The sequence below is a fragment of the Eupeodes corollae genome, chromosome 2 (genome assembly GCF_945859685.1).
Source record: "Eupeodes corollae chromosome 2, idEupCoro1.1, whole genome shotgun sequence".
Lineage (NCBI taxonomy): Eukaryota > Metazoa > Arthropoda > Insecta > Diptera > Syrphidae > Eupeodes > Eupeodes corollae.
The window spans coordinates 81,531,382-81,665,638 of record NC_079148.1 but is presented as its reverse complement, the minus strand read 5'-3'; the positions used below and the strand labels follow the sequence as shown (position 1 = coordinate 81,665,638).

Below are 134,257 nucleotides of genomic sequence, written 5' to 3'. Positions count from 1 at the left end.
AACCAAAATAAAACAACAATCACATATGTAGGTATATACGAAATTTCTAATGCAAACAGTAAGATGCCTAAGGGGGGGCATACTGCCCCCCTGCAAGCCCCCTACTTGGGCTCACTATAGGATTTGGGGTGAGTGCGAGTTAGGGTGGGTGCAAGGTGGAGAGGGTGAAAGGTTCGGTGAGTGCATGCAAAATTTCATATGCATCTAAATAAACTGGATATAAAAAAAGTAATTTAATTGAAATATTTTGTTTTGGTAATTTTCAATTTTCTCAAAAACTAGAAGACATAGAAACATCTAGTTTTCAGTTTTCGTTAAAAAATAAATAAGGTCAATGTATTCTAAAAAAAAATTGTAGATAATCTAAAAGTTTCGAAATATTACACTCTAAACCATATTTTTAACTTTTTTTTTGACCAAATTTTGAGTTTAAAACAGTGTTTTTCGCAAACTATGCATAGTTTTGACTTGATTTAAAAACAAGCTACTAGACACAAGTGTTGGCTTTAAAAAAAGGTATAATACTTAATTGTAAGTATTACCGTTATTTTTTAATTATTTTTTTTCCATTTAAAGTACATGTTTTTTTAAATTGCCCCTACCGCCTAAACGGGGGGAGATAGACCCCCCCCCTCCCATAGTAAAAAATGCTTGTATTAAGCCCCTCTACCAAAAACCGTTATTATATCTCGGCGCCAAAGTTATCGTACTCTCCCCCGGGTGATCTATAGCATCATTAAATGTTTGCATTTTTCATAAATTTCTCTTGGAGTTTAATTTTATTATTAGTACCTATATTTTAAAACAGTAGTTAAACTTTATGTTTATTCCAAGTGTATAGACAAATTACCCTAAATTTAAAAAACTTTGCTCTGACAGAAAAAAATTGCATTTGCTAAAAATTAGATATGTTACGAAAGTCATCAAATTTATGTAGGTATGCACAATTACAAAGTCTAATATTTCTCTAAATGTAAAGATCTAAACAAAGTTTATGTAAGTTTAAAAATGGGCCAGGGTAGGTTTACTAAAATAAAAGAAAGCATTTCCTTACATCCTTGATAGCTTACTATTGTAAATAGTTTATAATAAATACCTACATATAGCATACTATCGTAAGAACTTAAGTAAAACTGTCTCCAAATTTGACCTTGAAACACTTTTTTAACTACCTAGGAACTTTATAAACTCAATTATTTGTATTAATTTTTAAAACAAAAGATTTTAAAAGTTCCTCATCCCATTTAAAAAATTCACAACCATTAAAAAACGTCCAAGCTAAAATTTCCTTAAATTATGTGATAATGGTAGGTATGTTTACTATCTTTTTAAATGTGTACAAAATTTAACATGCATCAAAATATTTCATTTCACTATAAGTTGTCAATAATTGTGTAACCAGCTTTTGAATTGCGTTTAGTTTCAATCAACAAAATTATTTATTAAAAAAAACATCGTTCTAAGACTTTGAAGATTTAAACTTCTTTATGCTCGAATTGAAAACAAACTATAAAAAAAGTTTAGGCGATCAAATTAAAAAAAAATATTTATTATTGTTATTTCATAACAATACAATACCTACATATTTACTTGCCTATAATAGTTCAAATTATAATTCCCTAATACAATCCTCAAATCATCACAAATATAAAATCTCAACCAAGAATATAAAATTTCTACACAAAATCGCAATTCACCTGCTTTTGTCTTATCATCTTTGTATAGAAAGTCTACCGTTTTGCGTATGTAAAAATACAACCAAACCAAAATACAAACACAAAGAAACAAATGCGTATTTCCCTCGCACTCAGAATTTCGTTAATTCACTATAGTCTTTCTCTATTGCAAATTATAACATTTATAAGTCTCCCGACTGCAATCGATTTCTCCATTAATGTCTACGCTAGACGTTCCACAAAAAATACGTAGATGCCACCCTATTCGACTTCCACCATGAGAGTACTATGGTTTTCATATACAAAGATAGTACTATACTTTGTATATTAATATTAAGGGTATGTCTCCCGCAGAAGCGAACTCAGAACTCATGTAAATGTATTTGAATGTATTAGTGAAAGATCGTTACTCTCTTCATTATCAAATTCAAAATTTGAATTTCCAATTACTCTATATTTGCCTCTTGATCTTTTTTGTCTCTCAGAGCGAGGGATATATTTCCGCACAAGCAACCAATCAAAGAAATAAGAAATAGAACAACGTTGCATGATAAACCGGTTTTTTTTTTGTATGGCTAGTTAGGTAGATTTGTTGTTGTCTTTTGCATATGGTTCGAATTTTATAAAGCAAGTGGGTATTTTGCTATCGAAGGAGATGTTTTTTCTTGAATTTCTTTTTTTGGTCGACATTTTCTAATTATTGAAAATACCTATTTTATTTTAATATTTTTTAACTTCCCATTGGAAGTTATTGTAATGGGTCCGATATGTCAAATTGAAAATTTTGACATTTCTCGCGATTTCAAGGTCCCTAGAGTCGAAATAAAAGGTTTTTAGAAACATGTCTGTGCGTGCGTGTGTACGTACGTTCGTACGTCCGTACTTTCGCGACGTTTTTTTCGTCGTCCATAGCTCAAGAACCAGAAAAGATATCGACTTCAAATAAATTTTGTTATACAGATAATAAGGCAGAAAGATGCAGAAAGCGCTCTCAAGAAAATTGCGTGGGTGGTTTTTTTACCATAGTAGTTGAAAAAAAAGATGAAGATTTTGGTTAACCCTAAATATCTTACGAACCAAAAACGCTAGAGACTTGAATTAAATTTTATATAATATATTGTAACGTGATATCAACTAAGTATATTTTTTGAAAAAAATCCATTTAACGGTTTTTTTTTATAAATCAAAAAAACTGAAAACAAATGTGTCACCTACCAAATTTTACGACTAAAATATGATTTTATCTCCAAAACAATTTTGCGCAACGAATAATAATGTTTTTGACATCTGATAAAATGTTGAGAAAAATCGAATTGACAGTTTTTTTTATAAAAAATAAAAATCTAAAAAAACTTTACTCAAAGTTGGTAAAAATTGAATATCGATTCATATATCTATTCAAAAAGTTGAAATTTAGGCTTCAAACTTATTTTATCTTATAAGAAATATTGTTTTCAACATTTGATAGAAATTTGAAGAAAATCTCATTGACAGTTTTTTTACAAAAAATAAAACTCTAAAAAAAACAATACTAAAACTTGGTAAACATTTACTTTCGACTCAAATAGCTTTTCAAAAACTAAAAATATTGGCTTCAAACTTATTTTATTTTACAGAAAATAATGTTTTCGATATTCAGTAATTTTTATATAAAAATCCAACAGTCCGTTTTTACATACAAAATAAAGTCTACAAAAAATAGTACACAAATTTGGTAAAAATTGATACGAGTACATATAGACAAACTTTTAAGCAAGACATATGTATCGACAGACGGGTTGGGACGTTATCAGTGTGGTTCGCATTCCAGCATCGTTTTTAAGAATTTTTTCCGTGGCAAGTGGTTATTTTAACGTACACAATATTCAATCAAATAACGATCAAACCATGCAAAGTGACAGCGAAATTCCATCAAGTAGGTAGGTGTATTACATAAGCGTTGAAAAAAAAGAACATACACACCTACATAGCTATCTTCCTTATTTTATTTAACTTCTGCCTTTTCTTTTATCTAAGGAAAGCAGCTGACCATAAACAAAATCAAAAAAAGAGGCTGGGATGCGACCCACACTGATAACTTCCCATCCCGTCTGTCGATTTGTCTTGCTTAAAAGTTTGTCTATCAATTTTTAGCAAATTTGCGTTTTATTTTTTGTAGATTTTATTTTTTATGAAAAAACGGACTGTTGGATTTTTATATAAAAATCACTAAATATCGAAAACAATATTTTCTGTGAAAAAGAAAAAAGGTTTGAAGCCAATATTTTTAGTTTTTGAAAAGCTATTTGAGTCGAAAGTAAATGTTTACCAAGTTTTAGTATTGTTTTTTTTAGAGTTTTATTTTTTGTAAAAAAACTGTCAATGAGATTTTCTTCAAATTTCTATCAAATGTTGAAAACAATATTTCTTATAAGATAAAGTAAGTTTGAAGCCTAAATTTCAACTTTTTGAATAGATATATGAATCGATATTCAATTTTTACCAACTTTGAGTAAAGTTTTTTTAGATTTTTATTTTTTATAAAAAAAACTGTCAATTCGATTTTTCTCAACATTTTATCAGATGTCAAAAACATTATTATTCGTTGCGCAAAATTGTTTTGGAGATAAAATCATATTTTAGTCGTAAAATTTGGTAGGTGACACATTTGTTTTCAGTTTTTTTGATTTATAAAAAAAACCGTAAAATGGATTTTTTTCAAAAAATATACTTAGTTGATATCACGTTACAATATATTATATAAAATTTAATTCAAGTCTCTAGCGTTTTTGGTTCGTAAAATATTTAGGGTTAACCAAAATTTTCACCTTTTTTTCAAACTGCTATGGGAAAAAAACCACCTACGCAATTTTCTTGAGAGCGCTTTCTGCATCTTTCTGCCTTATTATCTGTATAAAATTTATTTGAAGTCGATATCTCCTCTGGTTCTTGAGCTATGGACGACGAAAAAAACGTCGCGAAAGTACGGACGTACACACGCACGCACAGACTTCTTTCTAAAAATCTTTTATTTCGACTCAAGGCACCTTGAAACGTCGAGAAATGTCAAAATTTTCAATTTGACAAATCGGACCCATTATAATAACTTCTTATTAGAAGTTAAAAAAATGCAATACCCGGGAGTGATAGTACGCAAAAAAAATCAAGAAAACAAAATATATGACAGCGAATTCACGATACCTACAATACCTCTTTACCCTTTTTTATACCTACACTACAATGTGCAACCACAAAATTTGCCGAAAGTTGAATCAAAAATCAAATTCTGCTTATACGAATGACTACGTAACACCAAAATCACGAGTCCATGACCTTACATCATACCACATACTAGAAATAAAAAAATATTTCTAAGAAAAGTCTTTTTTTTTTGTTGTATTTTTTGTTATTGTATACCGCAAGCAAAACAAAGAATACAAAAACTAAATGAGCCATGAGACCAACAACAAAAAAAAAATCTGAGAGAGGATGGGCGGGCGAAATTCTTTTGGAAAGAATTCTCTTCTTGAGCGCTGAGATGCAGTGGCATTCTTGGGAACTGGAAACTTCATTGTGTGCGTTGACAAGGAAATTTGTTGTTAAAAAATGCAAAATAGACCTCTTTTATAAAAATTAAATTAAATAAACAGTAGACGGAAGAACTTTTTACTTTTTTAAATAGAATAAACAAAATGCCAAAAAAAAATTAAAAAAATATTTTGGAATTATATAAGCTCCCAATCCCTCACAATTGCACCACAAATGTTGTTATATTGAAATGCATTTTTAATTATGTGGCGACAAATATTTTTTTTTTTCAAAATCGATAGTAAGAGTAATATATATGGACCTTTTTTTTTTAAAAAAAATTAAAACTAAAAAAAAAAAAATCAGCTCGCCCCATGAATTCGCAAAAAATATTGGAAAAAAAAGAATGCATTTTGGATTTTTTGTCTAAAAAAGTTACTATAACTATTTAAAAAAAAAAAAATTTAAAAGCAAATATCTGAACATATATTTAGAATTTGAAAAAAAGTTAAATTGACTTAGCTAGCTTTTATACTTTGGAAGTTTTATCAAATATTGCACCTATGCCACAATGCAAATTTGCCCTATTTTTCATAGTTTTCTACAATTTTTCTTGGAATAAATAAATAAATTAAAAAAAAAAGAAAATCGATACTATTTATAAAAATTTATTGTTTTTTGGAAAAAAATATAAAAAAAATAAAAAATTATATTTTACACACTGCCCCATTGATTTTCGCAAGTAACTACCTGAATTTAATGATTTTTTAGTGATTCTAGTGCTGTTAAGGAACAAACAATTTTTTTAAATTTTTTATTCCTTTATACATATTTAGCCCAATATATTTTTAATCAAAACCCGTTTATTTCATTTAAATATTTAAAAAAATGTGAACGCTTCAAAGCTAAGCGCAAAGCACCAATCAATTTTTTTGCATGCGACATGCCCTTAATACTATCATGGAACACAAAATTATGGTTCGAAAGGTGCTACCTGTACGAAAATACAGTGTGAAATCTAAGGGCGACTTGAAGTATAAAAATATTGAAATAAATAAATAAAATAAATTACTCAAATGTTAACAAAAATCAGTCGTTGCCAACGTTACCTGAGATTTGTTTTATTCATATCTATCAATGTATAGAAGATATGCATACACAATACATTTAGTTGTATGTGTTTTAGATTTGTTAGCAGAAAACTGTATTCATTTGATTTTAGATTTTCTATTTTTGTGAAATCTGAAAATTTAAAAGCAACGTTTTCAAATTTAAGTTTTGATACAATGCTACGTTGCCATATTTTCAATTTTTCCATAGCAAATACATTTGATGTAAGTTTTTTTTAAATTTTTTTTAACTTCCCATAGGAAGTTATTGTAATGGGTCCGATTTGTCAAATTGAAAATTTTGACATTTCTCGACGTTTCAAGGCCAATAGAGTCGAAAAAAAGATTTTTAGAAAGATGTCTGTGCGTTCGTGTGTACGTACGTTCGTACGTCCGTACGTTCGTACGTTCGCGACGTTTTTTCGCTGTCCATAGCTAGAGAACCAGAAGAGATATCGACTCCAAATAAATTTTGTTATACAGATAATAAGGCAGAAAGATGCAGAAAGAGCTCTCAAGAAAATTGCGTGGGTGGTTTTTTTACCATAGCAGTTTAAAAAAAAGGTGCAAATTTTGGTTAACCCTAAATATCTTACGAACCAAAAACGCTAGAGACTTGAATTAAATTTTATATAATAAATTGTAACGTGATCTCAAAGAAGTATATTTTTTGAAAAAAATCTATCTAACGGTTTTTTTTATAAATCAAAAAAACTGAAAAAAAAATTTGTCACCTCCAAAATTTAACGACTAAAATATAATTTCATCTCCAAAACAATTTTAAGCAACGGAGAACAATGTTTTTGAAATATGATTAAATTTTGAGAAAAATCGAATTGACAGTTTTTTTCATAAAAATAAAAATCTAAAAAAAACATTACTCAAAGTTGGTAAAAATTGAATATCGATTCAAATATCTTTTCAAAAACTTGAAATTTAGGCTTAAAACTTATTTTATCTTATAAGAAATATTGTTTTCAATATTCTGTAATATTTTGAAAAAAAAAAAACGAATTGACAGTTTTTTTACAAAAAATAAAAACCTAAAAAAATAATAAAAGTTGGTAAAAATTAATTTTCGACTTAAATATCTTTTCAAAACTTTGAGATATTGGCTTAAATTCACTTTTATCTTTCAAAAACTATTGTTTTCAACGTAAAGTAAGATTTTGAAAAAAATCGAATTGATAGTTTTTTTACAAAAAATAAAAACCGAAAAAAAAATAACAAAAGTTGGTAAAAATTGAATATCGACTCAAATATCTTTTCAAAACTTTGAGATATTGGCTTTAATTTACTTTTATCTTTCAAAAAATATTGTTGTCAACATTCAGTAAAATTTTGAATAAAATCGAATTGACAGTTTTTTTACAAAAAATTAAAAACCGAAAAAAAATTAATAAAAGTTGGTAAAAATTGATTTTCGACTCAAATATCTTTTCAAAACTTTAAAATATTGGCTTCGAACTAATTTTATCTTATAAGAAATATTGTTTTCAACATTCGGTAAAATTTTGAGAAAAATCGAATTGACAGTTTTTTTTACAAAAAATAAAAACCTAAAAAAATTGATTTTCGACTCAAATATCTTTTCAAAAATTTTAGATATTTGCTTCAAACTTATTTATTTTACAGAAAATATTGTTTTCAATATTCAATGATTTTTATATAAAAATCCAACAGTCCCTTTTTTTAATAAAAAATAAAATCTACAAAAAATAGTACGCATATTTGGTAAAATTGATACTAGCACATATAGACAAACTTTTAAGCAAGACAAATCGACAGACGGGATGGGAAGTTATCAGTGTGGGTCCCATCCCAGCCTTTTTTTTATTGTAATGTGGGTAGTGGGTGGTTTATGTAGGTATGTAAAAAAGTAAATACTAAGGAGGTTGGTGTGAATTAAGCTGAATTTTAAGGACATAAATCTTTTCGTGATTACAGTTAAGTCATGACTCAAGCTAGAATTAAACACTTGCTCGTGAAGCTGAGTGGAGAACAAAGTGGAGAGTTTTCGTTCACTAGCAATTCACGTGCAAAATGTACGGGAACTGTTGGTGAAGCTTTGACATTGTTCACAACGTGTACTCACAAGTGTGTACCAGTGAGCAATGTCAAAAGTTCACTTTCTCTAGTACTAGGCGTCAATGCTTAAGATGTTGACTATAACACGATTAGACAAAATAATAATTATTTAAGCCAACGTTATTTTTACTGTCTTTTCATATTAGGGTGTGAAAGAATGTTAAAATTGGTACAGTATAAGCATATAACATAATTATTGTGTGGTTTATTTTACGTCAAAGAGTCAACGCGTTGCTTCAGACTTTTTTCTTTAATATTTTGCAGTGCGAAACAACTGTGTTAAAATAGGAAAAAAATGAAAATGTATGCATATTTATCTATTTTAAAACGTATTTTTCTATATTTATCCTTTTGGAGTTAAAAAAGGTACATGAATAAGTACAATAGTATGTGTTTAGGTTGGCAGGTTTTAGATAAAAATGTAAGGAAGTTTCTAGGGAATAATTTTGTTAAATTAATGTATTAAACCAAAAAGGTAACAAAATTAGTTTAAGAACCTACTAATCTCCTCACCCTCATTTTTGTTGTTTCAAAAAACGGACGAATGGCTGAACATTACTGCACTATCTTCTTCTTGCTTCTTGCGTTCTTAGGAAAAAGGGAAAATGGTTTTGGTTTGTCAGGTGTAATTAATTATTTAAGTAATCACGTTACAAACATAACGTTCTAATTTTAAGGAGTTTAATTAAGGAATAAAGATCAAAAAACCTTAACATTGAAGAAATACACATCAAATTTCAAATCAAAATTAAATTTATTTTTATTTCGAACTAAATCTGTCAATTTTAATTTTCACCTCAATTACTATTGATTTATTTGTATGGTGCTAACACCAAATCATCTAAAAAGAGCTTTTAAATAAGTGACCATTAAAGCTGTTATTTGAACATGAATATATTTTCAACTAGCGACTCGGTACGTGTTTTGCTACGTATAAGGCATAGTAATAAAAAAAAAATAATTAAGTTCATTTAGTCAAACAAAAAAATATTATACATTGCTAGCTATTTAAAAGTCCAAATAACCCAACTGATATATTGTTTATATTATATTTATCAGCAAAGAGTAAAAACTAAAAAATAAAAAAAGAATTCTGTACTCTTACTATGGTGGGTCTATATGGGTTAGTCTAAAACAGTTGGATAAACAATAGTTTTAGTTTTTCCATTTCAGTCGGAATCATAGGGATACTCGGTATCAAACACACTTCTCCTTTTGATTTACCAGTTTAGATTGTAGCTTCAATCAAATTTGGCACTAACTTATTCACTGCCAATCTGGTGCCATTACACAGTTTTGGTGGATTAATGTTTCGCAATAATATAATCAAAGAACCAATTTTCATATTCAAGCAATGCGGTGGTATACCAGCCGGGTCCAATGAATTTAAAAATTCAATTGGAAAATTCATTGCCTCATGTTGATTCATAACACTGTCAATTTATTTATGTATATGTCGTGACTACACCTGGCAGTTTCGCTTGAATTTGAAAATGAATGGCATTGATATAAATGTTTTTCGGTGCTAAAATGGTGCGTTCTCTCAACTAATCATAATTTATGTAATTCTGAAGAATATTCGGAAAAACACATTCAATCAACTCATCTATAGATTGCGCAATTGATCAAATTTTTTTCGAAAAAGTGATCAGTCCATTGGTTTCTAACAGTTGTTTTGATTCATGGGCAGTTGCATCATTATGCAGGTGAATACGCATATTAATGTTCAGTATCAATTTTCGTACATATCTCCAACGAACTGATGACTTCAAACAGGCGTTTATTTCATCAGTAGGAGTTGATCGAGGAATGACAGGCAACGTTCGTCGAAAGTCTTTTGACAGCAATATCAGAGCAGCACCAAAACAGCTGTTGATTACCGCGTAAATCTTGAATTGTTCGATTAAATGCTTCATTTGTTTTCTTATTCGCTCTTGTGCACTCATCCCGTAAAATAATTGACGTTAATCGCAGAACTTTTGCCATAGCAAAATTTTTCGAAATATTGCAAGTTGGAGTTTTAATCACCCGTACATTCAATGGCAATTTTAATGCAGATTGTGCGGTCCGACAACCTTCTAATAATGTAGCAGCAATTCCCGAAGATGCAAGTGCCAATACAATTTTCTGTTCCGATCGAATAGTCGCTAAAATCAATGATAAAACGAAAGTTTTGCCTGTACCACCAGGTGCATCCAAGAAATATAATCAACCTGTGTTATTGGAAACGGTAGTCAAGATTGTGTCATACACATGATTTTGGTGAATATTCAATTTGGTTATATTTAATTGTACAAATAAACGTAAATCATTAGAATTGAACTCCTTCTCACGTTGCAATTCACGATCAAAAAAATCATGTATCTCACGATTTGGTGCGGTCATACCCAATTGTGCTAATGCCTTATTTACAATCGTTAGACACATATGTTGAATTATTATTACAGCTCAGTTGTACCAATCAACAAATCGGGTTAGTGCGTTGGTTAGTGCGTTGGTCTGTAAGATGCGGTGGCCTCGTTTCACCAATGCCCTAGCGAGAGAACTTCGTTCGAGTGACATAGCCCCACCAAACAACAGAAACCTGACAAATACAGAAATTGACCAACACTTACAACAGATGGACGAAACAATAAAACGAACGATGGAACGGACAATCCCAAAGTACAAAGAACGGGACCAAATGGACGCTTACAGAAACGCGACAATTGACGCACTACGTAGGCACAAGAGTGGTTTACTGACAAGACTCAAAAACTTGCACAGACGACTTACAGACCCATGCGACTTGGAGGTTAGGACACTGAAATCGTCAATAAAAAATGTCAATCTGTTGATTAAGGAGAACTACAGGCTATCAATTAACAAGTACTGGGACCGCAAGATCCAGTCAGTTAATTCGAGTGACCCTAGTATGTTCCCTAAAATCAACAAGATATTCAGGGAAAAAAACGATAATGACCTTCCGTGTCTTAAACTCCAAAGAACTGAAGAGAACAGAGACGTACTCAGGACAGCGCAAATAGATCCAGAGGAAGCCATCTTTGACGATGACTTTTACATAATTGAAGATCCGAAGGAAAAAGTGGAGGCGGTGGGAGCTGCTTTCCAGCAAGTGTACAAGGTGAATGTTAGCATTCGCCCCAACCACGACCTGGAAAACAGAGCCCTACTTAATCACTTTTACCTCCGTAATGATATCACATCAGCAGGTGTCGATGGTATATCCAACGTTGTACTAAGACATTTACCGATGGAACCAACTGACATTTACACCACGCTCTTCAATAATGCATATTATCCAGTGCATTGGAAGACCGCTGTGGTTCATCCTCTCCCGAAAAAGGGAAAGGACAACTCCAACCCCTCCAATCTTCGGTCGATAAGTCTTCTTCCGAGCATCAGCAAAGTTTTCGAAAAAATCATTAATAGGGCTCTGACTAAGTGGGCTGCGGACAACAAAATAATTCCGGATTAACAGTTCGGGTTCAAGGCGGGTCATGACACAATTCATGCTGCGTCTAAAATCGTTTCTGATATCCAATGGAATAAATCAAAACAACAATGCACAGGTGCTGTCCTGGTTGATTTGGAAAAGGCCTTTGACACCGTTTGGTTAGAGGGTCTTTACCTAAAACTGAGCAGGCTTGGCATTAGCAAGCCATTGTTGTATATACTTTATGATATGCTTAACGGTAGAAAGTTTGTTGTCAAAAGTGGCAATGTAACTTCTACCACAACATTCTCAATTAAAAATGGTCTTCAACAGGGAGCGGTGAATTCGCCGATTCTTTTCAGCATTTACACCAGCGATCTGATAGGTAGTCTTACAAAGGCAATTGCGTACGCCGACGATCTAATTGCGTACAGAACTGCCCGAAAGGTTGAGGTTATTAGAATTCTCTTGCAGCGTGATTTCGACAAGATTCAGCGATATTGCGACGACTGGAAACTGAAAATAAATGTCCAGAAGTCGGAGACAATTCTGTTCCGGACTCCGTTGGCTAGGGCCACGAGGGATACGTGTAAGAATTGGCGCAAGATGGTCATCGTTGATCTTCACGGGCAGCCATTAGAGAGAAAAAGTGTAGTGAAGTACCTCGGTATCTGGTAAGATCAGTATTTATATTTCGACAGACATATAAATGCTGCTCTGATCAAGGCCAGAGGAGCCTTCGCCCTGACGAAACGGCTGTTTTTTAGCAGTCGGCTTGACCCCAGAGTGAAGGTAATTTGCTACATGGCCCTCATACGGCAAATGATCGTGTATGGTTGTCCTGTGTGGTTCAACGTTGCCCCTTCCCAGATGGAGAAGTTTCGGGTGTTCGAGCGGCAGTGTTTACGACGCTGTACCGGCTTATATCGAACAGCCGAATCTTCTTATGTGCATTACTATTCCAACGAGGTCCTATACAACGGTGCTCGAATCAACAGAATTGACAATTTCGTGATAAAACTCGTTCGAGGTCACATTGCAAGAGCTATGTCTTCGACCAACAATTTAATTTTCGGGGCGTTCTATCCGAACGACGGGTATTTTGAAAGTGCACGCTTGAGCGGGTTCATTACACCAGAGGCATTCCTCTTTTTAGACAAATGCGGTCTGATACAGGATAGATTGGCAGTTCCGTTAATCTACCACGTCAGACGAAGAACCGTGGATAGGCGACTCCTGTACAATCGGGAGGTCATGGCACAAGGCGGAGCAGAGCTCCTTCGGTTCAGTAGGGCTGTGTGCAAACGGGACCGAACTGATAGGGTGAAGCAGGAGAACCAGTTTTGGTGGCTTCAATCGGCACTTGATATTGGGTAGTCGGGATGGGATTTTAAGCCTTGGCCGACTTACATACTTGTTTAATAGTATTAGGGTTTAGTTTTAAGTAGAATAGGCATGGTGACACGAAAAAAAAAACAAAAACAAATCAAATACAAAAAAAAACATTAAAAAAAAATAAATAAAAAAAAGACAACAAAATATGAAAAACAAAAATGTTAGATAGTTAGATTTGCTGCTGTGGTTGTTCTAGTTTTAAGTAGTTTATAGGTAGAATAGGTAGTTTAGGTTAGTTTTAAGTTTTATATTAGGGACCTTATTTTAAGTAGTTTTTAAGTAAAAAAAAATGATCTTGATATTAGTTTTTTTTTTTTCAAAATTTTCTAATAAATACAGAAATAAATAAAATATAAATTGACGTAAAATAGATCTTAGGGCCGAAGGCATTAGTAGTTAGTGTTATAGTTTAACTTAGAGAGTCCGTATGGGACCATTAAGTTAGTTGTAAGTTATGAATAATTAGGCTAGTTTTATGAATTTTTGTCTAGCTTTAAGATAGGTTTAAGATTGAATAAATAAAAATGAGTTTGGTTGGTCTGTCATGCAAGGGGTCTTGGGTTCAATCCCTGCCTGTGCCACCTTAATTTAAAAAAAAAAATTCGCGGGTACTGCCCCTTGCGAGGAATTGACAAATCCTTCAAGAGTAATTCTCGTCATGAAAAAGTGCTTTCTCAAACTAGCCGTTCGGATTCGGCCTAAGATTCTAGGTCCCTCCCATTCCTGACAACAGTACTCGCACACAGGAATGGTTGAGAGTTGTAAGTCACTAGGCCCTGGTTCACAACGGACTGTTGCGCCACCCCATTTGATTTATTTGATTTTTTGTTGGATTTAAAGTAGGTAAATGATATTTTCTGTGAGATAAAATTAGTTTGAAGCCAATGTTTTTAATTTTTGAAAAGGTATTTGAGTTAAAAGTACATTTTTACCAAGTTTTAGTATTGTTTTTTTTTTGTATATTTTGTACAAAAACTGTCAATTCAATTTTCTCATAATTTTACCAGATATGAAAAACGTTATTTTTCGTTACAAAAAATTATTTTAAAGATAAAATCATTTTTTGTTCGTAAAATTTTCGAGGTGACAAATATTTTGTTTTTCGGGTTTTTCGATTCATAAATAAACGTTGTTAATTATAATGTTTCCAAAAAATATATTTGTTTGGTACAGTTCGTGAGATATTTAGGGTTTATCAAAATATTTACTTTTTGTTAAATTGCTAGAGCCCTTTCTGCTTCTTTCTGGATTATTATCTGTATAAGAAAATTTATTTCAAGTCCATATCTCTATGGACGACGAAAAAACGTTGCGAATGTACACAGCACAGACAACTCTCTAAAAATCTTTTATTTCGACTCTAGGGACACTCATTTGAAAATGATTCGAAAAAAATAGGAAAAACCTTAATTTTTCTAATTGGCAACCACAAAAGGTTTATATTCTAATTTTTATATTTTTAATACCTATTTTCAAAACAAAAAGACAGGAGGTACAATGTTTTTGTTTTTCCTAGGTATATATGTATACATCTACATACTCGTATGTATATTGGATCAAATGAAAGTAGGAATTATTATTATTGAGTTCAAAGCTTATAGTCTTATCTGGGAGAAAAACCAAATATGCAAGTTTTTAAGAAGAAACCTTGAATAAGAGATGGCCAATTGCCTTTAAATTTCTGAAACTAAAAGATGAACGAAATCTACTTTTTGAAGTTAATTTGCTTTGAACTAAGGTTTAAACACAAATTTCAAGAATATAAATGTCCAAAAAACATCAAAAGTGACACTTTCGTTACACTAATGGCAAATTGAAAATAATAATAATTGTTTTGGTAAAAATTGATTTTAGGTGCAAATATCTTTTTAAGAATTTAAGATATTGGCTTCAAACTAATTTTCTCTTATAGAAAATATTGTTTTTGACATTCAGTAACATTTTTATAAAAAAAAAAACAAATTCAATTTTGTTTGCAAAAATTAAAATCTGCAAAAATTAAAACCCAAATTGGTACAATTTGGCTTTCGACTAAAATCTCGTTAACCAAAAAAAGATTTTGAAATCAAACTATTTCATCATATACAAAATATTGTTGGTAATTTTTGGTCAATCTTTTAGAAAAAAATAACTTTTTAAAAAAACACAAAAACCTATTGAAAAAACAACAAATGAATTATAAATGGTTTTTGACTAAGTATTGAAGAACAAAGAAAAATATTGATTTCAAATTATTTATCTTACACAAAATATTGTTATGAATGTTTTGTAAAAGGTTTTAGAAAAACAAATCGACAGACGAGATTTAAAGTTATCATTTTGGGTCGCATTATTATTTTAGTAATAATTATTAACTTTCAATAAAAAGTTATTGCTATCAGTCCATAATGTCTTAATGCAAATAAGAAAACAGTTTTCGAAACAGGTATTAATTTTTGGAAAAATTAAATTGACTATGACTCGAATATCTTGGCCAAAATGAAGACACTGGGTTTAAACTAATTGTTTCTTACATTAGGTAAAATTTAAAAAAGATTTTTATAAAAAGTCAACCTACAGTTTTTTTTATATACCTATGTTCCTATTGTAAGAAGCTAAATATTAATTATGTATAAACCTTAATATTCTCATTATGTTTCCACCTTGGATAATGAACTTTAGCATGAAAACAAACAACTCTTTTTCTGGAATAAGTATTTTGAACCGCATCTAACTTAACTGATACCGCCTTTACAAGGAGAATTGAATCCGAATTGAATCAGGATTTAGCGCCGTATAGACCTGGATCGGATCGAAATAGGATTACTCGATCCGATCCCCCTGAAAGACATAGAGGAAATATATTATCTAGAGTCCCGACTTAATGGGTTTGCTCTCTTTCGGCCTACAAACTAAATTGAATGATTTTTGCCCGTTAGCATAAGCATGTGTTAGTTCTCCCGTGCATTTCTTATGGGAAAATCCAGATTCTATGTAGTTGTTATGGGCTTTTGGTGAAGTTTGCACAATTAGGGGGAAAACAATATGAGGTGAACTCAGACGTTCAAAAAAGAAATCCGTTGAATTCAAAAATTGAAAAATGAATGCAATATTTTTAGAAAAATGAATTTTACAACTTCTTTTTAGTGAAAACTGTGCTAAAAATAATATTTGAATGCTTTTGGCACACAAATTCTATGGTTTTTATGAAAAATTTCGCTAAAAACAGAAAAAATCGTGCTGAAAGTATAAGCGCGCCCTAGAACTGTAATGCTAACGTGGCCCAATTTGAGTTATGTCAAGTTTTGACAGACTAACAGGGAGGTGAGTATTTTGACAATTCTACGAAAATGTAAACAAAACAAAATTCAGTATCAATAATGCAAATGAAGGTAAAACAAAAATATTAATTTATTGAAATAAAAATATATAATGAATTTAATTTAATCCTCAGATAAAGAAGAAACCAAGGATAACGTTGCAACAAGAAAAGTGGAAGCCCCGAGTAGGAAGCCAGCAACGTCGACATATTTATTCTGGAGTGAATAGGTACAAATTGAAGGTAAATGTGTTCATATTAATATTAGACTCAAATTATATGAATATTTTTTTGTTTTGTTTTTTAGTTAAAATTACACTTCTCTACAAGACTTTGTTCCTGGCAATCAAATCGCTCTATTCTGATGGCTTACATCCTCATTTGTAACCCTGTAGGAATGAGAAAGGCCGATTACAGCGAAGGGATTAATGTCGCAGAAGACTGAAAGCTTCGCTTAGCTATACAAGTCGAGAACTCGAGAGTTGCTATAAAGTTGAGGATTCTCTTTACTTGGTGGGCATTCATAGCCAAGCCAAATACAAGTTGAATCAATTGCAGCGTGTGTAGCACATTCACGTAATGTTACAATGCAAAGCACTTCTTTCAGCCAGCTACGGATAGGCGAAAGATCGCAGTGTATGCAAGTCCTTCCTCATCATGTGAACAATAGTTAGTTTAATCTACAGTCAGTTTTTCAAAACAGTACCTACCACCGAGTATTCGCCAATTGATCTGTTTCTATGTTATTTTAGCATTTTTTTGCAACTCTGTGATGTATTTGGTAAGGATGTGTTTATAAATAATAAAATAAGAACTATCTTAATCTTCTCTTTTTCTTATTTAAATCCAATCTATCAATTTAGGCTTTTGAGATATTATTCTGTTTGTTTCGAAAGCTATAATATACATACATAAAAGGCTTTTCGAAGCTATCAATTTTATAAAATAGTTTTTTTTTTCAAAAAAATGTTTTATGATTATCAAAATCTATAATATCTGCCTTCAATATTTTCTTCCTTTACAATATTTTACTATTTCCTATAACAAATTTGTAGTCTTAAGATTATTACATCAAATTCATGTAATATATTGGTAGTGTTGTTGCTGATGGTTTTGTTGCATTGAATGCGTTTGACTATTGGTAGAGATGGTGACACCTCCACCGTCAACGCCTGCGGTAGCTATGACCCTTGAGAAGTATTTTGCTAAGAGAAATATAATATACAAAAAAACTTCCGGCAAATCAGCCCTTTGTGTGCTTAGACTTCCAGATTTCTTAGGGAAATTGTTTCCTGTATGAGAGTATGTTATTCGCACTATCTAAAATGAAAAGATAGACTATAAAAAATTGATTATTGTTGCACCTCCTTCACTGCAATTTGACTTACTTTTTATTCAATGAAGTAAACTTGTATATACCCTCTTCATTATAAAAAATTTTGGTCTGAAAAATATCAAATAATATTAAAAATCAAAACAATTAACAAAAACTTACTCTTAAAATCCGAAACCTATTGTTTTGTTTTGCAAAATTGTCATTTTTGACAGGTCACAAAAATTCCATAAGTTTCTTTTAAGCCCAATCCCCCATTTTGCTTTTTTTTTCTCCACTCACATGTATTCACCGAAAGCGAATTTGAGAGAGTTTACCTCGAATTTGAGAGAGTTCACCTCGAATAAAATTTGAGGGTGTTTCAGGTAGGACGGGTACCGGTCGGGACTCTAGATAATATATTTCCTCTATGCTGAAAGAGGTGAATCGAATCGAAAATTTGTTTGTAAACCTGAATCGGGGAATCCAATTATTGGTGTGTAAGGTCTTGCTAGTGTGCGTGCGATAAGTTTTTTCTATCTTGTTTGTTCTAAGCAAAAATACTCCATTTAAATGGAGTATTTTTGGTTATAAGCTGAATTTTATTTAGCGCTCGTCTTTGTGTTGAGAGCATTGTTTTAAAATTTGAAAATTATTCATGTAGCAGTACGCACACAAATACAACCCAAATGTCATTTCGATTCCATTTGAATTCGATTCCTCGATTCAGTGCCACCATATACCTGGATCGAAATCTCAATTCGATTCGATTCCTCGATCTCCTCTTGTAACCAGGGTATGAGCAGATATAGATAGGACATTGTTTTTAGGAATCGAAAAGAAGAACACGTTTTAGTAAAACACTTTGAGTAAATTTGTATAATAATAAAAGATATACTTTTCTAAAATAAAATTTGTTTTATTTTACTATAATACTTTATAACTATGCTTACAATAAAATACCAAATACGAATAACCTATGATAAAAATGTAGCTAAACCTACATATACCTATGTACATGTTCATAGGTACAAATTTGTAAACACTATCTAATTAGTGTTTTCAAATTTGTGTCTGCATACATATCCTTATTTACTAGTAACAACAATTGTACCTACCACTCTACATAATGTACATTACTGATTCAAAATTAAATTTCTCTACCTAACGTATTGTTTCTTTCCAAAAAAATGAAAAAAAAAAACAAAATTCCATTGCCAATTTTTAAATATGCACATCCACACAACTACATACATATGTACAATATTCAAAATATGACAAGAATGTATTTATTGTGAAAACAAATTTGAATTATTTTAGATTTCACAAATCTGAAAATTTGAAATCGAATCCAACAAAAACAAAACGTACATAGTTATATACATATGAATACCTCCATGGCAATACACACGAGAGTGAAAATAATACAACCAACTCTTTTACTCAACTTTGTTTTCGCTTTAACTTCTGTAATCCCCACAACAATTTTCAGTACCCCCAGCGCCACATGTCAACCATCAATGAACTAAAAATTCATGTTCCATAGTCTGCTATTACACGATGAATCTAGATGCATGCGACATCTTCGAATTCTTCTTTGTGATCCTATCCTGTTTCTCAAGTGCTATACACGTTGAAACTAGATTCATGAATCTATTTTGACAGTTCTCTTTCATTTTTATTTCGTCATCGACTTATTTGTTTGTCTGTTGACTTTTATTAATCGAGAAAATTTTGTTATTCTTTAAAATCAATAAAAAACATTTTGTTTTGTAAAATGTATGAGTTTTATTATATATATGTAGAAAGGATTTATATTGACAACAATTGTGCGTAGTAAATAAAATTCCTACAAAATGAACTGTCCGTCGAAGTTTGCTTCTCGAACAACGAAACCATATGAAAGAGAATAGCAAAAATACGAATAAAGTAATATTCACATGAGCACGACCAACGAACGACTAACAAATGAACGAATATTCGTCGATTTTGACGTTTCTTTCACATGAGAGTTTTTAATTCGTTGCAAATAAAGCCACAGCCGAACATCATTCACCACCAAAACCAAAACAAGAATGATTTTTTAGGTTAAGTACGAGCGATTATTTTATTCGTTGCGAGTGTGGATAATGTGGAACGCGAATAAAGTTTGACAGTTCGTATCAACTATAATTTTTTTCGCGACGAATAAATTTGTTTTCTTAAATTTATTAATATATTATAATGAAAAGTAAATGTATGTATGTATCATAAATCAAATGAAAACTATATTGCTATCGTTTTGTTAAGAATTTGTGTAGAAATATGTCTTCAAACGTATATAAACTCACATTTTGTAATTCATTCGTCGTTCGTTGGTCGCGCTCATGTGATTACTACTTAAGAGAACAGAGAAACGTCAAATTGTCGCAAGGAAAATTTTACCCGTGCGACATAGGTCGATTTTCTTGCGTCTCATGTTTTCGAATTTTTTTTCTCCTTTGCACTTATGTTGTTCGAAGTGTCGCATGCATCTAGATTCATCGTGTAATAGCAGACATAAGAGTAGTATAGTTTTACATACAAAGGTGAAAATTAGCTACTTTTGTAGAAAGATTGCCTGGAACAGAATCACACATTGGCAAAGTTGTTTTGGCTGAGAATCATCTAAAATACAAATACGTAAATATGTGCCTCACTAAATTAAATTACCCAGTACAATAAAAAATTGTAGTTGAATTGTTAGAACAGCCAAAGCGATATCGGTCGTTTTAAATCTCTGAAAATTATTCAACTGAATTGAATTGAGGTTAGCCTTACACAGGCTCGGACAAATCTGCATCAGCAATTACATCTGCACTTACTTCCAGATTTCTAAACCTTCCATACCAGATCTTTCTGGGACGACAGGGCATTCCTATAAGACAAGTCAATTCATTTTTATACAGATGGTTCAAAAACAAAAGAAGGGGTTGGTGGAGGTTTGTACTCTGAACGACTGAAATTAAGCCTCTCATTCCGCCTTCCGAATCATTGTAGCGTGTTCCAGGCGGAACTTTTGGCGATAAAAGAAACCTTGTCCTTACTGAAAGAAAACGTGATATCAACTCTGATATCCGTATCTTATCAGATAGTCATGCCCCTATCAAATCTCTTGACTCTCTCTCTACAAACTTTATAACAGTCAATAACTGTCGATCATCTCTAATGTAGATGGCACAACGGTTTATTATTCACCTTTTTTTTAATGCGGGCATACCAATCGCTACTTGTAAACTATTGCTAATGCAGGACGCTATCAAGAAGGCAAGCACCAGGTGGAACAACATCACCAAGTGTCAGGTCACAAAAAAATATCTGGACAACACTAGATTTAAAGCGATCAAGGTGCTTGCTATCTCTAAGCAGATCTCATATAAGCTAAGTGTGCCCTAGTCCATAATGGACAGCCACTTTAACCTAACCTAACCCTACACAGGCGAAGAGCTTGGTGGTTATCAAATTTGACTATCAAAAATAATATAAAGATGAATCAAATTTAAACAAAAATAGAGAATGGGATTTACAAAATATCTTTTCAAAAATTGGAGATACTAAATATTGTAAACACTTATATTTGAATAAAACTCTCCGGAACTAGCACATATATTGAAATCAAAATTATTTTATCATATTTAAAGTATTGTTCCTACGTTTTTTTTAATTTAATTTAAAACTTAAAAAAACGAAAAGCTGCACCAAACTGGTTAGAGAAAAATTAAATGAAAAATGGAAAAATTCAAAACAAAAATTTGACAATCGACTATATTTGGACAAAATGTCTCTTTTCTTACATTATCAGATCTTTGCCTAAGAAAGCTTGCCAGAAGCTATGTATATCTTAAGACAAAACATAATTATCTAATTACTTAGTTAAGCGTTAGTTACTAGTTAGTAAGAAAGAACGAACTACAGAAACACAACTTTTTGTAGCTATACCTACATAGTTTAAATTTCATAAAACATTTCATTTTTGTATAGTATATTGCTCATGTGTGGTTTTTGTTTGTTTAATAAACACTGAACACGTGATTTTAAGACTCCAAAGTTCCTTTTGAGTTTAACTTAATAAGCGATATTTAGTTGATATTTTGGTATAGTACTAAGATTGTTTAGTTAGTTCACTTAATATCTATTAAATTCAATATTTGTACTAATGTTTAGGTAAATAAATAAATTAGGTGGCGCAATAGTCCATTAAGAACTCAACCATTTCTGTGTGCGAGTACTGTTGCCAGTTTTTAAGCCTATTCTTGACAAGAATTACTCTTGGAGGATTTGTCAATTCCAAGCAAGAGGCAGTACACGCAGAAAAAAACCTTAGATGGGCAGGCAGGGACTGAACTCAAGTAAGTACTAGTTTTTGTTCCACCGACTACACTGGAATATGAATCACAATTTCTTTTTAAGAGAACATTGCCCACACTGGCTAAATTGTAGACTTCTCTTATATCATTTTTTCTTTACTCATTTCAGTTAGTCAATTTGTCATCGTCAGTTGGTGACTTGGTCAGTTTAATTTAGATTTTGTTTGTGTGAGCATCGATTTGTAATTGCCGCTGGCGAAAGTTTTGTTCTCGATAAAATTCAATTGTCTATGGAAACCATTACAAAATATGTTTTAAGTTGGTAAAATAAAACTTGTGAATCAAGTTATTTTAAAACCATTCAAAGCTAAGGTCCTAATATTTTCGCAAGAAAAAAATACAAAAAAGCACACCCCTAACTTGGCTGTAGTATGTGTGTGTGTGTTGTGTCTCTGTGTTAGGGAGTAAATAGAATATCGTACAAGGGTTGAATAAAAAAGCAAATTTATCTTAATTATTCATAAAAAAAGAAAAAAGTCCATACGCAGTTGCCGTGTTTTTATTGTACGAATAAATTTTATTTCTTAACTCATTTTAAGTGGTGTGGTTACTTCCATCCAAGATAATAATAATTTATATAAAAAAGTGACCTAATTTTTCTTCATCGCATCAGAAATTAAACGACGAGGAAAATAAATCCAGTAAATAAAACGGTCCATCGTTATCGCTGAACCTTGCTTGCCCTTTGTTTTTCATTTGCAATGCGTGATCTCGGTACGAAAATGGCCGAGCTAAAATTTGAGGCTCCTTTAGCTAAGTTCGAAGAGTCCGACGAGTGGGGTGGCTGCGATTTCATCACCCAAAATGCCATTAACGATACACTTAATCTCAATCTGAAGGAAGCCGATGCAAAGATTCTTCTTTTCGAAGAGGCTGTTCGGGATGTTAATAACAGCAAGAATGGAACAACGAATTGCAATGAAAACATCAATATGGCAATGGATAATGCCACCAATTGTGGAGGCGGTGGAATATTCAACAACAACGATAATGTAGATAATTTTACAGAAACATTTAGTGGCAGTCTAGAGGATTTGGTCAATACTTTCGATGAGAAAATAACTAAATGCTTTGGAAACTACGAGCAAAGTGTCGAGGAGCTGGCACCAGTTCAAGTGCGTTCCCAGGAAGAAATAATGAATGAATGCCAGTAAGTTTCTTAGTTTTTGTTAATTTTTTGGAAGAAAGTGTTATCTAATTTTCTGCATAGTACCTACTTACATTTTTTTAATAAAAAACTTTAATAGTTGTTTGTGGAATTAGGTGGATGCAAAGCGCATGGCAGGATTTTTTCAATTGCAGTTCACAGGATCGATAATAAACATCTACGTCTAAGTGCAACTAGAGCTGTCAAAAAGTTGGTTCCTTTATCTCATTGTTCTTTTTCTGCACTGTTTAGGGATATATATGTATATACATTTTTATTTTGTGCAGTGAAGTTGAATGGATAATGAAATGGTGACCAGCGCTGCAATGCGCTGGTTAGTGGTTAGGTTATGTGATTTAGATTTTATTATAGTAAAGGGACATTTTAGGGAAATTTGCAGTTTCTCTTTTCATTTGGAACGTTTAAAAGAGAAAACTATACTCAATGGCCAGGGCCCAGGCCAGGACTGAGAAAAAGAAGGTTTAGATAATTTACTTCAATATTTTTCATGTAATAATAAATAGTAACATTAATATTATTGAATAGTTTTTCTGATTTTTTTTTACTAAGAATTATATAAAACTAGCGACTCGGTACGTGCTTCGCTACGTATAAGGCATAGTAATAAAAAAAATAATTAAGTTCATTTAGTCAAACAAAAAAATATTTTACATTGCTAGCTATTTAAAAGTCCAAATAACCCAACTGATATATTGTTTATATTATATTTATCAGCAAAGAGTAAAAACTAAAAAATAAAAAAAGATTTCTGTACTCTTACTATGGTGGGTCTATATGGGTTAGTCTAAAACAGTTAGATAAACAATAGTTTTATTTTTTCCATTTTGAGCATGAATAAATAAACAGTTGGGTGTACGGACTTTGGAACAGGCAACATAAAGTTGGCCATATGAAAAACATGATTCCTCCAAATTGACACCACAAACGTGAAGTGTTTGCCCTTGGGCCTTACTTATGAACATCGCAAATGATAAACGCATAGGATATTGTAATCTTTTGAATTCAAATGGAATATCAGTTGGAATCATAGGGATACTCGGTATCAAACACACTTCTCCTTTTGATTTACCAGTTTAGATTGTAGCTTCAATCAAATTTGGCACTAACTTATTCACTGCCAATCTGGTGCCATTACACAGTTTTGGTGGATTAATGTTTCGCAATAATATAATCAAAGAACCAATTTTCATATTCAAGCAATGCGGTGGTATACCAGCCGGGTCCAATGAATTTAAAAATTCAATTGGAAAATTCATTGCCTCATGTTGATTCATAACACTGTCAATTTATTTATGTATATGTCGTGACTACACCTGGCAGTTTCGCTTGAATTTGAAAATGAATGGCATTGATATAAATGTTTTTCGGTGCTAAAATGGTGCGTTCTCTCAACTAATCATAATTTATGTAATTCTGAAGAATATTCGGAAAAACACATTCAATCAACTCATCTATAGATTGCGCAATTGATCAAATTTTTTTCGAAAAAGTGATCAGTCCATTGGTTTCTAACAGTTGTTTTGATTCATGGGCAGTTGCATCATTATGCAGGTGAATACGCATATTAATGTTCAGTATCAATTTTCGTACATATCTCCAACGAACTGATGACTTCAAACAGGCGTTTATTTCATCAGTAGGAGTTGATCGAGGAATGACAGGCAACGTTCGTCGAAAGTCTTTTGACAGCAATATCAGAGCAGCACCAAAACAGCTGTTGATTACCGCGTAAATCTTGAATTGTTCGATTAAATGCTTCATTTGTTTTCTTATTCGCTCTTGTGCACTCATCCCGTAAAATAATTGACGTTAATCGCAGAACTTTTGCCATAGCAAAATTTCTCGAAATATTGCAAGTTGGAGTTTTAATCACCCGTACATTCAATGGCAATTTTAATGCAGAGTGTGCGGTCCGACCACCTTCTAATAATGTAGCAGCAATTCCCGAAGATGCAAGTGCCAATACAATTTTCTGTTCCGATCGAATAGTCGCTAAAATCAATGATACAACGAAAATTTTTGCCTGTACCACCAGGTCAAGATTGTGTCATACACATGATTTTGTTGAATATTCAATTTGGTTATATTTAATTGTACAAATAAACGTAAATCATTAGAATTGAACTCCTTCTCACGTTGCAATTCACGATCAAAAAAATTATGTATCTCACGATTTGGTGCCTATTAGTAAAAATTATTTGTATATGGGAGTATAGAAAGATGTTGATTTTACATTTTTTTTTAATTTTCTCTACGTACAAACCTTCTCTGGACTTCCACAAATAATTCAGGACCAAAATTAGCCAAATCGGTAAAGGTATTGTTGAGTTATAACATTACAACGAAAAGTGGCATTGATTTTTATATATATAGATAAATTTAGCAAATGTCATTTTGGGAGCCCATGGATAATTTTCAGTTTATAGCTAGGTATCCAAATCATTGTTTGGCTAATATAAACTACGCGTTGCAGATTGTTATTTGTCACTTTTTAGAAATAAAATAGTGTAGTAAATTAATACAAATATCCTTTGAAAACTTTATTTAACAATAACTTTGAACCTCAAAATATATGTCTGCTTTTGTTAACAGCTGAAAGTAGTTTTTATTTAGGCATTCAACTAGTTCAATAAAGTATCTAAAAATTCACCTACCCAGGATACCCTATCCAATACGAGATTGAACGCAGCCAAAGTAGGTAGGAATTTCATTGGGGTTTAATGATCAATGTTCTTGATGCAATTAATAAAAAACTAATTCATCTTCTGTTAGCCGACGTTTCGCTGGGTATTTTCCAGCTTCTACAAGGGATTTTATCAAATTTATTAGTTTTGTTACATTTTTTGTTGTTATAAAAAGTTGAATAAATAAATAAATAACACAAATGAAAAGATAAATAAACGAACAATTTAAAATAATGGAACAAAAAACACAACAAAGTTGAAACTAATATCACAATTTATCACTTCTTATGGCAACACTATACAGCGAGCATAATATGTTGTCGATGTCTTGAAAAATAGCCAGCGAAACGTCGGGTAACAGAAGATGAATTAGTTTTTTATTAATTGCATCAAGAACATTGATCATTAAAGCCCAATGAAACAAACAATTTTAATTTGCATATAAAATTATTGCACACAAACTTACTTTTGTAAGTCATTCTATTTGTTCAATAAATCTGTGTTTTAAACTTTAAAGTGAAATTTATAACTATCCTCAAAAGCTTATTATTTGAAATCTGCGTACATCTGAATTCATAAGCTTATAACATATAAAATTAATATTATGTATGTAGATTATTTAAATAAACGTAGTTTTCAACTGTATAGTTGAAACAAAAAAATAAACGTTTTCTAAATTGTATGAAGCCGTGCAATTTATTTTGATTTGTAGTTTAATTATTGCAATAAATTCATAGATTAAACAGCAATGCACGTTTGATTTGTCATTAACGTAAAACCATTATTATAGATAATTTGGCGAAAACGGATGGATAAATGTGGTGGACTTATATCCACTTTTTGTATCAGACTACATATCAATTTAAAAAAAATATGTAATGTTTTCAACGATCTTCTGAGATAAACAGAAACGGCAACAGTTTTCATTTTTTGATTTATTTCTGTTTTCTATTCAGGTCCAAAGATGTTACCCTCCCCTCATCCAGATTGGCATTCAACAAGAAGTCTTTTGTTCATTCAATTTCACACATTAAATACCTACGTGCTGTTTTTATCAATACGCTAAAATTGAGATTATAAGCAATAATACAATACCATACATAAGAACAATAAACTAATAATGCATGTACTTATAATGTACAGTATGCAAAGAAAACTTAATTGTTCGAAAACAAATAAGATATTTACATTTAACATGTAAGTTGTCGTTAACAAAATTATTTTTCACTGATAAAAATGATGTCCTTTTCCTTAACACACATGTAGAAAAAAGAAATAATGAAAAATGTTATCTATTTCACTATTAAAGATAATCATTTTAAAATTTAATCAGTTCTATTAGTTGAAATATTTGATTGCTACCTATTAAAAATGTTTAATATTAAGCAACATTAAAAACAAAGCTTACAACTAAAATTTTGTAACCACTGACTCATTAATCATTAAAAAAAAGTTTAAAATAGCCTTGTTTTATTAATCATGTAATGTAGATCAGATGATACATATATTTGCGTTACAACAAACAAGAAATCGAAATCCTGATTTATGCTTAGATATATTTTTGTGATTCAAAATTTTACCTGAAGAAAATCAAATAGCTTTTGATTTATGAAATACATTTTCACACATGTGTACATGTAAATGACATTTTCCAAACTTTAATTTATAGCTTTTTGTATAGTGCAAGACGCAAACGTTTTCTTTCAGTGAAATTGGGGTTTTAAACCGCTTAGCATCCAGCGTATATTAAATACAATCCCTCACTGTCATACTCATAAACTTCTATAGCCACAAATGAACAAATTTACCTAAATATTTAAATAAAATATAAATGCTTCCATTTGAAAGCAACTGTAATGTGGCCTAGTAAGAACTTGGCATGACGTGAATTCATTTAGGTTATTCGCTGTTTTCAAAGTGTTCTTTGCAATAAATAGATATATTGAATTAGTCAGCTATCACATGTTCATGGAACATGCATACCTACATACTCAGCAAGCACTTTTATGTCCCACAAGACTTGACTGGCTGAGTGAATCAAACGATAATCTCAATTTCCGTCTGTTGTCCATGTTTCCCTTGTTTCAACTTATATGGTATCTCGCTAAATTAATAAAAAGTGGACAATTTCCTTTCTTTTTTTTGCATTTAAATTTATTCGCCGATGTTATGTGTTATGTATTTGGGAGAGAAAACCCTGCAAATTTCAAAAAACATGCATGTTGTTGTCATTTATAAATACAAATGTGTACCTATAATAGATAGATAGACATTTATTTTTGCTATATAAAATTACATTTTACCTAAGTTCCGATTGCACAGTGTACAGAAATATGAAAAGTTGATTTTATCTTCCTACTGAAACATACAATTTTGAATTTAATTAATAATGTTCGTTACTTACAAACAATTTTGCATTGATTTTATTTTGTTTTAAGTCAGTGTTCTTTCAGTTTTAAAAAATGTACGTATATTTGATTTGAATTGTTCTTTATTGACTTTTATCACCTTTAAATTGAGTTGGAACCCGAAAGAAGAGACACTGCAAATGAATAGAAGCCAAACTACGATCGCATATTCTTGCAATTTTCAGGGTAGAAACACAACACTTGCTTTTTAAATTCAAGACGTAAAAGAACATATTTAAATCTGACAACATAGGTAATTCTATTTTCTCACAGTTTTTGAAATGGTAAAGAAAGAAAAATCCATATTTAAATGGTAGTAAAAACGAACCTGTTTCTACGGATATAACAACTATTATTATGCACTTCGCAACTGTTATAAACGAAACAAATAAATACACTCAATAAAGCTTATATTTTTGGTAAATTTTATGATTTTTTAAGTACTATTTAAATGCTGTTCAAACAAAATGTCAGAGTGCTCAGTAGTCCATATACAAAAAAAGAATTGGCCGAAATTTCTTATTTGTTAATTAAAGACAATAATAATGTGTAAAACTTTACGCCTATGGATGCGTTAGTTGGCTTTGTGCCATTTCATTTTGAATTTCCCTTCACATTAAACAAGTATAGGCAAGAAACGACACGGCATATCCTTATAAAGTTTCGTTTCTACTTTCTAAAACTGGATTAATCTCCATTTGAAGATTATATTAAAGAAAAAGAGCGTCTGCAACATAAGCGAAAAACTAATTGAATTTTTGCTATTTGTTTGTATCGTTTGACATCGCACTAAAGTACCGGTCGTTCTTAAAGAGCAAAATAAACAATAGAATTTCTTTACATTCATTACATTTAAATGCACCTCCAGGAAAGTAAATTAATCAGTAGATGGTGATGAATCTTGTCCTTCTGTACAATCCAGTTTTTAGGTTCCTACACCTATAAACAAACACCCATCCATCCATCTTAACTTTAATATTTCCTTTATGAAGGGATCTTTAAATGCAGTAAGAACAAGTACAGCAAACACATCTTAAAAATAAAAGACAAACTTAACTCGGGTTGTATTTATACGGGTATCTTCTATCCTACCTATATTTGTTCTTAGAATCAAGAATGCAGTTTGATATAACGAGCGTTGCTGCTTATGGAAGTTCAAGTAACATACTCATACTCTTATATGCTACTGGTTCTTGTTTCTGTTATTATTTTTATGTTGTAGGTTGAATCGTAAATTGTAATCTATAAATACTGTCACTGTCATGATTTTAGGTCGAATAGAATATAAAATATTTAAATATTTGTATTTTTATCGCAAATGTCACACAGAAGAATGTTTTTTTCGAGGGGCAATATAAATCAATATAAATTAAAATACAGATTTTTTGTCACAATGACGAAGTTTTATAAATCACTACCTTTTGAAGTTTTCCACAACATTTTTGTAAGAGTTTTTTTGTGAGTTATTTTTCAAAATATTTGCCTAGACAATCATTATATTTTCTCATTTATCAAAACCTGTTGTGGGAACACTTTTTCAACTCAGGGAGTATTTGCTATTTTGATTTATAGCTGGATGGCGTAACGATTTCGTATCCTCTATTCTTTGCCAATTGTATTTCAATCTGAACCTAGCAATCTTAAGAAGAAATTTACCCCTTAGAACTAATTTTAGCAGATCGAACTACGAACTACGCTTAAAATTCTGTTAATGTATTTATCAGTAAATTCAAAAAATTGCCTTATCTCCTCGATTTTAAAAATGACAATCTTAAATCTGAAAGCTTTTGATTTAATTTTTGAGCTATAATTAGGTACAATTATTTTAATTTTAAGACTCTAAAATATAATTTTTGAGACACCTACGTCTTCGTTGTTGTCAATATGAAATATATACAAAACACGAAAACAGCACAACGAATTCCGAAAAGTTAAGAACCCCAAGGCTAACGCTTTACTTGTCAATTAATGGAATCATCTAATCACACATATTTTGTTTGAAATATGACATCTGCTTATGATAAATGTGCGTTTTATCATTTTTAAGAAGAGTTTGAAATTTAAATTTTGTTCAACTACTTTCCGTCATATTAAATTAAAATCTCATTATGCATACATACCTGCTTTCAAAAGAAACAAAAAGAAATCAGTGAACTTTAAATCTCAATTGTGTGTTTTTTTGCTTTTACATACATACATACATACATATATCATACTTTGTGTATCGCTAGAATTTTATGAATGTAAAAGTCTTCTTCAATTTTATACTCACATACCTATAACACTTTTTTGCATTTAAATTTATTTTTATTTCAATGTTTTGAAGAATTAATTGCAATTATTACAATATTATAACATTTTTTTTAAACAAAGATGTACATTATAATAAGTATTAACTATCTATTCTAAGTCAAGACTATTTTTTTAAAGCAATACTTTCTGTTTTTTACACTTTCTTAAAGGTCTGTGGCAACACTGCTTTTATACTTATCAAAAATCCGTCCCTCTGATTTCGATTTCTTCTCGTGTTCATTTTCGTACTCCGTGATGATGCTACTTGGTGTGTGGGATGCTATGTGTTTTTTTTTTGTTTATTTATTTATTTATTATTCTTCAGCATAACGATGATCTACAATTCTTATTCATTTCAAGAGATTTAAAAAAATAAAAACTGGGGATATTTTGGCCATTATCCAAGAAGTTAGTCAGTTTCAGAATCATCAGAGAAAAATTGTGTCAGAGCAATCAGGTTGATGTTAGTTCGAAGACGAAAAGATTATCCTTTTGTGAAGACCATTAAAATGTGTTTCTTTATTATTGTTATACCTACCTAAAAACACACATACATTTAAGGTTTTGTACGACAATGAATATAAAATATATACAAATATTTTAAGGAATAAAAGTACCGAATTTATACTAGACTTTAAAGAAAAGTTTTCTCAACTGTTATGAATACATGTTTTATTATAGCACTCTCTAGATCAACCTAAAAGATCTGTACACTCATAGATACATGTGTAACATTATTTAGTGATGTACCAACTTGGTTTCAACTTGAGTTAGATTTTACTCAAACTAAAAGATGTTTGTTAGTTAGATTTGATCAAAAGAGAAAGACAACTCGGTTTGAATTTTAAAACAACCTTATTAGTTATTACTAATAGAATTCGGGTAAATTTATGATTTTTGTTCGGACAGAATCGACTCAGGATGAATATTCTTGTGTGACTTTATTAAAGTATTACTAAGACATGACATGCATGTTCAATTCTATTTTTCATATATGTATGTATGTACGAACATACATATGTAGTTTTAGCTGTATTATACTTCGAAAGTAGAAAGAAAAAATCAAAAAACACTTTATGAAGATATAAACCCCTCGTACGTATCAGCATTATTTCACTTTGTTATAATGAAATTAGACCAACTTCAAACAATTGGCCTTATTGCACTCCTTAAATGTAGGGGTATATTTAATATTTAATTTGGAAAGTTATTTCATCATGATTTAATTACCCAAATTAAAAAATGAAATTAGCCCCCCAAAAAGCATGACTCTGTGGGAGCTTATTTACGGAGCTTTAATTAATACTTTATTAAATAAATCGGTGCCCTAACTATACACTTTCGAAGACTTTCCGGGCCGATGCATTGGTTTCCATGCGCTCTACGTAAGCCAGCCATCTTAGTCGTTAGACTTTTACCCTTCTGGCTAAGTCTACGTCGCTGTACAACCCGTACAGTTTGTAGTTCCATCTTCTCCTCCACTTCCCTTCGATGCATACGGGACCGTATAGATCACACGAAGAACTTTTCTCGCGAAACGACCCAAGGTGCTTTCATCCGCTTTTTTGATAGTCCATGCTTCTGCACCGTATAGCAGGACGGGGATGATAAGGGTCTTATATAGCGACACTTTGGTCTTTCGAGAGAGGACTTTTCCACTCAATTGCTTTCTTATCCCAAAGAAACAGCGGTTAGCAAGAGTTATTCTTCGTTTGATCTCAGCGCTGGTGTTGTTTTCTGCGTTTACAGCAGAGCCTAGGTAGACGAAGCCCTTGACTACCTCAAAGTTACGTCTGTCGATGGTGACGTTTTGACCAAGACGTCGGTGTTGTAGGTACTTTCTTGACCACAGCATGTACTTTGTTTTGCCTTCATGAACCGTTAAACCCATTTTTGCAGCCTCTGCCTCTATACTCACAAAACCTCCATTGACATCACGCTGAGTTCTTCCGATTATGTCAATGTCATCAGCATATGCTAGTAATTGGACAGAATTTTGAAAGATAGTGCCTCTAGTGTTGACATGTGAGCTCTAAACTATTTTTTCAAGTACGATGTTAAAAAAATCGAATGACAGCGCATCACCTTGTCCAAAAACTTTTTTTGACATCGAAGGTTCTGTTAAGTTGTTTCCAACCTTTATGGAGCAGCGTGAATTCTCCATGGTCATCCTGCAAAAACGGACGTGTTTGGCAGGGATGCCAGAACTAGACATGGCTCTGTACAGCTCGTACCTGAAAAGATGGTGGTTGTCGATTTGGTGTTCTTGGGTTTTTCCAGGGGAGTCATTCAGTAATTTCAGAAACGATAATCGTCAAAACGATTATCATTAACTATATCGTTAATAATTAGCTTCACGTAACTTTATCACTATCGTCTAATTCAATCGTTTTCAATATAAGTTCGTTGAGTATATTATACTATGACTGAAATGTCAAAATGAACTCAACGAAAGATAGTGCTTGTTCAATAGCTTGAAAATGATATTAAACTTGGTTTTTCTCTATGAGAAATTTTGAAAATTAGCAAAAAATGTATTGTTAATAAACATGCCACCTATTTTGTGATATTTATTGTTATTTTCACTTTTTGTGTTTTCATTTGTTGCCGCCGAAGATAAAACTATAATATCAAAATGTTTGTCCAATGTCTGAAATTTTTGTAAATCAGCTGCAGTAATAAACCCAATTTTTTCCAAGGGAAGGAAGTGAAGGCTTCATTTTATCCACAGGGAATATAACATGGCTTCAAAAATATGTTTTGTTTCCAAAACTAATTTGGATTAGTGCTTTGTGCAAGAGCGATACTAAAATCGTTGCCTGTTGAATATAGCACCCAATGTTCCTCCGCTCCAGAGTTTCAATAGTTACAACAAATTTTAATATTGAATGTATATACATTATGTATTTAGAAAGACAACCGTCTGGCTAATTTATTATTTATAATATCATTATAAAGTCCTCTGTTGCAATTCCAAAAACTACAATGGTTTTATTTATTTAACAACAATTAAGAGAGATTACTAATGTTTTGTATATACAAAAATGCTTACATATGGGTTTGAAAAGATAGAAGGTCCCATTCATTTCTTTATTTTCTTCGTAATCGAATTCATTGTATTTTTTTGAGTTTTTATTTTCATTTTGTAACAAAACTAAACTACACCGAAACTTTTTTACTTCAATTTGCTTAGTTGTCAACGGAAATTAATAGCAGACGATACCTACTTAGCTATCGTGCAAACGCTATCGTTTTGACGATGTCACTTTAACCTACCATGTTGTTGACTGCGGGCTTTAGATGTTCAAATATTACGGCAGAGAAGATTTTGTAGGCGATTTTAAGATATGGCAATCTTTACTTCGTCTAAAGTCGGGGGGACGGGATTGTTGGTTTCGTGGTCTATGTCGAATGAATCAACCTGCCTGACAGCGAAATTGGGTTTGTTGTCGCCGTTATACAGTCTGCAGAAGTGGTCCTTCCATATCCTCAGCATTGGCTGTGGTTCCACTATGATGTTAGTGGATAATAACTTTCCGATATTAGCTCCTCGGAAAGTTAGAACATCCATGATGCTGGAAACGCGTCTGGCGTCGATCGCAGTATGGTCAATCTGGTCAAAGGTACATAGATTGAATCCGTTGTCGTGCAGGCTGTTTTTCCCGATTACTCGACCAAAGATGTCTTCACTTCCTAGCTTGGCATTAAAATCGCCCAGGACAGTTTTAATATCGTAGCTAGTAATCCTTAGTATAACTCCAAAGACGGGGAGCCGGATAAACCGCTCCTTATAGGCCTGGGCTCAAAATAAGTCGTAGAATCCTTATAAGGTATTCAGCCTTACTGGAATTGTAGACGCCACCGTTGATTCCATATCGGGAATTACTCCGCTGCCGTCAGGATAAGAAGAGGTTCCTTAGTAGAAACACCTTTCCCCCCCTCTCTGGTTTGCTGCCTCCAACAACTTTTCACTGTGGTTGGAACCCAATCTCAAGTTGAGGTACTAGGCACCCGATGTTCACCACGGGAGGTGAGAGTAGGAGTTGATTTTTGAGAAAAACCTGTGGACGCTTGATTCCTCCTGAATGCACATGTCTACCATTTGTTCTAATCATTATTGTACTTATTTCTCATCTTTCCGGGAAATTCGGGGATTTAGGATTAACACTAATTTAAGTCATATTACTTACAAAATAACTGTTATTACTTGCTAAGAAATGTTTCAAAACCATTACCATTTATCACTTTTGTGCATAACATTTAAACATACACATCAAACTCGCTAATAGATAGAACAAAACTACATCAAAACTAACAGAGGAACTATTTTTATACCACTGCGCATAAACGCTTCAGCTTACTATTTGCACATAAAATTTTAATATTTTTCTACCGACAAAAGTAACGATTTGCCAAACTATTGTACGTGATATTTGTTAACTTTGTAAGTTGCGCCTTTAGTCAGTTTAGTAGATACTTCATCAATTGTTAACTTGGTTTGCTAACAATTATTTGTCGAGCCGTGTAGGTACTTATGCATCATCCTCTTAGGAAGCTAGTATTGACTTTTTTAAATTGTAGAAGCAAAAAAGCTAAATATATTTTATTTTCCAAACGCTTAAGTCCTAATTCATGTTGTTTTGTTTTTAGGAGGCTTAAAGTTATGTATGAACAAAATTGTATTCTCTTTTTCTGCTGGCAGATGTGGTCTGAAGCATTGTCGCGGGAGATTTTTTCCTCGTTTTTATTTTCTTTATGAATCCCATGGACTTAAACATAAGAGTAGGTACAGAACATAGCAAGAGTATCGCATGGAATGAAACCAGTTTCTGAACCTACTAACGAGATGCACCACAACACACGCGTTTACCATAACAAGTTTTTTTACGCAACGCTGACAGTTGTAGTGTTTGGTTTTCAATTTAGTTTTTTTCTTTTTTTACATTTTTTATGCTTTTTTAGTACCAGAAATGTATTTAATTGTTGTTGTGCTTGATCTTACCCTTAACTAAAAGGGTTTATGTGGGTTTTAGTAAGTTTTTCAATAAGATAGACTCGATGTTTTTTTTTAAACAGAAGGTGATTTTTGAGTTTATACCCTTGGTAAAAATAACAGAAAGTTTAAATTAGTCGTGATGTTTGATTTGTAATGTTAAATATAACACATTAACTTGAAAGTGAACTTAAAACTCGTATTATTGGTAAAAAGAACAATTCATTTCAAAATACTTTCATGTAAACGTCTAGGGTCGTAAATTTGGAGAGTCAAATTTTGGGCGACTCGTTGTAGCATACCGATTGGAATTTTCCAAATAACATGAGTGCTGTTGGCTTCAAAAGCGTCAATCGTAGCTAGCTTATTCCTTAAGACCTTAAACCTTACAGATTGCAAGATCTATGCAGCCAATTTATGTTAGCAAAATGTGAAATGATGTAATCACCAAAATTATTTCTCAACAATTCCATTTTCACGTGCTTCAAGGCTGGTAGCGCAGCCAATTAATCACATCACACCTTTGTTTTTAATGGATGTAATGGTATGTTTTGGTGCTGTTGTGGTTGCTCGTCACCCAAATGCAACAATTTTGTTTGTTAACGTATCTATTTTGGACAAAATATATTTGATATACATATTTAGATTCAATTGAGGAATATAATAGACTAAAATACTCATTTTGTTTTAATTGCAAATGGACAAAGGACTTACTCGAATAAAAGAATCTCATAAATGTGTCTGTGGAAGTGAGCAAGAACACCCATTATAAATCAACATCAATAACTTTAACAAGTTATTAATGTTGATTTAAATATAAAGTGGGCGAAATTTTATTTAATGCTACCTACTTCATTATGCGTGGTATTTCTCTGGCTATACAATGAGTGTAGTTACTTGAATACTGAAATTACTTTACTAGATTTTTATATAATAACTCCTTCAATCGTAACGCCATCTAGTTGTAATTCGGTTTTGTATTATGGAATGTGTGCATTAAATCCATTATTACTTCATTCGCATCGATCGTCTACTAGTATACCATGAATCTCGTTCAAATTACGCGCACTAAATTCCAATATTTATTTCGACGAAACTGTTTTGGTTGGTATGTTTTTCCTAAATGTATTATTGTTTTGTAGAATTGGATTTTATAAAGATATATTAGGTATTAAACCTACATGGGCAATTAAATTAAAACTATTGTTCAAATTCCTGTTGAACTTCAATCCATTTCCATTTAGTTTGAGCTTTAGAATATCTTGAATATAATTTAAATATCAGTTGGCATCATATTTTACAATCAGTTAAATAAAAGAATGTACTTTTTTACACAAACAGTTTGGTCCACATAATTTGGGTTGTCACTGTATATACACAAACATACGTGCGCCTATAATATGACAGGTGAATCAGAGTCGTCGTCGATTATAGAGTGTGGTGTAAAAAAGAAATAAAGACAAGAATGCTAATGCGTCGTTTGGATTTCGGATCAGGAAATGTGAGAGTCAGTCACTTTGGGATGAAGAACTAATTAAAGATATTCACCAACTACCTACATACATATGCGATAAAAAAAATGTTAACTAGCGTATTCCATCAGACGACGACAAAATGTGGGTTTAAATTCAAGGCAACCATCACTTAAAAGTCATGAGCATGTAACCACAGAGTATTATTTTTGACGACAGGTAAACTTAATTATAGGGACTGATCCCCACTTTATTTTTTATTAAATCAGTCAACCATGACAGAAAATCTGGATGAAGATACAACCTTAAAAAACAATGTAAATAATTAACAAAAATGTATAGTTCGATTCTTGTTTCCGACAACGCATGTATTTGCATACAAAACTATAGTTATCATTATTTTAAATTAAGGTGGTCTTGAAAAAGTTTAAATTCAGCTTTGTGATGCATTATTATTATAAATAAGAGTACTAATGTGGGAATTATATTTAATTATTTGTGCCTGCGATTCTCACAAATTTCTGCATAAAATATGGTATCCCCTCAATTTTTGACATTACTCGCAAACAGAAATGAGAGCTGTAAGTCACTGTATGTTTGTTTACATAAATACAATAAATATCTTAAAATAGCTATGTATAGGTATTATTTGTGCAAATCATAACAACCATTTGTTGTGATCATAATAATTTGAACCATGAATTGAAGTTCTATATTTAACTGTCCGGCCACCCATCCAGAAAATATAATTACATAATTGTGATTCTTTATTTAAGTTATAGACAAAACTACAAACAAAAAATTTACTCCCCCAAACAAATAATTTTAATATATAATCCATTTACACACTGAACGGAATTGTGCGTTATTCTAATTATTGAACCCAGCTCCGACTCAGTTTTCTCTTCTCACTTCCTAATTCGTATAAAACAAACAATTTAATTGTATCATTGATATTGTCCATTCTATTAGATCATCAGATGTTAAGTCGACCCTAAAATGGAAGCCTATATAAATTAACCGCTAGCTCTATGTCAATTTTTCTATTTCAATTTAATGAAGGAAGTTCTTGTACAAAACCGCTTAAGTAAAAAAAAATACGGAATCAGACAAGTTTGAAAAAACAATTGCAAAAGCAAACAAACGAAATATATGTACATACATACTAGTATTCTAGTCACGTCTTTAAAGTATTCAATGCGTATTCGTTAGACGACTTGGTGCCAGTGTTTTAGTTGAATAATACAAGTATAAATGACGATATTAATTTTCGATGGTGCTTTGAACATTTTACCTGCTTAAAAATAGCCAAAGTGAAAGGCTTTCTGAATCTTGATTAATGGTTTCAATTAATAGTTTATGGTTGACACTGACAGTTCTTGTTGTGTACTGATGATGGCACTGAATTATAATAAATTGTTATTCAAGCCAGGCTTTTACGATAATATGCGAGTTGTTTTATTTCTTAAAGAGTATGAGGAGGTATGAGTAGGAACCCACAAGGTACATAATAGAGGAATTCACGATCGGGTGTAAATGGTCTTGCATCAGTGCATGCGCATATTTTTTGTGCATGCAGATGCTCTACACTAACAAAATATATGAATATGCACATGCTTTAGTATTGCAAATTTACTTCGCTGAAACCCTAAAGTATGCAAATGCACAATCATGAGCAACACTGTATTGACAGCAATAAATCAGGTGATATTTAAATAATCAACATGGCTGATCTAATTAAAATAAATAGAAAAAGAGAAAAAGAGAAAACCCGAATAAAAAGTGGTCAATTGCCGAAATTATGTATAAGAATAATTGGCTTACATTCATCAAAAATTGTAGCAGCAGCTTCTTCTATAAGCGAATCAATAATTTGTTTTTTTTTTCCAGTTTTTCTCGGCATATTAAAACCAAAATAAACTTGAATTTCACATAAAAATAAAAATAACAATAATCAGCTGTTCTCACAACTGTCAACAATCGTTGCAAGAACACCTTGCTTTTTTATTTGCTTTTCGTGCGTTCACTATGTTGTGCATATATTTACACTCAAATGCAATTCCCAGACTAAATGCACTAGAATATGAATTCCCCTAATGGTTAGATTTATGTCTTCAACTAATGCATTCGCTGCATTGTGCAAAGTTTTGAACAAATTATTACTATAAATAAAAAATTTCAAAGGATTGTAAGGAAGCTCGTGTGGCTTATATGTAAATAAAAGTGAGCTTGATAAATATTTCCCCATCTTATTTTTGTGTGCAGCATCTTGTATTGTTTTCTGAATACTTGGTCCAAACAATTTTTTTTTTTGTACAAAAGTCGGCTGAAAATTAGGAGTGATATAAATTATCTACAACTGACTATTTCTAAGAAAACACTCCTTAATTATATTATCATATCAACTATTACAATTTGAAGATCCTTTTTTATGTATTAAAAAACTAAGTTTGGACTTTTATTTATTTATAACAGAAAAATATCCGACATTTTTATTTTTTTTTATATATTTTTCTGAAATATTCTTTTTTCATCTGAAAGGAGAGACACACTAGGGTCCAACACACTATTTCTAGCATTTCGATGGAAATGCAATTTGTTTTGAATTAATAAACACACACTATAATAACAAAGGTTATCATTTGTCGTTTCGACAAACCTATCCTTGATAAAACTCGAACAAATAAAAATACGTTTACATACACAGAAAAATGTACTGTCAAATTATTCTACCAATAGTTTTAAAGACATTATACAAAATAAAATTGTTATTTGTCTATTCGACGAAGGACAAGTATTCAGGATTAAACAAGACTCAAAATAAAAAAAAATCGATATGGAAAACTATAAAACTTTCTTTGACCTAGTTATTACTTTAGTACGGTGGCAACAAAATTTAGCATATCAATTTTTTTCTTAAAATAAGGTTTAACTAAATGTATTTGTAGTTATAAAGACAATGTTATGAGTTTCCTTTTGGTTTAAATTACCAACTAATTTAATTTTTTCGCTTTGAAAAACAATGAGGATGTCATCTTATACATGGCGAAAATTCGTTCTTTCTTGATGAAACTTTGTTGATAGATGCGCCATGCAACTATTTTATCGAATTTAACCACAAGAAGATTTCAAAACTCAAATGGCCTAAACCAAATTAGCAATTTGTGAGTAGAAGCAATAAAGAAATTAGCCTTGTGAAGTTCCAGACTATATAAAAAAGACGCTTCTAGTTAACACTACTCAAATGGTTTTTCTTAGGTTAGGTTAGGTTATAGTGGCTGTCCAAGATGGAAACGGACACACTTAGGCCAGTTTAATGGCCCATTGTGATACCACATGAATCTTGTGGCTTCCTCCTAAGCTCAATGGAACCAGCTTGAGTCCCTTACGAAACGTGAGAGGCTGATTATACCGATATGATTTAGATCGTTAAAGAAGAATTCTCCTAGGTAATTCTTGCGTTTTCGAGCTAGAGCAGGGCATGTGCAGAGAAGATGAAGAACCGTTTCTTCCTCTTCCTCGTCCATACAGCTTCTGCAAAAGTCATTTGAGAATACGCCTAGTCTCGTGGCGTGCTTTTCTATTAGACAGTGTCCGGTTATGACACCTATTATCGAGCTTATATGCGATCTGCTTAGAGAGAGCAAGCACCTTGAACGTTTTAAATCAAGTGTTGGCCAGATGTTTTTTGTGGCTTGACACGTGGTGATGTTGTTCCACTTGGTGCCTGCCCTCCTCGCAGCGTCCTGCATTAGCAACAGTTTACAAGTAGCGATTGGTATGCCAGTACTAGCCAAACGTGGTAGGATGGGCTGTACTGTACCGTTCCTGGCGAGTTCATCTGCCTTACAGTTACCTGGAATGTCTCTATGGCCCGGCACCCAGCCAAGGTGAATATTAAACTGTTGCGCCATCTCCATTAGAGATGATCGACAGTTATGGACTGTTATAGAGTTTGTAGAGACAGAGTCCAGAGATTTGATAGCGGCGTGGCTGTTAGAGAAAATACGGATATCAGATGTTGATATCACGTTTTCTTTGAGCCAATACAAGACTTCTTTAATCGCCAAAAGTTCCGCCTGGAACACGCTACAATGAGTGGGAAGGCGGAATGAAAGACTTAATTCTAGTCGTTCAGAGTACACACCTCCACTAACCCCTTTTTTGGTTTTTGACCCATCTGTGTAAAAATGTATTGACTCATCCTCCAAGAATGTCCTATCCTCCCAAAAAGTTCTGGTAGATATAGAAATCTGGAAGTTTCTGTCGAATTGTTGTTGGGAGATGGTGTAGTCTGTGTGCTTTGGAAGTGATTCTAAGTACCTTAGAATTACGGAGTGGCCAATGTTGTTGTTAGTCCACTGCGACGAAGCATTGAGGCGAATAGCAGAGCTTGCAGCTATTTGTTTGCTAAATATGTCAAGAGGTGTAAGGTAGAGCAAGGTGTCCAGTGCCGCAGACGGGGTCGTGCAGCTTTAAATGGTTTGAAGCTGTTGAGAGCCCATTGTAGCTTATCCTTTGTGATCAGACCTTGTGGATATGTTGTATTTGAACTTGAACGTATAAAACTCTTGCAAGTTTCGGTAAGAGAACTACCAGGAAAGTGAGTAGTAATAGTAATAGTAAGTTCAGCGATTCATTACTTGAATTTGTCCAGGAGCCGTCTGTATTTTTCAAGCAGCTTGGCATAGCTGGATTTGTTGAAAGAATTTTCCGTAACCTAGAGTCTTCAGAAGTTTCTTCTATCATGCCACAGAAGGATCGCCAAGAAGATCGCTTGGATTTCCTTAGTGCCTTCTTGTAGATTCTTAGGGATTCTTTGTAGGAGTCCCAATGAGAGGCTAGTCTTGCAGCTTTGGCCCGGTTGAAAAGCATTCCTTCCTGAGCGAGTCAAGCTCTGAGGCCCACCATTGTGGTTTCCTTTTTTCTCTTATGTGTATAAGAGGACAAGCAATTTCTAGCTTGTTTTTCTTGCATAAGAAAATGTATTGCATATTTGAAAAAAATTTAAAATTCTATAATATGTTCATATAAATGTTCTACATAACAAACTGTCAGTCTCCAAAAAACCACCAACTTTACCAACTATTGATCGGGAACTTCTTAATCATAATTTACAAAGCCAAGCAAATTGTTAAGCTTTTACATATTGTCCTTATATTAAATTTATCGTCTATATTGATTTCTGTTAAACATCCCACTCTAATCGTACACCTTAAATAGAATCCATATCCATTCCAATGTGAGTGTTGCCAATTTGACTGCCATCGTCATGCTCTACTACCTAGACGGTTGGGTCTTCGCTTTTTCAGCAATGTTGGTTATTAAATTTCGTTTAAAACCACAAAGAATACGATGTTTATCAGTTAGATTAGAAAATGTATTCATGCATTACTTAATATATCTGCATAAATGTATTCATATATGTATAATAAAGAACACTTCGGATTAAAGTAAATAAATAAATACAATACCTTTAATGCAATGAAAGATAAAACCGGCATATAGTTTCATACAGGTGATGAGGTGATGAAGTGAAACTATTTATTTAATGTATAATGAAAGCTATGGCTTCATACAAAGTACAGACAAATCTGATTTTTCTGCAATCACGAAGTATTATAAATACGAATTGTTCGTTTGAGGTTATTTTTTGTAATTCGAATATTTGTGTTGGTCGTCGTTCTGGCATTCATAATATTTTTAACATAATTATTTTTATTTTGCAAAAATTTTAAAAACTGTAACGTAAAATTTTAAACGATTTAGTAAATGTTAAAGCCATTGTTAGCAATTTACTATGCTAAAAACTCTTTTTATTAAGTTTTAAACTATTTTAACATTTGAAAGTACAGACAAATCTGATTTTTCTGCAATCACGAAGTCTTATAAATAAGAATTGTTCGTTTGAGGTAATTTTTTGTAATTCGAATATTTTTGTTGGTCTTCGTTCTGGCATTCATAATATTTTTAACATGCACCATAATATTTTTTTTTTGCTAAAAAGTCTTTTTATTTAGACAGGCTCCATTATCCTGAATAAAATTCCTTGCCAATTTTACTTGATGATTTGTGTGTTTTTTTAATAGTTTGTGTTTTCATATGACGAAGATTTAGAAATATTTAAAAACTCGACTAGAAGAGTGCGTTAGTTTAAGTCCTAAATAAATCCGTTTGAAGAGCTGAAAGATGGAAAAGATGACAGTTCGATTCAATGTGGAAAACATAAATATCAAAGGCCAAATTAAAACCGTATGCTTCCAGTTTAGCCGGAACTATGTATAAGTACAACACCTATTTTTGGTTCTAATTATGACTTTTGACTTCTGTGTATCTGACTTCTGTGTATCTGACCTTTCGAATGATTCGTTTTTAATAAAAATAAAAAGTTAATTTACAAAGTAGATAAAACGAAAAAAAAGGTTTGGAAAAACTAGTAAATTGCTAATTAGTTGAATACTAAGACCTTGACAATTGATTGTTTAAAATGTAACCAATAGTACAATAATTGAAGAATACTATAGAACATTCTATTGGTATCTTTTAAATATTGCATTCCTAAACACTTAAAGAAGTGATTCACAGCAATATAATTGTCTCTTATAACTCTATCGGTTTCTCTCCTCTAATTCATCATTTTCAAAATGAATAAACTCCGCTTTCACAATTTTAGAGTTCAATGTCCCATCATGGCAAACAAAAAAATCAAAAAGGATTTTAAAAGTTATTTTAAATTTTTTATAGAAAGTGTTTCATCAGCAAAGTGTGAGTGATGTTTACTTGATTTTTTACATTCTTTGTGTCCACAATTAAAACATTTTCTTTTCTAATGTTTTGTTCCCGATGTGTAAATGAGGTTAAGTAACCCTGTGCTGGATCTTGCATTTACATTAAGATAAGCATTTAACAACAATTGCAAATGTGTCGATTGTAATTCAAGTTACTATACGTATCAAAGACAAGGAAAAACTAGGAGCTCCAATATCAGAAATGAGGGTATCTACCAATATAAAACTGCACAAGCACAGATGTACCTATGCATAGGCAAATATGGTCAAGAACTTCCTTTTAAAATTGAAGCTGTAAGCAAGCAGTAAAGGGATATGCTACTAAAAAAATCTTGAAGAGTAGATATGTAAACTATGTATATAAATATAATACAATATTTGATATAACTATATATCAGATACAAACACATCACTAGCGAATGCAAAAACTTATAAAGAAAGTCTTAAATAACATTTTTAAAGGAAACATAAGTTGAGGCATTTTAATTAACGTGTCATAATCTTTGTCAACTAGATGCCTTGGGGATACAATAACCATTTTTAATATCAATTTGTTGTGTCGACAAAATTAATGTCTGTTCTTTAAAGTTCATTTCAGAATTAATTTTAATTCTTTTAACAGGAACAAACTATTCTACAATGAAGTCGGAAAATTCCTTACCACATTTTGACGCCAAAAACTAGTTATTCTTTAGGTTAAAGATTAAAAAAAGTAACTCAGTGGGCTTACTACAATATAAAAAAATGCAAAATTTAAACTTTATCCACTGCAATAATTAAAGTATGTAGAACACTCCTGATTCTTGTGTAATGATTGAATTTATTTCATGTAAGTATTGTTTCGATTATAGGAACAGTTTTTAAATTTCCATCCAGGTAACGGGGTATTAAAAAGAGATCCTAATTCTTTTATATCTTTATCTACAACATACAGATCTGCAACACCACATGTATAGATTTTTTTAAAAATATTTTCTTAAAACAACTAAATTATTAGAAAAAAATAATATTTTGAACCTTTTTAATGGATTTCAAAAAATCATTGGCCAAAATTGTATATGATTTAAATGTTAAAGCCATTTTTAGCAATTACAAAACTTAAAAAATAATATTTTTTAAATTTTAAATGATTGTAACATGTTATTATCTCTTAACAATTTGCTAAAGTTAAAATCACGGAATGGCTTCTTTAACTTTTTGCAATTTGCGAAAGCCATATGACATTGGTACAATTATTCTTATTAGACCAGTGGAAGGAATGGGCCAGTCAACAGTTGAGAATTCCAATTTATAGGTCCGTTTAAAAGCATTTGCTTTATTAACTTTAACGAACTGTCGCTTTTAAGACATGTTTGGATGCTCGTTTTTTAATAAAGGGCATATAGCATATAGTTGTATAATGTATACTTAAGATTATAAATCAACGCAAGAGCTTGGAATGAATGAATCTGAAAATAAAATTTACTGGAACATTACAATGGAGAATGGGACATAATCCATTGTTGTAACACATTGAGACCGATATCATTAGCAATGTTTCAAAGAATGAAACAACAGTTTGTATGGGCCGCGTGCAGCGAAAAAGTTAACGGTTTGATATTTGCAATAAATGCATTATTATTTATTAGTTTTTTAATAATTAGAGAAACCACTAACAAAATAAAGTAGTTACATATACATATCTTTGACTTTCATCTTTTGAGTTTGAACGTTTGTAGTCAAAATGAATTACCTAAGTTATGGTACTTCAAATAATTGAAAATCAAATATTTTGAATGCAATCTTTAAATAGCGTGTAAAAATGGCTACACACATAAATTAACGGTAAACTCCAATCCCAAAGAGCGAATGGGTATAGAAAGATACATAGATAGGCTAGGTACGAGTACAAGTATCTCCGAATTCTATATAAACATTGCCCATAAAATTGATCTGAAATAGAGATGTGTTTCCCTTATTTTTATTTTTTTACAAAAATTTTGTTTTCAAAGAACAATCAAAAAGAACTCTTATTTTAGATATAAAATATATACCAACGATATCAGAGGGAAGGTGTTATATAAGAAGTTTGATCTTTATTATAAAATTTTTAAGTTTTCCTGTGATTGTTTATGTTGAATGGGTAATAATTTTTGCGTTAGCACAAGCACATCAAACTGACCTCCTTTATAAGTGTTTATAAGAAATGTGTATAGATTTTAATTGATATGGAACCTGTAAATGGTTAAATTGTTTTTGAGAAAATTCGTCTTTTCCATCTAAATTTGTATAAATCTATGTGTGTGCTACACGAAACATCTCTGTTTGATACCAATAGTCATACAAGGTTTTCCGATAAAAGTTTTTGTTTGATAATTAAAAAAAATATTATTTCTTAAGAAAAATATATGGATTTTTATTTTAAAAGAGAGAACAAAATCATCACGATTAGTTTTTCTAGATGTTGAAAAGGCTTTTGACACTGTTTGGAACAATGCACTCATTCATAAAAAATTATTATAAATGAATGCTCAACCTTTTTGATTAAAATTATACAAAGGTTCTTAAGTGATAGAAAATTTATAGTTTCACTTAATAGAAAAAATTCAATCTCGAAAAATTTTCCTGCTGGCGTTCCTCAAGGATCAGTATTATATCTCATACTTTATTGAATATTTTTATCTCCGATTTTCCTCTCTTGCAAAATTGTGAATTTGGTATTTTTGCAGATGACATTGCGATATTCTCATCCGATGAAGATCCTTAAGTAGTATTCACATGAGCGCCACCAACGAACGACGAATGAATTACAAAATGTGAGTTTATATACGTTTGAAGACATATTTCCACACAAATTCTTAACAAAACGATAGCAATATAGTTTCTATTTGATTTATGATACATACTTTTACTTTTCATTATAATATATTAATAAATTTAAGAAAACAAATTTATTCGTCGCGAAAAAAATTATAGTTGATACGAACTGTCAAACTTTATTCGCGTTCCACATTATCCACACTCGCAACGAATAAAATAATCGCGCGTACTTAACCTAAAACATCATTCTTGTTTTGGTTTCGGTGGTGAATGATGTTTGTCTGTGGCTTCATTCGCGACGAATTAAAAACTATCATGTGAAAGAAACGTCAAAATCGACGAATATTCGTTCATTCGTTGGTCGTTGGTCGTGCCCATGTGAATAGTACTTAACAATATAATAAACAATATTCGAACTGATTTAGAAATTATTTTCGGGAATTACAAACACTGGAAAATTAAAATAATACTGTGAAAAGTCAAGCTATCTTTTTCACCAGAAAAAGATAGGTTTGTTTTTTTACCCAGACGTAATAAATAAAATAAATTGGTTTGCGCAACAGTCCGTTGAGAACTAGGGCCTAGTGACCTACAACTCTCAACCATTCCTGTGTGCGAGTACTGTTGTCAGGAATGGAAGGGACCTACAATTTAAGGCCGAATCCGAACGGCTAGTTTGAGAAAGCACTTTTTCATGACAAGAATTACTCTTGAAGGATTTGTCAATTCCTCGCAAGAGGCAGTACCCGCGAAAATTAATTTTTTTAAATTAAGCCGGCACAGGCAGGGATTGAACCCAAGACCCCTTGCATGACAGTCGAACGCACTAACCATCATGCCACGGGTACATTATCTTACAAAAGAAAATTAACAAATAATAAAGTAAATTTTTATAGAAGGAAAACACTGGACATTTAAAATTAATCATTTTGTATGCAAGACTTTCGTGCCATACAAAATCAAAAGTTTTTTCTATATCTAACACTATCATTCCTGTTGACTGTCCATGTAAACGATGTTCTTTAACATGGTTACAAATTCTTTGTATTTGATGGGATGTGCTGTGACAATTTCTAAAACCCAATTGATCAGGAAGGAAATTTGAATTTGAAACAAACTTTGAAATTTGATCTTTCATGACTTTTTCATATATTTTACTTATGCTGCTTAGTAAGCTAATGGGTATGTAGTTTGAAGAAACATCTGAACGTTTACCACCTTTTTCCAAACATTGGGGAAATATTGAAGTTTAAGACATGAATTGATTATAAATGTTAAGTGTTAATTCCGTTCTTCGATAAGTTTTTCAAATAAACATTTTTTATACCATCTGTTTTGTATTAATTGTGTTTAATTTCCTTTTTGTATATGGACTGTATAATTTGTAGATTGTAGATAGTTTTTAGTTTTTGTTAAATGTATTTATAATAAATAAAAAACCAAATGATAATAATTTAAATTTTGAATAATTAGTGATGTTTAATTTAAGTAATGTGTTTGTACAATATATGTCGATAAAGTTTTGTTTTTTGTTACCAATGTCCAAGGTGGTTACTGTGTGGTGTCCAAAATCGAAAAAGAAAGAATTTAGCAACTTACAAACTAATTTAGCATAAACAAATATGAAGAAGAATGCAAGAAAGAAGTTAAGTTAGGATTTACAAGAGTGAATTAAATTAGTTTATGTTTAATAAAATAGGGTGCTGTTAGACATTGTTTGGCATTTTTTACAAAAAAAAAATATTTTGTGATGTGATTCCCAAACATTCAGCCCCCCTGGAAGACTCCGATCTTTCAGAAAAGGGCAACGGGGCTACTTTCACAATCGGTCGGATATAATCACCATTGTTGGTGCGGACTGTGACGACACGACATCTGTCATCCTTCCCAGGGTGAACAAGTATAACTCGTCCCAGCATCCATTTCGATGGTGGAAGATTCGGTTCTTTCAGCAGCACCATATCGTTTTCTTGAACGTCTCGTCTAATCATCTGCCATTTGGGTCGATTTTGTAAGGATGTTAAATACTCCTTATGCCACTGCTTCCAGAATCCTTGCATGAGAGTCTGTAAGAGATGCCAATTAGAACCTATCGAAATATTTGAAAAGTTTAAATCAGGTTGAGGAATTGTAGAATATGCTTCTCCGATCATAAAATGAGACGGAGTAAGTGCGATTGGTTCAAAATCAGATGTCTGCCACATGGGGCGCGAATTGAGCAAACATTCGATTTGGGTGAGGAGAGTATACATCTCCTCAACCGTAAGTATATGTTCGCCGATAACACGTTTGATATGCCGCTTTACATATTTTACACCCGCCTCCCATAGTCCACCAAAATGGGGTGCAGAAGGTGGTATGAATTTCCAATCAATGGCATTTTTGGACAGATGATCTGCGATAATGTTATTTCGCTGTTGATTCATCAACAGCTCATGCATCTCTCCGAGTAGCCGCTTAGCACCATGAAAATTTGTTGCACTGTCACTCCATATTTCTGTAGGTTTTCCTCGGCGCGATACGGATCGATCTAAGGCCAGAAGAAAGGCACTGCATGACAAGTCACCGACAAGTTCAATGTGAACTCCCTTTGTCACGAAACAAACGAATAGGGCTATGTACCCCTTGACAAACTTTGGATTTCTACCTCGAGCCAAACGAAGGGTTATAGGGCCAGCATAGTCAAAACGAACTTTACTAAAAGGTCTTGAAAACCGAACCCTTTCGATTGGAAGATTTCCCATCAATTGTTCGGAGTTATATTTTCGCTGCTTAAAGCAATCAACGCAATTATTAACTACCTTTCGCACAAGATTTCGGCAACCTAGAATATGATAATTTTGTTTTAATAAAGATATCATTAATGAAACACCTGCATGTGAATAATGTCTATGAGTATATTCCACGATAAGTTGAGTGATAGGGTGCGATTTGGAAATAATTATAGGGTGTTTTTCATTAAACGAAAGTTCAGAGTTTTGTAACCGACCACCAACGCGAAGAACACTCATATTATCAAAAAATAGAGCAAACGGTAAGAGTTTATTTCGCGAGGGCAAGGATTTTTTGTTTTTAAGAGCATCGATTTCCAGTTTGATGATTTAGATATAATTAGTCTTAATATATTATTTCCATTTATATTCGATACGAATACCTGGAGTATGTTCGACTTCCCTTCTCCAATTGCTCACTTGAAATATTTTCTAGCTTAGTTCGAGATTCAGGCCATCTATTTCGATCCATTTTAAGCCAAGCTGGACCGTTCCACCAAATATCAATTAAGGCCAATTGAGATGGCGAAATTCCTCTGCAGATCGAAAATGGTTCCACGATCTTACCGGTATAGTTGATATGATCTCCGACGTTCTATTCCCAATCAAAACTGACCATTTTTTGGGTGGTGCTGAAAGCCAATGTAACACAATTGACGAGTCTGTCCAGGCAAAAACTTGCATTTTGGTTATCTGTAACGAAAGCTTGATTTTGTTTATTAAACGAGTAAGTAGAAGAGCTCCACAGAGCTCAAGTCTTGGAAGTGAAAGCACTTTGATTGGAGCAACCTTGCTCTTTGCAGCGACCAATGAAATCGAGATACTTCCGTCTGGATTTTCACTTCGGCAGTAAACTACAGCTGCGTAGGCATCCAAAGATGCATCACAAAAGGCATGAAATTCATAATTTAGTTTATTCTTGCACATAAGTCTAGGAATGAAAATTGATTCTACTAAATGAAGTTCATCGCGAATGGTTATCCAGCGCTGAGAGAGCTCCTGTGGGATTTGATCATCCCATCCTACCGCCTGTCTCCACGACGTTTTGTACACGATGTTGACTGGTCAAGATTTAATTTATATGAAAAGCAGTCTTTGGATGGACACCATTGCAGCCCGAGAACCTTCATAGTTAGAGAGTTTTCGAGGTCGATAGGAGACAGTTCCCTTTGATCTTCAGCAAAGATAGTAAAAGTGGCCAGCAGTTAGTTGTCCATTTACGAAGATTGAAACCGGCAGACGATAAAACCTGCACAAGCTCCCCTTGAATTGCGATTACATCATCAACTGTGTCAGCACCTGTTACTAAATCGTCAACGTAAAAGTCACTGAGGATTATTGAAGACAATCGAGGATGTGTTTCAGGTGAGTCTAAGGCCAACTGTTTAAACGCTCGTTTTGCTAAAAATGAAGCAGCTGAAGTGCCGTACGTTACGGTTAAAAGCCTATAATGTTTTATTAAAGATTCAGGATTTTCCCGCCATAGAATCCTTTGAAAGTTTGTGTGGTTTGGAGATATCCAGATTTGCCGGTACATCTTTTCGATGTCTGCAGACATTGTATAAGTGTGGCGACGAGAACGTAGACATATTGTAAAGATGTCACGTTGGATATCAGGACCAACGAAAAGGGATTCATTTAAAGAATTTGAATCACTTGACGATTTTGCCGAACCAACAAATACTACCCTCACTTTCGTGGTACTACAATCAGCCTTGAATACAGCGTGGTGGGGTAGATAGTAGGAGTTGATGTCCAAATTATTTATTTCTTTGGGGGATATTTCTTCCATATGACCCAACGAAATGTATTCATTTATGAAAAGAACATATTGTGTTTTTAGTTCAGGATCATGTAGAAATGTTTTTTCGATTGATTGAAGACGATTGAATGCGACCCGGAAGGAATTTCCAAATCTTGGATTGAAATCAGATTTGAATGGTAAATAACCATATATCTACCGTCTATATGTCGACAATGAGTTTTGATGAAATGATCTTCAGCCTTTTGTTCTTCAAGAGACAAAGGTGGATCACAATTGACTTCTTCTAGACGCCAAAAACGTTCTAGATCAAACACCTGGGAATGATCAAGTTGTGTGCAGAATGTCTGTACTCCGACAGTACATTCATTAGATAGAAGTTTATGACAGCTTCCAGCTATCACCCATCCGAAAATAGTTAACATGGAATTAGGAATACCCTGTGCAGATTTTGAAGTTTTGAGTATAATATTGAATATTTTATCCGCTCCAATTAGAATGTCGATTGGGCCAGGTTCATTGAACTTTGGATCTGCTAGATCCAACGAATGAAATTGATGTGTCTTTAATTTCAGCGAAAGTGGCGGAAACATAGATGAAAGTTTTGATATTACATGAAAGTCGATATCTATGCAATTGGAATTGAAGCGAGAGTGTAATTTCAATGAAATAAGCCCATTTGTTGTACCCGCACAAGTCGATGCGACTCCGACTATAGAAATACGAGATGGTTTTTAAGGAAGACCCAAACGTTGGAGAGCCCTCTCCGTAATAAACGAAATTTGGGATCCTGAGTCGAGCAGATCGCGAATGTTTTGAAAGGAACCAAGCTTGTCATGGACTTTGACAACGACAGTTGGAAGAATGGTCGATGAATAAACATTGGATTCGATAGAATAATGAGTAACGATAGAAGAGTTCGAAGGATTTAGTGACGACGATTATTGTATTAGGCGATGTATTTTGTGGATCATGTACCAAAGTATGATGTCGGCAGTTGCATTTTTTGCACCGAAATTTTGAATTACATTTGTTAGATGCATGTCCAACTCTAAGACAGTTGGAACAAATAGAATTTTCCTTGACACCCAATGTGTAGGAAAGCTAGAAATTCTTGAATAGTACAATCATACCGAGATTCTATCTTTTCTGACCACGCTTGCTTTGTTTCACTGTCCAACTTTTGAAGAAGAATATAGATCAACCAAGGATCTCTAGAGTTCATTTGTAACGCGTTTAATCCACGAATTATTTCGTCAGCTCCATTTGTAATCTTACGTAAAATTTCAAGATTTGAGCTAAGAGAAGATGGCAAGGACATGTAACCTTTGATGAACGAATGCACAATCAAATTTTTTTTATCGTAACGCGATTCAAGTTTATCCCATGCTTCAAGATATTTCTCTTCAGTACACGAGATATGTTTTAAAAGATCAGCCGTTTGTTCTTATTTCTGCAGAAGTGAAGCACTATGTTTCGATGCTGCATCACTAGCTTTGTTTGAATGTTTGCGAATTGCAAGCTTGAATATACGAGTATTTTATTTCGTATTCACCGTATTCAGGCTCGGAATCTACGAAACCATCTTCATCGTAGAATTCGTATAATTTGTCCTGCTGCAGAACGAATTCTGCCCAGGCCTCCTGAAGATTCTGAAGATGAATCTAAAGCATGTCTATAGGAGTTGAATCATCGGCGGATTCCGATAATGTAAAGGCCCTAGTGATAGTCCCCTTTGCACGACCGCGTTTTTGTTTTACAATATTCATTGTAGCAAAATACTTTACAAATGAAGTCAAATTTTCTAAAATTTATTTGATCTGAACGATTGAATTGTGTGTTCTGTAATATAATTTGTAAGATATATGTACAACCGAATGTTCTTTGTAATATATAATGTACAACACGTGTTTGTTGAAAATTCAATAAGGTTTGAATTATTTTTTTTGTCATATAATTTAACACAAATCAGAATAAGTTTATGTCGAAAATTCTGATTAATGAATGTATGTTATTAAAACCAGCTTCTAGATTGTAGATAGTTTTTAGTTTTTGTTAAATGTATTTATAATGAAAAACCAAATGATAATTATTTAAATTTTGAATAATTAGTGATGTTTAATTTAAGTAATGTGTTTGTACAATATATGTCGATAAAGTTTTGTTTTTTGTTAACAATGTCCAAGGTGTTTACTGTGTGGTGTCCAAAATCGAAAAGGAAAGAATTTAGCAACTTGCAAACTAATTTAGCATAAACAAATATGAAGCAAAAGAAGAATGCAAGAAAGAATTTAAGTTAGGATTTACAAGAGTGAATTAAATTAGTTTATGTTTAATAAAATAGGGTCCTGTTAGACATTGTTTGGGATTTTTTACAAAAAAAAATGTTTTGTGATTTGATTCCCAAACACCATCTAAGCCTCCGGCTTTGCGTGTTTCGAGGTTTAATAATATTCGTTATGCTTTCAAAAGCATTTGATGGTGATGTCACGTTTAGAGCATTAAAATTTTGAATTTGGACTTTGACGAGATCATTTATCGCCCTGTCACCTATGTTTTGTGAAACCAAATAGTTTTTTGAAAAATTCCCTTCAACCTTTTCATTGTCGGTGAAGTATATTGACGTCGAGTCCTTTAGAAATGGAAGAGTTCTATTTTTATTTTTAACGATTTTAATGATATTCCAAAATGGTTTATTAGAGAACTAAGCTTTTTATTCCATTCATGGTTCCGATGTTTCATAAGCTTATTTGAAATCATCTTACTGAAATGAGAAACCATTCTTCTAGAGAAGGGTTGACGACAACGTTGCAAATTCCTTTGATGGGGATTTTTCAATTTAATTAGTTCTAGTATGTTGGATGGCAAATTTTGTATGTAAATTTTCTCTCTTTACTCTTTTAGGCACACTTTCATCTATTGCAGATTATGTTTTCTGTAAAGTCATGAATCAGAAAATCCACATCATCTTTACAGTTCATATTTTCGAGCTGTGTGGGATAACTTTGGATTTTCTTATTGTTATTATTATTTTTCTTCTAAAGCAAAACCAGTTTGCTTTTTTTAAATCTTGAAAGTATTGAACATTTTGTTCACCCGACCATAAAAGGTCACAAAAAAACAGGATTATGGTCAGAGAGAGCTTGGAAACTAGTTTACATATTTATATTTTCACTGATAAAATAAATCATCGGAAATTAGTTTCTATTAAATTTCAGCATTAAATATAAACAAAATTCAAATGAAGGTTTTTTCTTTGCAATGTTTTCCTTCAAACTTATAACAATAAAATATGCACGTACATACTGTTTAAAAACTAATTATTATTTTTCAGTAGTAAGATACAATTTGATATCATATCTCTGTGCTGTGCATTGACTTAAAAATATTGTAAACTATAACTTTCTCTTTTTCAATAAATAAAATATGTATCTATCTATCTTATTTGAATTAGGAAGATATGTCATTAACAATAGAAAACAGTATTATTCCCAAAAAAATTTAACGGAGTAATTCACAAGATCTCGATAGCTAACATGTTCAAAAATCTTTTCTTACAAAACGTCAATTATTTCATTGCTTGCATCAGATTAACAAATTTTTATTCCTGCGATAAAAAATTAAAAACCGGTATCAATTCATTCAAAATTACAGTTGAACCGGGCCGAAAACTATTTTTTCAAAAATCCAAAAGTCAAAAATGTTCATCATTTTTATAATGAATTGTATCAATTTTATGTGTCGTTGAAGTGTGTATAGTTTGATTTACAGTAATATTATCGTTTTTACTTGTAAAAGGTGAAAAGGTAACAGCTTCAAAAGTGGCACCTTCCAAAAACCCAAGCTCTTATTGAAAAGTCATCTAGAAAGGTATTAGTTTATTTATGTTAGTTGTATTTTCTGAAATAAAATGCGTTTGATTATTTTTGCTAAAAAAAACTTACGAACTCAAAATAAAATTATGTAATTGAATTTTTCATTTAAATTCTTACGATACTTTACTACACAAGCGATTTTCTATCTTGTGAGTAATTTATGTATGCAAATTATGTCATTTAAAATAATTAAATAAATATTTAGGATTTGTAACCTGTCAAACGAACAGAGTAGTTTAACTTTATCAGTCCACAAAAACTTGGTTTATAGAACTTATGTTCTAACAAGGATACCAGGGTTTGTTCTCTTACGGACAAAAACATTTTTGAGGAAAAGAACGTATGCATACAAAGAAAGACAAATAAAAAGTAAGAATGAAATTATCATGCAAATAAAACTACACACACATTTGAATGTGCTAAAAGTCTCATTAATTCCAACCAATTCTGTTTGGTAATGCTTACATATTTACATGATTTTCCTTATAAAAGCTTTCCACACTATCCTTACCTATCCTAACTGAGGCATTAATTTCAAAACCAAAACTATTCATTAAATGTTTTTTCATACATTTTTAAGAAGAAAGTATCACAAACAAATTATGAAATACTAAAATCCCTTATTTTAATAAACCTGCGTCACTACGTCGTTGGTCGACGGTTTACCCCCTAGGAGTAAATTACGCTTCTCGAGTCTGAGCCCGGATAAAAGTGTTTCACACATTAAAATCACATCAATTTGCATTAACAATGCACTTACCTAACCCGTCCTGGCTTGGCCTTTCATAGAAAAAATTATCCGCATGTGTAAGGGTTAATGTCCTTAAGCTAACGTTGTATTCAACTTTTGAAGGCAGTTCTCACCTAAGGGGTTTTTGGTTGTTCAGTTTAAAACTAAGCAGTCCGTGTCATGTCACCTACACATAACTAGGATTGTGCAAACAAAAAATTTAGCCTGTTTTGTACCTAAAGTGAATGTATGTATGTAAGTATACAGTCTTGTACAAAAATGCCGCTCGTTTTTTTTTTAACTTTCACTTATTAAGGTGGTCAAATTAGTTTCATCTATATTTTGTCAGAGTAATGTTCCTTATAAGAGTGCTTATGATAGTGGACCTTGTTAAAAAGCCTACGTCAAGTCAAAGTGTAAAACTATAACTTGTTTGGCTCTATGAAAACCAAATTCTATTTCCATGTTTCGCTCCAGAAGTTGTTCTTTTATATAACTAAACTAAAAAGAGGCTGGGATGCAATAGCCCACGCAGATAACTTCCCATCCCGTCTGCCGATTTGTCTTTCTTAAAAGATTTGTAGATTTCATGTTTTGTTAAAAAAGTCGTCAGTTGAATTATTCTAACAAAATTTAAAATTACCAACAATGTTTTGCATATGATAGAATAGTTTAATTTCAAAATCTATTTTTGATACTATTTGTTGTAGATTTTTTTAGGTATGAAAAAACTGACTGTTGGATTTTTATACAAAATTTACTAAATGTTGAAAACAATATTTTCTGTGAAATAAGATTAGTTTGAATGCTATATTTTCAGTTTTTAAAAGATATTTTTACTAGGTTAGGTTAGGTTAGGTTATAGTGGCTGTCCAAGATGGAAACGGACACACTTAGGCCAGTTTAATGGCCCATTGTGATACCACATGAATCTTGAGGCTTCCTCCTAAGCTCAATGGAACCAGTTAGAGTCCCTTACGAAACGTGAGAGGCTGATTATACCGATATGATTTAGATCGTTAAAGAACAATTCTCCTAGGTAATTCTTGCATTTCGAGCTAGAGCAGGGCATGTGCAGAGAAGATGAAGAACCGTTTCTTCCTCTTCCTCGTCCATACAGCTTCTGCAAAAGTCATTTGAGAATACGCCTAGTCTCGTGGCGTGCTTTCCTATTAGACAGTGTCCGGTTATGACACCTATTATCGAGCTTATATGCGATCTGCTTAGAGAGAGCAAGCACCTTGAACGTTTTAAATCCAGTGTTGGCCAGATGTTTTTTGTGGCTTGACACGTGGTGATGTTGGTCCACCTGGTGCCTGCCCTCCTCACAGCGTCTTGCATTAGTAGCAGTTTACAAGTAGCGATTGGTATGCCAGTACTAGCCAAACGTGGTAGGATGGGCTGTACTGTACCGTTCCTGGCGTTTTTACTAACTTTAGTAATGTTTTCACCTTTTTGTAACAAAAAATGTCAATTCGATTTTTCTCAATTTTTTTTATAAGATAAAATTTATTTGAAGCCAATTCCAATTTTGGAAAGATAATTGAGTCGAAAATCAATTTTTACTCGTAGTATTGTTGTTTTTAGGTTTTTATTTTTTGTTAAAAAAAATGTCCATTCGATTTTTCTCAAAATTTTACCAGATGTCAAAAACGTTATTCTTCGTTGCATACAATCATCTTTTGTTCGTAAAATATTCGATAGTTATTTTTTTTCTGTTTTTTTTTTTTGTTATATTTATAAAACAAACGTTAATTGGATTGTTTTTCAAAAATAACCTTGTTTGGTATCATATTACAATATATTATATAAATTTTAATTCAAGTCGATAGCGTTATTGGCTTACGAGATATTTTGGGCTAACCAAAATGTTAACCTTTTTTTAAAATTGCTCTGAAAAAAAAACCACCTACTCAATTATTTAATTATTTTGAAAGTGTTTTCTGCATCTTTTTTCATTATTGTCATTATGCATAACAAAATTTATTTGAAGTCGATATCTCCACTGGTTCTTAAGCTATGGGCGAGGAAAAAACTTCCCGAATGTACGGGCGTACGAACCAAACATCTTCCTAAAAATTTTATGATTTAATTTTGTAACAAACACTAAGTAATTGTACGCCACCAGTCACTTTGCCCCCCAAATGTACTTTATCCATTTGCATTGTCGATATAATGTATTATGCACAAACAAGGACATTATGTACATCCTGTAAAAAGTCGCAAATGTGATCTTTTCAATGCGCATGCGATGCGATATGTTCGCATACTTCTGTATTTATTATTGGCAAGGGCAAAGAGTAGGGGATTTTTTGTTTACATCCCCCAAAATAAAATCTTAGAAACAAGTTAAATTTATGTATATATACACTTTTGTAGTTGTTGGCGACACGAATGTCTGATGGCGCAATTTTGTTTTGGAATTAAATTAAACAAGAACAAACTCGGTGCGGATGGCAGGGCAGTGGGGTGGGCTAGGCGTAGGAGTAAGGAACTTCCTTGGTGGCGTTGTTTGATGTTGGACGGAATAAAACAGATTAAATTATTTAAAGATGGTGAAATGTTAGCTTTATATACAAAGTATAACATGAGTCATTATTTTTGTTTGTCTGTTTGCATTGTTATAAATAGAGTGGTAAAAAAGGTGATTTTTTAAGAGCTTGAGAACTTTAAAAAAAAAACGCATAAAATTTGCAAAATCTCATCGATTCTTTATTTGAAACGTTAGATTGGTCCATGACATTTACTTTTTGAAGATAATTTCATTTAAATGTTGACCGCGGCTGCGTCTTAGGTGGTCCATTCGGAAAGTCCAATTTTGGGTAACTTTTTCGAGCATTTCGGCCGGAATAGCCCGAATTTCTTCGGAAATGTTGTCTTCCAAAGCTGGAATAGTTGCTGGCTTATTTGTGTAGACTTTAGACTTGACGTAGCCCCACAAAAAATTGTCTAAAGGCGTCAAATCGCATGATCTTGGTGGCCAACTTACCGGTCCATTCCTTGAGATGAATTGTTTTCCGAAGTTTTCCCTCAAAATGGCCATAGAATCGCGAGCTGTGTGGCATGTAGCGCCATCTTGTTGAAACCACATGTCAACCAAGTTCTTCCATTTTTGGCAACAAAAAGTTTGTTAGCATTGAACGATAGCGATCGCCATTCACCGTAACGTTGCGTCCAACAGCATCTTTGAAAAAATACGGTCCAATGATTGCACCAGCGTACAAACCACACCAAACAGTGCATTTTTCGGGATGCATGGGCAGTTCTTGAACGGCTTCTGGTTGCTCTTCACTCCAAATGCGGCAATTTTGCTTATTTACGTAGCCATTCAACCAGAAATGAGCCTCATCGCTGAACAAAATTTGTCGATAAACACATTTCGAACCGAACACTGATTTTGGTAATAAAATTCAATGATTTGCAAGCGTTGCTCGTTAGTAAGTCTATTCATGATGAAATGTCAAAGCATACTGAGCATCTTTCTCTTTGACACCATGTCTGAAATCCCGCGTGATCTGTCAAATACTAATGCATGAAAATCCTAACCTCAAAAAAATCACCCTTTATAAAGTAGGTATTTATTATGGAAAACCCAAAGGGGATGACTCCGAAATTAATCGAAGTCGACTTTAAGCACAACATAAGAAAACTATTGAGATTTTTTTGAGATGATGCATTTTTATATCCTGCAGATTTGTTAAAATTGGAAAAATTCTTTAAATATGCGTAACACTTCAAAGAAAATATTGTATGTACGCGTATGTATTGCTAAGAGAAAAAACAGTGATTCAAACTAGCAAGATGCTAGAGATATTTAATAAAAAACATTTTAAAAGCCAACGAATTTAAGTTCCCTTAAAAACTGTTACTGCTAAGTAGTTGAAGTATTCTATTTTTTAGTAGTAAAAAAAAACAGTCCGTTGAGAACTAGGGCCTAGTGACTTACAACTCTCAACCATTCCTGTGTGCTGTTGTCAGGGGTGGAGGAGACCCACAGTTTTAAGCCGAATTCGAACGGCTAATTTGAGAAAGCACTTTTCATGACAAGAATTACCCTAGGAACATTTGTCAATTCCTCGCAAGATGCTGCAAATTTTAATTTAGACTACCGTTACTAGTTGTAAAAACATATACAAAATTAGTTCGTGCTCTGCTATTTTAATTTCCAATTCGAATGGGTTATTATGTATATCAGGCAACACTATATCAAATTCTTAAATTCAACTCAAATACAAAGTTGTACTCATCTCATTAATCAAAATTCAACTATTATAGTTCTTTTTGACAAAACTTGCACTTTTAAGAAATTAATTATGGTTATGAACACTCATTCGTTCTTCTTTCATTTTAAAACATTTGTTTTCTAACTTTTTCAACAGAGCTTTTTAAAAGAATCAAAAACATTGAAATTATGTCAATATTTAGTTTTAAATTAAATGAATACATTATTAATGCAACAATAGGTTAAAACTGGGGTCTATTGACTTACAACTCTCAAACATTCATATGTGCGAGTCGTGTCAGGGATGGAGTTTTTATGCCGAACCCGAACGGCTAATTTGAAAAAAAAAAAAACACTTTTCATGACAAGAATTTACTCTTGTCGGATTTGTATCAATTCATATCTAGAGGTAGTACTCGTAGCATGGGTACTACTATTGTTAATGTAATGTATTTAAAAAAAAAAAAATACCTGCAAAGCTGTGACTTTTTCTTACAATTTCTAATAAGTACGCTTATGCTTATCAGTTCTATTTAGCGGATAGAGCTATGCTACATTTTTTTTCTTTTCTGTCAAGTAATTAGTATTTATCTTTCCGCTGAAGTAACACCGAACACACAATTTTCTCATGTTATAACAATTAGTTTCAGCCAAAAGATAAGACTTCCTGACTGTACTTGCCAATACTCAAATACTATTTCAGAAACTAGAAAAAATGTTTAGAAAAGTTGTCTGCACTTGTTGTTCTTCTATTTTCTCTATCAATTTGAGTTTTCATTACCAAAAAGATAATTACAATCAGTCATCTGCTAAAAATGATAAGATAGAAGTCGTGAATTTGTTAGATATTTGTTTTCTCTTTCACAATCCTTAAACACAAAAATTTAACATGGTGTAACGTAAGTGTTGCTAGAAGATTTATTTTTGACGTTTCTCAGCACACGTTCCACATTAATGAATAAAAGCGCACCTTCATACATATGTACATAGCTGTTTACTTTCGCCTTTTTTATAAATAACACAAATTGAAAATAAAATTAAGTAAAAAAAAACTCATTTAATGAAACTCTTACAGAAAAAAAGATAAACAATTATTTATTTCTAAATAAATCGAAACTTTAATCTTATTCATAAACTAAGTTAATACGTGAGACCCAGGCATGCACTTTACTATATTCGACGTTAAAAATAAATGCAACGCATGCAATATTCGTGCAAGAGACAGTGTAAGTGTTTATTTCAAATAGTTTAGTTCTTAAATATAGACCAGAAATACATGCATACATATGAGGTATTTATAACATTGCATTCGCAATGTTCCCATCGATTTTGTAGAATTTGAAGTTTATAAAGCAACAAAAGTGAATACATACATATGTACGAAATAGTATTGTCAAGGTTATTAATGTCGCACAAATTGCAATTATAAATTTGGAAAATTACTTGAAGAATGCAAAATGTGGCTTGATTAAGCGTACATTTAATAAATGTGTACTTCAAAGATTACTTTTATAGGAATTAAAAGTGGGTTATAATAAAATCAATGCCATATACATTTTCCTAAAAAAAGGGATTACATACATTTTATTCATAAATAGTGGAAATGGTTTTTGCTTTGGAAGCAATATACAATTTGAATACACAGAGTGTCAAACCAACATATAATCTTAGAACTGGCATAATGTGGAAAACCAACATATTACCTTTAATGTTGTGATTGCTTAAATTAAGTTTAAGTTTTCAACATGGCAAACAATTACAAAGTAAGATCTGACAAATCAATCTATTTAATAATCAATCTATCAGTTGTGATAAAAGTGGGGAAATTGAAATTTAATTTGTCCAGATTTGAAATCAATGCTTCTCCCGAATCTTTTTAATACAATAAAATTTGCCTGCGAAACTTAACATCAGTAAAACCCTAGTGCAATACATATTCTAAAGACTTCTATGATTACAATTAATTTTCCTTCTTATGTGCATGTTGCAAAGTTATGTTATGTGCCAAAAACCTATCAAGTTCCTGTGACAGCGATCATCAGTTGATGGCATTCGAATTTGCTACCAAACATGTGAGGTTTTAGTTGAAATTAGGGCGAATTAAAAATACAAATAGACAGAGCAGAACTGGCTCCACAGCCACTTTTTAATCTGGGAGCTTCAGTCTTTTGTAAATCAGAGAGCACAAAAAGTCATTTACCGAGTCCCAATAAACTATTGGTTTATAAGACTTTCTTTAATTTTGAATTCCTGTTTATTCCTTTTCTAAAGGGTTCGTTAGGTTGACAACAAATTAGGAAATCAACAAAATTGACCTGAAAGGCATTGCAAATAATTCAAACAAAAAAATATAAGAAGTTATTGTCAGTTTTCTAAAGAAATCTCTGCGTTTGTTTTGTACTAGGTCCACGCACTTTTCCTTCACTGATCAAAATATATTTTTTTAAACTGCGACTTAATTATTGCTCTAAAAGTGCTTTCCCTTTAAGAGGTGCATGCTTAGAAAAAAATGACAATTTCTTGAAAGAGCCTTTATTAACTTTAATCACCTATTTGTGTAAAATAACAGGGTTGAGTAATCCAGGTTGAAGAAGTAGTAAAAAGGTTTGGCAACAGTATGGGCACTGTCGATTTTATCTTTTTTTAAATAGTTAGTTATAGATTTTCTTTTACTGTGTAAAAATTAATAAATAAAAATGCATATATTACAAACTTCAAACCGTTATACATTTTGTAATGCAAGCTACCCAGAAGAAGGCAGCATACCAGCTCCAGCACCAAATAATTAGTTGATACAACTTTTGAGTCATAAAAGCTCATCCACTATAATAATTTTTACGGCCTCTATCGCTCCCAGCCTTCCGACATCACTGTTTCGGAATTCACTCATGGAATCATCTAAGTTATTAGCCTAGTTTTTCAGTCAGCCATTTCCGACAGTACCAAAGTCGACGGTGTTGCTATGTCTGGGCTTGCTACATGTAAATTAATTTCAGGATTTATCCATAAATAGTTTCCAATTCAAATATTTTGAATTTAAATAAAGTTTTCCCTGTAAACACAATTGGAGAATGGAAGCAAATTATTATTTTTCGGCTTACTATTTATTATTGCATTCAATAAGCGAACCGTCCCCCATCAAAGAAAAAGACATCAATTTTGTCTGTTTCATGCAATTGGGTTGTGAAAGGGAAATCCAAAACCATCAACTCATAGACACGACAGCGTGTAAAATACTATTAATTTTTTGTATTTTGTTTTCTATATTTTTTTTGTCGACCTAATTAAATGCGAAAGTATTAATATTTTTTATTTAGATTATAATAAATTTGTTAAAAAAAAGAAAGGTATAAGAAATAAATTGCATAAATATTGAATGAAAGTAATAAAATTTATGCACGAGTAGTATAGTTTAACATAAATATATGATTTTTTTTTAAATTATTACATGGTTTGCGGAAGCTCAATAATTTACAGATAATTTTGTGTTTGCTGTGATGTTTTTATGGTGTGTAGTTTTTTGGATGTATGATAAATATATGATATCATCTAATGAAGAAAAGCTGAAGTTTGACAATAATTTCTTTCTCAATAAATAAAATTATTAGTTTTTAATATTTTTGATTTTTGCACGTTCTAAAATATGTTTTTTTTGTCAGATATGGTGGAAACTCTTTAATTGTGTTGATTTTATTAAATTTAAAAATATTAAATAAGTCCAAATTATGTGTATGATATACAAATATATATGTATACATATAAAACATATTAATTAAACAACCACAACTTTTTTCATAACAATTTGTGTCAAGTTTTTACACATAAATGAATCAAGATTTGATGGGAATATAGTTTTTTTTTTCTATGATAAAGTTAGAAAGTTTTAGCGAAAATTAGCGCTGTCTTGATAAATGATTTGCACTTCAACTATATAATAAATGCCTTGGAGCAAAAAAACAGTATATGTGTCAAGTTCATGACACCAACATGAAATCAATTTGCATATTTACATAAATAAATTAAGAAATTATCCATTTTAACTAATCCCTTGCATAACCAAACAATTTTTTGACAAAAAATATCTATGTATGTATATGTGCTGTGCATACATTTTAAACATAATTCAAACGCAATTCCCATAACTTCATATTTAAGCATTGAATGTCTTTTTTTTATTTGTATAATAATGGAACATCTTAACTCAATACAATTCACACCCTATAAAACCATCCAGATCTTAACCTTTTCTATCATCATGGGTCTTTTTCGTCTTGTTGTGTTGTGTCATTGCCTTATCTAAATATAACATTCGTTAAATAAACAGAAATAATAATGTAATTGTAAGTAGGCGGCAGTAACCTTGGATTTTACCACAAAAAATAAATACACTTTTTAAAGGGTCAACAATGAAAATGCCTCTTCAAGTAACAAATGCTAGAGCGTCAAGTTGATCCCCCACCTTATTTTGAATAAAATCAAACGCACATTAACTACATACAATGTACCTTATAAAAGATCTGTGCATCAAACGCGTTCAACTGTAAAATTGTATTTATATGTCTGTGTAATTGAAAAACAAATTATCAACTCTCGCTTCGGTCGCAACGACACGATGACACGATGATGTGATGAACCAAGAAATGTTCCTGACTCATGAGATAACCCCTAGTATACAGATTCTTTGTATAGATAATTATTTAGAGCTATTTCTTCAGCAGTGCTGAACTAGATAATACCTTCCAAATTATAAACATAGGCCTGGGCGCTATTTGTTTAACAGAAACCATCTACAACTGACTTTCTTTTAGACGAAAGTGTTTATGTTCTTTTCAAATATCCACTTTTAGAATGTCAAGCATTAAAAAAAAATGATTGGATATGAATGTGTCAAAAATAAAAATAAATTGCACATGTGTCAAAATTATAAGGTATCCCCTATTTAAATTTTAATATTGGCATAACGTTTTTTATGTGTACAGCAGTGTCCACACCAAAAAAACATTTCAGGAAACACTGTTTAAAAAACGTTTCTCATTTGTTTAAAAAACATTTCAGAAGTATCGCAGAAACCATTTCAGTAAATTTTCTGATTTGTTTTTTGAGTGTGAACGCTGTATCCAATTTGCTTGAAACTGGAATATTAAAGAAGTAGCACTGATGGTTTGTGTTATCATCCTGAATTTTGTTTCTTTCTCATATTTTTCAAAATTATATTTTCAGAAATTTCAGACAAATTATCGGCTGAAGAATTAAACTTGAGTTGAATTTCTATCAAATGCCCCACACTTTCCACCACATTTTATATCTATATTCATAGCCAATCACCCACTTTCCGCCTGTGTAAAAGCTTGGGAAACAAACAAAATTTCCCATTCGGGTTTGGAAACAGACAAACATTTCATTACAATTTTAGACATTTTTCGGGAGCGTTTTCTTTCAAAAATGTTTCTCTATTTCTTAACATTTTTTTAAAATTTTTAAAAAATATTTCTTTAGTCTGGACGTATGTTAGAAAGTTCGTTAAATCCGCTCCCGATTTTCTCTTTGGCTATTTTCTAGAATATTTCCCCCAGAAAAAATTTAAATTCATAACAGTGTTCGAGGTGTGCACTCGCATTATTATTACAGTACAGCTGTAGGTAGGTAAAAATAAGCTCACTTTAATAATTATAATTCCAATTGAAATAGATCCCAATACATTCAGCAGAACGCTGCTTATATTATAAATAATAATATTGTTCGTATATGCTCTTGTTTTGTTCTTTTTGTTCCATTTCATTACCAGCTCGAGGTCGTTTCTGTTCATTGTTCGGGACGGGCGTTGCGGCGGCGGGCGTATGTAAACAATTCTTAATAGTTCTATTTGTGTACTTATGAGTTGTGGCTTTGGGTATCTGAGTCACTTAGCGATTTTTTGTCATGACGGACATGTAGATTGCGTGTGCGTTACAATATTATCAAACGTTTGTACTAATATCTGCTATATTTGTTGGTTTAAATTGAGCAGATGTTACCCGCTATTCCTGCATGTTGACAATATATTCATTAATAAGATACTGTACTGTAGGGATGTATCAAGTTTGCCGGATTAATTAGATAAATTATTTTAAAAATGTTATGGCTTCAGTTGAATTTAATTGGTTCTAATAATAATCGGTTAAGAGATTAATTTATGAATTAAAATAAACATTCAATTAGAAAATTACTGAAATAATCTTTTAAAAGACAAATAAAATATCTATTTAGATGGTTGTATTATTTCACATCCTCAAAAAATGAAAAAAACGAAAACGCGTAAAATCTTTTTAATAATTACAAAAAAGAGCGGGGTTAATTACTTAACTATTTTATTATGGGACCGTTCTGGTTCGCAGCTCGATTAATACTAATTTAATACATATTTACATATAAGTTTGCATATGTATGCGTTAATATTCCGCCCGGCTTGCGCAAATTGAAAACTATGTTCAAAAAAGTAAGCTTAAAGATTAAGAATAAGAAATAATATCCAATTTATAGAACATTGAGAATGAATATTGAGAAAATTGATACACACAATGTACAATAACTTAACTGAACGAATATATTTTTTTTAAATCAAAATAGGCGACGGGATGGAATGAATATCAATAAATAATTTAAGTTTTTGAAGTTACTTGTCAAAAATTGGAGATTGTATATATTAAATGTCTTTGAAAGTGGCGAAATTTTTATAATCGGTCGGGAAAGTATACCATTTGATGTCCGGATTGTAACGACGTGAACATGACCGTCACCCCCTGGTTGAACGTTAATTATTCTGCCGAGTTTCCACTTGGTTGGTGGCAGCATTTCATCTCGAATAGCAACCAAATCTCCCACTTCGAGATTAGGTTTAAGCCGAGTCCACTTAGCGCGTTGTTGAAGTTGGACGATATACTCGAAACTCCAGTCTCGCCATAAATGTTGACGAAGATTCGAAATCCGATGCCATCGATTTATTAATGGGCCTTGGAAATTTTCTGTTTCGGGTTCAGGAATTGTTTTGAGTGGCTCTCCGTGAGGACCGAGAGATCGTTGACGTCAGATGATATAGCGCAGAGCGGTCTTGAGTTCACACAGGCTTCAACTTCGGTTAACAGTGTTGTGAACTTTTCAAAAGTTAACAGATTGTTACCTATAGCGCGACTTAAATGAAATTTAGTGCGCTTGAGAGCTGTTTCTCAATAGCCGCCCATGTGAGGAGCTACCGGACGGTTGAAGTGCCAAGTTGTCCCATCATCCGAAAGATATCTAGATACCTCTTTGTTTTTGCAGGCTTCGGACAGCATTGTCTTGAGTTCCCTTTCTGCGCCAATGAAATGAACGTGAACGTGACACGAAGCGTTTAAAGACAGATATGAACGTAGCTGATGAAAGGTCGCTTGCTAGCTCTAAATGCATTGCGCCCGTTGTCATACAGCTATGTATCCTTTTACAACCTTGGTTCCTCTACCTTTAGATAAGCGTAACTGAACTGGTCCAGCGAAGTCAACAGCACAGTTTAGAAAAGGTAGACATAATGTAACGCGGGGTTTTGGCAAATCGCCCATGACCTGTTGGCGAAGATAATGAGTCTGTTTGCGGCATTTAAGGCACGATCTAGTTATCTTTCGCAGGACACTACGAGCACCAATCACCCAGAAGCGGTTTTGAAGCATTGCTTGCATAAGTTGCGGGCCAGCGTGCAAGGTAATGCGGTGAATGTCGTCACTTATTAGTTTTGTTAGCATTGATGTTTTAGGGAGTAGAATAGGATACTTCTTGGCAGTTGGAAGCGATGAGTTTTTGAGTCGTCCTCCTACTCGCAACACTCTTTTTTCGTCCAAAAAGGGGTGGAGTTTGAGTAAATGACTATGGGAAGTGACAGGTTGAAGAAATGCAAGCCGGTTGATGTCTTCATGAAGGTGGAAGTTTTGAGTTTGTCTTACCCAAAAGATTAAAGCTTCGTCCAATTCGAAAAGTTGAAGATATTGGTTGTTTCGAAAAGGTTGAGTTTCTTGATTTTTGCGGAGTTTAACAACTTGCTTTAAGTTGAAAGCGTATAGAATAATGCATGCGGTCATGCGTTTCAGTTTTATAAGCGAGAATTAGCGGTCAACCAGATCCCACACAGGTGTCTTGTAGGCAACTGTCGGAAGTATGAACAGCTTCAGATCGTAAATCCAAGTTAGTCGAAAAAATGTTTTGCGGAGGCCATGAAGTCTGTGGCATTTGCAACCAAAGAGGTCCAATTCACAAAAGTGAATATTCAGCCAAGTTTTCTGGTAGTAAACCCAATCGGCTTTGTTGTCGGCGGATGGCACATGGTACCAGTTTTCAGATGTTGTTGCCTCACCGCAATCAGCCAAAATATAAATATCCTTCAAATTAATTTTCGAATTAGATTTTATTTAAATTGGTATTTTACCTTATGCGAATGCTAAACAATTATATGTACAATTCAAATAAATTTTTGTATAAAAAAGGTGCAAATTAAACTTTACTGAAAGGCTTACAGATTAGAATTAAAAATGACATAATATTATACTTAAACTTTAGTACTCTTTCATTAGAAAGAGACGAAAGTATTTTTAATAAGAATAAGTCTAAACGTGACAATAAGTTCCCACTTTATTAAAAGAGGTATCATTGATTTTATTTATGAGGCTGGCTGACATTCCGGGGCCGTCTGAGCACTAGGGTGAAGAGAAAATATCAAGCACAGCAAGCCGACCAACTGATCTCTTCTATTTTATAATTCCATTCGATATTCGCACATCACAGGTTCGGACCACTCCATCAGGGTCTGGATACACTTTAGTTACTTCTCCCATTTTCCATGATGATCTAATTTCGTTTGGCTCCACCAAAATGACAATACTACCTTCCACAACCGGTTTTATATTCTTATTCCACTTAGTTCGCCTTGTCATTTCAGGTATACTAGATACCATCGTTTGGAGAACTCTGCCATCAAATGTTGCGATCTTCGACTATACAACTTACTATTTATATCACTGTCGTAGAATATTTCGGGGCCGTAACATCTCTATCATCATCACCAAAGAGCATGGAATTTGGTGTAAGTGGTTTAGGATCGTCGGGGTCCACTGGAATATGTGTAAGTGGTCGACGATTAATCTGACCCTGGCCTTCTCTTGGTACAACTCCTCGTAGAATAAAATCAACAGTGTTTTTTATACACTGAATTAGCCTCTCCCACGCACCACCCATCCATGGTGAATACGCAGGAATGAATCGCACAAAGAGCTGCTTTCATCTGCTTGACATCCTTTCCTAGTAGATTTCTTGTACCTACAAAGTTTAGCCCATTATCACTATACAAAAATTTAGTAAAAACTCGGTTGATTAAGAACCGGCGGACTGCCATAGTACATTGATCTAAAGACAAGTCATTTGAAAGCTCAATTTGAACTGCCCTAAATGTTAGGCAGGTGAAGATCATTCCATTTCTCTTTGCAGTTCCTCTTCCAAATCTCACAAGCAGCGGACCAAAGCAATCCACCCCAACGTGTGTAAATGGCCTTGAATCAAATAATAAATGAGCGACTGGAAGTTGGCCCATCAACGGCATTTAAGGCTTAGCTCTGATAAGTCTACACATATTGCAACGGGTTTTGATTCTTTGAACTGCAGTCCTAATACTTATAATCAATGCTCTCTCCCGTATATCTGAAATGATTGCAGCTGTACCAGTGTGAAAGTTGCGATCGTAATGATATTGCACAAATATGTCGATAAGAGGATGATTTTTTTGGCAGAATCGCGGGATTTCGGGAGGCATATGAAATTAGCGCCTTTTGATCTCTCGAACTCATTCGAATAGTACCTTCATCATCCAGGAATGGAGAATAACCACATAGCAAACTCGACTTCTCAACTGTTTTGCTCTTACTCAGAGAATTGAATTTAGCCAAACAGGCATCTTGCTGAATTTTTCTAAATAGCCAATCTTCTGCACGTTTATATTCAGATGGTGTAACGAAACATTCTTTTTCTATACCTTTTTTAAAATAAAAGTCTTTAGCACGTAGTAAAAATGCAATCGTTCTCACTGAAGAACCCCAATTCGCTTGAAACCTTGGTTTTAACTGATCATAAACGAGGAAGAAAATTCTTGATAAGCGGTTTGAACCATAACGCTAGTATCTGCTTCGCTGAAGACGGCTTCTACGTTTTTCGATTGGCTAGATTTAATTGGCCACAACTAAAAGGGTTCTCTTAGGAAATCAGGTCCCTTAAACCACCTGGATTCGTAATTCCCCATACGAGGATCAGACCATTTTGTGCCATCATCCGCTACGTTATCTTCAGAGCTAATGTGATACCATTGTCGAGGTGAAGTTGAATCTAAGATGTCTCCGATTCTAACGGCAACAAATGTGATAAACTTATATTCTGCAGAACTGATCGAGGAGAGTACTGTTTTTGAGTCCGAGAGGAAGAGAACTTCACGAAACGAAATTGAATGAGATATTCTTATAGTTAGGGCTAGACGAGCTCCAAGAACTGCGGCTTGCAATTCCAAACGTGGAACCGACAACTTCTTCAATGGCACAACCTTTGCTTTAGCCATAGCCAGAGAAACTTCAACGGCATCATCTTTTTGAAAGCGCAAATATGCAACATCAGCGAAGGCCTTTTCTGAAGCATCTACGAAGACCACAAGACTTGGCTCTAAATTGCTAGGAGACCATTAAACATACATGTGTGGAATTTTCTGTTTCTCAATGCTTATCAACTGCATTGTTCCTTTAGATGATTCGAGATTGGTTCATCCCAGTTAGAACCTTCCCTCCAAACTTCTTGTAGGATTATCCGGCCTCGGATAATATAATGAGAAATAAGTCCCAGTGGATCGAAAATACGCATGATAGTTTTAAGAATTTCACGTTTAGATATTGAGCTCTCTGAAGTTAACATCTTCGTCAACAAACCATCATCTGAAATCCTATAAGTAAAAAGATCGAAATCGATCATTAACATTTTTCTCTGGAACTTGCTTCAAAAAATCAAAACAATTTAAGTGGACGTTTACCAACTCGAAACCCATTGACTTGCAAATCTGAATGGCATCTTGCTATCTTGCGTTCTCGAAGCTTGAAAATACCGGCGTGAAGAGACACTATGTTGTCAGGACTCTTGAGTAAATGAGAATTTTAAGGGGCCCCTGCACACCTCTGCTGCAAAATCAGCCACATCTCTGGAGTTTGGAGGGCTCTTGTTCGGATTTTCATCGATTAAATTAGGCGAGGCACGTACCAAACTCGGGGACATTCTTTTTTAAGCTCTTCCGCAGAGGCAATCCTCGCATAGCCCTTTGTTAACAGACTAAGAATATGATTGTTTTTCCACTCTAAGAGGTGTGGTTTTTTCTTTAACGACTTCTCCAATGAAATAAGTCGACTAAACGCCATCGAGAAACTATCTGGGAACTTCACATCATCAGCATCCCATAAAAAACCAATTTCTTACCGATTGTTGACATACTTGATCGTACTCTTCATGATGCTTAGAGCACGACTTGTTTCTTTACTAACCAAATCACCCTTTGGCGCCATAACACCAAATTCCTCCGTTGTAAAGTGACGTTTCACTAATTCCATAAACTATCCACCCCAGTAGAGTTTTAAAGGCACATAGTTCTTCATCATTGCCGTCTCTCTGGCTATGGCCCAAAAGGAACTTCGCATGATCTAATATTACCAAAATCTTAGGTTTAGCCTTGACTAGGTCTGAAAGCGGGAGTCCACGAAGATGTGGATACTGTTCTTTTAATTGGGCAGTATTAGTAGACTGCATTGGAAGCTCCAATCCTTTCACTGTATACACATTTCTCAAAAGGTGGCGTTTTTTATTTCGAACACTCGAAACCGCTATAGTAGTTCTAATTGAATCTTCATTTCTAGATACCCCTTTCGTCCACTGGAGAGTCAGGTTTTCGGGTTGACCTTCGAGTCCAAGTTCATCGAACAAATCTTTTTCCATCATAGTTAAAGATGACCCATCATCCAAAAATGCAAAGGTGTCAATAACCTTTTCGTTAATCCCATAAAGTCGTATAGGAACTACCTTAAACATCACGGGCATCTCAGAGCTTATATGGTTTGAATTAAACTTGGAACTAGGAATATATGGAACGGCCGACACATTTAACTCTCTAGTGTTCTGAACTGGCTGATGTAGAAGAGGATGATGACGACCAGAGCATCCGGATATTCAAAAGGTCTTCTTCTAAGAACACGACTTCCAATCATGTTGGGCTGGGTCCAAACAACGAAAACATATTTTTTGCTCTCTTGCAAATGATAATCTTGATTCTGGCGCCAACAACTTAAATTCTTCACAATCAATAAGAGTGTGTTCTTTGCCTTCACATTTAGCGCAAGGAACCTTTGAAACTGTAGATGTTGGTAATGGCTGATGAGTCAACACTCGATTTGTGGTTTTCTGTGCCAACTGTGATCTTTTTGGAGCAGACGTTTCCAAAGGCTTTATTAACTCCGGTGGCAATTCAATAACTTTCTGCATAATGAAATTTGGAGGATCCTCTATTGATGTTCGAGGGTTTTACAATTGACTTTTTCGCCAATCCTGGCAAAGCACAGCACCTAATTTGCAAGACAGGTAAGTCAACACATACCCATTTGACAGGTCATCAAATCTGTTCATCGACTTCAAATCAGCAACAAAACCGTTCACTTTAAGAGCCCATAAATGTAGATTTGGATCGCTTTTCGACTTCAAAGCCGGTAGCTTTAGAAGATCTGCCGTCAACTCATGAACCAAGACATCGGAACCTCCGAAAATAACACGCAACGATTCCATAATTGCCTCATCATCAGTTGAATATTTTAGACAATCACTGACGCTGATATGCCTCCCCTTTAATGGCTTTACGAAGCCGAGCAACATTTTATTTCGCATTGTACTTCCCTTCAATGATCGTCGATCTGAAAACTTCCTCGAAATAAGGCCATTCCCGCTTCTTACTTCCAGAAAACGTTGGCAACTCCTGCACGTTGCTGAAGGATTGAAGAATCTTGAAAGCAATCTTGATGAGTATGAGTGGCAGTGTTACGAATTGGTGTAGATTGAAGTGGTTGAGTAGCATTTTTTAACAGCGACTGATGATTGGCTTGAATACGTTTAATCATCTCTAACCTTTCATCTGAAAGTGGCTTTGCGACTGATGATGGTGGAGGGTCTAGTGGTTTGCTTGGAAGTGAAGAATTTGCCAGCTTCCTATTCATTTCTTCTAATTCGTTCTTCAAATAAAAAAGTTCTGCATCCTTTTGAGAATTGTGATTTTGACTCAGCGTGGAACTTTTATAGCTGTGATCTTCACTAAGTGTTGCATATAGTTAAGCCAGCTTTCATGGACGTCATCCGAAAGTGCTTCGTCCCAATCCACCTTTGATTGCCAAAGGCGTTGGAAAAGTATTTTGGGAATGATTGTGATTGGAGCGAGGAGACCCAACGGGTCGAACAGTTTCGACGATTCTAAAAGAAGTAAGCGTTTGGTTATTTTCGTTATTCTCACCTCTGGAACCTTGACCGAAAATGATAACTGGTCTGATGACGGAGCCCACTGAAGTCCCAGAGTTCGAATGCCATCTGCGTCCGAGAAATCCAATGGCTGGTGAACTTCACGTTTATCTTCGGGTACGGAATTGATGACGAGCGACGAATTCGAAGACCATTTGCGAAGATGGAACCTTGACCGAAAATGATAACTGGTCTGAAGTCCCAGAGTTCGAATGCCATCTGCGTCCGAGAAATCCAATGGCTGGTGAACTTCACGTTGATCTTCGGGTACGGAATTGATGACGAGCGACGAATTCGAAGACCATTTGCGAAATTGGAAACAACCTTTTATGAGAATTGCGGATACGTCAGTTCGGATGCGGTTTAAGAGGTCAGTTAAGAGGTCGTCCATATAAAAGTGGTTCATGATGACGTTGCAGGTGTTTTCCTTCGTCTAGGGCTGCTTGTTGGATTGCTTTGATAGCAAGATGAGACGAAGACACAGCTCCATAAGCGACAGTCAGAATGCTATAATCTTCGACATCGTCTACGGGAGAATTGCGCCAAACGATGCGTTGATAGTTGACTTGATTAGGGTTGATTCTCACCTGCCGGTATATATTGGCAACGTCAGCGGTCAAAGCGAATCGACAAGTTCTCATTCGTATAAGTGCCATGTATGTTGAGAGAAAATCCGGTTGTGGTACGACAGGAAGCGTTAAAGACAACTCTCAACTTTGTCGTTGTGCTTGTGTCCTTGGTTACGGCTCGGTGAGGCATATAGTAATGCTTACCTAGAGTGGGTGATTGCGTCAATTTTTCCATATAACCCAGGTCGATGAATTCTTGAATGAAGTTTATATATTGCTCTTTTAGACATTCATCTATTCGAAAAGGGGCTTCCATTCGATGAAGTGCCTGAATTGCTGAATGGCGTGAGTTGCCCAGAGGACATTCAGGTTTGAATGGAAGGCTTAACACATACCGACCATCGGCTCCCGGAAATAACGCCAGATTTCTTTTTTGGAAAAAACGCCAGAAAATGTTTTCTGCTTCAAATTGGAAAAAGAAGCAGAATTTTTTGTGGAAATGGAAAAAAAAAAACAGAAACCAAAATGGAAATTAGGCCAAAAAACCAATTGGTATATTCTGGCCTAATTTCCTAATATCAATTTGGAAAAAAAGCCAGAAAATGTTTTGCATTTTAAAAGTCGCTACTTGGTCAATATTATAGACATTTTATCACAACAGGAATTTGGAAAAAAAGCCAGAAAATGTTTTGCATTTTAAAAGTCGCTACTTGGTCAATATTATAGACATTTTATCACAACAGGAAAAAACAGCTGACATGCACCCGTGGGGGGGGCGGTCGCGGTGCGGCCATGGCGTTGCGGTCGCGGCTCGGGCCGGAGCGGCTCGGAGTTAGGAAAAAATGCCTGAAATTCCGAAATTTTGCCAGAAGCATTAAAAGCGGATGGTGCGGGTTCAGTATGTGCATCAAGTAAAGATGATAAAACATTTGAAGGGGAATAGAGTATTTTGCCTAAGAGGGTCCATCCAAGAGTGGATTGTTGTGCTACGGGCGTACCAATAGGACCTTTGATCAAACCAACGCGTAGGAATTGTGGAAGTTCGTCAGCTCCGATCAAGATGCCGATGGCAGCGGATTTGTTAAAATGCGGGTCAACAAGTTTTAGCGATTGAAGGTGTGGCCACTTTTGTCGAGTTAGATGAATTTAGGGAAGCATGTTGGTGAGCTTTGGCAAAATATGAGCAACTATGGTAGTAGAAAAACTATTGTCTAATGATAAGAGCTTAAGTTAAATTTCGCCATTAGAGCTACCAGCAGCTGAGGCGCCAATGCCATTAATCGCGACTGTTTGTGGAGATCGCCTTAACGCTAGTCCTTGAACACATTTTTCACTTACGAATGTTAGATGAGATCCATTGTCGAAGAGAAATCGAGCTGTTTGGTATCGTCCTGTTTTATCAGCGACATTCACAAGAGCGGTGCCTAAAAGAACTTTATGTTTAGAATGTGCCGAGTATGATTAAGTAAAGTGGCTCAAAGATGGTTCATTGAGACTTGGACATCGTCCAAAAATGTGTGATAACTGATAACGCTTACGACATGTGCGGCATGTGTTTGAGCTTCGACATTTTTCATCCGAATGTCCAGCGCTAAGACAATTGAAGCAATGTTTATTGTTTTTAATAAAAGCAATTTTGGCTTTGACATCGAGTGATCGAAACTTGTCGCAGATGTAAATCTTGTAATCACCGGAGCACACCGGGCATGACATGATTGATGACTTTTGTTGTTGTTGTTGCGAGGATGATGAAGAGAAATTTGAAGAAAAGAAGCGTTTTGGCTTACCTTTTGTTTGTACCACCTTGGATAGGCCTTGCGTTTGCTTCTAGTCATAGCATCTAAAGAATGACATCTTTTTTCCAAGAAATTCGGAACAGTGTCTTCTGTGAGGTATAGCTCCCACTGTCTATGTGTTTCCATGTCTAGCTTACGTACGGTCAGATGGACTAACCAGTCATCCCAGTTATTGACGGACCTGCCTTATGCTTTGAGGCTTTGAAAATGTTCTTGCGTGGCTTCGGCCAAATTCCTGAGAGCCGATGCGGATTCGATGTTTATTTTTTTCGAAAAAAAATGGCTTGGAAATGGGCGTCAATGAGCACACGTTTGACATTTGTAACGCCTTTTTAGAAGAGTCCATGCTTGTTCGTAATTATTGTCTGTTATTGGTAGTCCATTTTCATTGCACGTGGACAATTTTCTAAAGAGCATTTAATATATTGTAGCTTTTGACATCCAGACAACGTAGTTGCATCGTGCACCACTGAAACAAAAGCGTCGTGGAAGGGCTTCCAGTCTTTGGCTTCGCCGGAAAGTTTCGGTAGGCTGAGAGCTGGTAGTTTAATGTTGGGTCGAATCGAACAGCTCCAATGGTCCGCCAGCAGCGTTGTGTAAGCATTTAACTCTGCTTCGTCGAGAGATTCAGCCTTCTTGCTTGCCATCAAACACCTTTTTATTCCATTGCGCGCGGAATTACGTTTTATTACATTATTTCTATTAGCCATCGCGAGAAAAGTTTATTTTGATAGATCAATTTTGAAAAAAAATGTTTTGCACGAAAGCACACGTTTGCAAAAAATTACTTTCTAGAACGAAATATGCACACACGAATTCGATGTAAATTTTTGGATAACTGTGCAAAGCAAACTCATATAAAGGCAACTGTAAATAATTGTTGCATTTTGTGTATCCGATTCGAAAACGCGTAAAATGTTTTTAATAATTACAAAAAGGAAAGCGTGGTTAATTACTTAACTATTTTATTATGCGACAGTACTGGTTCCCAACTCGATTAATACTCATTTAACATAAGAGATCTTCAATTTAAAATAAAAAGTCTGGAATATTTCGATAGAAAACATCTTAAAACTCGCATGGCCTACTGTAGTAGACCACAATAACAGTTATCTTCATAACTTACCAGTTTCTTATGTCAGATTAGTGTTAACCCTCATCAACTAAATTCTGGACACCTTTTTATAATTGTTTGTCTATCTTGCTGAAATATGAGAATATAACCTATAACATCGGATATTCATATTTCCCACATTCAATGTATTGTGTTAATAGTATTCAGGTGATGTGAGAACCTGTCATTGTCGTCACGGCCGTTTTGAAATGTTGCTGATTTTTACATAATGATCAAAACCAAACAGTTAAGTAGCATTTTCACAGCATTATTCCAAAGAACTAAATTATTCAATAAATGTGTTTAAATTAAAAACAGAACTCATTTTCATGCAAGGGAAGCATTCAAAATTTGTAAAACTCGCAGAAGAGAATCGAAGTGTTTTGAATGAAAAAAAAGTTCCTTTATTATATGTGAGCTATTTTTTGTTCAAGTTAATAAATACAAATTATGAACTCTTACTAACTCCTTCAGTTCTTGGCCATCTTTAGTTAAGCGAAACACAAAATTCCAGTAGACACTTGCCGTCACGAAAATGTTCATTCATTATATTTGATAATTTTTATATAATAAAAGTACAAAATAATTGCGGGGATATGCTTATTTACTTGCTGATACAAATAGAATGGGATCATTTTTGTATGCAAAAATAACTGTGAACTTGAATTAAACGAAAACACAACAATAACGAAAAAGCTATAAAGTTGCGTCAATTTGTACATCTCACTGATATCAAAAACACTATATAAAGATATAAATCCCCGGTAGACATCTTGGTTTGCCTACAATCTAAACCGGAAATCAACCTCATAAACTTTTTCATAGTGTGCGTGTAATTTCTCCTCCAATTTATTAAATTTCCCCAAAAAACTCAGTAAGTGTGTCTATGTATGGGTTTTGGAGGGTGATACGTACGAAGGATTTATATCTTTACTAGAGTGTTTTTGACTGATATACTTGACACTCAAATACATGACATACCATTTTTTTAAAAGTACGAGTGGAAGAATTTTTTTTTTTTTTAAATTTTATGAAAACAACCTCAGCGACGACGCTGAAACGATATCGTGTTATAACATAAACGTAATTTACATATCTTACACTTTTTGGAAGAACATAACATTTGTTCTAACAAATTTCACTCCTAAAATTATTTTTTATTATATTGCTTGAAAATTAAGGATGCTATCATAATCGTGTTGGAGACGTGATAAATAAGTTCGGGTCCTTGTGTATTTGTGACGCCCTCCCGATCTAGACTAAGTACTCATATATAGCTTGTTCGGTTATTCCGATATTTTTGACGTGCCAAAAGCATGAACGAAGAAGAAGCCGGTCATTCTCATTACAATTGGTGCATATTTAGTCATGTCCGCCTAGCCATATAAAGGATAATTTTTTAAAAGCTATAAGAAAGTTTTAAAAAAAAAAACACATACAATTCAGAAAAATGCATGAACTCTTTATTCGAATCGATAGTACGACCCATATAATCTAACGGTAGCGCTCACCATTCACAGTTACGTTACAATTCGCATCATCTTTGAAGAAGTAGGGTGGAATGATTCTGAGACTTTTTATTGGTTCATTGGTAGCTCTTGCGACACTTTTGGCTGATATTCACTTGCTGGAGGAAGCGCGCGATGTACTTTCTTAACAGAGCATGCATTTTGATAATAAAATTCAATATTCGCAAGCGGTTATTCCATTGTAAGACGATTTATGGTTAAATTATAGACCAAACTGAAGATGTTTGACAGTTAAACAAAACACGGAACGTGCGTCGGCTGTTAAACCAGTGTTGCCAAAATAATAATAGCTAACAAATCTCCCTTTAGTTAATAAAGTTATAATGAAAAATTGAGTACGAAAAATTTCGCTGCTAGAGCTTGGAACACTTGATTATTTATAGTTAACGGACCAAAAAATATCAAAAGAATAGCTTCTTCTGCAACAAGTCATTGACGGTGCAATTTATAAAGAAACAGCCATTTTTGCTGACGACACTTCAATACTTTCCTCGCCCACGCAATGGCGGATCCAGAGGGGGGATCGTTGGGGTCATGAACCCCCCTGGGAGATAATTTGTTTTTATTTTTGTAGGAATTCCCTGCAATTCATTAGTTTTGAATTGAGTTGAGTTAATGTATATGACCTCTACTGTATCATTGAATTATCTATTTTTTGTATAGGAAAACAAAATTTGTATTTTACTTTCTAAACTTTGTTACAAAAAGTAGCACTTTTAACTGAGGGCTGGACCAAGAACATAATATGAATCTGACATTTAGCCCTTAGCACAAAATTATCAAATTTTGACCAATGGACGATCCGGTGGGGGGGGGGGTCATATGAGACATAAAGCTTATGCAGTTAAGTTGTGTAAGTAAAGATATGTTAGTAATTTAACGACATTCACCAAAAAATGGTCTGTTGTCAAAAATATTTAAAATTTGTGTAACTTGAGTAATGCTTTAAATTATTTTCATAAAATTTGCAGGTTTTTAAGAAGAATCCTTGTATAAGTGATCTTCAATTTTATATTAAGTTCCCTTTAAATTCCTGAAACTAGCCTTCAATTCCATATTTTTTTTGTATGCACATTAATAGTGAACATTGGAGTGATTTTTACTCGCGACACATAGGAACTATGTATATGGCAAATACTTCCATTCGTAAAAAATTTCGAATCAAACATGACATTACGATGTTAGAAAAGTCAAAAAAAGTGGGTCCCCCATTCCACCCGTTCTGTCTGTCTGTCCTGGCCCCTTAAGCCTAAACATATGTGCCGATAGCTTAAGGGCGTTTTTCAATTTTTTCATACTAAAAATAACAGCAGTCCTCATTCAAATTTGTTGGTGTAAATTCGAAAATTAAATTTTTTTCAGACATGAAGCGATAGATTTTTTTAGAACTTTCTCTAATTTTGTTTTCTTATTTCGGTTCTTTCTACGAGAAAAACATATTTTGGTATTGCTGCAGAAGGGTGCCCCTCATAAGGCAGTTATTTTGTTTTCAAATTTTCTCAAGAACTTAATCAACAGATTTCAATAATCTTGTCTTTCAATGCAAGCTCTTATCGAGGGTCAAATTTTCAAATTGATGATGATTTTTTTTTTTTTTTTTGAGAAAAATTTATTTTGGAGGTATTGCAGCCGGGCAACATGTTTCTTTCAAAATTGATTTTCTGTTTTAAAGTACATTTACTTTAGATGTTCTAGAACCGAGATTTAAATACGAATTTCAAGAATAAAAATGTCCCGAAAACAGCAAAAGTGACACTTTTGTTATACTAATGGCTAATTAAAAAACACAATGCACGTTTCATATCTATTAATATAAAAGCTTTGAATCTCTTGAGAACTGAAGCGAAAAGAGATTCTGAAACGTGTAATTTATGACTGCCACACAAAAGTTTCTTCCCAGCCTATTTGTTTACCTTAGTTTGCTTTTATTTTATATTCAGAGAAATTATGTACTTAAATGCACTTATTTCCTTAAATTCAAGAACCAAACATTTTCCTACCTACAATTTTAAAATTTTGTTGACTCCTTTAAGATCATAAAATATTCTAGCATCAGCTTCAATCTACGAGTAAGCAGAGTAATACCGATAGTAATAATGGACTCAAGAAAATTGAGTCCGAAAAAACTACGCCAAACAAAAACAGAAACTTCTTTATATCAGATTCTTTCTCATTTTCTGGGTTTTGGAATTTTTGTTTGCGTTTTTCGCATTAATATAAATGGCAACAAAAAAGAATATATTCTTTTTGGAAAAAAGCATAGCTTCAAAACTATTTCGTACATTTCTCCTTGAAAGCAATAAAAACCATCTAAAATATTGTGTTTTGCTCTTAAATATGGCATATTTAGAAAACTGTTAGAATCTTGGAATGCTTTCATAATAAGAAGGTCTTATAAATTAAATAGTAAGACTATATCTTGCTGCACAATAGCGTTCTAAAATAATTTAATAACTAAAGTTGTCACTTAAGCCATTGAAATGTGTACATTTAAGGTTAAGATGCACATTATGTTATTTAAATTTTGTTAACCTGTTTTAAAAAACATTTTTAAGCGGTAAGTAAAAACTCGTCTATGTGTTAAGTGCTTGACCCCCTTCCTAATTAAAAGTCTGGATCCGCCCTTGCGCAAACGTCTGGTATAAGCATTGAGTTGAACTTAAATAATATAATGCGGTTTTAAAACAAATACTACAACCGATTAAAAATCAAACGTAATGCTGACATCTTTGATTTTCATATTTTAGATAGATCAGTTTCGTGTTGGTATCAAGTGAAATTTCTTGGTATTAACCTTTATACTAAACTAATCTTTAACCAACATATAACACAAATGCTAACAAAATCCAAGATAGGAACCAGATTGATATTTACTTTCATTAATGGTCAGTCTTCACTTTCAGTCGGAAATAAAACAAATATGTATTGTCCAATCTGGAAAATGAAGCTAAGACTCATACTAAGAAACTACAAATTGCTCAAAATACGGTGTTAAAAATTATGTTCAATCTTCTTTTGCATCATTCCACATTAAACATCCATTAAATAATTAAACTTTCTACTAAAATAATTTATTTATTTGTTCATTTTTAAATATTTATTTACATACATGGTGTCCCATAAGTAACTGTCCAAACTGTATATGGTGAATGGTCAAGTCATGACCTACCAGAATTTGGTAACTTGTATACCGCAGCAATACGGTGTTCGAGTAACGGTTGTATTAATGAAATTTTCAAAAACACGTACTTTTAGTCAGTTTTTAATCACCCTGTCCACAAATTATTTTTTGTTTTTACTATATGTTAGTATTTTACAATTTTGAATAAATATTAGATATTTTTGCATTTAAAAGATTTCAATTTTTGGCACTATTTTGCAAAATATTAATAGTTAAAATCATATTCTCACTAAACTTAATTTTTTAAATCGAGCTTTAAAATAATGTTATTAAAAAAATCATATTACGCAATATTAGTTATTGTTTTTCGCTTGATTTTTTAGCTTGGTTCAAAAGTTATAAGCATTTCAATTTAATAAGTCACGATTTAAAAAACAAATATAAAAAGAAAAAAATGTGTTTCTGTTAGAATTGTTTATTACATTACTAGAGACATCTTGTTTCCAATTCATTGAATTAATTTAACCGGAAATAATATGGCTGTTTGTATTATCGCCGTTTTTAAACCAATGAAGTTGTTAAGCTATGATAGTGCGGTACTTTATATTTTTAAATAACTAAAAATGCCTTACACGTCACGAAGGAGCGTATGTAAGAAGTAATGGAAATGATTTTAACTATTATTATTTTGCGAAATAGTGCAAATTTTTTTAAACCGACTAAAAGTAGGTGTTTTTGAAAATTTCATTAATACAACCGTTACCCGAAAACCGTTGGGCTGTGGTATAGACAAGTTACCAAATTCTGATAGGTCATGACATGACCATTCATCATATACAGTTTGGACCGTTATTTATGGAACACCATACATCATCTATTATGTTCTTATTTTTTTCTTGTATTGATTTAATTTTATTTGTATTGAATCACTTATTTATTTTTTAAAAAATTGCTTATTTATTTATATACTTTATGTTCAAACATTATCTTCTTAATAAGAAAATAACCCACAGTTATTATCATTTTTCAAACAGTGCTCTGCAATCTACATAACGATAAGTAGGACAACAATTTATATATTTTATATTTGCCCTACCAAGTCGCGTGAAGGGTGAGGGTATCAACAAATTTAAATTTTACAGAGATTTGAATGTAGGAAATTATAAAGCATTCTCATTCTTTGTATGTTTTCAATTCATAAATGTAACACATTAATGTTAACCCAAAAGTAATCGAAAGAAATATATAATAAGGCCACATGCACCACAATGCGCAAAAACCTGACATAGACAAGTTTCACATCACGAAAATGTGCTTCCCATTCCACAAAAAGAAATGTTTCATTCTAGTAGGTACTGCAACTGGAAATCATTTTATGTATATAAAATTAAATATAAAACTTTTCAAATTCAACTTGGTATGTACATATATAATGTGCATTTATGGCGAGTTTATTACGTACATAGTGCGATACTTGCATCCAAACTCTCTTAAAGGATTGATATTTACGAGTATATACTGTATAAATTCAAAGTTTTTACCATCCGACAATAAGGTTTATCTCAGCAATAGAGACATGTAAAAGGAATTTCTTAATGGTTAACATACTTGTACCTAAAACCAAATCACTTTAATATAAACAAATATTTTAAGTATGAATATGAATGAATCGATACGTACGTTCGCATAATTTAATGTTTAAATGTTATTTAATGCAAATGTCCCCCTTAAATTTTAAATCCGCTAAGTCCAAATGTTAGCATACTCTTTCAAACATCTAGTGCGTTATCTCAAGAATAAATTATTTTATGCTAGCTTAGCTACCAATATGTCAATGGAAATCGACTTGTCACTATAGACATACATAACCCTTAACATAACTCCACAAATAATAGTCAATAATAATAATAAACTAATCGGTAAACTGACCGACCATAAATTTATATTCAACTGTTCACCGAATCCACAGCTCAATTGGTACATTGTTACGCGTGCTGCGTAGAATGTGGTACTGGCTCAATGATTCCGACAGCCTATTATCCACACCGAACAATGACTTTATCTGGTTATCTAAAAACATTGATAGCTCTTGCAATGCTACTGACAATACAAATGAGCATCAGAACTCAGAAGTTTTAAATAAATTGAAAGCCTTGGACTGCTCTAAGTAAGACCATACAGTCTACAAGTTCAGTATATGACAGCTATTAATTCATCTCTTCCTTATCCGTTAATTTATAGATTAACACAAAAAGAAACAAAATTCTTTATATCTTTTAATTATTTAAACTGCATTTTTCAATACATAAGATATGTAAGTTAAGCTGAACGCAACATTATAATACAAGACTTTTCCAAGATAGCATATTAATATTAGTTTTTTTCTTACAGAATGTGGTGGACAATTACTGGAAACTTTGGAAATATCCTTCCAATCGATTGGTCTAAATCATACACCCGACAAATGCACATGCCAACTTTGAATTTAGCCGACAATCGTCAAAAGCAAAATAATACAACCTCCACAACCAACAGTGATGGCGCTGGTAATAATGGCATAACATCACAAACACCAAATGGAATTTTGGACGAGTTGAATGACCTATCTAGTGAAGATGAGGCTGTTGCCAATGATCTTGATATGCATGCGTTAATATTAAACGGAATCAATCCAGAACAAGAAGAACCCATTAAAAGCGTTGAAGAAGTTATCAAAGAAATAGATGATATAATGGATGAGGCCACACCTTCCGAGGATGACGTATTAGATTCAGAAGTCATGGAAAAAGCAAAAGAGGTGCTGGGAGCACCATTGTACGCAGATAGTAAGTACTTACATACCACGTTTAGGAGGGTGACGGCTCAAATGTATGTTTGTATGTACATAAGTTGGGTTACATATTTCAAGTATTTCTCTAATCAACATTTTTCAAAAGTTTAAAGATGGCAAACCAGTAAGTGTTTGTTTTTGACTACCTTATTTTCGTGCACAATGTATGAGAATATAAGAACAAGCTTGAACTTTTATAAATATCAAGTCGTGAGCTTTATTGGATTTCCGATTCCAGATCAATATCCTCCCTAAATAGTAAAAGTACTTATTAGGTTTTAATAATCCAATTATTTTGAGGGCTCATCACTCGTAAAAGAAAAAAAAATCGAATTACCTTCGACATTTTGCTGATAAAACACAGTGGTGTTAACCCTTTGTTGCATGTTTATAAATTATAGAAAAAAGTATAGTTTCAGCAAATTTTGATTACCTGATCTTAAGATATATAAATGTTCAATTCCATTTCCACTGGATAATTAGTATGATGATAGTTGCAGGACAAATTTTTAAATAAATAAGGTTACTTTAAACTACAAAAATAATTTGTTGAAAGGATCCACCACATTCATGGCATTATAAAAAATGTCATCAAATTAATAACAAACATACATATGCTGTAAAAATATATATATGTATGTAGTGCACATATCTTCATAATTAAAATGGAAGAAACTTGTATTTTAATTCTGATCTCTGTTCGCCAATGCTTACCTATCAAAATTCATTATTCGGAATCCAAATAATTGCTTTTATAAAAACATACGTTGTTTTATTTAATAAAGTCGTTCATCAAAATTCGTATGTACCTACTCGATTAATTTTGTTTCCCTTATTAATTGATATTTTTGGAATATATTTGGCAAATATTCTCAGTTCTAAAACGACAACAACAACAACTACAACTTGTGAGACTGAAAAAATTGTCTTATTGAATCTAAAAAATTGTCTTATTGATTAAAGTAGCCAAAATTTTCACTTGGGACACATAATGTTATGGATTCCATAGCTAATACTTTGAGTTAGCGACAATATTTTAACTGGCGTCTATTTTGTCAGCTTCCAAGTTTGAATTGGCAATTTCAACATAAATAGACTTTCGCCTAGATAACCAAATAACTTACCTATGCTCAGCGATGAAGCTCAATTTTGGTTGAATGGATAAAAAACAAAACATCCGTATTTGTAGTGATAATGATCCTCAAGTGTATGTGGAACCACCCTTGTATCCACAAAAACTGACTGTTTGGTCTGATTTATGGGTTGGTGCAATTATGGTCCGTACTTCTTTTCGAATAATGCTAGCTAGAAAAATCACCGCTATAGAACCATGATTACTAACTTTTTTATCAATGAATATTGAACAACCATGATTTGGAGGAGCTATAGTCTACGCCGATGAGCCCGAAATAATTGATAACACTAAATTATAATGCCAGAAGATTATCTTTCAAGTAAAGTAAATTTCATATACATTTTAAATATCATCTTTGCATTATTCATTTAAATGAATTAGCATTATTCCTCGAATGCAACATTTCCTTCAAAATGCCCCCATCTTTCTCGTTGTATTTTTCGTATTCTATCTTAACACACGTCACCGTTAATAATTTGAATAATGTTATTTAATTGCACCTCAACAACAGTAACGCAGTAAATTGTTTCTCGTAATAAAAAAATTAATTATTTTATTCTTATTTACAGAACTACAATATCTATCAATATCGCAGCTTAATGAGTTGTACATGGAAATGGAAGTTTTAATTCAGGAATTCAGTGAAACACTCATTAATGAGCTGGCATTGCGCGATGAATTGGAATATGAGAAGGAATTGAAAAACACATTTATTTCATTATTATTGGCCGTACAAAATAAAAGAAGACAATTCCATGTTGAAAAGAAAAGGGGCAAATCACAGGGTTAGTTAGTCAAATTTTTTGTATTATATTTGAAATAAATATTTATCGTTTAAGGCCAAGACCCCAAGTATCTAACAACTGTTATTCCTTATCACATGGAAAATGGAACACCTAACAATCAAGCATTACAAGTGTTGATAAAAAGTAAGTAAAATTGTATGGTATATGGAGTGGTTTACTAAATTAACAAGTTTTAAATTTTCTTGCTCTATTTAATTCCCCAGTTATTTTAATAACGTAAATTGTTTTTGCATGCTTTATTTGTTAAATAAAAAAGATACATTTTGTGTGTATTTGAAAAAAAAAAAACAATTGTAATGAGTTGCATACACTCTTCTTTTACCTTATAAAAAATACCTATCGGATTGATTTTATATAAAATGGTAACAAAGTTAACTATTTCATTCGAGGAATAAAAAATACATAGCCATTTATATGTATTGTCATTTTGTGCCAGTAACAACTTCGTTTCAGTTGATCAACAATATCCAATAGTCACACTTACCACATAACATTTATTATTCTAACACAGACCTTAAACACAATTTTGAAACATTATGATTTAAAAAAAAAATGAAAATATGTCCAGATTGGAACCGTTTAATTTTTATTTGTTCATTGAATGTACGGGTCAAGTTTCTCATATAAAATACTTTTTTACTGAGTATAATAAAAATCCATACAAACGATTTAATACGAAGCACTTACTATAGTTAATTTTATGAGTTAAATGTTATTGAAAACAAATTAAGGATTCTGTTATCATATCATATGACACATCCTCAACAATTCTATTGTTGTTATCATTTAAAGTTTTCAAAAAAAAATTTAACAAGCCCAATAAATTCTCGTTTAATGAAATTAGTATTTTTGGTATTGTTTATGAAATATCATTTTTTTTCTTTTTAAAATATTTGGGCTAAAGAATATTTTTTATTTGTTTAAAAGACAAATATTTGTTAGTTTGGGTACCATACACTCGTAAAAAAGATAATTTTGAAACTTTACAAAATAAATATAACGGGTTGAATTTCGAAAAATTAACAGACATCGTCCCTAAAAAAATTTGTACCCAACACTTTATTGTTTGAAGTTTTCTAATACCATTGATTTTTTTAGGTCTGTAACTATTAAAGGAAAAAATGAAATGCAGCTATATTGCTTTTTTTTAAATCACGTTTACACATGCTGTTCATATTTCAACCACAAGGAGAAATTGATTGTTTGATAAAAGTTAATCTTTAAATTTTATTTTTTTTCTTTACAGTATTGAAAGCGATCAATGAAGACAGTCCAACTGTACCCACATTACTCACAGATTATATCCTTAAAGTCTTGTGCCCAACATAGGTCGAGGTTAAAAAATATTCGCTTAAGCAAGCGCTAATTAATTTCAAAAGAAAAAATAAGAAATTAAATAGATTAGTTAACACTTTTATTTATAAAGTAAAATAAATTTCATATATATATATATAAAATCAAAAGCAAAGATATACATTCAAAATTTAACATGCAATACCACTCTGCAGTTTTTTATGTAAATTTATCCAGGTTACATATAATTACCTATATAAAAAAAAACAATAAACCTAAAATCATATTATTACTAATAAATACAATAAATAACTGCACCATCTCAAAAAAAAATACTAAATGTTATAAAAACAACACTTTTATTCCAAAATCCCATTGAATTGTCCTAAAATAAGATAAAAGTAATTTTTAAACTATCCTTAAAAATTTGTATCAGGTTATTTATAACACATTTTCTTGGCAATTTGCACAATTTGCGCTACATTACAACCAAATTTTTTGAACCCGACATATGTACAGACAGTTTCACTCCTTTTTTAAAATATCATCAATGTCTGCAAGGTTTTTGCTCCTTGAGAAAATATAGAGCCTGTAACACAAAGCTAAAAGTACTTGTAATACCTTGGTCTTGCAGGCAGTTATTTTAATGAACAAAAAAAAGACTTCCAATCAATCAATTGGTGTTTTTAACAAAAGAAAAAAATGCCAATTGTCAATACAACTATGTTCATACTTGATTCGATTCATTTTGGATTGACTTTTTTCGTTAAGTGGAGTTGTATTTTGATTTTTGTAGAAACGTCAAATCAATCACATTCTATTAGTACTAATACTTCATGAGAAAAAAGTGGTGAAATCGTGAGCGATAACCTAAAGGTCTTTAAAAAAATTAAGCAAAATGTTCTTTACACTGCTTACCATTTTTGAATTAGCACTTCCAAGCAAAAAGTCTAGGGAAATTTTTGTTTTTTACAACTGTAAAGAGTTTTGTTTGTGTTACAGAAATCATCTACACTTGTAAGATTAATATTGTCCTACAATGAATATAAACCAGACGAATTTTGCATGTATCTGAACAAAATTCACCAAATAATTATTGAAAGAGGAATTCTGTGATGTTTTTTCAAAGAGATGATTCAGGTTCAGTTATGAAACTACTCATGAGAAATTATGTTGATCAATATTTTTTTTTTCAACGTTGCCTTTAATTAGTATATTTGGACTTGTTTGTACATTTTTTTAAATAGAAATAAATATATCGATTTTTATGTAAACATTAATTTTAGTTTTAAGTGTGTACAATTTTGTGTTTTTAGGATAAAAATATAATTTTTCAATTAATATTTGATCAGAAACAATATCTCAAATGATTTTATAATACATTATTATTTAAATAAGTTGTATATAACATATTATAATTTACATATTTTTGAAATTGAATTTAATAAATGTGTATGTGGAATAAGCAACACAATTGAAATTGGTATGGTCTCTTTCTACTCAATATTTCAGAAGAAAATAAAAACGTCTACACGGAGTAATTTTGAACAAAGCAGCGCTATAATTGACCGGCCACAATAATTTTTATAACAAAAAGGTCACCAATATCGCAAGATGGTTGACTAGCAAAATGTGTAGTACTTTGTTATAAAAATCATCCAAATGAATAATTTAACTAATGTTGGTGAACATATTGTTAAGATTGTTGTTTATGTAAAATCCTATAATCTGAATCCAATCTCTGTTCATAAATTCCGTTGATTAACGTAATTTGGCTATTTGTGGGTTTGCTGGACAGAACGAATACCAAACCTGAAATTGAGTCGTTTTAACTTTTATTTTTGTGTATTTTGCTCCACACCAATTTCAAGTCTTGATTTGTTCCACATTTCGCTTAAAATTAAAAAAAAAAACACTACGCAGTTAAACTTTGCCATAAAATATAATTTAAATAAAATGCAACCTACAAAATACAAACAGTTTTATTTTAATACTCAAAAAGCTTAGCTTTAGACTTTATTTAATTTAATTATATTTTTAAGTTATTTCTTTCTATTCTGTGGTATTATTTTAAATCTGAATTGCATATTATTAATACAAGATAAAACTAATATCTACGCACATTTAAAAGTAAAAGTGATTTTTTTACATTTATCTAATTTCACTTTTAAACTCTACCCGTACTATTAAATTTAATTGATCGGGTTAAAACAATACTTAGATATTAAATCAAACAACAAATAAATTTTCTATTTTTCAACTTAAAGATGGAAAAGAAGGCTTAATTATTTGTTGATAAAATACCTAACATCTTTTGCACTTAGTAATTTGTACGGTACCTTTGATGAACAAACATTCAAAATAAGTTTTAAATATATATCTCTCTCACTTGCAAAAAAAACGAACAAATAAGAGCGATTGTAGCTTCTCTTCATTAGAAAAATATTTTAAACCAAAATAATAAAGTAGAATCAAAAAATACAATTTTAGTGCTGCTTTGAAAATAAACAATATTTAAATGATACAAAAATTTTATCTTATTTATATTATTTACAAACAAAATTTAATCATAAAATTTTATGGAATACTAAATATATTTACGAAATATTACAAGATACAAACAAAAAAAATTAGATAAAAAAAGAGTTTAATAAATCCTACACAATTAAAAAAGCAAAATATTTAATAGACACAAAATATTAGATATTTATCTATTGTAAGCTAAATTGATAGAAATACTTTTAACTATAATCTGAAAGTATCTCAAAAGGTTTAAAAAGAAGTGCTGAACTAGTAAACGTCTAGATATTAAATGTATTTAAGTAACAGTCAATCGGATTTACTATTCAAATATTAAAAACACAATTTATTCTCTCAAGCATTATAAACATTTGGTTTGATTAATTAATTTATGTTTCAACAAAAGTATGATAAATGTAAAATTATATAAAAGAAGTAAATTATTATATATAATGAACAGAACATGTGCATTTTAAAATGATAAGTGAATTCACAAAAGCTTATGAAAAATTGCTTGAAATAAAATATTAAAAAAAAATATATATATAAAACAAATTTGAATTACGGCCACAAAGAAACTTTTCGATTAATCACCATTAAGCTGTCAAATATTCCATATGTTTTCATTATGATGTTTTTTAGCAATCCCCTAAAAAAATAGCTTAATTTCATGTTCAACTGCAATTTCAGCGGAAAAATTCAATTGAAATTGGTTATTAAAATTTCTCTTGATCGGGAACTATCATCAGACTTTCTTTTTTGGGAAAGTAGAACAGCAAACAAATTAAAGTAGATATTTATACTAACTGGAGAAAGAGAACGTATTATAATAAATGAAACGAAATACAAGTAGTCCTAAAATAATACTGCGTTTCGTTTATAATAAAAGCAATTAATATTTTTAATAAATGCACATATTTATTTGCATACACATTTTTGATTTTCTCTCTTTTCGAACAAGATACATAAATAATTCCATTCAAACTGATTTATTGATATTTTTAAATATTGATAGTTATGGGTCATTTTTAAACTGGTGTTTATGTTATAATTTCAGTAATATCTCTAAAAGATGCAGCAATTGTACAATTGAGAGTGTGCGCATTTTTTTATAAATGATTTTCTTAATTCTTGCTAAGAATTAAAAAACGACAAACAATATACATATATATGATGGCTTAAATTAATTTAAATCGTTGTTTACGAAATATTGAATTGACATAGAAATAAAAATATATACATATTATGGACGCCAACAAACCACTTACTCTTGAAATAAAGAATATTATTCATGTGACGTGTTTTTTCAATTGCAAATTTCGCAAAGCGGCCTTAAGATGAATAACAATTTCCTCAAATGATTGTGAAAACAAATCATACTGGGCAGGTTCAGTCGACATAAGGGCTTTTACACTTTAGAATTTCAGAAAGTAGTTAGCTTATAGCAAGCTTAAAGTAAGGCAAGTTTCTAGTATCTGATTGGCGTGCTACCAAAAAATTGTCTTCCAATTAAGCTAACTTTATTGGAAAGTTGACTTGGAAAGTTAGTCAAGAAAAATCTCCCTAACTATCAAGTGAAGTGAACTTATGCACAATTCCATTTAATCTTTTGTGTAAAAGAGTTCCTTGTCAAATTGTCAATACAAAATACAAATCGTGATGGATTTGTAGGTTGCCTGAGGGGTGTTTTGTAGACAATAATGTTTTTGATAGTTTTTGTAAAATGAACTGAAGGTAGAGGTTAATGAAGTAAAGTATGTGTATAATTTAATTAAATGTGTAAGGAGTAGGCAGAACTTTTTTAAATGATACAATCAATATCAAACATAACATTATGTTCACACTTAAGGTTCTAGTCAAAATGATAGATTTAAAATAACTTATTTTCGACATACAATTTACGATTTACTTTATTTGAACAACATAAACTTATGAAAATTGGCATCAACAGCAACTTTTTTTGGGACCCATTCGCCGAATCTATTTGTTTATGTGTTTAAGATTTTCAACAATGTAGTCCATCAAATCATTGATCATTTTAAAATAAATAAATAAATTAGGTGGCACAATGTTGAGATGGCCTAGTGTCTTACAACTTTTAATCGTTCCTGACGATTTTGCTGACATTCAAATAAAATTTCTGAAAAAAACTTAAAACTCCAAACCATTTTAAAATTAGTTTTGAAGAAACTGAATAATGTGGGCATAAGATGTTTGTACAAAGATTTCTTAGGCAAAGCTGATAGGTAGTGTAAAAAAGAGTGATTTATTATTGGTAGGAATTAGAAATAGATAAGATAAGCATCAGGCAGAAGTTTATGTTTTAAATAAATGTAAACAAAAATCATCTAGTTATAATTTGTGGTGATGCTGGTGACTCGTGTTAGCAAATTCTCTTTTTCTTTATCATTGAAAGGTTAAATTCTTATCACCATATTTAGCTTTGCAGCGTCTATTATTCATAACTTAGAATCAGACAGCAGCAGTTCTAAAAAAGATTCCAATGAATACAAAAGACAAAGTTCTGTTAGCCTACTCGGGTGGGTTGGACACAAGTTGTATTCTCAAATGGCTACAGGAAAAGGGATTTGAAGTTATCTGCTTTATTGCAGATGTTGGACAAGATGAAGATTTTGAAGCAGCAAAAAAGAAAGCTTTTGGGTGTGGAGCAGAGGAAGTTAGTGAGAGAATATAAATTACTTTATTATATTATTATATTTTATGTACCTATGTACGTATCATAGGTGATCATCAAAGATGTGAAAGAGGATTTTGTAGAAAACTACATTTGGCCATCCATTCAAATGGGATTAGTATATGAAGAACGTTATTTATTGGGCACGTCATTGGCAAGACCATGTATATCAGTGGCCCTAGTTGAGGCTGCCAAGTCGAGAGGGGCAAAATATATTGCTCATGGAGCTACTGGAAAGGGTAATGACCAAGTTAGGTTCGAAATGTGTGCATATGCCCTTTTTCCCGAAGTTAAGGTTGGTATATGAAAAAATCCTTTTTTATTGTATTCTATTTATGAACCTCACTTCAGATAATTTCTCCATGGAGAGACGATGATTTCTGTAAGCGTTTCCAGGGAAGACTAGATTTAATTAAATATGCAGAGCAGAATGGCATACCAGTGAGTGCAAAGCCTTCTGCGCCATGGAGTACGGATGCAAATATCATGCACATAAGTTATGAATCAGGAATTTTGGAAGATCCTAATCAAATCGCTCCGAATAATCTTTACGAAATGACCAAAGATCCAAAGTTGGCACCATCAAAACCCTATCGTGTGAAAATCCATTTTCAAAACGGCCTTCCCGTCAAGGCGGAAGATATGCAATCTATGAAAACTTTCAAAAAGCCTATAGATATTCTGAAATTTTTAAATGAAGTCGGTGGATTATATGGAATTGGACGAATCGATATCGTGGAAAATAGATTTGTGGGCTTAAAATCACGTGGAGTTTACGAAACTCCTGGTGGTACGATTCTTTTTTCCGCTCACCAAGATTTGGAGGTTTTCTGTTTAGATAGGGAAATCTATCGTACCAAGTCATATCTAAGGGATTCGATGTCGGTGTACGTGTACAATGGATTTTGGTTTAGTCCAGAGGCTGTATTTACAAGAAAATGTCTTGAACTATCTCAAGAGCATGTTAATGGAGAAGTAATTATGGAGCTAATGCCCGGATATTGTAAGCCGTTGGCTCGAAAATCAGCTCAGGAACTTTATAATCAAGAATTGGTATCAATGGACGTACATGGTGGTTATGTACCAGCTGATGCAACTGGATTCATAAGAATTAATTCGGTAAGATCAACTGAGTTTGCTAGAGCTTACGGCAAATATAAATGTTAACTTTGTAAAATAAATATTTGACTCTTCAATTTGTTGACTTATTATTTAACTTAGCGTTAGAGATTGGAAGCAGCTATTTTTTACAGATTAAACTATATATCGCACCCATAGAATGAAAGTGACCTAACTCAAAAAATGCAACTTGTGGGAAATGACCAAAAAGTCTTCAACAAAGTGTAGTTGTGAGTAATTTTAATTGTATTTCTCACATAATTTGGCAAATAATTAACTTTCATTCAAATATGTATGTGAGAAATAGAATCAAAATTACTCAAAATTACACTTTTTTGAAGACTTTTAGTTCATATCCCACAAGTTGCAATTTTTGAGTTAGGTCACTTTCATTCTATGGGTGCGATATACATACAAACGAAATAATCAAACAAAATCGTCTGATTTGCAACATAAGGGACTTCATATGCAATAAACTGCACTTTTGGACGTACATTTTGACCAAGATAACTAGTTACTTTATCAAGTCATACATTTCAAACTCGGAAACTTACTTCAGAATCCTCTATCTTATGATTGTGCAAAAACATTATTGACAACCAAATACTCCTCAAGCAAGCTGCAAGTCCAACACTATTTCCATTTTGTATTGTAAATAAATATAACTTATTCCTTTTCCAATTTGACAAAGAAGCTTTTCGCACAAGAAATTAAATGCAATTGTGCATAAAATAAATAATTGATAGAGTAATAAGGTTCAGCCCTAAGCTAATTGAAAAATCATGATTAGCTGTCAATTTGACATATGTAAGTGGATTTGTTTTGATAGTTAGGTAGATTTTGCTTGACTAACTTTCCAGTCAACTTTCCATTAAAATTGTCTTAATTTTAAGGTAATTTTTTGGCAGCTGGTCAATCAGATACTAGAAACTTGCCTTAGTTTCAAGCCACTTATTTCGTCTGAAGCGTTGGTTTAGCGAAGTGGAGAGAAAATAGTATTTTCATTCTCTTCAGCAGCCAGCATAGGAAGGGAGATAATTAATTTACTAGCAAAAATGACAACAAAATTTCCTTCAGTCTATTTGATTTTATCTTTGTATATGTTTTCATATTGTTAGCACCCTTTGAAAAAAGGGTGCAAGCTTCATGTGACTCAGATATAAGATCAAGATTACTTTCACTTCTGCAATCAGGAAATGAAACAAAAATAACGCTTGCGTACATAGAGAAATATATCTACATCCACTATATCAAGAACAGCTACACCACCAGAAGTAAAAAAATTAAAGATCCAAAACGAATTTGAATTGATTGAATTACTCATTTAAAGGTTTATCCATAATATGCAATATCTATCAAAAACCAACCGCTCTGATTTCGCCTCCTTTGCCCAGACCACCACTAGCAATCTAAGAAGATTTCCCTATTGCCGCTGTGCTAGACACAGAGAACTGCCAGGACGATGGAGAGGTTTGAATCCAACACGTAAAGTGATTGTACAAAGAGTTGAAATCGCAGTCCGGGATGGTGAATGGAATAAAAACTGAACTCCCAAAAAAAGATCAAAATTGAACTGATATATTTAAAAGTGCAGCAAACTACAATTATTACACCTCATAGTTCATCTTCAAAAACAATATATGAATTTTCCAAGAATATTTCGTTTTAAAATCAACAACATTGACACACCGGTACCGGGAAGAACCGTTCAACTGTGAATTTTTGTTATATTTGTGGAAAGTTCGTATAACAATAAATTTTACATTAATTAAAAGTCCTTAACAATAATATTGTATTCTTTTTTAGTGATAAAGACTTATTTTTATCATTGAATATGTAGACTTCTTGGTTTGTAAATCATGTTTACTTGTTTTAAAAATAAAATGAAATTAATAAAAATATGTTTTTAAATTCTTATGGGCGGGGTGAACCTCATAATTACTGACATAAAACACATAAGGCTTTTCGAGGCTAGTTTTTTTTTCGTACCTTTTATTACGAATTTGTATCCTTAGGTTAAAACAAAAGTTCTTGTAGTATATTGAAAAAATACAAAATAATTTTCATAAATGGTGTTTATCAGTTTATCATAATGTATGTTGCTTAAAAATGGTCTTCAATATCGCGCGTACTTAACGTAAACAAATCATTCTTGTTTTGGTTTCGGTGGTCAAAGTCAAACTTTATTCGCGACTCTCGTGAAAGAAATGTCAAAATCGACGAATATTCGTTCATTCGTTGGTCGTGCTCATGTGAATAATGCTTTACAAAGGCAATTGCGTACGCCGACGATATAATTGCGTACAGAACGGCCCGAAAGGTTGAGGTTATTATACGGTTTCCAGAACATCTCTTTTAAAGAGAACATGTTCTCTTTTTGGACTCCGATCTTTCTTATTCTTTCTTTTTCCATCAAATTCTTTTTTGTACTCTATTTTATTTATGTTCTCTTTTCTGTCCTCTTTTTTATAAATGTTGGTTCCTCAAAAATAGGAATCTTACTCCCTTTTCATTAAAAAAAACTGAAGTGTCTACCAAAATAACTCTAAATGTACTCTTCCAAACGTCTGCATAAACTCACCACCCAATTTTTGTTGTATTCTGTTTTTCCATTTTCATTTGACATTTCATCAATCTAAACGCAATATGTTTAGTGCGTTGGACTGTCATGTGAGAGGTCTTGGGTTCGATCCCTGCCTATGACATCTAAAGTCTTTTTACGGATACTGCCTCTTGTGAGGAATTGAAAAATTCTCCAAGAGTAACTGTTGTCATGAAAAAGCGCTTGCTCAAATTAGCCGTTCGGATTCGGAATATAAACTGTAGGTCCCCTCCATTCCTGACAACATTACACGCACATAGGAATGGTTGAGAGTTGTAAGTCACTAGGCCCTAGTTCTGAACGGACTGTTGCGCCACCCAATTTATTTTATTTAAATGCAAAAAATATTGCCCAGACCTGAATTCATACAAAAATAAAAGTGACCCAATGTTTTCTGCTGGTTTTATGACAAAATATTCTAGCGGTTAATTAAATTTGACTTATTAAACTTCTTTTAAGAATGTTTGTATACACAAATAAATTTAAATTTATGTAGTGCAGGTACATAGATTTATTTAAGTTTTACTAATTATTTTTATTTATTGTTATTTATTATTATTAGTGTGTAATTAATGCTTCTTTCACAAATAAATATTTTTATGAAATGAACATTTGATCATATCTTTTATTTGGATGATGGTGAGGTGAGCGGGCGGAGTATAACAGCAGAAGTTTGAATTATTGAAAATTATTATAATAAAGTTATTAGAATTCTATGGCAGCGTGATTTCGACAAAATTCAGCGATATTGCGACGACTGGAAACTGAAAATAAATGTCCAGAAGTCGGAGACAATTCTGTGCCGGACTCAGTTGTCTCCGTGCAAGAACTGGCGCAAGATGGTCATCGTTGACCTTCACGGCAGCGATTAGCGAGCAAAGGAGTAGTGGTTAGATCAGTATTTATATTTCGACAATCATATAAATGATGCTCTGACCAGGGCCAGAAGAGCCTTCGCTCTGACGAAACGGCTATTTTACAGCAGTCGACTTGACCCCATAGTGAAGGTAATTAGCTACATGGCCCTCATACGGCCGATGATCATTTATAGTTGTCCTGTGTGGTTCAACGTTGCCCCTTCCCAGATGGAGCAGTTTCGGGTGTTCGAGCGGCAGTGTTTACGACGCTGTACCGGCTTATATTGAACAGCCGAATATTCTTACGTGCATTACTATCCCAACGAAGTCCTATACAATGGGGCTCGAATCAACAAAATTGACAATTTCGTCATAAAACTCGTTAGAGGTCACATTGCAAAGGCTATGTCTTCGACCAACAATTCAAATTTCAGGGCGTTCTATCCGAACGACGAGTATTTTGAGATTGCACGCTTAAGCGGCTTCATTCCATCAGAGGCATTCCTCTTTTAAGATAGATGCGGTCTGATACATGATAGATTGGCAGTTCCGCTAATCTACCACGTCAGACGACGAACCGTTGATAGGCCACTCCTGTAGAATCGGGACGTCATGGTACAAGGCATTAGTATTAAGTGTTATAGTTTAACTAAGAGTGTCCGTATGGGACCAGGAAGTTAGTTGTAAGTTATGGTTAATTAGGCTAGTTTTATGAATTTTTGCATAGCTTTAAGATAGTTTTAGGAATAAATTAATAAAAACGAATTAAAAAAAAATATGTATGTAGAACTATTCAAAACCATAATAAAATAAATTGTAATCAAGGTTTTTTCAAAATTTTAGATAATGTCAAATGAAAACACATGAGTCTTCTCATAACTAATATAGGTAGGTAGGTAGAAATGGCGATCTCAAGGCAACCTATCCTGAGATCCAATTAGCGCTGTAGTGCGCCGTTTTGATACCAAAAACTAGTTTGACTTGTGAAAAAGGGACAGATTTATAGAGAAGCTTCATAACGATTATGTTAGAGCCATTTTGTCGCATTGAGAAAAAAGATTAGGTTTCTAATCTTTGTCTCAGATAGCTCATCAAGTTCGTGAAAGAATATGCTTTACCAAAGTATTTCATTCTAGTGTTTGCCTAAGCAGGACATTTGTCGAGGAAATGGATTACCGTTTCACTTTCTCTTTGGTCACTACAACTACGGCAAAAGGTGTAGTAGGAGATACCAAACTTCTCCGCATGAACTCCTATAGGCCAATGTCCGGTACAAACCACAACAATCCTGGCTATGTCTTGCGTTGGCCGGCACAGAAGATCGTTTGTACGGGTTTTATTATAGGTGGGCCATATCTTCCTAGATATAATGCAATTGGGTAAATTGCTCCACCTTCGGTTTGATTCAGTTTGGTAGATAGAAAAGATTTTACCCTTCATAGCTCCAAGATGAATGTTTACCATTTCCGCAAGAGAGCTATGAAGGGCCAATCCTTGCCTGGTTAGCTCGTCAGCCAGTTCAATTCCCACGATACCACTATGGCCCGGAACCCAGATCAGGGTGACACCGAGGTTAATATTCAGGCTCGCAAGCTCATCGCGACATTGCTGGACCAATTTAGATGAGGATGTGGCCGAGTTAATGGCTTTGAGAGCTGCCTGACTGTCTGTAAAGATAGCCGCATTTCGGTTTTGGTTTGGGCTTTGTTTAAGTATCTTACATGCCTCCCTTATTGCCAGAAGTTCAGCCTGAAAAACGCAAGCAAAGTCAGGAAGCCTAAAGGATTTAGCTACATTTAGGGACTCAGAAAAGATCCCAGAACCAATTCCGCACTCCATCTTTGAGCCGTCAGTAAAGTTGGTTGTGTCGAAACCTATCGACACGATGTCATCCTCCCAATCTTCTCTGGATGGGAAAATAACCTTAAAGCCCTTACTAAGGCTCAAAGTAGGAGTGCAGTAGTCAGTTACTACCGAGATAATATCTGAGGGAATCAATTTCGTTGTGTAGCTGTGACCATAAGGTTTTTTTTTTTTAATAAATATGATTTTAAATCATGAAAATAAAATTTTTATTTTTAAAATCATGAAATGAAAATAAAAATAAAAATAAACCAGCATAGGTGTTCTTATATGCGTTTCACCCCGATGTAATGGTTGGACTCATCAGAAGATGACCATTACACCTTGTCTTGACGCATATTTTCTCGAATAAATCGAGATTCCATATAATATGAGCTACATAGAGCTACTGTGAATTATATGGTTGCTACAAGTCTTCAGAGAAGATAAATTGTAGCTGTCAAGACAAGGTGTAATGATCATCTTCTGATGAGCCCAACCATTACATTGGGGCGAAACGCATATAAGAACACCTATGCTGGTTTATTTTTATTTTCATTTCATGATTTTAAAAATAAAAATTTTATTTTCATGATTTAAAATCATATTTATTAAAAATAATTGGTGTTCAGGAACAAACAATTCGACTGTTAACAGTCAAACATTTCATAAGGTTTTGACAACCAGCTGTTTGATTCCTTCAGCCTAATAGCGCTGCAGCAAACTATGTATTTAATAAAAAGGTCGATTGGTAGAAGATCCAAAATAACGTTTAAGGCGTCCGTTGGGCAAGTACGCATGGCCCCTGTGGTGCCCACGCAAGCTGTTCTCTGAACCTTCTTTAGCTTATCAATATTATAGGCTTTGCTAAGAGCAGGCCACCACACAATCGACCCATATGTTAAGATTGGACGTACTACGGATGTGTACATCCATACAATCATCTTCGACTAAAGTCCCCACTTTTTGCCGAAAGTTTTGCTGCAGGCGTAGAAGGCAACACAGGCCTTCTTAACCCGTACTTCAATATGTAGTTCCCAGTTTAGTTTAGGGTCGAGTATAACTCCCAAATATTTTGTACTGGAAGACAATCATAGGATTTGACCGTTGAGTCGAGGTATCGTGAAGGGCGGTCCTTTAGATTTGGTGGTAAAGAGCAACAGTTCAGTTTTACTTTGGTTAACTCCTAGTCCACAACTCGTGGCCCAGCTGCTAACTTTCTTCAAAGCTGACTCCGTGATTTCACTAATTACAGAGGTGTGCTTTACTGACACTAATAGCACCAAATCATCCGCCTTCACTTCACATCTCTCTAATTTAACGAGAATTGTATCCAGGACCAGAAGCCATAGAAGAGGCGAAAGGACATTACCCTGGGGTGTTCCCATACTCACGTGTTTTGTTGCGATTGTATTGCCTAGAGTGGCTCGAATCTTCCTACCACTGACCATGGGAGTAATCCATTCTCGAATGAAGTCTTCTACACCGATCTTAACGAGCGATTCTTCTATGGATTCACGGCTCTATTTAACTGGGCAAGAGACTCTAAAAGCTTTACTTATAGAAGTTTCAAAGGTTTTCACCTTTGATTCAAGGTCTCCTATCGATTTAGTGAGATTCGGTAAGTTGATTAGTTTAGAATTAGCAATTTGACTGAATTTCGTCCAGTCAGTTCTTTTGGGATTTCTGTAAGGCGATAGGGTTTTTCGACTCGAAATTGATTTGAAAAAGAATCCACTTGTGATCCGAAAACGAATTCAAAGTTGAAACTCTCCGCTTCTCCACTAATAAATTACGGTTGTTTACTAAAGTAACATCAAGCGCATCCTCCCATCCATCATAATTTTCCGAGCTCGGAAAGACGAAAGCGGGAGTATTGCCTCTGTTACAAATTCTCATATTATTCGTTTTGATCACAGAACTTCCTCAAAGAGTATGCCGAGCATTTGCGTCGCCTCCGATCAGAAGGTTTGCCTTTTTGATTTTAGCTTCGTTTATGATTTTGCACACCTCCTCCGGAGGTGATGGAGCACTATGGGCATAGTAAAAAAAAGGCCAACAGCAAACCCTGTGTATTCTTATCTTTAAATATGACAACTGTCAGATCGGGAGTGCTAAAATTTGGACATAAAAAACCTTTTAAATGTTTCTTAGCTAAAATACAAGTTCTGGGATTACCTTGGTCTTGATCTGCGGTTTTATAAAAGAGGTCGTATTGGTTGTCTTGGAGGCCTCGCACCTTGAGGCCGTTTATCCACGGTTCTTGGATAACGCCAATGTCGAAGTTTTCTTCCCTAAGGAAATCTCTCAGATTATCTTAAGCACACTTAGAGTGCTTCAGATTAATCTGGATGACCTTGTTGCGAGGCAAGAGGAGGTGTGGAGGTGGGTGAAGTGGAAGGGTAGGATAAGGATGAGGTAGGAAAAAGAGATAGGAAGATTAGGAATAGGTTAGGTGGGATTGTTGAGATCCGGGGGACGCGGCCTGCTTGCGGTGCACGGCGTCAGCTCGTCGGACGGGGGGGGGGGGGGATCCTGCCCCAGAAACTCAACCTCGCCTGCAGACAAAAACATAAATCAGGCCAAGGAATGAGGAAACGGAAGGAAACACATACGGACGGACTATTGGCACATCAGGGCACTGCGGATGTTAGTGCAGTGAGGACATTACCCACCCTACCTTTAGGTATCCGTGGTCAGTTTTGGATACCCCCAATATTGTTGGTAGATGATCGGGTTCAGGTCATCTTAACTCCACGTCTACTCCGTTATCCTTGACACCCCTGACAAAAAAACTCAAGCTCTCATTGTTTCGCTTGGGCGAAACATAAAAAAAACTTTGTATCTCTATTGCCGGCGTTTCGGTCGGAAGTTTCATTTTATTTAATTGACAGCGTAATCATCATCAGATTTATAAATACAATAAAGTAACATAAAAACAAGAAAAAAAAAATGGTAACAAAATAAAAGCCAGGTTGGTAGTCCTGCGTCTTTATTTGCTTCTACCTTTGCGTAGAAGTACCCTTTGTGGTATTTTCTATTTTTACTAAGCGAATACGATTAGCGGAGCCCTAATTCTCTACCTCTAAAGAGCTCTGTGGAGGTATCTATCAGGACACTGCACAAAAAAAACGTACGGGACCGAACACGAAATTTACACCAACCGTTTCTTTTCGCACCTCACAATAAAAAACATACAAAAAAAAGATTATAGAATTAAACAAAAAATATAACTTCCACGCCGAGGAATTAATTAATAATAAACGAATTAATTTGATAAATTTCAAAAAAAAACTTAAATATAGGACAATCACAAACACAAAAAGAAGGTATAAAGATATATATGTTAACTTATAAATTGATTTCTTTTTTTTTCTCCTTCAACTTTGTTGGCTTCTAAATTCCCATTTATTTCAAACTTTCTTTAAAATTTCCTTTAAGTCCAGTTTTTTTCTTCTTTAGTTTCTTTTTTTTTCCAGTCTTCAAGTTTCAATTTGTTTTAGTTTTTCTTCCCTTCAATTTCGATTTTTTTTTTTTAATTTTTATTTGATTTCAAATTTTTAAATTTTATTTAATTTAAAAAATTGTTTGAATTGTATTTAATTTCAAATTTTTTTTTGAATTTTATTTAATTTCAAAATTTGTTTGAATTTTATTAAATTTCAAAAATTTTGTTTTTTTTTTTTTTGGGCGGCGGCCCCGCTCTCCATAATTTAATTCGGGCCGCCGGGAATCAAACTATTAAAAAAAAATACCACTAAGTAAATCCCTATACTTCGATAATTTAAGAGACTCACCACTTTTTCTAGTTATTTGCTTGGTTGTTTTTTTTTTTTGTTGTATTCCAAATAGTTGGCACCAATTGAAATTCCACTTATTCCACTTTCACTATCTTAAACATCTTTTCTTATCTATAACGAATTAATTTTAATATTCGCATTTAAATCAAATTAAATAAAAAAAAACTAACTATATCAGCAATCTGGTGGTCCAGCTGTTTCTTTTTTTGATATTTGAATATTATTTTACCACTATCACTCACTTTTTAATCCACTGTGTGGTAGATGGCCAAATTAGGGAGTGCTGAAATTATCATCCCACCCACACCGGCAAAAAAAAATATTCGGATGATGTATTCTATCTCTAACAGGAACACATCATCCGATCCACCTATCCATACATATACCCCCAACCAACATCATCACACTCAAATAGTGGGAAACCAAGTAGGTATTAGAACACTTCCAACAGAATAGGGGTATCAGTGTCCCAAGAACTAAGGGTGTGTTCCACGGTCGAAATCGGAGAGACCTGTAACACCGAACCACATGAAACCAAAACATTTAAAAAAAATCCATACACATAATAACAAAGTAACCACAAAACGTATGAATACGAATCACCTAACCACTGCAATGACATGCATTAACCGTCAGTACTGAAAACTAAACACGGATATAAAACAAAGTTTCATTCACATGCAACTTAACAATTCAACCAACTTAAACGACAATACACCAAACCCAGATCTCTTCCGGAACGCACTCATTGCTTTCCAATGGAATTTCTCTCCACTGAGTTATGGAGAGTTTCCATGGAGACCAACAATGAGGCAAGTGACAGCTACATCACAACATAAACAACATCCAACGAGTCAACAACTTTTGGGTAAGTATGAAATTTATTTGTTTATTATTTAACTATTCTTTTTTTATTTTATTATTTTAGGATTGAGGAGGCGGTTCTTGAAAAGGCGTCCACAACAACCTTCAGCGCGTTTTTTAATTATTTTTAGCTGCAGAGCTGGGGCCCGGCAACTGGCTGGGGATCTCGACTCCGCTTTTAACATCGTCAACCTCGACGTTGTCATCAGCTTTGTCGGTGTCTGTTACCCGACTCTGCAGAATTTTAATTTTGGCATTCCTTATGCCAAAACTGAGTTTGTACTCGGCCTTTTCGAGTGCCCCTAGACTCTCCTCGCTAATCCTCAGAAGGTAAGAGGCGCTGGTCTTCTGCGGTTTTTCTGCTTTAACTACAGCCCAATCGTGCATGGGGACCAACGAATTTTGCCTCTGAAGACCGCGGATCAGGTCCTGTCCACTTGGCTTTATGCTCATGAGCGGCAACCAAATACGAGCCTTTGGTTGTCTAGGGATGTCCTTAGCTGAGATAAGCTGAGATAAGCTTGAGATTCAAGCCCTCCCAGTCATTGCCAACCTTAGCAATGCTTTCACTAAGGAAAACCTGTCCGCACTCTAAATTACCCTATACCCCCTGAGCATCTCGCCAGAGTCAAAACTAGGGTAGGGGCCCTCACTGTTTGATATAGTGTATGAAAACACCATCTCAGAGAGCTTGCCCTCCATAGAGTTCCACACGTTCAGCAGACTTTTGCTGTTTGTGGAGAGCTCATCCACAACTGCTACGTGCAGTCAATCAGTCATCCCTGACAATCTCACTAAAAGTACGCAGTTGCGCTGCTCCAGAAGATGGTGCTTTCAGTGGCTTTGTCTACCTGAGATCTGTTTCGCTTAACGGCCTTTTTTTCGGCTGGCCAGAAGGTTGTTGTATTCATCAACAACCGACTTCTGATGGTTTTTTGGTTCCTCGATTTGCACTGCAACTACATACAAATTTGAAAAACAAATTTACAACTTTATATAATAACTACTACTACTACTACCACTACGAACTACATGTATGTCGTTTTGATTTGTTGCTGAAAAAACACATCAATTAGTGCTTCATAAGTATGTGTTTACGTAAAACTTGCTTTAAAGTAGTCCTGTCATCATGAGCCTTCTGGTCAATTATTGATTCTAATCTAATTGAAGAATTACTGGACTAGAGCTCGTAAGTCGATCCTATGAATACAAAATCTTGGCTTCTTAGGATATTTGGTATATGAATTTCTGAGCCAAGGTTGCCGGCTTGCGCAGCCACTGTTGGAACATCATAAGGGCACTTCAAAATGATATCTGCCTTCTGTTATATTTCTTGGTGCATTGGCCGAAGATGTTGGAAACCGTAAAGAATTATATTATTTAAAATGTTTCTGTTTGGATCACTCGTAAATTAATCAATTAACAAACCTGGATTGCCTGCATAATCTGCAATTGCTGTCACTGCTGTTGAGTCGTTCCAGCACCAACATTCAGCTGCTGGGACTGGGAGAAGAGTGTTAGCGATCGACTACGGAATGTTGAAACTTCTACTTGCGCCATTGACTTGATGGTGTTGTTGCTCCTTTTATATTTGTGACACCTCCACCGTTAACGCCTGCGGCAGCTATGACCACTAAGATGGGGGCAGATGTCGCCGATCAGAAAGATACACGTTTTAGTTCACAATCCATACAAATTGTTTAGAACTTATTGTATTCTTATTATTTCAACTAAAATATACACACAATGTCCAGCGTCTGTCATTAAAAACATTGATGTTATTTTGATCGAGAAATATGAAATAAAACTTACTTGTAAACAGCGGCCTTGTTTCGAGCAAAGTTTTGCCTTCCGGATTCTTTGATTGAAGTTGCTTCCTGCATTATGCTATTTAATTGGCAGCATCTAAATGAAAACACGGACTATACGATAGTTGTTACACCTGCAATTTGACACACTTTATCGTTTATTCATTGAAATGGACTTGAATTCCTTTATTATAAATGTTTTTGCTCTGAAAATAATATCAAATTATATTAAATATCGAAATAATTTAAAAAAAAACTTACTCTTAAAATCCCAAACGAATTGGTCGCATTCACAAAGTGTTGTGTCTAAAAATCTGAGTGGAAGATAAGGAGACTTAGAAACCATTAAAATTCATTATAATCTTTATTTCATTAAAATAAAAAACAACTTGCTACTAGTTACTCTATAACCTCAAAATTATATACTTCTGTACTTTGATCGATTGCAACGTGGAATGAATAATGAATTGTGAATAGGAAAAGACAAGAGATATAATTCATAGAGTGAGACAGATAATAAATGTTTTTACTTCAGATTTAGACATGTTCAATGATATGATAATTTATATATGATAATCTCCCACGCTCGTTGTATCCGTGGCATGATGGTTAGTGCATTGAACTGTCATGCCAGATGTCTTGGTTTCGATCTCTGCCTATGCCATCTAAAGTCTTTTCACAGGTACTGCCTCTTGCGAGGAATTGACAAATTCTCCAAGAGTAGCTCTTGTCATGAAAAAGTGCTTTCTCAAATTAGCCGTTCGGATTCGGCATAGGTCCCCTCCATTTCTGACAACATTACTCGCACACAGAAATGGTTGGGAGTTGTAAGTGTCTAGGCCCTAGTTCTCAACGGACTACTGCGCCACCCAATTTATTATTTTTTTAATCTCCCACGCTATTATAGCTCGTAGCCTAGAAGATAAGCTGGCTGTCCCCGAGTTCTGCCGGTTCTGCGAATCGCTGGTATGTTTATTGGTACTGCAACTGGTTGTGTTCGCACATCGATACTTCTTGGTATCAATGGATCTTCATCAAATTGAATTTGTTTTCATCTAGTCTAGGATCACTTCTATTCGGTTGATCTTCTGGAAAAGTAACTTTCTTTTTTGGAAAATCTACACCTGATTTATATAATTGGTTGATGTGACGTTTTATTACGTATCCACTGTCCAGCTCGATTTCATAGTGCAGGTGACCAAACTTCTTTTTGAAGTCTCCGAATTTCCACCTTGGTCTTCCAATTGTGTAAAATCATAATTGAACTCTATCTGCCACGCTTAAATTTCGAAGTTGTGTTGTATTTTCATTTGACAATTTCTCATGTTTAGAAGGACGCATCGCATCTAATTTAATTCTCATCTCCCTGCCAAGGTATTGATGTGCTGGACTTTTTCCATTCGATAAAGGTGTAGCTCGATAACGATATAATATTTCCCGTACTTTTTCATACATTTAACCTTTTTCTTCTGCCAAAGCGTTTAATTTTGGTTTGAATGTTTTAACATGTCGCTCAGCTAATCCGTTAGTTGCTGGATGCCCTGGTGCTATAAACTTTTGTAGTATACCATTTTCTTCACAGTTTTTTTTTTTAAATTAGGTGCTTTGAAAAATCAATGCATTGTCCGATACAATGATTTTGGGTAGCCCATGTGTCGCGACAATGTCTTGAAGAAAGCTGATTGTTACTTCCGATGTAGGTGCTGATTTTGAAACTTTAATTTCTAGCCATTTTGATTTTGCATCGATGAGGACGAAAAAGTTATAACCTTGGAATGGGCTGGCGTAATCCATATGTACTCTTTCAAAGTTTTCATTTGGTTCATCCTAGTGATGAGTAGCGATCTTAGGAGGACTATTTCTTCCAGCAGCACATTTTTTGCAAGCTCTTACAAGTTGTTCTATGCTTAAATCAATTCCATTCCAGTAACAATATTTCCTGGCTAATTGTTTCATTCTTACAATGCCAATGTGAGTATGATGTAGATCCCTAAGGACTTCGCCTTGCAGAGAGTCTGGAATAACAACACGATTTCCCTTAAAAATAACTCCATCTTGTAACGAATAATCAGCATTTTCTATTTCTCCTTTAATTAATTCTTCTTTAAGTTTTATAGTTTTGTATCATTTTCGCTTTCTTTCGCTATTGATGTAGCTGTAATTGATAAAGTTGATATTTGATTGATAATAATTTGATCTTGAAAGTCTTTGATTTCGTCATCTAAGATGAAATGAATCAGTAGCTGGGCTTCTTGATAAACAATCTACATGAAGATGTTCTTCTGCTTTCTTGTGTTGAATTGTGTAGTTAAATCCTTGTAGGAACGATGCATATCTGAGAAATCTGGTTGATGTCATGGCTGGAATTTTTGATTGCTGGTGAAATATTCTTGTTAGAGGTTTTATTGTATGTTATTAAGATGAATTCTCTTCCGTAAAAATACATGTACAATTTGTCAATGGCAAAATCTATTGCCAGTGCCTCTCTGTCAAGTTGGCTTTAATTTTGTTCCGCTGATGTTAAAGATCGGTATATAAAATCAATTGGGTGTTCCGAACCCTTGTCAATATGTGACAAAACAGCCGCTATCCCAAATGGACTTGCATCACATGCTAACGTTGTCTGTAACTGTGGGTCATACTGTGTTAATACTCGGTCGCTCATGATTTCTTTCTTAAGTTTAACAAACTCAGCTTCACACGACTCTAACCATTTGAATTTATTATTTTTTTGGAGCAATTGTCGTAATGGAAAGGTAATAGTTGAAAGATCTGGTATAAATTTGGAATGGTTAGGTTAGGTTGGAGTGGCTGTCCAGATGTCATTGACGCACCTAGACCTCAAGGCTCAATTGTGATACCACTAATGAGGTTACTCATGGGAGAGTAATTAACTTAAACAAACCATTTTGTACTTTTAATAAAGTTAGAGAGACATTTTGTGTTAATCGTTGCCAGTTCACTGGTATTATCGAAGAAGGGATTATGGCTGAAACACAAACATGCTTCAGCTTCGGCTTCGCCTGACGTTTACGAGTTCAGCCATAGGAATTCCATGCATGCTATCACAATTAAGCTTCGACCTCACGTTTCGTTTGACAATCGTAAGAACGTAATGTAACGTAATGTGACTCCAAACGGAAGCTCTAGTTCAATTAACTGAACATTTGCTTTGTCTGACAGCTCATCAGCTGTAAAAAAAAGTCAACAAACAAAATATTTGATCTTTGGAGGGATAAAATAATAGAAATGTCATTCAAAGCAACCTCGAAGCAGGCCTAACGTAACGCAGACGAAGCCGAAGCTTGTATGTGTTTCAGCCATTACCGAGAAAGTTATTCCTTTTAATGGAGAGTGCTGGACATGTACATAGGAGGTGTTGAACTGTTTCCTCTTCCTCCTCGTCCATGCAGCTTCAACAGAAATCATTTGTGTAGACCCCTAGCCTCAGAGCATGTCTTCCTATGAGGCAGTGTCCTGTTATTAGTCAAATTGTAGAGCTTATACTTTGTCTTCTCAGGGATATCAAGCCTTTTGACCGTTTTAAGCCTATACTTGGCCATATTTGCTTGGTTGCTAGGCAGGTGGTACCATCTAGCATTTGTTAATTCTAGAGCATATTGTTTGAGAAGGTATTTGCATGTAGCAAGTGGTGTTCCTATGTTAATAAATTTGGAATAGTATGTTGTCATTCCCAAAAATGTTCGTACTTCATCTGATGTTTTTGGTCGTGGCATATTTTTAATGGCTTGAATTTTATGTGGTGATTTTAGAATTTGATTCTTACGTACAACGTAACCTAAGTATCGGATTTCTTCTTTAAAATATTCAAATTTATCTTTATTAAGGTGTAAATCGAACTTTTGTAATCTTTCGAAACACTTAACAAAACGATTTTTGCATTCACCGATTGTTGCCCCATGTATTATTATATCATCAAAGTAAGATAAAGTACCTTCTAGTCCTTGAAGTATTTGATCTAGTATCCTATTGAATTCGCTGATGCTGTTTTAATTCCAAAAGATAGTCGATTCATTCTATACGTGCCTCTGTGAGTTGATATCGTTTGAATCTGCTTGCTCTCGTCATCAACTTGTGCATGAGATAGGCCTTGTATAAGTCCACTCGACAAAAATATTTAGTTTCGTAATTTATTTAGAAGTTCATCGATTGGCTTGATTGGGTAATGTGCCGTTTCCAGTTGAGGAGTTACTCCTACTTTGTAAACGACACATAACCTCACCTTACCATTTTGGAATCACCACCAGAGGTGAACCCCAATCACTTGTATTAATTTTTGATATAATTCCATCCTTTTCTAGTTCATCAAGTTCTTTTTCCACTTTATCACGCAGTACGAATGGTACTTCACGTTCTTTTACAAAAACTGGTTTGGCTTTTTCTTTCAGTTTTAATGAGCAAACTACGTTTGGAATGGATCCCACTCTCTGTTCGACAATTTTGGCACATTTGTTCATTAATTCAGGAATGGAATCGATGGTAAAAATTTCATTACTCAGATGTTGTGAGGGTTGGTCAATATTTTGTAAACTGATGGCCAGATGTCGAATCCATACTCTGCCTAAAGGTGGTGCATATTTTGAAGGGACTATATGCATCTCCTCTATCGATGTCTTGTGTTGATATTGTACCTTTACCTGTAGCTCAACTTTTGCTATTGGAGCGAATATCTCTCCCGTACACGATCGAAAACCAACTTCTGCATTTAGTTTAGATTAAGTTTGATGAAATCTTTTTCCGGCAGCAACTTAAATCCCGATCCGGAATCTACTTTGAATTCTTGACGCTTCCCATTGATCAAAACATATGTGTAGAATTTTCTACCATCAATTGAACATATTTCGGATTTGGAATAAATATCAACTCTTTTATTTAAGTGATGTATGTTGTCTGAATAATCGTACTGTTCATTATTTGTTGGATGACTTGTAAGAGCGTTTGTTTTTTGATTCGATTTGATTAATACATTTTTTTATTTATGCATACTCGTTTGACATGGCCACGTTTTTTGCAATACTCAAAGTTAAGAAGATTTCTACTTGATTTACAATCATTTGCTAGGTGATTATTCCGACCACATCGCAGACATAATCCTTCGATTCCTAAGCTTTTGTAATCGATGAATGATTTAGAATTTCTTGATTTTGAACGCTGTTGAGATTGGCTGTTTGAATATGGCTGTGGTTTTTATTCTGTTGTCGAAATTTTGAATTGGTAACTTTATTGATTTCCAAATTTGTTGAGTTTTTTTTTTTTTTTGCAATCTACCTTCGATGCTTCGAAGGTAGATTGCAAAGTATCCTATTGAAGCTTTGCCACATAATCGTTTGTAGTCTGTTATATTTTGATATTCTGATAAAAAATAATGTTGTTCTACCAATGAATTTTTTTCGGGCAATAATGCTTTTCTAATAATGCAATTAACTGGTCAGACTTTAATTCATTAATATTTTTAGGAGTTGCGAAAGTATGAAATTTATTTGTTTATTATTTAACTATTCTTTTTTTATTTTATTATTTTAGGAATGAGGAGGCGGTTCCTGAAAAGGCGTCCACAACAAAATTTGCTGTTTATTGAGATATACTCTCAATTAAAAGCAAAAAACAAGGATTCTGGATGCCTGGGAAATGGAATGGGATTCGGATGATGGCAAGGAACGGGAGGTACAAGGGATGCTGAGATGAGTGAGTTTTTTGAAAAGCACAATTAGTTTTATTGGATCTTATTTTTTTTTTGTTTTTCCTTTCCTAGATTAAGGGAGCTTTTGGATAATTGTGGGGAAAAACCCACGATTTAGGACGGGCAAACTATTGTACTACGATTAAGTAGCGGTTAGTATTAAAGTTATAAAGATAAGTCGGCTTCCATTTCGTTTTTTTTTTCTATGGTTATTTTTCAATAGTGGCACCTTGAGAAGGTCAATGACCCTAACAATAATGAGCGTAGGTTGCCGACCTACCTCAACGTTAGTGAAAGGAAAAACGAATAACATTTTATTTATAATCAACACTTATCATTGATGTCCCCCATCTCTATTCGCCACCACTACGAATTTCTACGTTACACCATTCGAGTAATTGTTGGTGAGTGATCTTTTTTATAACCTTATTTTGATTGATAAGATTATAGTTAAACTTAAAAATTAATAAATTAATAAATAAGTTGATAAGTTAATAAATAAATAAATAGTAGATAAATTAGTAAAATCAGTAACTTTTGTAAATATCACAGATCGTAGTTTTCAATCATTGCGGATAGTATTTAAGTTAGTAAAATTAGTAAATTAAGTATTACAAGTTTTAAAAGATAAGTTACTTAAGCTAAAATAAAAAAGAAAATATAAATATCACAGATGAAAAAAAAAATAAAGCTATCAGTGTTAGTAGGATTAATAAAGTTAGTTAAAAGTATCACAGATGGAATGGTCAAACCATTTTATCACAGATAAAGAACAATTTTAAAAGCTATTAGTCTTAGTAAAATTATTAAAATAAGTAAAAATATCACAGATGGGATGGTTGAACCATTTTATCACAGATGTTTAATAAAATGAGTTAATATACTAATAAATAAATAAATAAGAACATTTAACATTAAGTAACATTTAGAACATAAGGGATGGAATGAATATAATAAATACATATATACTTAAAATATCCGTGTTTGTTAAACAGTTCCAGGTACTTTTGGTTTTTGTTATTGGTTGTTTCGGTTTTTTTCTTTTTCGAACTGTTGCTAAATAAATATAATAAGTTATACTCACGGATAATTTAATAAATTAACAAATAACAAACAGAAACGATACGAATTAGCAACAATGATAATTACGGCTTGTATTTAAAACAAACAAACGTGTTTTTGAAGAATTCTACTCATTGTTTTAAATCTTTTGCGTGATATATTCCAAGTCTTTTTCCGGTTAAGTTTTCTAACTCATACATTTGATTTCCTATTCGTTTAACTACGCGGCATTTAATATACTTGGGTGAGAGTTTCGCTGATAAACCTTTCGACGAATCGCTCATCACAAAATTTTTCCTATACACCTCTTGTCCGGGTGAAAATTTAACGTTTTTAGTACGGACATTATAAATTTTTGAGGATTTATCGTTGGCTTTAATTATGTTTTTGCGAATTTGATTTCGTATGCACTGCAATCGACCTTGTCGGGGAAGAGTTAACAGCTCGCTGTCGTTTAGCGCATGCAACTTCTTTGCAAGTTCATAACTGCTACCGTGCGTCATCATGTTTGTGCCGAATAATGCATAATAAGGTGACACACCGGTACAGCTATGAACCGCGCTTCTTAACGCACACGCGATGTCGCTAAGGTGCGTATCCCAATACCTTTGATCGTCTTTTAGGTACGATCGAATAGCAGCCAACAAGGAGCGGTTCACCCTCTCCGACGCATTCGATTGAGGTGCATAGTGAGCGGTTTTAAAATGCCTTATACCGTATTTAGTTATCATCGATTCGAATTCCTTGGATACAAATTGTTTTCCAATGTCGGAATGGATGATATTAGGTACTCCAAACATATTAAAGTCGTCTTCTTTTAAAAATTTAATGACGCTTGAAGTACTTGCTTTTCGTAACGCTTTCAACAACACAAATTTGGACAAATGATCTAAGACAACAAACACGTATACATTTCCTAATTTTGACCTTGGATATGGTCCTAAAAAGTCAATGTATATTTTTTCAAATGGACGATTACTACAATATGACGTAACAATAGTAGGACGAGATACTTGATTCAACGCTTTACTTTGTTTACACACACTACAATTGGAGACGTATTCACGAACATGCACGGTCATATTAGGCCAATAGAAATAATTTCTAAGTTTAGCTAGGGTCTTTGCTATGCCACCATGTGCGGATTTAGGAGGATCATGAACCTTCCTTATAATTTCCTCGGTTAAACCTGATGGTACCCAAAGGAGCCAAGAATGTTCCCACATTTCTTCTTCGCCTAATTTTTTAAAAACTTTTTTATAAACATATCCGTTTTCGTATTTTAAGTTGGGAAGCTCGTCTTTATGGTTGTAAACCGTCTCGATGAGGTCTAAATATTCATCGGAAAGGAATTCCGAATCCACATGTACCCGAGAAAGAGTATCCGGTACTACGTGTTGACTTCCTTTAGGGTGCTGTATGTCGAAGGCATAGGACTGTAACGAAAGATTCCACCTGGCAAGCTTGCCACTAAGGTCCTTCATGCTCATCAGCCATTTAAGGCTGGAATGGTCCGTTATGATCGTAAAGTCCATTCCCTCGACATACGGCCTGAACTTCTTCACAGCCATCACCGCGGCCATACACTCCTTCTCGGTGACACTGTAGTTTCACTGATTTTTATTAAATTTTTGAGAGAAAAACGCGATCGGTACCTCCTCTCCTTCCTCGTCCAACTGAACCAGTACAGCACCGATCCCGGCGTCAGAAGCATCACATTGGATGTAAAATCTTTTTGTGAACTCCGGGCGCGAAAGAACCGGCGCTGAGATTAACGCTTTCTTCAGTTTCTCGAATGCCATCAGCGCTTCATCCGTCATGAAGAACTGCTCGCTTCTCTTCTTCAACAGGTCAGTCAAAGGAGCAGTCAAAGTTGAAAAGTCCTTTATGAACTTCCGATACCAGCCTGCCATTTCAAGCAGCCTACGGATCTGCCTAGGGGATTTCGGGATCGGGAAATCCACGATCGCCTCTACTTTCGCCGGATCCGTTTTAAACTTCCCACCACCAACTATGAAGCCCAAGTATTTTAACTCTTTGAAGCAAAACCTTGATTTCTTCATGTTGATGGTGGGATTGGCTTTACGTAGGCATTCGGCTACTTCGCTTAGCAGGTTGATATGGGTACCAAAATCGGGTGCCATGATAAGCAAGTCATCGAGGTACACAAAAACGCGCTCCCTAAGTCTTGCAGGAATCACCTTGTCCATCAACTGGCTCAACCGTTGAGCTGCATTGCACAACCCAAACGGCGTTACTGTGAACTGGTACAAGGGTCTTCCCGGTACCGCAAAGGCAGTCTTTTCTCTACTCTGTTTCTCCAGCGGAATTTGCCAAAAGGCCTCTTTGAGATCGATGCTACTCATGTAAATCGCTTCGGGAAATCTGCTGGTTAGTCCTTCAATGTGAGGAAGTGGGTTGGCATTTTTCTTCGTCAGTGCGTTCACCTTACGGGAATCCAAACAGAGTCGGTTTTTGCCGGGTTTCCGTAAGAGAACCATTGGCGAACACCACGGGCTTTCACTCTCCTCAATCACACCTAGTTCCAGCATCCGATCCAACTCATCGTACAACAGTGTTTGTATCACTGGAGACACAGGGTAGTGACGCTGTTTCACAGGGAGAGCACCTCCTGTATCGATGACATGCTCCATCATGGCACTCTTTCCAAGACCATCGCGCTCGAAACTTAAAAATTTATCTTTGACGGCATCCAGCCTGGCCTGTTGATCAGAGGTTAACTGGTGAGCATTTGGAGAATCTGATTGTTCGTCAACCGAGATACTACTTATAATTCCCGGAGCTAATTGGAACAGTCTCCAAAAATCAACTCCAAGATAGATCTCCTGGTCCAAGCTGGGAAGGTCAACATCTCTTCTTTATCCTTATACGTGACTCTAATGGAAATTTTGCCCACAATTGATTGTCTTTTTCCGTCAGCGGTCCTAACTCCTGAACTAAAGGGTGTAATAGGACAACCAAGTTGTTCAATCAATTGTTCGCAATTTGTCCCTAATATGCTTACACTAGCACCGCTGTCTAGTAAGCCTAAAAACTCTCTCGAACCTATTTTTATTTTGGCATAAGGCCGAGGATCGGATTCTAAATTTAAAATCGTGGAAGATATCTTCTTTGTAGTATCTTTACGGGCCTTGTATCTCACCCTTGCCTTTAAAATATTTTTGGAAGGTGTGCTAATTGCACTGTTAAAAATTCTTGCCCGAGCTTCCTCGTATTCCTGAAGACCAACATGTAGCGGTTTAATTTTGTATTAACTTCTTTCTCTCACTTCATTTTTTATAATTTCTCCTTTTTCTTCTCGCTTTAAAATTTTTATTTTTATCTCACCCTCTTGCAAGAGAGGGGTTTCCATCACTCCATCAGCGGAGGCGGAATTTTTAAAATCTATTGGGGGTTCTGATTTGGATTGGCACGCGATTCCCCCGTACCCTTCGCATCGCGAAACCGGTTTCCCTAATTGCATCGTGGGCAACGTGGAGTTATTACGCCTTCTAGACCACACTTGTAGCAAAACACGTTTCGCACATCAGACTCACAATCAAAGTAAGTATGGCCCTGCACTCTGCAGTTCCAACATTCTAATTTTGTAGGGTCGGCGTATTTGCGAGGCGAAATTTTTGGTCGAGCCGTACCAAACTGATAAGCAGCAAGCTGTTCATCCGTCGGTTGGTACTCCTCTTCCAATTCCAGTTCGTTAACCTGGTTATTTGCCTGGTGGTTTGGCAAAGGTTTCTGGCAATTCCTTCCTCGGAAATGCCACTTCCGCATCCTTGCAAGCAGTCCTCAGCTGATCCGAGGTAAAGATGGCCTGTGGGTAAACTAATTTCCCTATCCTATCATTGAGATTTCTTTTCAGGATTCGCACCATCTCTACATCCGGTATCGGGACCCTTAACTGGAATTTCATCCTGTTTATGGCCATGAGGAAATCTTCACTACTCTCCCAGGAATGCTGCTTGTGATTGTTGCGAGGCAAGAGGAGGTGTGGAGGAGGGTGAAGTGGAAGGATAGGATAAGGATGAGGTGGGAAAAAGAGATAGGAAGATTTGGAATAAGTTAGGTGGGATTGTTGAGATCCGGGGGACGCGGCCTGCTTGCGGTGCACGGCGTCAGCTCGTCGGACGGGGGGGGATCTTGCCCCCGAAACTCAACCTCGCCTGCAGACAAAAACATATATCAGGCCAAGGAATGAGGAAAAGGAAGGAAACATAAACGGACGGACTATTGGCAGATCAGGGCACTGCGGATGTTAGTGCAGTGAGGCCATTACCCACCCTACCTTTAGGTATCCGCGGCCAGTGTTGGATACCCCCAAGATTGTTGGTCGACGATCGGGTTCAGGTCATCCTAGGTCCATGTCCACTCCGCTACCCTCGACACCCCTGAAAAAAAGAACTTAAGCTCTCATCGTTTCGCTTGGGCGAAACATAAAAAAACTTTTTTTTTCTATTTCCGGCGTTTCTGTCCGAAGTTTAATTTTATTTAATTGACAGCTTAATCATCAGATTTATAAACAAAATAAATTAACAAAAAAATTAACATCAAAAAAAACAAGAAAAAAAACTGGTAACAAAAAAAGTCAGGTTGGTAGTCCTACGTCTTTATTTGTTTCTACCTTTGCGTAGAAGTACCCTTTTGTGGTATATTCTTTTTTTGTTAAGCGGATACGATTATCGGAGCCCTAATTCCCTACCCCTAAAGAGCTCTGTGGAGGTATCTTTTAGGACAGTATACAACAAAAACTTACGGGACCGAACACGAAACTTACACCAACCGTTTTTTTTCGCACCTCACAATAAAAAAAATACAAAAAAGATTATGGAATTAAACAAAAAAAATTAACTTCCACGCCGATGAATTACTTAAAGAATTAATTCGTTAAATTTCGAAAAAAACTTAAATATAGGACAATCACAAACACAAAAAGATCCACCGGTTAGGTACATAGAAATATATGATATGGAGATGTACGTCTAGGTTGTGGGCCAAATTTACTTTCTTTATAGTTCCTTTTTCTTTTCCATAATTTATAAATTGATTGTTTTGTTTTCTTCTCGATTTGGTTCCCGTATAAATTTCCTTTTCTTTCAAGTTTTTTTTTTTTTTAAATTTCCTTTAATTTCAAATTTTTCTTCATTGGTTTTTTTTTCAGTTTTTAAATTTTATTTAATTTCAACTTTGTATTCTAAAATTTTTTTTTGAATTTTATTTAATTTCAAATTTTTTCTGTTTTTGAATTTTATTAAATTTCAAAAATTTTGTTTTTTTTTTTTTTTTTGGGCGGCGGCCCCGCTCTCCATAATTTAATTCGGGCCGCCGGGAATCAAACTATTATAAAAAAAAATAATCCTAAGTAAATTTCTATTCTTCGCTAAATTAACACACTCACCACCTTTACTTGTTATCTGCTATGTTCTTTTATTCCAAAATTGTTGGCACCAATTGACATTCACTTTAGTTTTCACTATCTTAGTACACTTTTTCTTTCCTATAAGAAATTAATTTTAATATTCGCATTTAAATCACATTAAATAAAAAAACTAACTTTGCTGGTCCAACTGTTTCTTTTTCGGATATTTGAATTTAATTTTACCACTATCACTCACTTTTTAATCCACTGTGTGGTAGATGGCCAAATGAGGGAGGGCAGAAATTATCATCCCACAAACACCGGCAAAAAAAAATATTCGGATGATGTATTCTATCTCTAACAGGAACACATCATCCGATCCACCTATCCATACATATACCCTCAACCAACATCATCACACTCAAATAGTGGGAAACCACTTAGGTATTAGAACACTTCCAACAGAATAGGGGTATCAGTGTCCCAAGAACTAAGGGTGTGTTCCACGGTCGAAATCGGAGAGACCTGTAACACAGAACCACATGAAACCAGAACATTTACAAAAAAAATCCATACACATAATAACAACGTAACCACAAAACGTATAAATACGAACCACCTAACCACTGCAATGACATGCATTAACCGTCAGTACTGAAAACTAAACACGGACATAAAACAAAGTTTCCTTCACATGCAACTTAACAATTCAACCAACTTAAACGACAATACACCAAACCCAGATCTCTTCCGGAACGCACCCATTGCTTTCCCATGGAATTTCTCTCCACTGAGTTATGGAGAGTTTCCATGGAGACCAACAATGAGGCAAGTGACAGCTACATCACAAAATAAACAACATCCAACAAGTCAACAACTTTTGGGTAAGTATGAAATTTATTTGTTTTTTTATTTAACTATTCTTTTTTATTTTATTATCTTAGGATTGAGGATGCGGTTAACGGAAGGCATCCACAACATGATCCATGATGTCTCGGATTATCTCGAAGTCCGAGCGAGTATTCCTATACTGACGCAGCAAGGCATCCTTCTAAGCTGGCCAGTCATGACGGTAATTTGTCCGCTGAAACTGCCAGTACCACTCGGTAGCATTTCCTGAGAGAAGTAGATGAAAATCTCTTAACACTTCAGCCCATGCACATCTATGTTTGTTCCGCTGGATCTCAACCCGAAGAACAAAATCCTCAGCGGTCATAGTCGTTGGTTGGCCATCGAACTTCAAACCCCATCTATCCAATCTTATTGGACCTTGGGGTCTCGGATGCTGAGTTGGGCCGTAGTACTCCGGTTGGTAGCCTTACATGTTAGGAGTTCGCATAGGGTAAGAGTTGACATAAGGATCTGATGGGATTTCCTCATACCCAGCGGGAAGATTACCCCTATCTTGAGGTCTTCTCGTCGGGTCATGTATTTGTGCCTCGGTTGATTAACCGGTACAAACGCGCTTCCACCTGGATCAACTGGAGGATACTGCTGCACTGCACTGGTGGCTGGGTCGCCGGCACTGGTCTAGGCATCTGATCGGTAGACGAATGATTGTTTGGCCCTATATTTAAATTCCTAAGGAATTCACCAAGTTGATTTTGGATCTCACTCTTCAAGGTATTGGTCATTTCCCTTTGCATCACTTGGCGGGTAGTAGACAAACCTTCTACCATTGCTAAGTTAATATAAGCTTTTATATCTTCTGGTAGTAATTTTTTTTTCTTTTGGTTTTACTACAGAAGGAGGTGGTCTTTGAGCTAGGCTCCCTAAGATGTCCCTGGAACTACCTGAGCCAACTGCCTGGACTGATACTGGTCTATTGCTAGTATCAAAAAACCTGTCGCTGGTCGCACAGTATCGTTCATCGATCCGATATTTTCCCTATTATGCACATTCTGCTCTCCCATCCCACTAAGTTGACTAAACGGGGGAGGAGAAACTGAATCGACCATGCTATAGGTTTCATCGCGATCCAGAGGAATACTAGCCCTAGCTGGTTAGTTGGACTCAGCTCGGATTTGCCTATCAGAAATAAGAGGAGAATACATCATCTGCTGTCTAGAGGTATGGTCTAACCCTTGACTTGCCGACCTGGTTAATCTTGGTTGATTTATTTCAGCATTCCTTATAAGACGGTTTATGCGATCTTCCTCTTCTTTATTGGAATAAGCCATCGTCACTCTGTTCAACAATCAATAAAGAATAGAAATACGAAAACAACAAAACAAAAGTGGTGAGTTTGCAAAAAAAAGTATTTTAATTTTAGCTAATAAACCTTATTTCCTCACTAGTACCAAAAAAATTCAACTATTTATAAAAACACCTAGTGAAACCAAAAAGGTATACAACTAACCTTATGAAAACAAACAAATGTAAAAAAAATAAATAAATAATGTAACGATAAAAAAAAATGTAAATTTATAGAAACTAGAATAAGAAAAAAAAAATGAAAAAGATAAATTGAAAAAAACTTAATTAAGAAAAATAAATTAGTCAAACAAAAACAAAATGTAAACTTATCAAAAACTGTATAGAAAAAATAAATAAATAAGAAAAAAAAAACAGTAAACTATAAACTTGAACTAAACAAAACCTAAAATTGTACCAAAAAAATATATAAATAACAAAAAGTTTAATAAATAAGCACCAAAAAAATAATAAATAACTAAAGAAATTTGTAATGAATAACGAAAACTAGTAAATAACAAATGTAAACGAAAAAAAAGAAAAATAATGTAAATAAATAACGAATTTCTCAAAACCTGTACTTAAACTTACAAAAAAAAACTATAAATATGTACCTGTAAATAAATAAATAACTCAAATTAAATCCTTTACTTAAAAAATACTAAGAACAATTAAGAAATAATAATAATATTACTTGAAAAACGAAAAACAGTAGATAACCTCTTAACAAATGTAACTCTAAAAAAATTATTTTAGAAAAACTTTGTAACGGTATCTTTTATTAACTTACCAAAATTAAATGAGTCTTCTATTATGAAAACAAATTAACTCTAGAAAGTAAGAAAAATTATCAAACACAAACTTAAAACAAAAGAAAAAATATCAAGTTCCAATACTTTGGTAATGAAACGTAAATAGAAATAAATAACAAAAAATATAACGAAAAAATTAAACAAAAACCATAAGAGAATAACTTTTTGGAAAGTATCTCACCAATGTAAACAAAAAAATATATCAAAGAAAAATACGTAATAAAAGTAATATTATTAAGAAGATTTGAGCGATTTCAACACTTACAATTATAATTTCGGTTTTCCAAAAACATACGGAGTGCTTCAGGTAGCTTATGAGCGACATGGTACGACCCTACTAACGATATCGCTGCAAAAAAAGACATCAGACGGACAGATTAAACTTCCCCTGATGTGACCATAATGGGATTGGAAAACTACTAGAAACACAAACAATTTACATTACAAAGTTTTTCCCGCGACGGTAGACATGAAACGGTAGAATCAAACTCACAAAAATTTTGGAACGATCATGTCGCACTACACGTCTCGCACATTCAATCGTCCAAGTAGAAAATGACGAAACTAGGAAAAGAAAATTGAAAAATTAGAAAGAAAGAAAAGAAAAAAAAGTAAGGATGGGAATAGGTAAAAGACAATACAAAAAATGCACAGACTGACCTTACTCAAGCTTTCGCAAAGGAACGTCGCGATACACCTAGGTTCGCCCGTGGCCTTCCTGGTGCAGACATACGCCCTTTGCAAAAACTCCAGTAATTTCAGAAAGAACATTACATTCATTAACCGCGGTCACTGTGAATTTTCAAACACTGGTCGCGATACGACTAGGTACGCCTGTGGCCTTCCTGACGCAGACATACGAGGTGTAAAAATCCACAGCAAGTTTGGCTAGGACAATACAACATAAAAAAAACTGAAACTAGTACAATACAAACTAATTCGTCAAAAAAAAAATGTTCGTACTGGGTTGGAACACCCTTTAATTACGTTGGGCGCCATTTTGTTTCGTGGCAAGAGGAGGTGTGGAGGTGGGTGAAGTGGAAGTGTAGGATAAGGATGAGTAAGGAAAAAGAGATAGGAAGATTAGGAATAGGTTAGGTGGGATTGTTGAGATCCGGGGGACGCGGCCTGCTTGCGGTGCACGGCATCAGCTCGCCTGCAGACAAAAACATAAATCAGGCCAAGGAATGAGGAAAAGGAAGGAAACACATACGGACTGACTATTGGCACATCAGGGCACTGCGGATGTTAGTGCAGTGAGGCCATTACCCACCCTACCTTTAGGCATCCGTGGTCAGTTTTGGATACCCCCAATATTGTTGGTAGATGATCGGGTTCAGGTCATCTTAACTCCACGTCTACTCCGCTATCCTTGACACCCCTGACAAAAAAAACTCAAGCTCTCATTGTTTCGCTTGGGCGAAACATAAAAAAACTTTGTATATCTCTATTGCCGCCGTTTCGGTCGGAAGTTTCATTTTATTTAATTGACAGCGTAATCATCATCAGATTTATAAATACAATAAATTAACATAAAAACAAGAAAAAAAAAATGGTAACAAAATAAAAGGCAGGTTGGTAGTCCTGCGTCTTTATTTGCTTCTACCTTTGCGTAGAAGTACCCTTTGTGGTATTTTCTATTTTTACTAAGCGAATACGATTAGCGGAGCCCTAATTCTCTACCCCTAAAGAGCTCTGTGGAGGTATCTATCAGGACACTGCACAAAAAAAACTTACGGGACCGAACACGAAATTTACACCAACCGTTTCTTTTCGCACCTCGCAATAAAAAACATACAAAAAAAAGATTATAGAATTAAACAAAAAATATAACTTCCACGCCGAGGAATTAATTAATAATAAACGAATTAATTTGATAAATTTCAAAAAAAAAAACTTAAATATAGGACAATCACAAACACAAAAAGATCCACCGGGTAGGTATGAAGATATATATGTTAACTTATAAATTGATTTCTTTTTTTTTTCTCCTTCAACTTTGTTGGCTTCTAAATTCCCGTTTATTTCAAACTTTCTTTAAAATTTCCTTTAAGTCCAGTTTTTTTCTTCTTTAGTTTCTTTTTTTTCCAGTCTTCAAGTTTCAATTTGTTTTAGTTTTTCTTCCCTTCAATTTCGATTTTTTTTTTTAATTTTTATTTGATTTCAAATTTTTAAATTTTATTTAATTTAAAAAATTGTTTGAATTGTATTTAATTTCAAATTTTTTTTTGAATTTTATTTAATTTCAAAATTTGTTTGAATTTTATTAAATTTCAAAATTTTGTTTTTTTTTTTGGGCGGCGGCCCCGCTCTCCATAATTTAATTCGGGCCGCCGGGAATCAAACTATTAAAAAAAATACCACTAAGTAAATCCCTATACTTCGATAATTTAAGAGACTCACCACTTTTTCTAGTTATTTGCTTGGTTGTTTTTTTTTTTGTTGTATTCCAAATAGTTGGCACCAATTGAAATTCCACTTATTCCACTTTCACTATCCTAAACATCTTTTCTTATCTATAACGAATTAATTTTAATATTCGCATTTAATTTCTTTTTTTGATATTTGAATATTATTTTACTACTATCACTCACTTTTTAATCCACTGTGTGGTAGATGGCCAAATGAGGGAGTGCTGAAATTATCATCCCACCCACACCGGCAAAAAAAATATTCGGATGATGTATTCTATCTCTAACAGGAACACATCATCCGATCCACCTATCCATACATATACCCCCAACCAACATCATCACACTCAAATAGTGGGAAACCACGTAGGTATTAGAACACTTCCAACAGAATAGGGGTATCAGTGTCCCAAGAACTAAGGGTGTGTTCCACGGTCGAAATCGGAGAGACCTGTAACACCGAACCACATGAAACCAAAACATTTAAAAAAAATCCATACTATGTGTATAACAAACATAACAAAGTAACCACAAAACGTATGAATACGAATCACCTAACCACTGCAATGACATGCATTAACCGTCAGTACTGAAAACTAAACACGGATATAAAACAAAGTTTCATTCACATGCAACTTAACAATTCAACCAACTTAAACGACAATACACCAAACCCAGATCTCTTCCGGAACGCACTCATTGCTTTCCAATGGAATTTCTCTCCACTGAGTTATGGAGAGTTTCCATGGAGACCAACAATGAGGCAAGTGACAGCTACATCACAACATAAACAACATCCAACGAGTCAACAACTTTTGGGTAAGTATGAAATTTATTTGTTTATTATTTAACTATTCTTTTTTTATTTTATTATTTTAGGATTGAGGAGGCGGTTCTTGAAAAGGCGTCCACAACAACCTTCAGCGCGTTTTTTAATTATTTTTAGCTGCAGAGCTGGGGCCCGGCAACTGGCTGGGGATCTCGACTCCGCTTTTAACATCGTCAACCTCGACGTTGTCATCAGCTTTGTCGGTGTCTGTTACCCGACTCTGCAGAATTTTAATTTTGGCATTCCTTATGCCAAAACTGAGTTTGTACTCGGCCTTTTCGAGTGCCCCTAGACTCTCCTCGCTAATCCTCAGAAGGTAAGAGGCGCTGGTCTTCTGCGGTTTTTCTGCTTTAACTACAGCCCAATCGTGCATGGGGACCAACGAATTTTGCCTCTGAAGACCGCGGATCAGGTCCTGTCCACTTGGCTTTATGCTCATGAGCGGCAACCAAATACGAGCCTTTGGTTGTCTAGGGATGTCCTTAGCTGAGATAAGCTGAGATAAGCTTGAGATTCAAGCCCTCCCAGTCATTGCCAACCTTAGCAATGCTTTCACTAAGGAAAACCTGTCCGCACTCTAAATTACCCTATACCCCCTGAGCATCTCGCCAGAGTCAAAACTAGGGTAGGGGCCCTCACTGTTTGATATAGTGTATGAAAACACCATCTCAGAGAGCTTGCCCTCCATAGAGTTCCACACGTTCAGCAGACTTTTGCTGTTTGTGGAGAGCTCATCCACAACTGCTACGTGCAGTCAATCAGTCATCCCTGACAATCTCACTAAAAGTACGCAGTTGCGCTGCTCCAGAAGATGGTGCTTTCAGTGGCTTTGTCTACCTGAGATCTGTTTCGCTTAACGGCCTTTTCTCGGCTGGCCAGAAGGTTGTTGTATTCATCAACAACCGACTTCTGATGGTTTTTTGGTTCCTCGATTTGCACTGCAACTACATACAAATTTGAAAAACAAATTTACAACTTTATATAATAACTACTACTACTACTACCACTACGAACTACATGTATGTCGTTTTGATTTGTTGCTGAAAAAACACATCAATTAGTGCTTCATAAGTATGTGGTTTACGTAAAACTTGCTTTAAAGTAGTCCTGTCATCATGAGCCTTCTGGTCAATTATTGATTCTAATCTAATTGAAGAATTACTGGACTAGAGCTCGTAAGTCGATCCTATGAATACAAAATCTTGGCTTCTTAGGATATTTGGTATATGAATTTCTGAGCCAAGGTTGCCGGCTTGCGCAGCCACTGTTGGAACATCATAAGGGCACTTCAAAATGATATCTGCCTTCTGTTATATTTCTTGGTGCATTGGCCGAAGATGTTGGAAACCGTAAAGAATTATATTATTTAAAATGTTTCTGTTTGGATCACTCGTAAATTAATCAATTAACAAACCTGGATTGCCTGCATAATCTGCAATTGCTGTCACTGCTGTTGAGTCGTTCCAGCACCAACATTCAGCTGCTGGGACTGGGAGAAGAGTGTTAGCGATCGACTACGGAATGTTGAAACTTCTACTTGCGCCATTGACTTGATGGTGTTGTTGCTCCTTTTATATTTGTGACACCTCCACCGTTAACGCCTGCGGCAGCTATGACCACTAAGATGGGGGCAGATGTCGCCGATCAGAAAGATACACGTTTTAGTTCACAATCCATACAAATTGTTTAGAACTTATTGTATTCTTATTATTTCAACTAAAATATACACACAATGTCCAGCGTCTGTCATTAAAAACATTGATGTTATTTTGATCGAGAAATATGAAATAAAACTTACTTGTAAACAGCGGCCTTGTTTCGAGCAAAGTTTTGCCTTCCGGATTCTTTGATTGAAGTTGCTTCCTGCATTATGCTATTTAATTGGCAGCATCTAAATGAAAACACGGACTATACGATAGTTGTTACACCTGCAATTTGACACACTTTATCGTTTATTCATTGAAATGGACTTGAATTCCTTTATTATAAATGTTTTTGCTCTGAAAATAATATCAAATTATATTAAATATCGAAATAATTTAAAAAAAACTTACTCTTAAAATCCCAAACGAATTGGTCGCATTCACAAAGTGTTGTGTCTAAAAATCTGAGTGGAAGATAAGGAGACTTAGAAACCATTAAAATTCATTATAATCTTTATTTCATTAAAATAAAAAACAACTTGCTACTAGTTACTCTATAACCTCAAAATTATATACTTCTGTACTTTGATCGATTGCAACGTGGAATGAATAATGAATTGTGAATAGGAAAAGACAAGAGATATAATTCATAGAGTGAGACAGATAATAAATGTTTTTACTTCAGATTTAGACATGTTCAATGATATGATAATTTATATATGATAATCTCCCACGCTCGTTGTATCCGTGGCATGATGGTTAGTGCATTGAACTGTCATGCCAGATGTCTTGGTTTCGATCTCTGCCTATGCCATCTAAAGTCTTTTCACAGGTACTGCCTCTTGCGAGGAATTGACAAATTCTCCAAGAGTAGCTCTTGTCATGAAAAAGTGCTTTCTCAAATTAGCCGTTCGGATTCGGCATAGGTCCCCTCCATTTCTGACAACATTACTCGCACACAGAAATGGTTGGGAGTTGTAAGTGTCTAGGCCCTAGTTCTCAACGGACTACTGCGCCACCCAATTTATTATTTTTTTAATCTCCCACGCTATTATAGCTCGTAGCCTAGAAGATAAGCTGGCTGTCCCCGAGTTCTGCCGGTTCTGCGAATCGCTGGTATGTTTATTGGTACTGCAACTGGTTGTGTTCGCACATCGATACTTCTTGGTATCAATGGATCTTCATCAAATTGAATTTGTTTTCATCTAGTCTAGGATCACTTCTATTCGGTTGATCTTCTGGAAAAGTAACTTTCTTTTTTGGAAAATCTACACCTGATTTATATAATTGGTTGATGTGACGTTTTATTACGTATCCACTGTCCAGCTCGATTTCATAGTGCAGGTGACCAAACTTCTTTTTGAAGTCTCCGAATTTCCACCTTGGTCTTCCAATTGTGTAAAATCATAATTGAACTCTATCTGCCACGCTTAAATTTCGAAGTTGTGTTGTATTTTCATTTGACAATTTCTCATGTTTAGAAGGACGCATCGCATCTAATTTAATTCTCATCTCCCTGCCAAGGTATTGATGTGCTGGACTTTTTCCATTCGATAAAGGTGTAGCTCGATAACGATATAATATTTCCCGTACTTTTTCATACATTTAACCTTTTTCTTCTGCCAAAGCGTTTAATTTTGGTTTGAATGTTTTAACATGTCGCTCAGCTAATCCGTTAGTTGCTGGATGCCCTGGTGCTATAAACTTTTGTAGTATACCATTTTCTTCACAGTTTTTTTTTTTAAATTAGGTGCTTTGAAAAATCAATGCATTGTCCGATACAATGATTTTGGGTAGCCCATGTGTCGCGACAATGTCTTGAAGAAAGCTGATTGTTACTTCCGATGTAGGTGCTGATTTTGAAACTTTAATTTCTAGCCATTTTGATTTTGCATCGATGAGGACGAAAAAGTTATAACCTTGGAATGGGCTGGCGTAATCCATATGTACTCTTTCAAAGTTTTCATTTGGTTCATCCTAGTGATGAGTAGCGATCTTAGGAGGACTATTTCTTCCAGCAGCACATTTTTTGCAAGCTCTTACAAGTTGTTCTATGCTTAAATCAATTCCATTCCAGTAACAATATTTCCTGGCTAATTGTTTCATTCTTACAATGCCAATGTGAGTATGATGTAGATCCCTAAGGACTTCGCCTTGCAGAGAGTCTGGAATAACAACACGATTTCCCTTAAAAATAACTCCATCTTGTAACGAATAATCAGCATTTTCTATTTCTCCTTTAATTAATTCTTCTTTAAGTTTTATAGTTTTGTATCATTTTCGCTTTCTTTCGCTATTGATGTAGCTGTAATTGATAAAGTTGATATTTGATTGATAATAATTTGATCTTGAAAGTCTTTGATTTCGTCATCTAAGATGAAATGAATCAGTAGCTGGGCTTCTTGATAAACAATCTACATGAAGATGTTCTTCTGCTTTCTTGTGTTGAATTGTGTAGTTAAATCCTTGTAGGAACGATGCATATCTGAGAAATCTGGTTGATGTCATGGCTGGAATTTTTGATTGCTGGTGAAATATTCTTGTTAGAGGTTTTATTGTATGTTATTAAGATGAATTCTCTTCCGTAAAAATACATGTACAATTTGTCAATGGCAAAATCTATTGCCAGTGCCTCTCTGTCAAGTTGGCTTTAATTTTGTTCCGCTGATGTTAAAGATCGGTATATAAAATCAATTGGGTGTTCCGAACCCTTGTCAATATGTGACAAAACAGCCGCTATCCCAAATGGACTTGCATCACATGCTAACGTTGTCTGTAACTGTGGGTCATACTGTGTTAATACTCGGTCGCTCATGATTTCTTTCTTAAGTTTAACAAACTCAGCTTCACACGACTCTAACCATTTGAATTTATTATTTTTTTGGAGCAATTGTCGTAATGGAAAGGTAATAGTTGAAAGATCTGGTATAAATTTGGAATGGTTAGGTTAGGTTGGAGTGGCTGTCCAGATGTCATTGACGCACCTAGACCTCAAGGCTCAATTGTGATACCACTAATGAGGTTACTCATGGGAGAGTAATTAACTTAAACAAACCATTTTGTACTTTTAATAAAGTTAGAGAGACATTTTGTGTTAATCGTTGCCAGTTCACTGGTATTATCGAAGAAGGGATTATGGCTGAAACACAAACATGCTTCAGCTTCGGCTTCGCCTGACGTTTACGAGTTCAGCCATAGGAATTCCATGCATGCTATCACAATTAAGCTTCGACCTCACGTTTCGTTTGACAATCGTAAGAACGTAATGTAACGTAATGTGACTCCAAACGGAAGCTCTAGTTCAATTAACTGAACATTTGCTTTGTCTGACAGCTCATCAGCTGTAAAAAAAAGTCAACAAACAAAATATTTGATCTTTGGAGGGATAAAATAATAGAAATGTCATTCAAAGCAACCTCGAAGCAGGCCTAACGTAACGCAGACGAAGCCGAAGCTTGTATGTGTTTCAGCCATTACCGAGAAAGTTATTCCTTTTAATGGAGAGTGCTGGACATGTACATAGGAGGTGTTGAACTGTTTCCTCTTCCTCCTCGTCCATGCAGCTTCAACAGAAATCATTTGTGTAGACCCCTAGCCTCAGAGCATGTCTTCCTATGAGGCAGTGTCCTGTTATTAGTCAAATTGTAGAGCTTATACTTTGTCTTCTCAGGGATATCAAGCCTTTTGACCGTTTTAAGCCTATACTTGGCCATATTTGCTTGGTTGCTAGGCAGGTGGTACCATCTAGCATTTGTTAATTCTAGAGCATATTGTTTGAGAAGGTATTTGCATGTAGCAAGTGGTGTTCCTATGTTAATAAATTTGGAATAGTATGTTGTCATTCCCAAAAATGTTCGTACTTCATCTGATGTTTTTGGTCGTGGCATATTTTTAATGGCTTGAATTTTATGTGGTGATTTTAGAATTTGATTCTTACGTACAACGTAACCTAAGTATCGGATTTCTTCTTTAAAATATTCAAATTTATCTTTATTAAGGTGTAAATCGAACTTTTGTAATCTTTCGAAACACTTAACAAAACGATTTTTGCATTCACCGATTGTTGCCCCATGTATTATTATATCATCAAAGTAAGATAAAGTACCTTCTAGTCCTTGAAGTATTTGATCTAGTATCCTATTGAATTCGCTGATGCTGTTTTAATTCCAAAAGATAGTCGATTCATTCTATACGTGCCTCTGTGAGTTGATATCGTTTGAATCTGCTTGCTCTCGTCATCAACTTGTGCATGAGATAGGCCTTGTATAAGTCCACTCGACAAAAATATTTAGTTTCGTAATTTATTTAGAAGTTCATCGATTGGCTTGATTGGGTAATGTGCCGTTTCCAGTTGAGGAGTTACTCCTACTTTGTAAACGACACATAACCTCACCTTACCATTTTGGAATCACCACCAGAGGTGAACCCCAATCACTTGTATTAATTTTTGATATAATTCCATCCTTTTCTAGTTCATCAAGTTCTTTTTCCACTTTATCACGCAGTACGAATGGTACTTCACGTTCTTTTACAAAAACTGGTTTGGCTTTTTCTTTCAGTTTTAATGAGCAAACTACGTTTGGAATGGATCCCACTCTCTGTTCGACAATTTTGGCACATTTGTTCATTAATTCAGGAATGGAATCGATGGTAAAAATTTCATTACTCAGATGTTGTGAGGGTTGGTCAATATTTTGTAAACTGATGGCCAGATGTCGAATCCATACTCTGCCTAAAGGTGGTGCATATTTTGAAGGGACTATATGCATCTCCTCTATCGATGTCTTGTGTTGATATTGTACCTTTACCTGTAGCTCAACTTTTGCTATTGGAGCGAATATCTCTCCCGTACACGATCGAAAACCAACTTCTGCATTTAGTTTAGATTAAGTTTGATGAAATCTTTTTCCGGCAGCAACTTAAATCCCGATCCGGAATCTACTTTGAATTCTTGACGCTTCCCATTGATCAAAACATATGTGTAGAATTTTCTACCATCAATTGAACATATTTCGGATTTGGAATAAATATCAACTCTTTTATTTAAGTGATGTATGTTGTCTGAATAATCGTACTGTTCATTATTTGTTGGATGACTTGTAAGAGCGTTTGTTTTTTGATTCGATTTGATTAATACATTTTTTTATTTATGCATACTCGTTTGACATGGCCACGTTTTTTGCAATACTCAAAGTTAAGAAGATTTCTACTTGATTTACAATCATTTGCTAGGTGATTATTCCGACCACATCGCAGACATAATCCTTCGATTCCTAAGCTTTTGTAATCGATGAATGATTTAGAATTTCTTGATTTTGAACGCTGTTGAGATTGGCTGTTTGAATATGGCTGTGGTTTTTATTCTGTTGTCGAAATTTTGAATTGGTAACTTTATTGATTTCCAAATTTGTTGAGTTTTTTTTTTTTTTTTGCAATCTACCTTCGATGCTTCGAAGGTAGATTGCAAAGTATCCTATTGAAGCTTTGCCACATAATCGTTTGTAGTCTGTTATATTTTGATATTCTGATAAAAAATAATGTTGTTCTACCAATGAATTTTTTTCGGGCAATAATGCTTTTCTAATAATGCAATTAACTGGTCAGACTTTAATTCATTAATATTTTTAGGAGTTGCGAGTGACGTCAGCAAAGAATAATTTGCCGAACCAATAAATTGGAATAGTACCTAGTTTAGCGCCCATTATTTTGTCTTGGAATATGTTTTTAATCTGGAAATTAATTTCTAAGCGTTCTTTATAATTTTTGATTGTTCTACTTTAGAGTTGAATAATTAAAAATTTGATATTATATTAACATTTGCTGTTCTTGGGTCCTCCGGTTGATTTTGCAAGACATTTGTCATGTTCGTCATGACTTAAATTAATGAAGCGAGCTGTTCGGCATCCATTTTGATCTTCGATGAAAATTTTTGTTTCTTGATTACTGGGAATTAAGTTTACTCCTCGTTGCCAATACTGTTGTGTCTAAAAGTCTGAGTGGAAGATAAGCAGACTTAGAAACCATTAAAATTCATCATAATCTTTATTTCATTAAAATAAAAAAACAACTTGCTACTAGTTACTCTATAACCTCACAATTATATATGTATGTACGTCTGTACCATAGAGGAAATATATTATCTAGAGTCCCGACTTAATGGGTTTGCTCTCTTCGGCCTACAAGCTAAATTGGGAGGATTTTGTCCATAAGGATAAGCATGTGTTAGTGGTCCCGTGCATTTCTTATGGGACCAAGCCATTATGAATGTAGTTGTTATGGAATTTGTGCCCACATTGCTCGACCGCGGGGGAAAAAACTATGAGGTGAACTCAGCCGTTCAAAAAAGAGATCCGTTGAATTCAAAAATTGAAAAATAAATGCAATATTTTAAGAAAAATTAATTTTGCAACTTCTTTTTAGTAAAAACTGTGCTAAAAATAATATTTGACTGCTTTTGGCAAACAAATTCTATGGTTTTTATAAAAAGTTTTGCTAAAAACAGAAAAAATCATGCAGAAAGTATAGGCGCGCCCTAGAACTGCAATGCGAACGTGGCCCAACTTGAGTTGTTCCCAGTTTTGACAGATCAACAGCGAGGTAAGTATTTTGACAACGAAAATAAAAAAGAAAACAAAACACAATTGTTGCGAATTCAATGAAATTAATGAAAGTGAAAATTAATCAAAACAAAAGTGATATTTTACAGATTAAAATTGAAATTATAACAAGACTAATTTATTTGCTGTTTGGAGAAGTTTTATATTTATTTTCAGGTAAGTTTTGTTAAATATACAGTCATTAATATTCAGTTTTATTTATTGATTGTCTGTTAACAAGTATAATTTTCCTAATTGTATAACCCATTCTTTTCTTTTTTAAATTTGCTTTCATCTGCAAAATTAACATCTTCTCACGAATCAACTGAACGGCAGAAGTCAAATCGACTAAGCTTCATTTTGATTTGTTGCTGAAAAAGAAAAACATCAATTAGTGCTTTTGAGTTTTGTTGTTAATATGAAACTTACTTTACGTAAAAAAGTACAGAGATAGTCATGTTCTTGTTTGCATGGAAACTCTTTGACTCCCAAAAAGCAATGTTGAAAGAAATCTTCACATCCGGCACTCACTTCAAAGGCAGCTTCATAGATGGTTATGTTGTTGAAAGCAATGACACTGTCCGTTGCTTCAAAGCTAGCATTGTTAGATACCCAATTTTGATCGGTAAATACGCGTTAATAAAATCCAATCCTTCCAATACATCATGGTATTCAAACCCGTCAGGAATTATTCTTAAATGGTAGAATTTGAAAATTAATTTAATTATGTTTTGGATTATACAATTATATACAATTTCCTAACGTATTGTTGAACTTTTTCGAAGTTTACAACCTTAGGGCTGCATACAGTTATGCCTGGAAATGCAACATCGGTGATTGAAAGATCTGTTCCAATTGTATTTAAAATAGGATATGAATAGAATTTTAGCCACAATTGAAAAGACAAGTAAGCCCCAAGGAGAAGAAGTCCCAACAGCAAGTTAGTCCACATAAATCTTAATAAAAAGCCATTTAATAGTGTTAAAAGGTTAGAAACTAGAATTTTACCTACCTCATAAAACCCTTAGTGTGATTTTTTCTTAGCATCCATATACCATTCACTCTGGTCACTTTGGTGTAGAAAGAATCATGAAGTGCTAGACGCAATTTTTGTGTCCAGGAGCATTGCTTTATATTTTTTACTTTCTTTAAAGTTGCTCTGTGATTTAGTTTGCGAGAAGTTGTCATATTTTATTACTAAGCGCTGAATGTCTACAATCCATCACATGTAAATCCTTATTTGAATGCTTCGAAATAACTACCTGGCTCTTTTATAGGTACCTAAGTACAAGGAGAATGGGGTGTTTTTATAATTTGGTTAAGTATTGTTAATGGATATCATAATATATACAATTAGTGCAATGTTGAATGCCATTCTCATCTTTACTTTTTTTACTTACTTACTTACCTGGCTCAATACCATTTCCCCAGCAACTCTTGGAACATCATTAGGGCAGTTGGTAGGGGCATTCTTGTATCGATGCCAGTTACTTCTAAACAGAAGCTTTGGTGATTCAATAGGCATTAAGAATTCCTTTAATTCAGCTTCTATTTTGTCAGCATTTAAGTTTCTTAAAATTGCAGGGAAATAAATAATATA

The 134,257-nt window shown here is 33.7% G+C and overlaps 3 protein-coding genes and 2 long non-coding RNA genes across 12 annotated transcripts in view; 3 read left to right on the top strand and 2 right to left on the bottom strand.

Annotated features, from left to right (window-relative positions):
• Window positions 1-22,337: 22,337 nt before the first annotated feature.
• Window positions 22,338-90,992, top strand: LOC129947704 (fasciculation and elongation protein zeta-2). The gene is made up of 5 exons (XM_056058364.1): window positions 22,338-23,356; window positions 84,260-84,693; window positions 86,403-86,618; window positions 86,673-86,762; window positions 87,886-90,992. Exons 1-5 carry the CDS (start codon window positions 22,908-22,910, stop codon window positions 87,966-87,968), a joined length of 1,272 nt encoding a protein of 423 aa, XP_055914339.1. The 5' UTR covers window positions 22,338-22,907; the 3' UTR covers window positions 87,969-90,992.
• Window positions 90,993-91,789: 797 nt separating this feature from the next.
• LOC129947705 (argininosuccinate synthase) lies at window positions 91,790-94,343 on the top strand. Its single transcript, XM_056058365.1, has 3 exons — window positions 91,790-93,129; window positions 93,197-93,442; window positions 93,499-94,343. The coding sequence occupies exons 1-3, from the start codon at window positions 92,956-92,958 to the stop codon at window positions 94,312-94,314; spliced, it is 1,236 nt and encodes a 411-aa protein (XP_055914340.1). The 5' UTR covers window positions 91,790-92,955; the 3' UTR covers window positions 94,315-94,343.
• Window positions 94,344-104,113: 9,770 nt separating this feature from the next.
• On the top strand, window positions 104,114-112,138 carry LOC129947581 (uncharacterized). Its single transcript, XR_008781733.1, has 4 exons — window positions 104,114-104,235; window positions 111,584-111,745; window positions 111,813-111,892; window positions 111,964-112,138. It is a non-coding gene; the product is annotated as an uncharacterized LOC129947581 (long non-coding RNA).
• A 5,365-nt stretch (window positions 112,139-117,503) lies between these two features.
• LOC129948183 (uncharacterized) lies at window positions 117,504-118,544 on the bottom strand. The gene is made up of 3 exons (XR_008781841.1): window positions 118,369-118,544; window positions 118,216-118,311; window positions 117,504-118,151 (listed from the first exon to the last, which is right to left on the bottom strand). It is a non-coding gene; the product is annotated as an uncharacterized LOC129948183 (long non-coding RNA).
• Window positions 118,545-132,953: 14,409 nt separating this feature from the next.
• LOC129948074 (uncharacterized) overlaps window positions 132,954-134,257 on the bottom strand; it is a 2,839-nt gene continuing 1,535 nt past the window's right edge. For 2 of the 8 annotated variants that reach the window (XR_008781828.1, XR_008781827.1), the window contains 4 exons: window positions 134,066-134,228; window positions 133,670-133,938; window positions 133,410-133,613; window positions 133,087-133,350 (listed from right to left, as the gene is read on the bottom strand). Coding sequence is in view for 1 of the 8 variants with exons in the window: in XM_056058895.1 (XP_055914870.1) it covers window positions 133,339-133,350; window positions 134,066-134,216 (163 nt within the window). In the remaining 7 variants the exon portion in view is untranslated. Of the gene's footprint in view, window positions 133,029-133,086; window positions 133,351-133,399; window positions 133,614-133,669; window positions 133,939-134,057 lie in introns of those variants that run through there. The other 6 variants (XR_008781824.1, XR_008781829.1, XR_008781830.1 and 3 more) reach the window with 6 other exon arrangements.

Bases quoted from the DNA above. Each gene is read 5' to 3' on its own strand.
- LOC129947705 (XM_056058365.1), top strand. From the start codon at position 92,956: ATGAATACAAAAGACAAAGTTCTGTTAGCCTACTCGGGTGGGTTGGAC. The intron at 93,130-93,196 runs GTTAGTGAGAGA...TACGTATCATAG, and splicing joins TTGGGTGTGGAGCAGAGGAA to GTGATCATCAAAGATGTGAA. The intron at 93,443-93,498 runs GTTGGTATATGA...ACCTCACTTCAG, and splicing joins CCCTTTTTCCCGAAGTTAAG to ATAATTTCTCCATGGAGAGA.
- LOC129947704 (XM_056058364.1), top strand. From the start codon at position 22,908: ATGCGTGATCTCGGTACGAAAATGGCCGAGCTAAAATTTGAGGCTCCT. The intron at 23,357-84,259 runs GTAAGTTTCTTA...TTTTTCTTACAG, and splicing joins GAAATAATGAATGAATGCCA to AATGTGGTGGACAATTACTG. The intron at 86,763-87,885 runs GTAAGTAAAATT...TTTTCTTTACAG, and splicing joins ATTACAAGTGTTGATAAAAA to TATTGAAAGCGATCAATGAA.